Source organism: Cnephaeus nilssonii, assembly GCF_951640355.1.
Source record: "Cnephaeus nilssonii genome assembly, chromosome: 2".
Classification (NCBI taxonomy): domain Eukaryota; kingdom Metazoa; phylum Chordata; class Mammalia; order Chiroptera; family Vespertilionidae; genus Cnephaeus; species Cnephaeus nilssonii.
This window is the reverse complement of record NC_137073.1, coordinates 69,565,235-69,687,130: the sequence shown is the minus strand read 5'-3', so window position 1 is coordinate 69,687,130 and position 121,896 is coordinate 69,565,235. Positions and strand designations below refer to the sequence as shown.

The 121,896-nt window shown below is 38.0% G+C and overlaps 1 protein-coding gene across 1 annotated transcript; it reads right to left on the bottom strand.

The window, feature by feature from the left end:
* Positions 1-3,800: 3,800 nt before the first annotated feature.
* Positions 3,801-75,332, bottom strand: HAPLN1 (hyaluronan and proteoglycan link protein 1). The gene is made up of 5 exons (XM_079795659.1): positions 75,226-75,332; positions 30,186-30,311; positions 13,944-14,315; positions 9,524-9,826; positions 3,801-7,290 (listed from the first exon to the last, which is right to left on the bottom strand). The coding sequence occupies exons 2-5, from the start codon at positions 30,283-30,285 to the stop codon at positions 7,001-7,003; spliced, it is 1,065 nt and encodes a 354-aa protein (XP_079651785.1). The 5' UTR covers positions 30,286-30,311; positions 75,226-75,332; the 3' UTR covers positions 3,801-7,000.
* Between the last annotated feature and the right edge of the window lie 46,564 nt (positions 75,333-121,896).

The following is a 121,896-nucleotide window of genomic DNA, read 5'->3' as shown; positions in this document are numbered from 1 at the left end:
GTCTGATCAATGTTTCTCTGTCTCTGAATCTGTTTTTGTTCATCAGTTTATGTTGTTCATTATATTCCACAAATGAGTGAGATCATGTGATATTTATCTTTCTCTGACTGGCTTATTTTGTTTAGCATAATGCTCTCTAGTTCCATCCATGCTGTTTCAAATGGTAAGAATTCCTTCTTTTTACTGCAGCATAGTATTCCATTGTGTAGATATACGACAGTTTTTAATCCACTCATCTACTGATGGGTACTTAGGCTGTTTCCAAATCTTAGCTATGATAAATTGTGCTGCAATGAACATAGGGGTGCATACATCCTTTCTGATTGATGTTTCTAGTTTCTTGGGATATATTCTTAGAAGTGGGATCACTGGGTGAAATGGGAGTTCCATTTCTAGTTTTTTGAGGAAACTCAATACTGTTCTCCACGGTGGCTGCACCAGTCTGCATTCCCACCAGCAGTGCACGAGGGTTCCTTTTTCCTGCATTCTCGCATTCTTTCTATTAGAACATCAGAATTCTCTTCTCAGTCACTTGAAATTTGTCTCTCATCACAGGAGTATCTTCCCATGGAGTAAGGATGGTCCATTTGGCAAAAGTTGAGCACAGGAATAACCCCAAAGGACTTTATCTTTTCCGTAGGCTCACAGCAATCATTACACACAAATATGTTTATCAGAATAATAAATGATTGGTTCTGTAGCTTTGTTTTAATTCACATGCAAGATTCTGAGCATCTTCAAAGAAAGGCCTTTCAAAGACTCTAAAACCTCAAACTCACTTTTCCTGCTCTCTACATATATAGTATACTAGTAACCTGGTGCATGAATTTGTGCACATTGAATGGAAATTAATCAGAAGAAATATTTTAATATCGCTATTCGCCCTTTCTCTATAATAGAAGTGTCAACCAAATTCACGATCGACGATGACAGATGGAAAAACACACGTGCGATTGGCACCAGCAAGAGCTTTATATGTATCACAAATGCGCAAGTCAACTTAGCCTTTTATGTATATAGAATAAACTTGCTTAATTAGACCTGCTTTCTGATTTAGTTAAACTTTTCCCAGTCCAGTGAAGCACCCCAACTTCTCTTTCAGGTAATTGTCAGCAACACAGCAGTAAATATCAACATGAAGCAGATTAATATTGTAGATCTTGCAAGGAGAACAAAGGGTAAAATATTTAACTGCAGCAGTGTTTGACTATATTCTGCGCAGTGAGAAAACTGAAGTAATTTTCAAGGTCCATTTCTTCTTTTTAGTCAAGTCAAGTTTCTAAGCTTTCTAAGTCTCCATTTTCCAGCTAATGAAAAGAAAATAGGATTCCACCGAGTCTCCTATCTACCTACTCCAGGACTTCTGTGAGGATCAAGTGAGATGAGGCCCGGGAAAATGCTTCACAGACATTTGGTTACAGTGTAAAATGTTTCCACCTGGTATAAAGCAAGTCATGTTCCTGGGCTGAAGAAACTCCAAGGAGGCTAGTTGCTAGGGAGAGGAAGCTGGGCATTGCTACGTGACATTAGTACTCGGACTCTTAGCATATTAGCCTTTTTTATATATAGACTAGAAGCCCGATGCACAAAATTCATACAAGGAGTTTGGCCTTCGCAGCCCTGGCTGCCTCAGCCAGCCCTCACAGCCTCGGCCAGCCCTTGCAGCCCCAGCTTTGTCCGGAAGGATGTCCGGTCTAATTAGCATATTACACTTTTATTATTAGAGATGAGTTTTAGAAGGCAGAGTTTACATTGATGAAAATTAATGAGAGAAACATAAAAACAAAACAAAATATATTTCAAACAGGATGAAGAACTGGCAAATGAGCCCTTCCTTAGAAAGAAAAATATTGGAATAAAATATTCTTAGAATTCTATCACCATCTTACATTTTTTGACAAAGCCAATAGTTTCATTGTTAGGTAATGGAGAATTTGTGCTTTCTCTCCGTCTGGGGAGGACTCCCCTAATAAACAGAGTTCAAGCTGCAGTCAGGTACCAACTGAATGAAAGAGCCACCTCTTAATAGCTGAGGCTGGTGATGCTGTGAACAGCCCCAATGGTCAGAGATAAGCTAAGAAGGAAATTGGTTGATTTCAAGAAAGGCCTGGAGTCACCCTTTGGGCTGACCCAAGTTGTTTCAAATGATGAGTGGCTATGAAGGTGACAGGATTTTATTGGCCTGAAAAAAATATAGAGAAAATAAGTAAGTTTTGTTTGCTTCTCTAAGGACAAAGAAAATGTGTGTAGTGAATTTCCTCACTAAGACTGAGGACATAGTCTGCTGTCAGTGTCCTGATATATCTATCACCAAATGAGAAGCAAAGACTACAGAGGCATTTCAAGTTGTGCCTCTAAATAATCCTAAGTGGGCAGCCCAAGAAATCAAGACAGGAAAGGGAATGCGCTTTTCTTACACTTTCAGTGTTACTTTCTCCTTAGTTCATCCACGTCTCCCTCATATTCTCCAATAATCTTTTGCTTTTATTATTCTCCTAGCACAGTGGTCAGCAAACTCATTAGTCAACAGAGCCAAATATCAACAGTACAATGATTGAAATTTCTTTTGAGAGCCAAATTTTTTAAATTTAAACTTCTTCTAACACCACTTCTTCAAAATAGACTCGCCCAGGCTGTGGTATTTTGTGGAAGAGCCACACTCAAGGGGCCAAAGAGCCGCATGTGGCTCGCAAGCCACAGTTTGCTGACCACTGTCCTAGCATATCTGATTCTCCTGGACAGGGTCCTTTTTACTCAAGAATAGTCTTAGTATTAAGCTTTGTCACTTGGTTGGGAACTAATGACATCACATCTGAACAGTTTAACTTGTTTTTATTTAAGCATGATGAAACTCAATAGGACTCTTCAGTATTAGTACCCAGTGGGTTTTGCATATGACCAGGTTATAGCAATACATGAAATTTTCTGGTAAAGTAAAAATTATATACTTCATCTGTGTGAGAATTTAAACACTAAAAGAAGATGCTTTAATTTCATGTTATCCTTGAACTTTCTTCTCCAAGGTTTTTCAATGTATTCCGAATTAGAATGGGAAAAAATTTAAGTGCACTTTTTGTTTTAATATCAATGACTCAAAATGTTTGGGGTGTGTTTGTGTTCAAGTCATTGTACCAACAATAGACCCTTGCACCCAATAATCTATTTCTACATACTAAGAAAATCCAAAAACAACTTCCCACATTGAAAATTCAGGGAAGGGATGGAAATATTAAAAAATATGCCCCTTGTTATTGGAGTGGAAGGATTTTACTGTGTAAACAGAGATCTTTTAATTCAGAACTAATAATTGAAGTCATAAAGTATCTCAAGTATTTTAATCTAATCACCAACACAACAGATTTCTGGAATTGCTAACCAATGAGCAAAATAGATTATACTTTGCAACATATGAAAAGAGGAAAAAAAAGCCTTTAGATTTTGGGATAGTACTCTGCTGATTTAACAACACCATAGATATACTCCTTTTTTTGTTCTTAACTTTGCAAAAACCCCAGGAAATGGAAATTGCTATGTTTTTACAATTTGAACTCAAATGTATTAGAAAAAAATGGGTAGATGTCTTTTTAAAAATAATGTATTTATAGAGTTTAACACAAAGAATAGCTAAGGTTATACAACTCAGAAGAATAAAAAGATACTGCATTAACACAAAATTGTCTTTTAATGTTTGTTTACCAGTTCATTGTATCTTACAGAAAATGAAAACATTATTTTTGTAATACAGATTGGTTCTTTTCCTCCGATTTGTACTCAGTAGGTATTAAATGCCTTTAAATACTGATTTTCTTTAATCAGGTGCCTTACTGACTTTTTGTATTTTTTATTTCTCCTGTTGTACATCATTGCTGCTCTGGCAGTAGTGAGCTGTGATACAGTTAACTTCTCAACAAAACTGTCAGTTATCCATTGACCATTCTTGATGCTGAGAACTGATAGTAATTCCCTTTTAATCCTCCCCTCCTAGTGTTCAGCTACTCCATGAGACCACCATATTGTTTGGAGCACTGAATCCAGAAACCCAGTATGGCTGCCAGCAACCAAATTGGAATCTCCTTTGAGTCTACTTTTAATTGCCAAAATAATAAGCGACTATATTATTGCTTAAAATAAAACTTTAACAGGTACCGGCCCCCTTCCTATGCGAAAAAGTTTAAATTTACAAATACCATATTTGTCTAAAAATTACTGTGCTAAAATATGGCAGCAGTCATTAAAAGATGGCTTCCAGTGTTAATGTGATTAACTTGCTTCCATTCCTATTGTCTTTTTATATGAATCCTTTCTTATTGTTTGGTTTTCAAATGTAGGTCTCCCAGTGAAACTTGCAGATCAACTCTGTTGCTTATATGGGCTACAAGTGTTAATTATGGACAAAATGATCAAAACAAGATTTCCTAACCCTGAGTCCCATCTTATTTCTCTGATACTTTTGGAACCCAAGTCTGAGGAGCAATTTCTGAATTAGCCAATGTTATACTGACTTTCTGTTCAGAAAGGTATTAGGATAACCTTTGTTTTTTTCAATATTCTCAGTGATATATTTTGGGGAATGAAGTAGGAAAATAGATATTTGGTGGAAAAATGGAAAATGATAACATTAAAAAAACAAACCAAAAACTATTCAAGTAGAAGTCCAAAAGGGTAAGGAGATCCTCATCCTTTAGGGGAAATCAGAAGATAAAAATTCTGCCCGGCAGTATTTATTTTTTAAAGAATTTTTTTACAAGCTTAGAAAAATGGTGTGCCATCAGTTTAGATTTTAATCAGCTAAAAGTCAGTCCAGAGTTTTTGATCAGCACCAGTTCCTATACTAGTAAGTATTCAAAAGTTAAGAAATGGTAACTACTATGCTTAACATTATAAAGGTCGAGCTTTGCAGCAATTAACTGAACATTATATATCTTCTTCAATATAAATTTGTTCTTAATTGCATTTCCAATAAAAATCTCATAACATGGGTAATAATCATTCAAGTATGGGCTTCTACCAATGAGCTTACCCCCATAGTTGAGGTGATAGAATCACTCTTTTAGAGATAGTCCCATCTTTAAATAACATATTCATCTTATTCTAGACCATTCAGATATTTTTAATTTAAAAGTTCAAGTTCTATTTGTATCAGCAATGTTTGAGTTAAACCTCACAATCTCTTTGGATTTATATTTGTAATTTTTGCACAATTTGCATATCCAACCTAATGTAAAAATGTGCATGCATACATTGTCATCTTTTAATATTAAAGCATCTGAAAATTTCCAGCTATGCTTTTGATAAAATAAGTGATCTACTTTTATTTACAACATTTTGTCTAGATAATGTAAGTATAGTTATGGTTTTATTGACTTCCAATTGTTCTGTATCTTCCACACATGTGACTCTACATTTAGAGAGTAAATTTATTAGAATTATTACAGAGCTTTATATGCAACCACAATCAATTCAGGAAACAGATTTATTTACTAATGTTCAAGGGAAGAAAATCTACATAAAAACATTCATGAAAGCACACCAGCTATGTCATACTTGGATTATGATACTAAATCCCATTTATTAGAACTCATTGTGAAACAATGGGAAACCATAAAATGTAATTTGAATACAAATATTGGTCCCTGTGGGGTCTCAACAGTCATAAAAATATAGGAAAACAGAGCTTTGTTTAAGATTGGAGCTGCTAAGCAAAAGTTGTTTTTCTGAAGCTGATCTTACCTTTTCCCTTGCAGCCCTGATGATTTTAGTGTAAACTCTATGATGACAGCTTCAGTGTTTCATTTACACCTAATGATGACCAGCAAGGAAAGTGCTATCATGCACCACATTTTCTTATGGAGGAAGGTTTAGAACTACTTGGTTGATTTTTGTTCCCCCCAACCACAGGCACCAGTTGGGCTTTCTAATGTATATACAAATAAAAAAAATAAGAATTTTGAAAGTTGGGTCCTTATTTCTTGGTTAGGAAAGTGTGCAGTTATCCATTCCTTTTATGATTTAAATGTTTTAATGTAATGTAAATAAGAAGGAAATATTAAATAGTTTAAAGTTATTTTTATAGGACAATAATATTTCATAGGCTAACATAAAATCAAGCTGCTAAATTTTACAATTTTTCTGTCCAGCAGTTTATCTATATAACTGCCCTGAGTAGATGCTAAATGCTGCTTAGCCAACGACCCTTAGAATTTAAATATAACTCAGTAAAGCTACTCAAAAGATAACACAATTCTTCTTAGGTATGTGTAATTTTAATTAGAAGAAGGTAGAGTCTCTCATTGGTTAAATATTATCTGCTTATTTAAATTTCACACTTCATATAAATGGGGTTATTAAGGAATTTTAACTGTGCTTTTTACTATGCATTGGAGTCCACATGAATTTTTATCTCTCTTTTTTTGTTTTTTTTTTGGTCAAAAAGGCAGGATGTTTGAAGAGTAAAATATCCTATTGTAGACTTGCAATAGGAACTTTTAGAAAAGTGTAGATTATTCCCTTGTGAGACTGAGTTTTGTGCGACCTCTCAGAATCTCAGTTTATGTCAAGAAGCCTTATGTCAAATCTGCTGCTCTAACTTGTTTCTTGTGCATTTCAAAATCCTACAAATGAGTAAAATTTGTGCTTGGGAAAGCTGCTGCTCCGGGTAACTTTGCTTTCCTTAACCTAATCCTAGTAATCCTCCAATTATCGCATGCCCCGCTCCTGAAAGGATGCTTCCTTGGAATGATATAGCCTAAAGGGTTTGGCTCAAAAGCCTCCTTATGTAGGACTTCCCTTAAAATTATATTAATTTATAATATATATTGAATGATAGCTTTACAAAAACAAATTAATGAATTGATCTTTATGAAAATGACTCTTTACAGTAAGTAAAAAAAGGGTTATCACAGTTTTGGTAACTTGCATGAGTTCATACGGAAAAAAACACAAAACAAACACCTTTCACATGTTCTCAATGACTTTAAACCCGACGTGCCCTAGGGCACGCTCAGTTGTATGCTCTGAAGCAGTAGACACCGTAGAGCTTATGCTTTTTATCTGGGAAGCCCACGAAGCGCACCGCGGCCTCGGTGGGACTGCAGCGCCTTCGTGGCCGGGAGATAGGGTAGCGGACACTGCCGTCCTCCAGCCAGCCCGCATCGCAGCGGTCGTAGCCCAGCAGCTTCCAGGCAGCGAATATCTGCCCCACTTTGGCAATCCGAGCACCGTCGTTGAGACAAGCTTGCACCGCTTCATCGTAGGTCAGCTTGGTGGGGTGGATCAGGTAGTAAAAGCGGCCTGCGGAGAGGAGGAGAGAGGTCAATGGGCCCGTGTGCCCCTGAGCCACGCAGAGCGGGCGGGAGCCCCAAGCAGGCGGGGTTTCCAGTGAAGTGGGGGATGGAGCAATGTCTGTGGAGGTTTTGGAACCTAGGATCCTCAGGCAAATGTGCCCCTGATTCGCTCTCCATTAAATTGGCTGATTTCCTTTGCCCCTTAATCCATGTTCAGACATGCCCTTTTATAGCTTTAAAAAAAAGAAAAGGGAAACGACAGATGCGGTTTCTGTTCGGTAATTAGTGACTAAAAGGCCCTTCTGTGGCGCTAGGGAAGACAGAAGTCCACGCTAAAAGCAAGGGCGATTGAAATTCTGGCTGTGGCGGGACTGAACCCCAGCACAAGTTTCTGGAGAGGCAAAATTTGAATGTGAAAGGATCAAACAGCATTCCTGACATAAAAGTCTATTTAAAAAAAAAAAAAAATCAAAGCCCTCAAGTCCTTTTCATTACAGGTATCAATAAGACATTCTTCTTCTTCAAAGAGTACAGTATGAAAATGCAAAAAAATATATATATATACAGGAAGTCACTTGCCATAAATAATGCTGGCTCAGAATGTGGACCTAGTCTGTTCACTCCCTAGCAGAGGATGAATTTATTTGTTTTTTTCAATTTCCTTCTGTGGGAGCCTGATACCTAAGTGTTTTTTTTTTTTATTTCACAAGAAAGAGCAAGTTAGTCTCACCCACTTATTGAATAGTGTTAATTACTGAGATTCCTTCAATATGTATAAAATACATAAAATATGACATCAACTGACTGAAGTGACATATGCCAATGGAAGATTTTCTCAGACTTCATTTCAGGTAGAATATCATCGCTTTCTTATCTGATTATACATTGTAATGTAATATCTCCCTACCCCTCATTAAATATAGATTATTGACGTGTAAATGAATGCTTGCCAATTCTTTCTAGACTAAGATGATGTGGTTCTGAGAAAGAGTGGAGGCCACTGGAACATTAGCTACTAGCGTTAGTTCTATCATCTACACCAGAGGTTGGCAAACTACAACAGGAGTCAAATGAGGTTTCATTAGAACATAACCACTCCCCTCCATTTAATAGTGCCTATGGCTGCTTTTGAGTTACTATACACAAAGCTACATTGATTGAGTAGTTGAAAAAGAGGCCAGATGGCCCACAAAGCAAAAAAAAATATTTCCTATCTGGCCCCATACAGAAAGTTGGTTGATCCCTGATTCCTTGCAATTTTTTTCCAAAGCATGTCACCACGGAACTTATATAGCAATGAAGGGGTCAGAGTTTACTTCATGGGTGTGTGGCCTGTGCAGTGGCACATGGCCTCATGATTGGCTTACTGCCTTGCTGTCACCATCTTAAAATTCTCAATAATTTTTGATCAAGGAACCAACATTTTCACCCCCACATTATGTGGCTGTGTCTAGATGGAGCAAGGTAAGGCTGGGAGTGATATTGAATACAAGGAGTCAGTCATCAACACGGAGGCAACCTGGATTTCTTTTCTTCTGCTTTCGCCGGCAATGTTATTTCTACTTATTCCTTTTGCAAAGTTCTCTTCACCCTGAGCTTTGTTGGTCATTTATGAATATGCTGACATTGTGATTTAGTGGAGGAGAACATGACACAGAAGCCACCCCTACTTCCACTTGGAATGCTGTATCCTAGGGAGGGCACATGGTAGCAGCAGCATCCTTGCAATAAGAAACAGACCTGGGACAACATCATAGCTTAAACTACCCTATATAATAAGAGAGGAATACGCTAATTATCCAGTACCCCATGAGGCGTAATGACCAACTGCCTAACGACCAGATCACAGACGGATCCGCAGGAGGGTGGGGCAGCAAACTACAAGCGGGTGGCGGAGAGCTACAGGAGGGGGCAGGGCAGCAAGCAAGCAGGAGGTGGAGAGCTACAGGAGGGCTGCAGCGACCTACTGGCACACGGATTCGTGTGCAGGGCTACTAGTTTCATAATAGCAATCAGACACAATAAAACCTAAGAATAGTGGAAGTCTACACTTTTGCTTGACTTCTGTGGATTTAAAAAAAAATAGGACATCAAAGAACTTCTTGTATCTTTTCAAACTGGAGCAATACTTCAAAGCTTTTATCTTTTTAAGTAGATAAGATTGAAAGTCAAGTATAGCATCATAGTACCTATTAGTCTATGGTATAGGGAAGAAGGCGGTACAGTTAATATTTTTTTACCATTGAAGTTGGATGTAAAGCAGAACACATCATATCTGCTTTTCTCTTTATCCCAAAACCCGTAGTTCCTGACACCAGGCACGGTGTTCTGGCCTCCGCAGGGCTCCCTGGGCTTGGTGATGGGGTATTGCACTGAGCCATCGCTGAGCCAGCCAGCATTGCACCAGTCCAGCCCACCCCGCCAGGCATCGTACAGCTGGTCGAAGGAGGCAATCACAGCATCCTGGTTCAGACAAGCCTGCTGTGCTTCATGAAAATTGAGATTATAGCGCCCCAGTCGTGGAAAGTAAGGGAATACCACACCTGTCCAAAGGAGAAAGCATGGAGTTATTAGTGGAACCAGAGTAACAGGTAGAGGCAAATCACACTTCACTGGAAAAAAAACAAAACACACACATGGTAGACTCTCCATCAGAGGAAGTAGTAGTTTTTGGACAACTTACAATGGTTTCTCATGGTCCCTCTCCCCTTCAAACAGCCTCTCAGCTCTGAGCATGCCCCAGTGTGCTTATTTGGTTTGATAACTTCGGTGATTTATCTCTTTTGCTAAGAGTTCAACTCAAGCCTTGAAATTCTCCTTTCTGAAATGATTCACCTGCAGATTATATTTTCCAAATAGCTTTCCTTGAGAATTTACCATCTGCTACTGGTTACTGCGTACCTATTCCTGAGCTCCCTTTGTCTTGGAAAAAAAATCAATATTGAATACTAAGCATGGTAGGGGATGTAGACATAGTGCTGAAATAGAAGGTATTTATCAAAATTCACAATGTTTTTTTCTTAGTAATTATTCTTATATAATTACTACTTGATTTAATATTGTATTTTAAATGCAAAAACAAACATCAGTTACTCAAATGCAGATATATAATTTGTTTTACACTTGCTCCTAAAAACTTGCAGATAAGTAACTTTCACTTAGAAGGCTTCTGATTTGGAGACACCCAAAAATAAAATCCTTTGCATATCTAACAAAAATCTAATTAAACAGTCTTATTTCATCTTAATGAAGCAGTTCTTTACTAGGAAAAACACCCCCACAAAGAGCATCATAGCTCTCTTATTTGTTTCAGTTTTTACTATAGCCCTTCATCACCCCCCTCCCGCCCCCGTCCTATACAAGGTAGGTACAGAATAGACATCTGTTGATTCAGTTAACGCCAAAGAATTAAGTTAAATATTTGAAAGGGCAAAACCCTTAGCAAATGTAAATGGTGTGACTTGGCACTTGGCTTTGCCTGGGAAGATACAATCGTTTTCCAAAAGCATTTTTTTTTCCAGTCAAATAATCATGAGAGGTGATTGAGCTGTCTTACAACTTGCTGCACAATTACTTTAAAAGACAAGGATTACACACGAAAGCAAAGTTGTACCCTTTGCTGGACTTTAAGAAGGACCACTGCATCAAAATGTCTCCTCCATAGTTGCTAAAAGACAATTCATTTAGTGTGATTGTTCAAGTCCTGGCCTTGGCTTTTTAGAATATAATTAGAAATAATTAATATTTTATCACGTGGAATATAAAACATTGTCCCACTGACAGTAATTCGGTGAATTATATCACATGAGCTATTTTTTTTATGAGACTGCAGACCCTACTGAAGATGAATGTGGAATTCACTGAGAGTGTAACCAGTACAGAGGAAATGTTTTCTTTTATAAGTCGTCCTGGAAGACTCTACAGAAATTTCAAGAGCCTGGATCAAGTCGCGTCCGCCGGAGGGTTCTGCGGGGCACGTTTGTCCCTCTGGGGCAGTCCAGCTGGCACTGTCCACTGCAGGCAAAGATCCAGGAAGGCTTCCCGATCTCATCCTGCCTTCTCAGGTTCTTGGCTGAGGGATCTGTAAGCTGAACCAGAGCCAGAATGAAGGAGGAAAAGACTCTCTGGGTTGCCACTGCCCCCCGCAGTGATGATGGAAGGGAAGGCTGGAGGTGGCTCCACCTAAGAAGAGCCATGCCCAGGCATCTGGTCAGAACCTAATTAGCACCCCAAAGGAAGGGCCACAGTGCTCCCGGTCCCCTTGTGCCTTACATCTTCTTTCCTCAGCAACCCCGGCAATGCTGAACTTATCCAGTAGAGATTTCTTTAGCAGCTGAACATCAAGTGAGAGAAAATCTCAGTCTCTCAATGTGGAGAGAGGAAAAAATTATATGGTTTGAATTCCATTTCTCATATGGCTCAAGATGGTAACAGTGGAGAATGTAGAGCATTTTAATTTAAAATAATTTAAAAAACCATGACAATATTTTGGGTTTAAATTTACTGTAGTATATTTAGTGGACTTTCATGGGTGTTAGGAAAAAATTTTTCTTTAATAATTAGTCCTTGATTAATCACTGAATGTTACTGAAATAATATTGATTCAGTTCCAAATCCAGTGTAACATATTTTTGAGTTTCTTTCAAATTTAACATAATTTCAAGCAAGCATTTCTTAAAGTAAAAATGAAACTCTATCTTAAAATTTTACTATTTTTCAATTGTAAGAATAAATGACCAACTTATTGTTTTATTAACTTAAAAGATATTGTACATTATAGTTAATGTTTAATGGTGCTGGAAAGAACACATTTCTAGTACATCAAAGTTACTGTCTATGTTTTACTCAGCCAACACTTTAAAAGCTTCAGTGTATTGTACACATTTAGTGCATACATTTAAATACTCAGATGTTTCTTACAAGCCAGGGCATTTCTGAAACTACATGTTTGTTAGTATTTATTTATTTATTTATTTATTTATTTATTTATTTATTTTACTTCCAGCTTGTTAAGATTTCAACATCTAAGACTATGATTACAGAAACCATCTTGACTCTGGGAAGATGTGCAATTCCTACAGCTGAATTATGGAGCAAATGGTGATTGTTTTTATCCAGCACTTATATAAAGTTAAACTTTCATGGGTATGAAGAAGGGTGTATACTTATTTTACAAGTATAATTATTTTATACTTATATGTCAAGATATAACGAAAAGCTCTTTACTTTTCCATAGAGGTCTGGTATGCATCACTACAAAGGGGATTAATAAGAATGATACATCACATGGAAATGAGTAATATCAAATGATGTGAGTAGTTTCATCAGTCCAAATGTTTTGAAAACACATTCTTTAAGATTTATAATTGAATAGTTCAATTCATCCTAGTTGTTTGCAAATATCAATTTGTTAGACGTGTGAAAGGTTTTCATACCTTGGTACATGTAGAAACTAAAGTAAATTTCAATAACTCCATAAAGTAAATATATTTAGTAATAAAAAGGCAGAGACCAGGCAGCATAGTTTTTACCTTCCTCTATGCCTCTCATAGTGCCTAGTAGTGCTGTGTACATATGTAAAATTATTTTTCTATTTCTGAAAGTCCTCAGATTATATTTTTGTGTATTTGGGCTCAATTTCAACAATGTTCATGGATATTAATTTGAATTAATAAAAACTGAAAACACAAGGTGGCATTTGATCAGGAGCCAAGAACTACAGATAAAAGAGACGATTAGGTCATAAAAATGCACTTTACTGCATCATGTAATTTATTAGATAAGTAAAGCTAATAATTCTCCATACATGTGATGGGGTCCTAAGGGCTTCAGAAGTTAGATCTTCAGTGATGGGCTAGTGGACCAAACACATACTTTCCCAAAGGCACAAATCCATCCTAGGATGCAAAAGGAGCTTCTAACAAGCACACACTTATAGTTTATGTGCATACAGAAAGAAGTTATTCTATCAATGCAGCCAAAATTTATCCTCCAGTGGAAAGAAACTCTGAAATTCATGAATATAAGAAATCTTGAGATACGTGAGAAACCAGTGAGCTTCCCTACTGGTGGGGCATTTAGAGTGTGTGTGGGCTTTGGGCAGAGGGGACACAGGATGATGACAAGAACACTTTTTATTATTTAGCTTTATATACATTTTTGTTTTTGAATCTACTGAATGTATTATATGTATAAAATTTTACCTTATTGTTAAATTAAGTTTTCACAGTTACTTTAAAGAATACAATTGCATGTACTTCAGTTAGTAGATATCCTTTACAAAACTGGTCATTATTTTGAAACTAAGATAATTTTAGAAGTATAATAAAAAAAGTATCAAATCGGAATTTCTTAATAATTATGTAATGAGATTTAAATTTTGAATAGCATAAGGCAGTTTCTGAATATTATTAATTCAGTTATACCGCACATTTCTCCTACGTGCAAATGGCTTCGATTTTGCACATAACCACTGTGTGTACATTTCAAATATGGAAGTTGGAGTCATAGACAGACAATAAAATGCAAAAGAATTGAAAAATATTCTATGAATGGACTTTTGGTTTCTCACATCATCATTATGGTAAGCACTGGTCATGAAAAACAAAGAGTAATGATTAATTATAATTTCTAAGTTTGACATGATTTATAGATACTTACCTTGTAAATCTAATGATACCACAGCAGTATCATCTTCTAATCCTTCAATCACCTCACACTTATATTTCCCATAATCCTCCAGGGTGAGGTCTGTGATCACCAGGGAAGCATCGTTATCACTGCCTCCTTTCAGAAACACTCTCCCCTGGTAGCCTCCGTAGGCTTTCTTGTGGTATCCCATGGAAACAAAAACGTCCACTTCCTTGAGGTAATCTGAAGTGAGCTTGGTCCACTTAATGCGGATTTTGTGGGTTCCTGAGCCAAATGCCGTAGGGTCTCGAAAAAATTTACATGGCAGAGTAACATTGCCACCTCTATGTGAGAACACCTTGGCTTGTTCTGCTTCCACAAGTAGATGGGGGCCATTTTCGGCTGTAATTGAAAAAAGAAAGAAAAGAACAATTAATATGCTTTCAGACACTTTTATGAAATGAAATATGCTACCGATACAGGGTATCTGATGAACAGCGACATTGGGTGATAAGCTTCTTTGCATTGTTGAACAGTAGTCTCTCTGAACCACCTAGAAAGGTACCTCTGATACTTAGAGGGCATAAAGTAGCTATGTCTTTTAAACCATTGCAAAAAGAAAAAATGTGCACTATAATCACTAAGAAATATTGGGTATAAAGCTCCAGAGTCATCTGAAGTTTGGTGATTTCATAATAAATTTTATTTTTTACACTTAAATATAAAAATGTAGAAACAAGATGAAGAGAAATGACAAAGTACCATGGCTATTTCATCAATATAAACCAAAAATTTTGTAGGCAAACTTTTCTCTTCATAGCTGAGCTATCTAATACAATAAATCTGTATTGCATTTATGGAAAAAGTATAAAACAACATGATTAACTTTTATTATACTTCTGGCCAAAGAACTTAGATAGCCTCACATATGGCCTCTATTCAAATATAGACCCGTGATTAAAATGCCATTCTGGAGCATTTTAAGCAGCGTGTACATATTTTATTTTCACAAAAGGTATTTTTAGCAAAGGCTTTATAAAACCTCCAGATTTTGAAATATATTCCTCAAAACTTGAATGTTAAAGGTGTATCCAAAGTTATACTTATTTTCCGATTAAGCAAATAATTACTTCTTTATTCCCTTAAATCTCCTTCTACTCCCTCTCTCTTTGTTTCCTGCTATTTCTTACTTAACAGTTATCTTATCACATCCACCTTTCATTTCCTTGCCCTTTTGCTTTCCTCATCCCTCCTCCAAGGACTTTATTGCCTTCCAGAGAGTACTGCAGAGTTCTAAGCTTGCCAAGTCAGCAGGCCTGCGGTTCTCCAGAGAGCCGGCTGTTATTTTCAGATCTTGGCTTTCTCTGGGGTTTCCCCTGGTTAGCTCATTGTGCTTCTGACCTTGACAAGGTCTCTTGGGGATGTGCAAGATTTGAAAATGAGAAAGTGATATAAGAACTCCTGGAAACACAAAGCTTCTCATCTGCACACAGCTTTCAAAGGCTGCCAACACTGCCTTTCATGTAGCCCTTCCTGCCTTAGGCAGGTAGGTACTGAGTAACTTTTGGCCATGAATCATTTAAGATACACAAGATACCATGAAGAGTAGCCACGCATCTCCGGGCAGATCTCAAAACGTATTCAATGGCATACATAGGATTCATATTTTAAAATATAAAAGTGTACAAAAATAGATACTATGGTTTTATTTTTTATCATATAGCAAACAGAATTATGTAATATTGAAAAATAAACATAATTTCATGTATAAGCCAGCCCCAATCCTCAGAAACTGAAAAGCCATCAATAATCCCACTTTGAATAGATTAAAAAAAGGAGAGGACAATTGTTTAATTAAAATGAATCAGATCATTAAGCATTTCCTTTAGATTCTATTTTTTATCTTCTTATTTTAGGACCACAGAATTATACGAGATGAAAGGTAAATCTATCCCACTCTATCCTACATATAATTTCCCCCCTACAATAGCCCCAATGACTGCATCCAAGTTCCACCTGAATCTCTCTAAAGTCTTCTTTCTGGGAGGAGGAAAAAAAGTTGTTGACTAAGTTTGCTTAGTTATGTCTGAGGGCCACAGGGAGCATCTCCCCAGACCTTGGGAGGACACTTGGGAGTTGGGCCTTCTCCTGCAGGGACTTGAGTTTAGACATGACACACAGCTACAGGAGGTTGCCATTTCCACCCTGGTGGGTGTGGATCAATTGATTGAACATCATCCTGTGCCCTGAGAGGTCACTGGTTCAATTCTGGATCAGAGCACATGCCTGGGTTGTGGGCTCTATCCCCAGTAGGGGGCGTGCAGGAGAAAGCATATCGATGTTTCTCTCATCCATGTTTTCTCTCTCTCCCTTCCTCAATAAAAATATATTTTAAAAAAGAGGTTGTAGTTTCATGATTCTTCTAAGCTTTGTAAAGTCAAAACTAATGCCCAAATGCGCTGGAATAGGGGTATTACAGTAGTTAGGCACAGGGCTTTAATGTGATAAAGACCTTGTTCTAGCTTCATCTCCTTAATTTACTGGGTGTGTAGCCTTGAGCACGTTCTGCAACCTCTAAATCCCAATTTTATTGTATGTGAATTAGGGGTAGTAATATCTACTATGTAGTAGACACATAAAGCACTTAAAATAATGGCTGACCCAAAGTGTCCACTCACTGCTAACTTCCTACTGCATATCTTTCCCACAATATTTCTCAAATATGACACTGCCTGATACTGGGAAAATTTTGGCATATATTAACCTATATTGTAATTTACTTACACATTTTTGATCCATGTGGAGTAAAAAATATACAAAATACCACCTGCATTATACAGGAAACTTGGAAATTATTGTGTGGTTTAGCATAATCATAAGGTGTTCCAGAATGAATACAAGATCTGAGTGTTTATAAATTAAAGAGTTAAAGCAAAGATCAAACTCTCGTGCAAAGGACTGAGACTTCTAATTTTTTTCTGTGGTTAACTGTAAATCATCTTGTAGTATTTTAGAAGTATAAGCTCCTGGTTTTTTTTTAGGCACTGTTTATTTTACTCCAGCATTGTGAGTAGATGGTGACTTTGTGCTATAATATTGAGAACTGAGCAGACACCAACAATCCACTGGCTTTCCACAAAACAATGTTTCTAACCAGCCAGAGTGTACAAATGTCTACCATTTTTATTTTTATCTTTTGGGGGGCTAGGTGTTGAGGTAATAGATGCCAGAAATCTCTGACTGAAATTCAAAGAACCCCAAGAAAGATGTGTAAACTGTAACATATTGAGTAACTGAGAGCCATGTTCATTAACCTAAACTCCTGACTTCACCTGTTGAGAATATCATATTTTGTTAGTTTGTTTGTTCTTAGATGATCCACAATGCAAATTATAGAGCATTGAAAGTGGATGGGGACTGGCCTGTTGCAGAACAGGTGAGATGCAGGCATGAGCACTGGCCAGTGAGTCAGGAGCTCTGGGTTCCATTGCAGGCTCTACCAGGATTTAGCTATTTGAGTGACAGATCTATGTCATGAGGACATTGAGTTTAAGATTCTTATCAGGCTTGCTATGGCAAGCTGTCATGATAGTGACCAGCCAGGAAACACATTAAGCTGGAGAGGAAGAGGGAAGGCACAAAGAGCAGAAAGGGGACTGAGTGCTGATGACAAACTTTCGCTGTCTTGCCTAGAGGAAGTCTTGAATCTGATCATTGGATGCAAAATCCTGGACCACTTAAATTTATGTTTAAATCAAAACTGTTTGATCAACATGCAGTTGCAAAGCAAATATAATGTAAAAGATAAAATTAAACCTTGATAATCAGAAAGAGTATTGCTTGTTTTCCTTTTAAAAAAATATATGTAATAAATATAATAAAACTAAGAAGCTTACATGTGCTTATTTGGGGGGTTTCAATTTTCCTTAAGTTCAATTTGTAAGTTACATAAGTTTCCTATTTCTATTAGTGAGTTTCAATGACACTGACTTGAAAGTTTTGATGCCCTTCAAAGACCACAGTTGTCTGCAGGGAAAACAGCAGGACCTCGTTATTATTTTACAAATTCTGTGAAATCCAGAGGACGCCGTTCAGTTTCACCAAATTATAAAAGCATTGGCATGACCAAAGGACTGCTCTTTGTATTGCTTTTTAATTTAGGTGAAGTCTTTCAAATAGAAAAGAAAAAAAACACAAGTAGCTGCAGAAAAACAATTTAGAAATATGGTATTGGGTTATTTATTGTTATCAGTTTTATTAAAAAAATTATCTCTCTTTTTTTGTTTTTGGCCATTCCTTGCCAAAAAATGCAAAGGTAACAGAAAGAGGAGAAGGTGCTACAGATCAAAGTTTTCTTTTCAAAATAAATTATGGATTTGGAACTAACCCATCTTGATTGGTTACTTTCTCACTGGTGTATAGATGAAGTAGCCTACAGATTTTTGGACTTCCTAGACCAATAAAATGTAAAAAAAGAAAAACAAAATATTGGGGAATATAATATGGCTGAATAAGGTACTAAACTAGGACATTAAAAATACCCCCCTCTACCACCATCATCTGAATTTTTTTATTGTGGAAAAATATACATAGCATTTGCCATTTTAGCATTTTAAAGTGTAGATTTCAATGGCATTAGTTACTTTCACCATGTTGTGCAACTACCCCCACTCCCTATTTCCAAAATTTTTCATCACACCAAACAGAAAGCTAATTCCTCCCTGATATTCCAAACTGGGAGGTGGAGACTCAACTGCCAGCTTCATAATGAGTCATTTGAAAAAACTGCACAGGTTTTAAAAACAGTTCCTTATTTTCGTGACATCTGTTATCACTGTGGTGGGTTTGGACGTGTAAGACTAACACTTTGGAAGCTGTTACTTTCATTAGGGTAGCCAAAGCTGCCCGAGGATAAGCAGCCAGAATGGATTTGTGTCCTAACTGCGGTGCTTGCCACCGTCTACTGAAAACAATCCCTCGGCCTCCTTCTCCACACCTTGTTCACATTGTTCCTCTCACAGCAGCCTAATGCCTGGCACGCGCTAGTGTCTGTGACCGAAATCGACCAGTGTGCCTAGAGCCTGTGCTTCGTTGTAGCATTAGACATGGACACCTACTATTGCTTTATGCAATTACTAGTAGCTAGCTCTCAAAAATTAAATATAGGTGTTAAATACAATATTTAAGCAGAATGACTAATTTAGACATTGGTCTCTCATTGTACCTTACACATTACATTTGAGTAGGTAAGTACATAAGAAGACAAAATGGAGTATCTTACTCATTAAACTTAAACGGTTTATAATTATTTTGTTTACCTCAGATTGGAATGAATCTAATTTTTCCTGAAGTTGCTCACCTGGAGTGAGAAGCTCCCATCATTTCGCTATAATTCTGATGCGTCTGGTCAGCTTTGCATTGGAAACTTTTATAAGAGTCCTCTTTCTGGTCCTAGCTCTGCCCAACCCCTACCTCCATCCAGCCTTTACTGTCCTTTGGTGTGTGTGTCTTTTTGTTTTTGCTTTTCTAAAAAAATATATTTTTATTGATTTCAAAGAGGAAGGGAGAGGGAAAGAGAGATAGAAACATTAACAATGAGAGAGAATCATTGGCCACCTCCTACATGCCCCCAACTGGGGATCTAGCCCCCAACCTGGGCATGTGCCCTGACCAGGAATCTAGCCATGACCTCCTGGTTCATAGGTTGACACTCAACCACTGAGCCACCTGGCTGGGCTTTACTGTCCTTTTGGAGAGCTGATTACTTTTAATTTGTCACAGACAGAGCTTTAGTTTCTTCTCCAGCTATTCCTGAATGCAAAGGACTTTAAGGCGCTCTAGGACCCAGTGCTTCAGGAAGGGCTGACCTGAAGGGGGCAGGAGAGGAGCTTTAATGAGGATCCAATTTGCCCTTTGCCCTCAACTACTTGACTTGAGTTTGAGACCTTCTTGGATTTGTCCTTAGCCTATCTTTGCTTTCATCGGAAGTTCAAACTCTGCCCTAAGAATATGTGGTGCTCCCACCATTTGTATATATATATATATATATAAAGGTATATCTGCATAAACTCTATCTGAAAGGATTTACCAGAAACTAATAACCTCGGTAGCCTATAGAAAAGTGAGGTAAATGTCTCCTTGAAGCAAGTATGTCAAACTCAAAGGCTAACACGGGCCAAATAAACGAGGCATGCGGCCCGTGGACCGTGAATTTGACATGCTTGCCTTAGAGGAATCTTGGGAGAGTTTCACAGTGTATACTTGCACATTTTTGAAATTGTGAACCATATGAATGTATCACCTATGCACAAACTAAATGAAAACGGTATGAAAAGAAATTAAATAGTTTAGGGAATTTAACAAACAAACAAACCTTATCCGAGTATCTCTAGAAAAGATACTTAAGCTGGTGACAAAATTGCTATATATTGTCATTATTGAAGGAGTATATATTTGCAGAAGACCTATTGATATGTTAATACAATGCTATCTTTAAATATGTCTTTAAAACATGAAAAATTTATCTCATATTCCTTGTTCCTTAAAGATGCTATTGCCAAACGTCCTCGCTGTTGTCTAGTTTTGAACTATAAAGGAAAAGCCCAATGCTGAAAATGGGATAAGTGAAGTTTGCTCTTTGCTGGAAAGTGCTCACTGCTGTTTTTCACCATCTGTGACCTTGCCTTTGGTCTCACAGTAAGAATTTACTTCTCTCCTCCACCCCACCCCCTACCCCTACCTTTTCTCTAGCCATGGTAGAGTCTTTGTGCCCTGCTGTTTCCCTTCAATCTACAGCTGAACCAAATTGCCTAGAATTGTGTTTTTACAACTTCTTTAAGTGGCATACGTCCTTTCAGTCAAGACCTTCATCATTTGACCTGATGTGCCATGAAGCATCCTCTTAGGTATTGACCATATCCATCTTCCTTCCTTGCGTTAAGCTAAATTGTTTCTCTAATGGGAAATTACCCAACACCAAGATATAGTATTGTTTTGGATGATGGTGACCACAAATGTATACCATGTTATTATTATATCCAAGTTTCAGAGTAAAAAAATAAGGATAAATGCTATCATTATTTTAGAGCCTAGAGGTTGATCTATGGCAATATTAAAAAATTCAGGAACAGTGAAACTTTTTCTCCCCAAAGGATATTTTAGACAAACCTTTGCAATATAAATGTGACAAAAGGTGAGCTTCTCTGCTTGAAATGTGCATCAAGAGTCCTCCTCTCCCCCAATAGCTCTTGGGGGTCAATTGAACACAGTTTAATAAAAATCACTGTGCTGAGATACAAACTTGAAACTCTGTTAATATCCTGAAAAAATTTTTTTTCTTAATTCTCTTTCTGTACCAGAAGTAGAATAAGTGAGTTTAGCTCTGTTCTGCTGATTAAGTTCTATGTGAGTTTTTATCTTTTCACATTCATTATTATTTCATCTGTTTTTTAACAGCGAGTGCTTATTGGTTAAGTAAATACTCTATGTCCCTTACATTGTGTTACTTAACCTCTCTGTGCTTCAGTTTCCTCATCAGCAAAATAGAGTTAAGCCACCTTCTTCCCAGGATCCCAGTGAGAGTTAAATGAGGTCATATGTTGAGCACTTCCTCCTGCCTGGCATACCATGAGTGCCCGGAAAAGCTGGCTCTGACTAACAAAGAGTCACTGAGTGTCCAAAGTGTGGCAGGTGCGCAACAGCTTCTACCTCCACGTGGCCTTCTTTACCTGTGCTCCTTCAGAGACACTTCCTAGAAGCTACTGGTTCTGAGAAAGCCTCATCTTATCAACGCTTGATGATTCCCTAAATACATTGGTTCTCACCAGGACAAGAGTGCATTTCAGGACCACCAACTAAGAAGCCTTTACAAGAAATCTATCTGAATCTGTATATCAAACTTCTTCCTGCTGCCTCTTGAGTTTCCTTGGGGGTTCCAGACAGTCATCATTGGGGGATGGGGTGGAATGTGTTTACACAGCTGCCACCCCACCCCTGCCTCATTCCTCTAACTCCTCTGAAGAATCACCATGGTGACCTGTAGGAAAAATTTCTCCCAGGTCCAAGACCAAGATCTTTTTTAATTTTTATTTAATTTTAATTTTTAAAAATATATTTCTTTATTGATTTCAGAGAGGAAGTGAGAAGGAAAGAGAGATAAAAACATCAATGATGAGCGAGAATCATTGATCGGCTGCCTCCTGCACACCCCCTACTGGGGATGGAGCCCGCAACCCAGGCATGTGCCCTTGGCCGGAATCAAACCCAGGACCCTTCAGTCTGCAGGCTGACGCTCTATCCACTGAACCAAGCCAGCTAGGGCAAGATCTTTTTTTAATAGTGATTTGATTTCTTTTGGAACATAATTATATTAATTGAATGGAATAAAATGAGGGCCAATTTACCCACTGCTTTACTTTAAAGGTTCTAAGAACAGGGAGATGGAGGCTGTATGGCTCCTGTGCGAGAGGAGCACAAGAGCTGGCCTGCCTGAGCTTGAATCTCAGCTTCACTGCATAATAACCGTATACCTGCTGCAAGTGACTGAACCTGTCTCAACTTCAGTGAAGATAGCCACCTTTATCCAGTGTTGCGGGGAGGACTGAAAGAGATGACTCAGGTAATGCACTTTCCATTGTGCATCACACTGTAATGTAAGTATATTAATATTATTGCCACGGCTATGTCCAGCACAACTTGTCCCAGAACTAGAGATAATCTTAGTGTTTTTGTCAACTCAGAGTTGTTTGTTTTGGTTAATTTTCAGAAGTTACATTGATCCATGTTATCAAATTTTTATGAATAAAGAAATAGATTTAATTCTTATTATTTTAGACTTAGAATAAGCAAATTGGGTTAGCATGGCTATAAATAGATTAAGGAATGCATTACAGGAAAATAAATTGGAAAATGAAATTTGAACATTTTACTAACATGGTGGATGACATTCTTAATATAAACATACTTTGCAGGATTTTAACTATACTCGAGGCTTGTTTCCAAAGGTATGGGGAAACCAAAACATTAGCATGAGTCATTCTTCTTCATTAAGTTGTAATTAACCACACAGCCCTTAATTATTGGAAATGTCTTCATGTGGTAGAAGGGTGGATCTCAAATCTACTTGTCTCCACTCAGACCACTTCCACTTTGTGGTGAAGTATAAGGTCAAGCTATCTGTAATTTGCAGAAAGGACACTGTTGGTTTTATACACTGATATAGTTAATGTCTTCATTTAGTATAAAATATATCAAAATAATACTGTCACAGAGTCAATCCTGGAGGCAAAGGGATCTTGTGATTCTTTATTTAATAAACAATCATGAATTGATGGCGTTCAATGTGCCGGGTATTAAATTTAGTGCTCAAATAAAATGAAAGGTAAGTCAAACACAAATGTCCAGGTGGGCAAGGCTGAGGGAGTGGATAGAGCACCACAGTCCTGAGGACAGCAGGGAGTGGGAAGGACATGCCCATTCTAATGCATGAACTGGCTCCCACTGATGTTGTCCAATGGGAATGCAGGCTGAAAGATAGCGCATCTTTGAATTTTTCAACAGACAAAAGAAGTACAGGTTTTAATGTTTAAAAAAATCCCCTATTTTAAAATGTATGCAACTAACTTAGACTTTGGGAAAAAAATTATATGAGGGAAAATGGCCACACATCAGTGATGAGGATTCTGACTTGGAGAACATTTGCATCTGGGAACCTACACACCCTCCTTTTGCTCACCTGTTGCTGCTGCGGGTCTCCAGATCTCAGACCAGGGTCATCTCCTGGCCTCTATCTGCATTTCCTTCTTCCCCAGGTGATCTTGTCTAGTCCCATGGCTACAAATACCACTTTTGTGCTAATGATTCCAAACTTTCTAGTAGTACATTTTTCCTGAACATAAAACCTAGTAAATCCAACTGCCTGCTGGTCATAAATTACATGTCCAATAGATAACTTGAGTCCCCCCTCCTTTGCCCAGATCTGTTCTCCCAATCTTCCTCAATTTAGTTTATGCCCAGCAACAACTTACCGAAATTGTATATCAATCTACAATCATTTCATTCCTTGACTTTTCTATTTATAACCATTGTGTATGTGTATATAGGTATAACTATATGTGTACCTATCTAGTGTAGCAGCTATATAGTTGAAGAAAGATATTACCATGTTTGACTTATATCCATAATTTAAAGATACTGCTTTTTTTTAATGCTTCTGTTTAAGGTAATAGCATATAATGTTATCTTCTCTCTATAGAATTTCATAATTTCCTTATAGTAGTTATCATAGTCAATAGTTTTAAATCCACAGAAATTTCTGTCTCTCACTAGACTATAAGCTCAAAGAAGACAAAGCCATGTGTTCTGTTCATCATTTCATCCCCAATGGCCATGTATAAAAGGTGCTTGCTCTAGACTGAATGTTTATTCCCCTCCCCCCACCACTAGCAAACTCATTTGTTGAAACCTGATCCCCAATGTGAAGACATTTGAAGGTGGGGCCTTTGGGAGATGGTTAGTTCATGAGGGTGGAACCCTTGAATATAGGATTAGTACCCTTATAGAAGAGACCTGGGAGAGATCCCTTGTCCCCCTCAGTGATTTGAGGACACAGAGAAAAAAATGACAATATATGAACTAGGGAGCCAGCTCTCACTAGATACTGAATCTGCCAGCACCATATTTTTTGGAGTTCTCAACCTCCAAAACTGGGAGAAATAAATGTCTGTTGTTTATTAGCCACCCAGTATATGGTATTTTGCTATAACAGCATGAATAAGTGTATGTGTGCAGTATGTGAGTATTTTTACATATGTACATAATTGCCTATATATACATTTTTCTTCTGGACTCCTTTATTATATTTGTATGGTGATATTCTTAGTCTGACCAAATGATAAGCCTGTATTCAATGTAGTAGGTTCTTCTGACATTTTTGGTTTCATGTCCTATAGTAAAAGAGATTTTAGAATTAGTTATCTAATACGATGTTGCTAATTCTTATGAGTTCATGATGAAATTCTGATACTGTATAGCTAATATTTTCTAGATAGAATTATTAACACTGCATATATTTATCTAAATGCCATTTGGAAAATATACTTGATATTTGTGAATTTTGCATTTGTGGCTGCAAATAGCATACTCTGTCTTAAAAAGACAAAATGAATTAATTTAACTTTTCATAATAGACTCATAGAATCCAAATGAGTTTTAAGTGGAAGAGAGAAAATTAAGCCAGAGTAGCCCTTATCTACTTCTCCCATTAAACTTTGGCTCAGTGTATGGCTTGTGATCATACATTGTTAAATTCACTCCACTTCTTTTGATCCACTCTGCACCACCAGATCCCGACTCTGCAGATATTACATAAGGAACAAGATAGCATTGCAGTGACCAAGTATAAAATGACTGCTCTTCAAAGCTGCATGCACACATTAGAAAGATTGCTGTGTCCTGCCTCTGATGGACCCTCACGGAGCATAAGATGCTGTGTGCAGTGTGGGAGCCATGCATACGACCAATTGCCCAATCTCATAATCCTCTTCTTCATCTGCTGCCTCTCATTCTATGAATTGAAACTACTTCCCTGACATTTGGAAAGACTGATTAGAATTTAATTAGGAATAATACCTGGATCTTGGTCCTGGACTTATTCAATAAACATGTACTGACCACCTACTATGTGCCAGGTACTGATTTAGGTGACTTGGATGCATTAGACATCTCTGTCCTTGTGAAGCTGAACTTGAGATGGACACAAATTATTATGTAAAATAGTTAAAGTCATTAGCCAATGCTACAGAGAAAAGAAATGTGAGAGAGATTGGGGTCCATAAGAGAAGGAGAGTGCAATAGTCAGGGAAAATTCATTGAGAAGGTGAGAAATCAGCCCATACTTGAAGAGGGGAAAGGATTAGCCAAGTTCCTCATTAGCCATGCTACCTGGGACAAGAAATATAAAATCTCCGGGTCTTGATTTCTTTATTTGTACAATGGGATATTGATCTAGATATCATATATTGAAGTCATCTTAAGTCCTTAAATTCTCTAACTATGGTTTAGCTTTTATCAGCATTATAATGAAAGCAGTCATCTAGTTAATGTTCATTAAGCCTACACAATATGTCATTGCATTGCTAAATGCCATGGATGCCACAGGATTTAAGAAATGCTTATTATGATAATGTTAATTTGGATGTATTCCATTACACTCATCCATTTATTCAACAAACATATATATATTAAGTGCCTACTATGTGCCAGATACAACGACACAATTGTGGTGTTAAAAATCTGACCATCTGATGGGGAAAGGGAGCTATTTTAACTAACCCATGCTAAGCAGGGAGAGAGGAGTTATTTGAGACACACAGGATAAAGGAGCCAACCCCCTGGATGGGGAATGTCCACTTCTGTCAAGGATTCTAGATACACATTATTTTTCTACCCAGAGAGATAAACTTCTGACAATGCTTCCCGTAAAAACTATTACTGTTTTATCTTTTGAGAAAGTGACAGCACATTTTACTTATTAAATAGAGGGCAACAATTTTACTCTTGTTATTTTAAAACCATTTTTAAAATTATAAAAGAACAACATTTAGCTTATCTGCGTTCACCTAGTAAGTCTATTAAAGGAAAGTTACTTAAGTTTGAAAAGCTTCTGTGTTTACAAGGAAAGTAAAAGCACCAGATAATATTTAATGCTATTGGGGGAAATTTTAATTTGTGAAACTAAAGAGGACAAAGAAGGCAACTTATAAAACGTTTACTTCATTAGAACTAAGATTCTGTTAGCAAATAAGTTTGAAAAGCCTGAGATTTTCCACCAACCTTTGTGCCTCCTTTTCCATGTCAGTGAGGAAGTAACAAACATGATGATGATAATAATCATCATCTATTGAGAGTTTATTGTGTGTCAGACTCAGTAGTAAGCACTTATCCAAATATTATCCAAATATTAGCTAATTTAATTCTTACAAAGCCCTACGGAATACATGGTGATTATGCCCAATTTTATAGATGAGGGGAAGGAAACTTGAAGAAATTAATTGTCCCATATCTAAAGTCAGTAAGTGGCATTGGGGGGAAAACTCTCAAACTTGTCAGAAGACTGCATTTGACCACCAGAGGAAGGAAGCATTGGCTCTCTGACCTGAATATGGTCCAGCAGTTTTGCATTCACTATTTTGCTTTTTACATTGTTTCATGGGCAAATGGTCATATGATTTCTCTGGTGTCTATGTAAATGTCTCCTTAAAAACAGTGTTTAAAAACGTATTATTCCTTATCTTTGAACATCTACTGGTAATTAAAAGTATACAGAAGGAGTTTTTGGACCTCATCCAAGTATTTATTTAAAAGACACTTTTGTGTGATTTGGTACTCCATATAAAATTCTTCCTGATGGTCTCAAGTTTCAAAGGAGTTAGAAGTTGTTTGACTAGGCATATCAGGAAACGAGGGATGTAATGCATTAGTTGAAAGTGTTATAGAGACAGTATTAGCAGCAGCTATCTCTTCCTGTAGCTATATTTTAAGAAATTACTATCTTCTACATTGGGAACTACATTAGCAGACTCCATGGACAAGTAAAGCTTGCTTTCTTGTGTAACCAAACAGCTTCAATAAAAAAGTTAAAAGGCATGAATGAGTATATGCGCATTTTTATCAAAGGCTGTGTCTTTCTTCGTGGGAAACTGGGAGAGTTTCCTTTTTCATAACCAGACACATGCTTTTCATCAGAAACACTGCACAGGGTTCTATACTTGCATTTTCTTTCCTGGTAATTCCACTTTTTTAAAAAGAAAAAGCCAGATTAAATGTTTTGTTCCCATATATCTATAGACTCTCCCATAACAAATTTGGAAGGAAGCTTTCAAAAAATAATTAGGTAACTCTTATGCCTGAGACTCAAGAACGTACTATCAAAGTGTTGAACATCTTCATCAAGCAGCTTAGGAGACTTTGGGAATAATGTGCATATTGCCCTGGTGTCATTTGGGCCTGGGAATACAAACATAGAAATTTAATGAAAATTGGGAGATAGAAAAGGTGTTTTTGCAGTAATGCGAACTCTGAACAATTTCCTATCACCGAGAGGAGCCCATCCTGCTTATCAGTACAATTCAGGAATTTGAAAGCCAGATTTACTAATTTAGTCATCTGACTACAAAAGCCTTATAAAATTTTATGAGGGATTAAGCTCCTTTAAATTCCTCTTGGGCCATGTTTGATAAATAAAAGTTTAAATATGAGAAACTACTATAGTTTGACAAATAAGAGTTTAAATATGAGAAACTAGTATTTCAAGTAAGGAATGCAGATTATCTGCTGTAATGATTCTCTCGTGTGCTATACATTTTATTTTTTGCATTGTAAATGACAACCGGAATTATGTCAGGACACTTGGAGGTGTTTCTCTGGAGGACTGAAGATATGAATGTTCAACCTAAATGCTATCATAAAGGAAAAAGAAAACTCTTTTATTAGATGAAAAATAACAAGAACAGGTATTTGGAGCAATTTTAACATAAATTAAGATGTATGGACATAGCATCATAATCCTGATTCAAATGACATTTCAGTATAGGTTTCTACAAGCAAAAGGTAGGCTGTCTAGTTTTATTACTTGAAAGTTGTGAGTAACTTTCTAAGAATATGAATTTACAATGAAAATGAACTATCAAGTTATTTTTTTAAATGGGTAGTGTATGCAATAATCTGGATAATTCTGATACCTCATGTCAGAAATTCCTTTGCACTAAATTCCAGCAGAGCATATGGGATGGAAAGGCTGGGGCCACAGAAGTTTTCCTCACTGACCAAACTCAAGTCTAATTTAAAGGCTCCCCAGGAGTAATTTTTAAAATGTTAATACACTCCCAAAATAATACCTTCATACTCTGGGTGTACTTTAGACTAATGGTTTGTACATAGTTCATAATATAACAGATATCTGTCTAATAATAACTTGAAACCACAGCTAAAGTTAATTTTACATCAGCTTTAAACCTGCTATTGTTAATCATGACTCAGTATTAACCTTTTGGCTGAACTGAATTCTGTGACTAGATGTTAAAAAGATGTTGTTCCTCATCAGAAATCTCTCTGTGTAAATATAGCGTCTGGGAAACAGCTTTGATTCCTCTACTGTATACATTAGAAAACAGCTGAGTCAGCAGCTTGCATAGTAAGATTTATGATTATATAATTCCTTTTCACAGTCCAGTGAAAAACATAAAGCTGTTGGAAGCAAAAAGAACTGAAAGAGATATGTCTAAAACAGCAAGCTATTGTCAAATTCAGAACTCTATTTGTGTAGTCATAATATGTACAGGAAAATGCTTCTAGCCAGACTTACACTATCATTTGACCTTCACAACTCATACTTTGCAGCAATGGATGCAATTTTCTGAGACTACACTTTTGACCTTGAAGATATAACTTGATGTTTTATGTCTCTTAGCAAACTTATAATGCTTCTGGTCCCCAAACTGAGTTCATCTAAAATTAATGTCATCATATGTTTAAACTGTTAAATCCTGTCATTCTTCTTTTAATTATTCAGCATACAAGGGCAAAGAGAGAAGCAGCAGCTCCTTTAGAACTATCTTTTCCTTATTGCATAAGTCTCTTAGCTTTCTGAGTGCAGGATGTCCCTCATCTGAAGCTGGGACTGAGGAAATAGCTGCATTGTACTGCAGCCCCAAATCTTGCTACAGCTCTAAGGCCGAGGATTCAGCTGAGCTGAACAGAAACATGCAGAGGCAATATACTGGTCAATCGGAGCTAAATATTCACCAAAGGAGATTATAATGGGGTGAGTTACTTTCTCCTGAAGCTTAGCTTGTCTGACTTTCATTTTCACATTGTTTTTCCTAATGCTTACTCTAGCAGCATGACCTTACATCGTAAGTTTTACTTCCTATTTCTCTCCCCACACCCCCATCCCTTTTGCCTTGCACTGAAATAAACTTTATGTCCTCTGTTCCACTTACAAGAAAGATAGCAACTGTACTAAAAAGCCTGGAACAATTACATCAATTCCCTGTAGCTGGACATTCATAAGCCATCCCAATTTAATTGTCCCCAATTCTTAACTCCACTGTAATGCTCTCGCATTCAAAAGCCAGGAAGCATGTTCACCAATTAGCAGAAAGGAAAAGAAAAAGTCAGTGCAGCAGAACTAATGAAGAAACACAAACCCAGCATCTCAACTCTAAGTAACTTGAAATTCGTTTGACGTTCGTAAGAGAACCTGTGTTTTCTTACCTTGGATGTGAATAACTCTGCCATGATCTAGAGTGTAGTTGTCTGAAGGATGATCAGCCCAGCAGATGGAAATCAGCACCAGAAGGAGTAGGCTCTTCATCTTTCCAGCCCCAAGAATCTTCTTCACTGTGAGAGCATCACACACAAATGCTTGTGAGATTTGGAGCTTTGGAGTGTTGCACTGCACAACTTATTGCCGCCTTATCATCACAGAATGGGTCTGTAAAAATGTTTAACCCGATCTGTTCAGAAAGTTTCTGTAGCTGTCTTTGGGAGCCGAAGACTGCAGCTTTGAACAATTTCAGTTTCCCTCATGTAGCCAGAGTCCAAATAGTGTTTAACTCTATCTTTGCAGAATTGTAAAATTTAAGACAGTGTAGTTTTGATAATAGAGTGCTATAGCAAGTTACAGAGATATGTGGTCAGGATATAACAGACTTTAAAAAAAGCTGTTTAAACATCTGAATTGGAAGTACACGTTAATAAAACAATTTTATATATATCTGGATATTTATCACTGAGTGTTAAACCAGGGCAAATAGAGAATATTTACATGAAACTAGACATCATTCATTTTCCATGTGGCTTCCTAAGCAGGTTAGATCTGCTTGTTCTAAATGGAAAAGAGGACCAAAAAAAAAAGCCTGATTAAGCAGAAGCAGCACTTTTGTTACAGATTCAGTTACCACCTTAAACACTGCTTGGGTCTAGGGTGACTAGATGAAAATTGTGGACAAACTAGGTTAGATTTGTGCGTGCTACCACTGCAGTCATCCTGATTGATTTTTCATTCATTTCTGCCTAAAATGCTGACGCACCATCTTCGAGTGCCAGGTAGGGTCTCTGCAGTCAGCAGAGCCACAGCTGCAGGGAAGGTCCCTGCCAGGCAATTAGGCAAATGAAGAGCTGAAACAGACAGCGGGGAGCAGCTCTGGTCCTGAGTGAGAGGCAGAGCCGTCACCTGGCTGTCCTCTACTGCAAGACTGATGGATACAAGAGGACACAATCCACCCCCCAAACTTTGTCATGGGAAGGACCAAAAAAGTCATTCCAAGTGATACAAACCTTATGACCTTTGCAGTTTCTGCAGGGCAAAAAAGTCAGTGTAGCTGCTCTGTTTTAGTGTGGTAGCAGAGGCAAATATTAACAAGGGCTTCCTTTTTCTCTCGTGCACACAGCAGCCTTCACAATGCCTGGCTATTTTTAAATCTGAAATTGCACAGTACTGGCTTCTGCCACTAATTTGTTTTTTCCAGGAAAGTCTGACTCCCTGGAATTATTAAAGAGCCCTGAGCCTGTTCCTTGAGGTCCTTGCAGGCCAGCCTCTGCTCCGGAGCCCAAGGCACTGTCCGCAAAGTTCCCGAGTTTCTCTTGGGACCACAACCTCTCTGCTGTCTCCCCTCTAAAAACTGGCATTGTTGTGATGCTTAGGGCTTCAGTTTTTCATGTTTGCTTTAACCCTTTTCTTTTTCCTCATTGTGCAGCAGAAAGAAGATTGTGGGCGAGCAAACTGAGAAACTTACTTTTCCAGGAAACGAAGTGTCACCTTTAAAATTCTACCTGATTTACTCATATTGTCAGAAGTTCACTACTGGCTTATGCCTCTGAGGATTTTTTTGGGGGGGAAATGATTATTTTTGACGCTACTGACTTTTGTCCATGGAATACGATTAATAAATATTATCTGTTTTCAGACCAGAACATGCTTTGGGTGAACAAATATAATAAAGGTGACTCTTTTGGAATTGAAATATAATTGGGACAATTATATACACAAACATAAAATAATGAGCAAACCAGCACAAATTTATATATCTCCTTTAATTCCATACCAAAGTATTAAAATGTATACCACTAAGTGCTCATTTCATTGAGTTAAGGTATTAACTGTCCAAGGGTCTAATTAAATATGCAAGCATGGGAGTATCCTAATATATAAAAACACCGGGTCCATCATGACCGGAGGCTGGACCAACCAGAAATCAGTCCTGCAGTCAGTGCTGGGTTGCTGTGGTGACTGCTGAGGGGGCTGTGAATCAGGCCCGGAGAAAGGCCTGAAGAGAGAAGCAGGGTCTGATCCATAGTCTGTGTGGCAGCTGTTGATCAGCACTTGCCTCTCTCTTTCTCTTTGGGCCGTGCCTCCATTTCTCTCCAGGCCTCCACCGGGGCTGCTGATCAGCCCTGCCTTTCTGATCAGGCCCCATTGATAGACCCAGAGGTGCTGACTGGCATAGAAACTGACCAATCAGAACCAAATCTGGGTGAAGTGTGAGGAGCCAATGGCTGCCTAGGAGACGGAGCTTTTGACACTGACTGGCATAGAAACCCACCAATCAGAACCAAATCTGGGTCAACTGTGAGGAGACAATGGCTGCCTACGAGGTGGAGCTTTTGATGCTGACTGGCATAGAAACCGACCAATCAGAACCAAATTGGCCAGCAGGGGAGGGAAGTTGAGGGTGAGATCAGGCCTGCAGGGGAGGGCCATTGAGGGCGAGATCAGGCCAGCAGGAAAGGGTAGTTGGGGGCAACCAGGCTGGCAGGGGAGGGCAGTTGGGGGCGAGATCAGGCTGGCAAGGGAGGGCAGTTAGGGGTGATCAGGCAGGCAGAGGCAGTTGGGGGTGAGATCAGGCTGGCAGGCGAGAGCAGTTGGGGGTGAGATCAGGCAGGCAGTCAGAGGCAATTAGGGGCCATCAGGCAGGCAGGCAGAGGGGTTAGGGGTGATCAGGCAGGCAGGCAGGTAAGCGGTTAGGAGTCAGCGGTCCCAGATTGCAAGAGGGATGTCTGATTGGAGAGGGTGCAAGCTGGGCTGAGGGAACCCTCCCTCCATGCATGAATTTCGTGCACCAGGCCACTAGTAAATAATAATAGTATCTACTTTTAACTGAATATCTACTATTTGCCAAGTGCAATCTGTGCTAAGCATTGTGCATACAATGGCTCATGCAATCTGTGTAATACCATGAGACAGATATTTTCATTTTCCCTGACACACTTTCTTGCTGAAGGTCATACATTTAGTAAGCAGCGTTTATATTTGCTTCCAAGCAAAAGCAATACCCACATTGTGTTGTGCTTATTTTCCCAAAAAAAGAAACTTAACTTGTTATTTGTTTTATTGCCATTTTAAATTTAGGCTCTTTAACTTGAACCTACTATGATTTTAAAATATTGACTTGTGTTATAGTGAATACAAGCTTTTTTTTTTAGACTTACATGTAAGAAGTCAGATGGCACTTTGCTTAGCATGATTGTGCCCTGCCTTGCTTATGTCACCACCTTGGTGCCATGAGCACTTCCTTGGTGGCTCATTGTGTGCGCACACATGTGCATTCACACACACACACACCATCCTCGGTTTTAAAAAGCTGAGGATATTGCACATCTTCAGTGATCTGTGATTAGAATAGAGGCATATATCAGCGAACACTACCAAGTACCCCACTGCCATTAATACACACGAGGTAGGAAAGAGTGTAAATTATCTTTGCCATCCTGGCAACATAACAACTGTCTCACCAAAAGATAGGAAACTAGAAAATTGAACTTTAAGAACACAATCTTCAGCCCTGGCTGGTGTGGTTTCAGTTGGTTGGGCATCATCATGTGCACCATAAAGGTTGCCAGTCTGATTCCAGGTCAGGGCACATGCCCGGGTTGCAGGCTAGATTGAAGTTTTGCTCTCACAACGATGTTTCTCTCTCTCTCTCTCTCTCTCTCTCTCTCTCTCTCTCTCTCTCTCTCTCTCTCCTCCTTTCCTCTCTCTCTAAAAATCAATAAAAATATCTTTTAAAAAATTGCCAAAGAGAATTTAAAAGGGGGCAATTTAAAGGACTAGAAATTTTGAAATCTCATATATATATGTTTTCAAGTTATTTTATTCTACATTGCTTATGTGGTATGTGCTAAGATTTCACACAGAACAAAAAATAAGGTTACTAGTTTACTTTTAAAAGAGATTATACAAACAACGGGTGGCTAAATATGAGGCTTTGCATCTATTATTTAACATTATTGTGTTAGATAATGGATAAATAAGCCCAAGTGAAAGGCATGCATACTTTTTCCTGTGCCCGGAGAGCTAATGTTGCACATTTCCATGCTAGGCACTGTCCTTGAAGTCTCACACATTCAACTGTTATTTCTTAGAACAACTCAGTTGAAGTAATTATATTAGCACACACCTTTCAAGGTTCTAGAAACTTTAGAGCAGTAAAGTCCCCAGCATGGAAAGCGAGGAGCTTGGAGTCTGGGCAGTGTTCCCCAGAGCCTGCACTCTGCACCCCCTTTGTCTTGTGTACCCTGAGGAATGTCACCAGCTCTCATGTCTTTTTCAAAGCTTCACTCACACAAGCTCTAATGCCCCCCTCATCCCTCTTCACCAGCTGTGGGTGTGTAGCACTGATCACAACCCTGTTTGCACAAGACACCAGTGAATTTAAGTCCCACGGTTTTCCTCACTGCACGCCTGGCACCCAGCACTGTCCTGTGGGCCAAGAGGAAGGATGAATGGGCGGACCAGTTACAAGAACTAAACGAGCCAAAACTGAGGGAGATTTTACTCCATTTAAAGATTACACGTTTTATTATATGGAGGATCAAGAAGAGCTACTTTTTCCTCCATAAAGGGTATAATGACATAAACCTGTTTTAATTTAATGCTTGAAATTTAGTTTTAAAAATTATGAGAATTAATGTAAAGTTTTCTGGAAATTGAAGGAGCAAAGAAACCACAAAATCTTAAACAGAAGAATCTTATTTGACAGAATTATTTTAAAATAGATGGAATCTTCTCCTCCTTGATATATTTTAAGTCTGATCTACTTACAGGCAGAAGAGGGACTATGACCAGTTTTTCCTAAAAGCTGGTCAGTGGTGCAGTGAAATGGACAAAACAATGACAAAAAACTGCAAAATGTACTTTTCCATCGGGTTAAATTAACTCAATTTTTAAAAAGTGTTCTTTTTTTCCTAAAGTTACTTTTCTTGCTGTCTTGCTGTTAGAAAGGCCTTTATTTCATAGAATTATAAATTTTAGACTTTTCAAATTATAGATTATTTTATCCTTTTTTCTTTAATGGCAAGCTTATGTTGAGTCATTGATTGCTTTGTTGCTGTTGGTTAGCTCTGTTTTCTGTTTTAACTCTACAGGTATGTACAATCCAGAAGTCAGGCCACTGACCCAAATGATGGCCAAAGGCCTCAGACTAATGATGCATTTGAATTGCCCAGTGTGTGCAGGACAACTGGATCTTTACGTAAGCCCCAGGATATACTCACACAATGGCGAAGAATGCAGACCTGCTTGGACTATACCCAATGCTCAAGAGAGAAGCCACGATTGAAAAAAAAAATCTTTGTTCAACTATACAACAATAGGTCTGCTCAGGGAGTCAGTCTATATAAACTTCAAGTGAAGGTAGCACTCTCCCTGTCATCTTGCATTGTTCTATCGAAGTGCAAACTACTGAAGCAACTAAAGAGCACTTATGATACCCTGAATAAGATGTCCAGCCATAGTCGTCATGGTGACCTCCTAATCTGGCCCGGTCAGTCTATTGCTTCCCTGTCCTGGGCATGATCCTTTGGCTACCTGAGAAGCTGGAAAAAGTCCTAGATCAGGAAGAAGAAAACACAAGTTCTACTCTGGGTCTCATATCCATTACATCAGGTCTCAATGTCGTCACCCAAGAAATAGTAATAATAATAATAAATTCTCCCCAGGGTGAAAAGTATTTTCAAAAAAGTATAAAAACTAAATAAACTATTGTTCTCGAGCTGGCATGACCCACCTCAAACCTGACTAATTTTTGTGAATAAACATAAGAAAAATAGCAACCTAAAGATAACTTCATCTTAGAGGCAGGTGAGTTCTAAAAGTGTAGGAGTGAGTGTAGGTGTCAAAGCAAAGTATGGGTCCTGGAGCAGAAGAAATGCCAGGAAACTTGTTAAAAAAGAAAATTATTGGACCATGCCCACGATCTCTTGAATCAGAAAGTAGGGGTGGGGTCTATTGATCAGTATTTCACAAGCCCCACCCTCCCTTAGACGATTCTGACAGACTCAAATTTGAGAACCACTGGTCAAAGCCTTTAGGAATGGTGGTGGAGCCCTAGCCAGTTTGGCTCAGTGGATAGAGCATGAGCCTGCAGACCAAAGGGTCCTGGGTTCAATTCTGGTCAAGGGCAAGTACCTCAGTTGCAGGCTCCTCTGTCTTTCCCTTTCTCTTCTATTCTCTCTAAAAATCAATGGAAAAATATCCTTGGGTGAGGTTTTAAAAAAATAAAAGAATGGTGGTGGACAGAGACTTGACTTGGGGTGGTGAGCACCCAATACAGTATACAGTGTTGTAGAATTGTGCACCTGAAACCTGTATAATTTTGTTGACCAGTGACATCCAAAAAAAATTTAATAAAAAGAAAAAAATTTTACCAGGTGTTTTTCATCTGCAATGGAGCTTTGGAAAGTCCATAAATCCCTGGAAATAATGTTTGCCTATGTTCATTTTTCTTCCCTAATTTTCCTTATTTTTTCTACAGTGCACATGTGTTTATTTTTTAAACTGTTACATTAAAACACTGGAAATAAATGCACAAAACATGCTAATTATTTTATTAAAATATCAGACAGATGGATACTTTCCTCTTATTTTATAAACTTTTCATAATATTGCTATGTTTATAAAACTAAAAATGCAGAAAACTAGGCAATTCAATGTGTAACAATTTCCATCCAAAAATGGCTAACGATTGGAAAAATATATTTGGCATTAAAAAAAGGTTATTTGCCATGATTTATATTCTCTAAGTTTGGTATGACCGTCACATTACTGAAACAGTCTTAGACACTTTCTGAGTCTCTCTGGACTTTTGACAATTCAGCATGTCTCATGTTGAGGTTCCCTCAATGCTTCAGTTCTGGGTCCATTGCTGCTCTCTAAAAACAATGTGGTGGAAAGTGGATAAGGATGGAGTGAAAAAGAAGAATTTATAGAGGAGATATTAAGAGAGGTAAATAAAGAGGAAGAAAAGGCCACTCAAAAATAAGAAGAAGGGCAATAAAAAAGTAGCAAAGGAATAGTAAAGGGAATATTTGGCACACTGTCTCTGAGTTTGAGGAAATAAAAATGCCACAAGAAAATGAGTACTGTATTATAATTCCCAGAACCAAGAATGTCCTAAGATGGCTTCTCTAAGAAAGATTACATTCTCTAAGATTTGTAATATAACCTACAATTACCACCGAAGTACACATTAGCCACTTGTATGGAAACTGCTTAGGTCATTTCAAAATGACCACTTTTTTTCAGTATCACTTTATTGTAGATATTTCTACTATTCATATGGTTTCTTTCCTACTTTAAAGTCTCAGAAGTATCAACAAGTCATAGATTTGTGCCATGGAGGTAAAACTTAAGAGGTTAAATCTAGGATCCTCATGATTATCAGAACAAACATTTTTAAATGTATGAGTCATTTTTTTCTCTCTTCCTCCTCTGCATTTTGTAATTAGCCCATTTTCTTTTCACCCCCCTCCTCAAATTTTCCATCCTTCTATTTTTTCTCTTATATTTCTATTTCTCCATTCATTGTATATAAATCTGACTCATTCACTCTTCATTTTTTTCCTTATGTATTGTTATATTTATTACATTATTTGATATTTGACATGATCACATGATTCATCATCTGAACCAGGGCACCGAGTGAACAGGAGAATATTTATAACTAGATGGGAAAATAGTAACATGTAAATTGAGGCTGTCCCAGGGAGGTGGGGAGCTATGCAGTGGGTATAATGGAGGAAAGGAAGAATTCAGTTTTATTTCTTGATCTGCCACTTTCTAGTTGTAGACTGTGAAAGAAGCTACCCAACTGCTTCAAGTTCAAATTTTTCATCCATCAACTGGAATATTTGATGACAAACGTCAAAGCCTTACACATATTAGTTCTTCTTTTTATTTTATTTTATTTATTTTTTATTATTTTATTGGAGATATCAGGCCCTCCCTTCTATTCCTATTGAGTTTTAGGACTGTACTCTTCAGCAAAACTTTCCTGGATTTTTAAAAGGATAATAACAATAATGTTTGTTTAAGTAGCATTTCTATTCAATTTGCTCCTGGCTGGTTATTCATCACCAGCTCTCTCTTAGAGAATATTGATACAGTTTAGGACAAACTCTGCAACCCTTCACTTAATCAAAGCACATTTAAGGGCTCCTTAGTGGTGGTGTTTGAATATCGATGGTGTAGGGGGAAAACAGTGCATATACTAGAACATACGAAGTGCAGGACTTACTTAGACTGTTTTTTGTTTTTTGTTTTTGGGTAATTAATAGTCTGGCACTACTGAACAAATAAACAAATGAAACACATATAGCAGGATTCTGACATTCGTAGGTTATAAACTACATGAAAATCTATCCTAAAGGTGATGCTTAAGAGTTGTAAACATTTCATTCAACATTTATTTGCACACAATACCTTCAGTTGGAATTGTATTCTCCAACCCAGTTCACACTGAGGTAGGAAATGAAATTTATAGATAGAATAAGTATAGTATTGCATATTTATTTTTCATTATTTGACTCATTTTCCCACTATTAAGAGAGTTGGCAGAGTAAATATGCCTCTCCAATCTTGTGGTATGTCTTCTTCAATTAGGAATCTCTTCAAATGGGATAATAGTAGTAGACAGGTAGTTGTCAAAATACACTCATATGACAGGAAAGAAAGAATATAAGTTGTAACTATAGTAAAAATCAACTTTCTTGTCATGGTGTGTTCTTAGTGCCTTTTGCATGTGTAGCCATAACATACGGGTGAGATGGGGTGTATACACAGAAACACCAATTTGTTGTGACATGGCTACTTAAAAACGTTTTCCCCCTATGCATTTATATGGGCAGTCACTAAGATTCTTTTCAGGTGATGCTGAAGAAATTCTAGATTTGCTCTCAATATATTCCAATATTCTAGTTATAACTCTAGCAGATAATGAATTCACAATCTGTTAGAGAAAAAATATGGTATAACAGCTGGACAAGGAGACATGGTCTCAAAGCCCTAGAGTGTAGTAGAAGTTGGTGCAGTAGTTTCGGTACGTTTCTGTGAGTTCTGTCTGTGTACTATCTATAGGTGTTCTCACTATCTACTCAAATGTTTTCCAGCTATATGAGATTTCTAAGTTTCCAGGGTCAGGAGGGAACCTGTCTCTTAAAATTAATAATCTGGTTCTTAAACAGATAGTTGTTAGTGGAGTAAGTCAAGAAATACATGTTAAGCAATACATTTTTACAATAATGGTGATAGTAAAAGAAAATAAACATCTTTCCTTCTATTTATCTTTGAGGAACTTATCCTACTTCTAATGACTTAAAGTCATAATTTTACTATAGAACATTAAACATTAGACTATAATCAATGTAAATATTACATTGCTCTATTCTTTTTAAAAATATATTTTATTAATTTTTTACAGAGAGGAAGAGAGAGAAATAGAGAGTTAGAAACATTGATCAGCTGCCTCCTGCACACCCCCTACTGGGGATGTGCTTACAACCAAAGTACATGCCCTTGATCGGAATCGAACCTGGGACCCTTCAGTCTGCAGGCCGATGCTCTATCCACTGAGCCAAACCAGTTAGGGCATACATTGCTCTATTCTTTAAAATGCATCCTTCATGGAATGCAGGAGAAAGCATTCATTTTCTGTCATTACATATCAAATATTATTAAAAAAATCAAAGCACCTCATGAACTAGTCTTAAAAGATGATTGAATCTATCAGAATATAAATTAGTTATGCTGCCATTTCTCAGACTACCTCAGAATGTCTTTTAGTTTAATGTGAAAAATGCTGCCATGGTGTATCGACTTCATAATAATGATTAAATTATGGGAGCAATAAGCCCACATGCTAGATGTAATTTTACTAAAATGAAAATTTCAAAAAAAATTTTGTTTGTTTCTGGCTTAAAGTAATCTCCACAAACTCTAGCAAAACACTCGAAGAGTATGCTTTCTAGGCATGCTTGTATAGGAAGGACGTCACCTTAGAGATTCATTCTTTCTTGATTCCATAATCAAAAATCTCGGTATTATCAACCACAAAGCATTATATTGAATAATACAAAATTACACTTTGCAAATACTTTTTCTTAATGTATGAATTCAAATAACTTATTGTCATTATCAGTAATAGTAAATGATTTCTGAACACTGACAAGGAATTTGGCACTAAATTAAGAATTCTACCAAGGTAAACATATACTTTCCTAGAGAATTGCAATTCAAATAGAACTTAAACATGGTCACTTTAAAGAGAATGAAAGACCCCTTTTAGTCAAGAATGTATAGTAAACAGTTTTTTTTCTGAAACATAAAAGAATGCATATATATATATATATATATGTATGTATATATATATATATATAATAAGAGCTTATATTGCTATCTCATAGTTTTCTAACTAACAAATAAAAAATCCCCAAAGCAGATAAAAGCAAATAAAATTAAACAAGTTCAATTTTTTATTATTCTTTTATATCATTTAAAGCCATGGACAATAACTCTCTGTTTTAAAGTTCAAATACAAATAAATTGACAATTGTTAGGACTGCTTTAAATGTAGGTTACATAAAAATGAGTGTAGCATCTAGCTCATACACACACTACTAAGTGACTACAAACCTTAATTTTAGGCTTTATAATTGAATACAAAAGTTTTTAAAACAAAATATTTAGAAATAAGGGTTATATAGCTAGAAAACTGATCATAACATCAACTTCAATTAAATCAGAGATATTTCTAATTAAGCTACAAAATCAATATATTAAGACTCCATTTCATTTAAAATTTTAGCATTTCTAATAAAGTTCAAAATTTCAACAGCTGTCAGTTAAACATGATATTCATACTGGATCTAAAAATGCAACTACAAATCATTTTACAAGACACTTTGGTGGCAATGCAAATGTGACAATAACAAGTTTTCTACATATGCAAATCCATCTCTAAGCTCACCATGCACCCCACATGTAATTCTAAACTAGTCAACAAACAAGAATCAGGCAACTCACATATACTTTAAATGGTGATCATACTCTGAGAAGGTGTAGAAAGATTTCAAATATTTGTCAATCTGATTTTTTACTAAATATAAGGAAGGATTTTATGATCGGTGATTTACTGAGGTATCTGATTGTATTAAGTCATGATAAAAACTAAAATAAATCCATTAGTGATCTATAGCAGCAGAAACCTCTCCTCTCAGCTTGATGCAGTCCCCATCCCTCCTGGCTGTCACTTATAAGATATCTTCCAAGACCCTGAAGCAGGTTTACCATTGGTCCACATCCTACCTCAAAGCATGATCTCATCAGAATTCAGTTCATTGGCTTATGAGTAACAAAGCCTGTTCCAGCCCCAGTGTCTACACAGCACAAAAAGGGAGACCACAATATGCTCCAATTAACTTGGCAAACATTGACAGTTAAGCTCATTAAGTCGAGCTTCCAAATTGGTTTTGTGATGCAAGACACAAACCCAGAATTTATTTTAATAGGCTTTTACGTGATAGTAATTTTTGAGATTGTTTTTTTTTAAAGCTTTTAAAACTTAATAATCTCATTTACATCTTCTTTAGCTGAGGAATTTGTTCATTCTGCAAACTAAGGTCATTGGACCCACCTTCTTTACAGGCACTGAAGCTCAGCCAGTCAGTTAGAACTGACTCAGAACTAAATAATCATTTATGAGTACAATACACAAAAATATGGGCTGTATTTTCACAAGAAAAAGTAGAGACAGTAAGTGTCCCTAAATCTCAAAGGTTTCTCAATGTCCTAAATACCATAAAATTACCTTCCCACCCTTCCCACAGACTCTCTCTTTCAACCTGGCTCCAAATTCCCAGCATTAGAGTTACCAATACAAAGTTCCTCAAGGTCTTTTTTATTTCAAACTTGACCATGGTTTTGTAAAATATTATGGAGAGCCTCAAGTCCATGCTTGTGAGAGTGACAGAGCTCCTGGGTGGGTTCTGTCTATGTCAAGAGAGAAGAAGCAACCATAAAATCAAAGTTTCTCTCTCCCATGATTTCCATAAAAAGAAACGGTCCTTCCATGAACAATTATCTTAAAGACCCCAATTCTCATCAATGCTAGGCAAATGACAGTTGAAGGTTATTTGTGTACTAATGATCATTGAATAAACTCTTCCACCTGTTAACCTTAGCAGATACATAGATGGATTTATATATAGGTGTTGAAATGGCATCCGGAGAATATAGGACCTAGAAAGCAAGGGAAATGGTAGCATTGTACAACTCTTTAAAAAAGGAACTGCTATTCGAAGGTTGTAGAAAAACCTCACATACACTACACACCCCACTGTCAGTCATCACCCTCAGATTCAGGTAACAGCTGCATACCCCCAAATAATTTTTAATGCACACAATACAGCAAATACTGAGGGAACTATGAAAGACATAAATGTCACAGAAACAATGTCAATGGCTGGTTCAGAGACTGGCTGCTAAAAATGGATGCTTTTGTAGGCGATTGTTTAAAAGGTGAAAGCTCCAACCAATGAGAAGCAAGCAGGAGAGAACAAGAAAGAGGAGGAGGAGAAGCAGGAGTGGAACAGGGAACTGAGGGAGAGGGGGTGGGGAAGGAAGAGAGTAGAAAAAGAAGACAGACAAGGAGGGCAAGGGGGAGGGGTGGAGGAAGAAAATGCAGCTTCTGGGAAGAGGAGAAGCAGTGTCCCTTAGTGCTAAAGGACCCCTAAAAAGTCAGCCAGCAGCACAGCCACTGGAAATGAGAGAAATGGCCTGAAAGTCAGATATCACAAGAGAGAAAATTAACAGCCAGAGAGGCTAAGGGAACGATCTGAACAGATTCAGGGAGGGAAAACCTAGCTTTACATATCTCAGGGGCTCCTAAATTATGTACTGTGCCAAAGGAAGCCACAATCCAAGTAATTACCCACTGGCACCACTTTATGCCAGGCACGTGGAAAAAGGCCCAGATCCCAAAGTAGTCTCCCTTTAGGAGGCCGCGAAGCAGTAGAACAGAGCAGGATGCCAAGTGCACAGAGGCAAACGCAGGATGCTTCTGTAGAAAGAGAAGGATCTCTCCACTAGGCAAAGGGAATGGCACCCCCTGGAGTTGTGCAGAGCAGTCGCCTTGGCAGGCACCTCACCCAGCCTGAGAGGGGGCAGGAATGGTTTTGCAAAGAAGATGATTGCTCAGCTGGATCTGCAGGACGAGAGCTAGATAGAGAGGAGGGGTCAGATACTGCTGTCTACTAGAGTAGCACCTGCTGGGGAAATGAGCTTGGAGAGGGCTTGGGCTGCTTGTGTGACTGCACGCAGCTCAGCGGGATTGGAGAGGAGGGTAATCAGAGGGACTGGCTGGAGACCAGGCTGGTGCTGGCAGTCAATCTAGACAAAATGCCACATCCACCACACGTTACCCACCTTATCTTTACATATCTCATAGTAATACCCTAAAATTACATCTGCGTTAGAGCAGCGCATGACAAAGAGGATTGTCCTAATCATATCATGCATACGCTGCTTACAAAGGAAGATGAATGCAAAACTTATCTAATAAACAAATCACCACAATTTATACAAATGTAGAAAAAAATCACATGATTTTCAAATGAACGATGAAGCACCTGAAAGTGTTACAAAAGTTGAAACTGCCTGAGGACAAAAACCGTATTTGATTAGTTGTTATAGTCCTGGCATCTAGTGCGTTTCCAGTGAGTGTTCAGTGAGTGACAAAAGCGACTGGCATTTCTGTGTTCCAAAACACAGCTGATGGCAGGGTGAACGAGAGTTAACTTCAGTTTGTGTTGATCGCTGTGACCCTTTCTGGCCTGCCCCAGCCTCAACCTGTCATGGGAAAATCCTGCAAGTTTGCTGCTCATTTGTAAAGTATAATCTCCTCTGACATAAAAGGACCACTGTTAGCCAAAAGCAGACGATTCCTATACCTTTCTACAAGTATTTCTATATATGTTCTTGAAGTTCATTTGTAGGGGAACATACAGTATAAGTAAGAGCTTTTAAGGCATTTACATGGACTCTCCTTGGTAACTGTCCAACTCCTCTACCTCCACCACTAATGCCCAGCCCACTTTATTGATAGAATACTGTCACGCTGATGGATAACAAGCACAGTGCTAGCCATTGAAGGCTTAGTGAGAGTGGGATTGATGTTCATCAGCATTTCCTATTTCGCTTCTTCTGGTACTCTGGAGAGGGTTTGAAATGGTGCTACCACCAATGGCAGACTCAAAACCAATATAGTCAAATAGGGGGACAGGAAAGAACAAGACTCCAGGCCACATTGCCTATCTCATTTCCTCCTACTTCCTAATTTAAAATTTGCTTAAGGATCATGCCCTTTGATCCACCCCTTGCAGGATTATTTGCCCGCTATCTTAGGAAAAGGTATGACAGGTACTAGTGGCTGTTATTAGTGGTAAAACAGTGGAAGGGACAACAAGACCAGAGTCACATATAATCAATCACCTTAGCGAGACTTTCCGAACTCTGCTTGTCCTTTCCTGCCAAGCTTATGGAAATCTCTCTCGGCTTGTGTGAGAGAAAAATATACTGTAGTGAAATCCACACACTTTATCTGAATTGCTCATAGTAATAGCAGCAATGAAGTAAAAAGGCTCAATGTCATTGGATTTTAGATAGTAATTTATAGCAATGAGTACATTCACAGGCATCTATGTCACCTCTCCATTCTGCTAATGCTGACTGAAAATGCAATGCATCCAATCCAATGAAACACACGCATATGTCCTATCTCTCACCCCACGCCTGCCATTGGAGACACAGTTCAGCAAGTGAACTTAGGAAAGCTTCCTAGTCTACTGCTGGGCCAAAGGGTCAGAGAAGTAAAGGGTCAGAGAAGATAGTAAAGCAGGTGGGATGCAAAGTGACACAAAACAAAAGAAGGTCATTTAAATTATGAGAAGTTCAAGGACAAGGTAAGCTTATTTTCTCCACATCTGGAAGGGTGTGTGTTTTTTTTTTTTTTTTTCATTCCTGAATTTCAAGGGAAGACTTTCATTCTGTAAAAATGCCATTGATAAAAAAAATTAAAAAGAGGATTAAGTTGGCTGTTTTAAAGTTAAAGTAGATAAGGTGACAGATATTTTGGCATATATATACATAGATTTCAGAGAGGAAGGGAGAGGGAGAGAGAGATATAAACATCAATAATGAGAGAGAATCATTGATCAGCTGCCTCCTGCATGCCCCACACTGGGAGTCGAGCCCACAACTGGGCATGTGCCCTGACTGGGAATCAAACCATGACCTCCTGGTTCATAGGTTGACACTCAACCACTGAGCCACACCAGCAGGCTATTTTGGCATATAAACCAAAGAGGAAATGTACTTAAAATAATATAAAACATAACATATAAAAAAGGGCAACTGGTTGTTTAAAAAAAACAGGAAAAGAGGAAAAGACAATTTCATTGAACCATTAACTTCAGTGATCTGATCTAGTCAAAATCAATTTTTAAAAACTGCACAATTGGCAAATGTTCTGTCTGTATGTGGTAAATGTCCCAAGGATGCATCTGCTTGCTGTTTCTCTCATTGAGGAGAAAAACATGGCCCTCAGTTAGAAACCACTTGAGCACAATTTGCGTTTTTACTAATAGTTTATGAAGGTCCTTGAAAAATAGCCATTATAGCCAAATTTCTGTTTAGCCATATGCACAGGCAGAATAGCTACTTACTGACATTTTATTTAAAGCATTTATTCAACAATATTTTAAAGGCAAGTATATAAAATGCAACCCATATCCCCAAATATCTCTCACCATTATGGAATGACCAGGAATGACCTCTTCTAATCCCATTGGATGGCATCGGTGTCATCCTAATGTGATTAGACATTTAACTTCCCCAATTAAGTACAACTGCTTTGGCCAGAGCAATGCCCACATTGTATATTATCAGTCCTCGAATCTCCAGCACGTAGGCTGGAAGAACGTCCTCGTGGCTATTTTGTAAGTTATTTCTGTCAATGTTAATGTTTGGAACATCTTATTCTTGAATTCACATAATGAAAAAAAGGAGAAAAACATTAGGAGATTGACTAATTTTTTGTGTTAGAATATCTAGTCTCAAATGCATTTATATATAACATTGTAATTACTGCTCTTCAACTGAAACGTTTAAAGGCTCCTTTTACCCCCTTGGTTTCCTTCAGGTGCAAATATTGGGGAGATAAAAATTCTAGGTCACAAGATAAGCCAGATGGGACCAAGTAAATTTGCTCTATTATCCCTTCCTTCCTTCCTTCCTTCCTTTGTTTTCAATCTTTTTCTTTCTCTCTTTAGAACACGTTGGTGTCTGGGATATTCTAGCTACTGACAGACCTACCTTTCTAGGCTCTCCCACCTCAGACCCGCTGTCCTGACCCAAGTGTTAGCTCTTTTCTGATTCTCTTCCCTTGAAAACAACACTTCCTTTCTTTTTTCTTTTTCTTTTTTTTTTTAGTTTGTTAATAATCTCTTGCTTCTCTAATAATGCTTCTGATTCAAAGGTTTATCTTCCAGAGTGAACAGTTTAGGCAACAGGAGAAATATTTTGTCCAAGAAGTCATCCCAGTCACCACTGAATCACACCATCCTCCTTGGCTGTCTGTTCTGAAACACAACCTATATTTATCTCTATGCAGCAGCGTGGTTCCTGTCATTCTTTATTTGGTTCTCTGCACAAGTTGAACTTTTGGTGCCCACAATGGATCTGGCATGAGCTCGCTGGCACAGTCCCCACTTTAAGAACTCCTTATTCCCAATTGTAAAATCGAGTGGCTTCAAAATACTAGCATAATTGGCAAATCAAATTCTCTCCAATAATTAAATGCACATGAAAAGCAAATGGTTTTTGACCTCCTTTGTGGGCACCCACAATTTTGGATAATTTCCTGGAATAGTATTTGCCAAATGCAGCTTTCAGCATTTTTTTTCTTTAAATTTTGGATAATGGGTATTTGAGGAAAGCTTATTAGATGGGAATTATTAATATAGACTGGGGAGACAATAACACTAAAAAAAATGGTGCATTCGGGGCAATGGTGAACAGAGCAGAAGACATCTTTCTCCTTAAGCACAGTGAAGCATAGCTACTAATAATTCCACTAGTAAAGCCACAAGCCAAGAAAACAAAACTGAAGGCCCTGACAGTATTCATTTGCCAACTAATGCCCATTTGGTCAAGAGCTGATGAAATCCCCAGCACCATGGGGAATTTTACTCAATGTTCTGCATTCAGGCTTAAGTACGATTCTTTGTACAGACATTGTATTTACACAGCCAAAAGTGCCATTTAGAATGAGCCTGCCTGGAGGATTTGCAGTCTACAATGAGCACACAGTCTATCTTATTTAAATTTGCTCAGTCCACTAGCCAGTCATCCCAATTATTAGGCCCCTATTTGTAGAAGATTTTCTTTTTTGTCACAGATTTGACTATCCTTTCTATTTGGGGTGGTTGGATGGGGAGGGTTTGGTGTCACTGGATTTAGCCAAGGTCAAAATTAAACATTCTGAACACCTAAATGGTGACTGTTTTCACTGTCAAACTGTTCCTTAGACACAGCCAGTGTAGTAATGAAAATCCCAGTTATGGGTGTCTGCGTAGTAAAGATTACAAATACTGTCAGCCTGTCCTATGTTTCTCGGGAGGGCACAGCTGCTTAAATGGATATTTAAAGGTCAGTGCATGCTCTCACAACTGAAATACACTTTTCTTTTTAACTGACCAACCAAAAAGAGGGAAAAGGAAAAAGGAGTGTTTGGAAGAAAATGGCATGCCCACAAAAGCAACTTCAACTACTTTAGTATTTTGGCAGAGGCAAACTGTAATGGGAGGGTAATATCAAGAGAACACACAGGGGTGATTTCAGAGCTGAAAGAAACAAATGTGTGAAGTAAGGCCAAAAATGGCCAATTTTCTCAGAAATAAAAGACATTTTTATGTATTATATATTCCCAGATCCTTTAAATTTATCGTACACTGACTTTAATACAGAATGTAGCATGTGTGTATGCACATCTATTTACATATAAAAAGAAGCAAACCAAGTAGTTTACACACACAATTAGTTAAACTTGGCTAATTCTAAGCCCAGTTACATACACATATTTTTTAAATAAAAATGTCTCTGACTGGATTTATGTAGAAATTTTCCCTCTTAAAAGTCAGAGATAGGAAATTTTATATGAATAAACAAAAACACTAAATTGCTATTCATTCTTTCTTAGCTTCAAAGTTAAAGGGCTAATGTTATTTTACATTTACAGTATTATTAGTTCACTACTTTCTTCAAAGAAGTATTTTTTAAAAGACCACCCAGAAGTTTCAACTAATTGAGGAAGTAATCTTTACCTTATTTAAAAAGAAAGGCTGCATGGGACACATTCCTGGCATCAGTTCTCTGTCCTATCTGTTTGGGCTGGATATAATGGAAAAGACAATTTTAAATTATGGAAATGCCTTGGTCTTCTCTGTTTGCTCATAAAACACCCAAAGCAAGAAAATAGTTAGAAATCTCTGATACCTTTTTCAGAGACATTGTTTCATAATTTGAGGTTTAGAAATGCCAAGGGAAAAAAATGAGCCACCCAAGGAGATCATACAAGCAAAAGTCACAGATGTAGAAACAGGTTTTAGGAGTGCGATGAATTTCTGAGTTTGGAGAAAGCATAAGATGTTATTCAAAGTGGAGCATTCAGGCCATGGAATTCTCATTAGCTGCTTGGTCATGGAAGAAACATCTGTAATGGGGACTAAAAGGTTTTATAAAAAAATATTTGAGGAGTACATTGGAACCTAGAATAAGGAAAATGTGGGGTAATTTATATTTAGAGCCAACTAAATGCTATTCTAATAGGTACCATTGTAACATTTTAGGGTTAATTGGTAAGGGTTTTATATAGTCACATGTCTTTCTTTTCAAAACAGGTCTTGCATTTTCTTTTCCTAAATTATTATATTTGTGAGCCTATGATTTTATCCTTAGGGGGAAATATCCTATATAATAAAGAGGTAATATGCAAATTGACCATCAATCTAACACACAAGTTGGCCACCCCCATGTGGTCAAAGATGGCTGCCCCCATGTGGACACAAGATGGCCACCACATGTGGACACAAGATGGCCCCCATGTGGACACAAGATGACCAGCAGGGGAGGTCAGTTGTGGGCGATCAGACCTACAGGGGAGAGCAGTTAGGGGTGACCGGACCAGCAGAGGAGGGCGGTTGGGGGGAACCAGGTCTGCAGGGGAGGGCAGTTGGGGGTGACCAGGCTGGCAAGGGAGGGCAGTTAGAGGGTGACCAGACCTGCAGAGGAGGGCAGTTGGGGACAACCAGGCCAGGAGTGGAGGGCAGTTAGGGGCAATCAGGTCAGCAGTGGAGCAGTTAGACATTGATCAGGCTGGCAGGGGTGTGGTTAGGGGGTGATCAGGCTAGCAGGCAGAAGCAGTTAGGGGCAATCAGGCAGGCAGGCAGGCGAGCGGTTGGGAGCCAGCAGTCCTGGATTGTGAGAGGGATGTCCGACTGCCCGTTTAGGCCCGATCCCACTGGGTCGGGCCTAAACGGGCAGTCGGACATCCCTCGAGGGGTCCCAGATTGGAGAGGGTGCAGGCTGGGCTGAGGGACACACACAAACACACCCGTGCACAAATTTTGTGCACCGGGTCTCTAGTCTCATATAATCTGGATATTGGTAAAGAAGTTGAAAACTATTTATGTAGTTACATATTAGCTATTAGGCATGTTAACATGATTAATTACCAAATAAATATTTTAATAGTACACTGCTTATTTTATTTAAAAAGTCACATATTTTATAGTCCACAAATGAGTGCAATCATGTGATATTTATCTTTCTCTGACTGGCTTATTTCACTTAGCATAATGCTCTCTAGTTCCACCCATGCTGTTGCAAATGGTAAGAATTCCTGCTTTTGTACCACAGTGTAATATAATGAACAACATAAACTGATGAAAAAAACAGATCCAGAGACAGAGAAGCATTGATCAGACCATCTAATCTCAGAGGGAAGATAGGGGAGGGTGGGGGTAAGGGGGAGAGATCAACCAAAGGACTTGTATGCATGCATATAAGCCTAACCAATGAACACAGACACCAGGGTGGTGAGGGTAAGAGTGTGGGGGGAAAATGGGGGGGGGGGCAATAGAGGGATAAGGACACACATGTAATACCTTAATCAATAAAGAAAAAATAAATAAAAGTCATATTTTTAATGTCACAATTTTTATAGGTATGTGTGTACTATTTTAGAGAAACTAGAAAAGTAAAAAGAAGCAAAATGTGAAAATAAAACTATCTACAACTTCAGCTTCCAATGAAAATGGAATAAGAGGGGTTGGATTTACCCTCCTGTCTAAAACAACTAAAAGAAATGGACAAAATATAGACAGAAACAGCACTCACAATACTGGACATTAGGTAGAGAAAAACAATAACCTCTGATTAACGGGAAACTAATGAACTGTATGATTATCCCAGCTTATTGCCTAAAGAACGTTTGTGGTGCAGGAAGGTGAAATGTATGCAGAGCCCATTGGACAGCTTGAGTTGAGGGGATGGAGCCCAGAGTTCTGGAAATCTAGGGAAGCTAGAGATCATAGAGGTCATAGAATAATGGAGAGGAAGGGAGGGGCAGGGAGGGAGGGAGGGAGTGGGGGAGAGTGGCATAAAGAGAAAACTCGGGAGATTTATAGATTCTGTCCCTGGAATATTCAATTGAGGACTGGTTAGTGCATGTGGGTGAGGAATCTGTCCAAGTCCAGGGAATAATCATCCCAAAAGATTAGCATTCATACAGTACTGGCAATGGTACTTGTTTCCAGCGGCCAAAATAGAAAACCTCATAATTCAAGTTGCATTGGTTGAGAGTCCTAACAAGCATCTTTACTCAACAGTGGGAGAAAATTAACACTAAACTAATGCCACTCTGGTACCACCTAACAAAGCTTAAAAGAATGATCTGAAAGACTCAAACTGTTTCTAAGTACCCTAATCACATCACCAAACAAAGTATAATAATATTTGAAGGAATAAAAAAATAGTCAGCACTAAATAAGGCAAATTTCAAATTTTATGGCACCCAATAAAAAGCTACCAGGCATGAAAAGAAACAGAAAAATACCCCCAAAAAATAATGAAGGGAAAAAGCAATCAATGGACTGACTCAGAAATGATACTGATGATAGAATCAGTGATAAATATAGTAGATAAAATAATTCAAATGTTATTATAACTGTATTCCAAATGTTCAAGAAGCTATAATAATTATTGAACATGTTAAATAGAGGCGTGGAAAAGACATTTCCAAGAGACCCATAGAAAACATTTAGAGATAAAAACAACATTCAAGACGAAAAATTTACTGAATGAAATTAATGGCAAGTTAGACAATACAGAAGAAAAGATTAATGAAATGGATGTTAAAATAGAAGCTATCTAAAATAAAGCACAGGGAAAATAGACTGAAAAACCAAAAGAAAATAGCATAACTACAGTTTAAGTGTCCAAATAAATATGTAATTAGAGGTTTGAAAGTAGAGGAGGGGGGTTAGAAAAAAATTGAACTAATAAAAACTGAAAATGTTCAAATTTGATGAAAACTGTAAATCCACAGATCCAAGAATCTCTACAAAACTCAAGTACCAGAAACATGAAAAAAAATTAAAGCATTAATTAAAAATTAAAAATTTATATTTCATAAAACCAGTGGCAAAGAGAAAAACTGAATAAATGAGGCCAAAGGAAAAAAAAATGCACCATGTGTGCAGAATAAAGGTAAGGATCAAGGCAGATTGCCTGTCTGAGACAAAAGTGGAGCAAGATCTTTAAAGTTCTGTCAACCTGGCATTCCAGGTACTACAGATGTCCTATCTCTGAATGACCCTCTTCCTCCCATCAGTTTGAGGGGACAGTTACTGAACTATAGCAAATCTACCACCATTCAGAATTTAGAAGCATTATCATTATCCAGGAGTCTCAGATTGTTCACCTCTAATTCTTAGTATGAATATTGTCATGCTGGTTCAGGCAAGATATGATGAGGGTGGGGTAGGATGGAGTGCATTTTTTCCAAGGATACACAGGAATGTAAGTTAAGATCTCACTTTGCTTTATAAGTGAGTTGGCATTTTCCTTTAATGTTTATATCTCAAACTCATCAAACTATTTCATTTTATCTTTGAGCAAATAATGCATTACCATTAATAATAACTATCAAACTAAGCTAGGTTTCAATTTTTGATATGACTTGTTTGAGAATGCAGATATTTAATGATGGTACAATGCTCTTCTCATTCTGCTGCCTGAAGATTAATTTGAAATAGTAACAATACATCCATATATATAAAGAGCCAGGGGCCGTCACAACTGGATGGACGACCAAACAGGCAGGCTGCGTGGGGCAACCAGGCCGGCAGGGCAGGCAGTGAGGGATGACCAAAACGACCAAACAACCAGTCACCATGAGTTGCATGGAGCACCTCTCGGGCCCTCCCCCTTGGCCTACAGGCTCCAATCGCAAGGCTGGCTGCCGGAGGGTGGGCCACGACGGGCGTGAGGCTGCGAAGGGCCGAGGCACAGGCAGTTGCGGGCAACTGTGAAGGTCCCAGGCTCAGGCAGCCGCAGGTGGCTGTGAAGGGCCCAGGCTCAGGCTGCCATGGGTGGCTGTGAAGGGCCCAGGCTCAGGCAGCCATGGGTGGCTGCGAAGGGCCGAGGCGCGGCTGCAAAGGGCCCAGGCTCAGGCCGGCAGTGGCAGCAGCAGTAGTGGGGTAATGGGGGTGGCGCCTTCCCCTGATCTGCCAGGTCTCCTCCGCAGAGGGAGGCCAGACTGTGGCTAAGGCCGGGGGCAGAGGCAGAGGCGGTTAGGGGCTATCAGGCCAGCAGAGGGGCAAGTTAGGGTCTGATCAGGCTGGCAGGGGGGCAAGGTAGGGGCAATCAGGCCGGCAGGCAGGCGAGCTGTTAGGAGCCAGCGGTCTCGGATTACAAGAGGGATGTCCGATCGGGCCTAAACCGGCAGTCGGACATCCCTCGAGGGGTCCCAGATTGGAGAGGGTGCAGGCTGGGCTGAGGGACCCCCACCCCTGTGCATGAATTTTGTGCACCAGGCCTCTAGTAATGAAATAAAGTCACAGTAAGAGTGCAGATAATCTATGCTTTCTGTTTTCGAAATAAAGGTTTTCAACTCTGCATTGACATTTATTTTCCATTTCTCTGCTGTACCAGCTATTTGTTTAATGAAAAGAGACCTTTCCAGTGACAAAGACATTATCTTATTCCTTTCTATAATTCTCTGAGCATAATCAATTCAAGAGGTTTGCTTTCAAGTCATGTTATAAATTATTTTTTCCCCTTTTAGTCTTAGAATTTCAAGACTCAAAACCTGTACTTGGGTGATAAAGCTAATACTAAGAGTAATTGCAATGTGGCTCAGGAGCTAGAAGAAATAAAATGATCGGCAGAGTGGAAATCTGTGTGCCTGAAATAATAAAATTTTATAGAACAAAACATAATGTTTTGCATTTAGAAATAAATTGCCCAGATATGAACCAGGGAAGATATTAAAGTTATTCAATGTAGCTTCACAGGGCAAAACTAGAAAAATGAATGCAAGTTAAGGAAGCTGATTTTGCTCAATGAGAGGAAGAACTTTCTGGTAAGTCCTGAAAAGTGACTTGCCCGTGAAATACATAGCGCTTTCTGCCACTGCAGGTGTTGAAGCAGATCGACAAACATCTGTCAATTGTATTACACAAGGGATTCCGCTAGTGGGTGGAAAGTTGAAACAGATTAGTTCTTTGAACTCGGATTCCAAGCCTAACCTTTGAGGTCAGAACTCTGAAGGACATGAAATGGATAAAACAATTGGCTAACAAGGAGGCTACAAATTAGGGAAAGAAAGACATTTCAACAGTTACAGTAAAAATATATAGAAAAGAATGCTAACTGAAGTAATGGTACATACAGAATATTAAAAGAGAATTGAGAAATAAGTGACTAATTCCAGGCAGCAGTACGATGTAAGGTTGCCTGGAGGAAATGTTATATTGATAATGCTAGTGTGAGCCCTATTTTGGGTGGGAAGGATAAAAGGTAAGGGAGTCCTGTCCAAGAGAAGAGCTTAGCAAAGAATTAGAGGAGTTGAACTTCTTGAGTGTTTGGGAAGAGAAGACAGATATTCTGGAAATGATCAGAATCTTTGTGATAACTTTGCTTTTACTCCCAAGGCCTGCCTGCCAGTGAATTAAATGTAATAGTTATAATATTTTAAAATATCCTGCATAGATCATACACTTCTCAATCATCATATTAATTTCCTCTTTGTAATTTAAACATCAGATAGTGATACAGTTACAAAGTTCAGAAGCATCTCCCTTTCCAAAGGAAAAAAAAAAAGAAATAAAAATGTAAGCCATATATCTAGTTTGAATCTGCTCACAAGATCCATTGGGTCCCTGCTTCAGTTTAAATAACTAACTGTAAAATGCATGTGGCATCTGATGTTTTAACATTATTTATTGAGTTCCATCTTTGAATTATTCTTTTAAAAGTTTTTTTTTTTCTTCTCTGAGTAATTGGTATTTGCACTTTCTCCAGTTCTTGAAATACGAGGCATTAAAACAAATAATCACATTAGTGATAAAGAGGGCTATAAACCTCCCAGACGGCTTCCGTAATTTTTCCTCGGTAGCAATAGGTTGGGTACAGCACCTAAACACGAGTTGTAGGAATGGGCTGCCACTAACATATACCTCCGTCTGTCTTCTCCGGGCCACCAGGTGCACCTACACCCCGCTGTGCAGGAGGACTTCGCTCTTTCAGAGAGAGCAGAGCACGCAGATAATATCTACCCAGAATGCAGTCAAGCCAACCCGCTGCTTTTTGGCATTTGCTAAAGTGGAAAGAAGCAATATTTCCCAATGGCTAATTTTGCTACTTGTTAGTTGATCTGAAGTCCTTTGTTTCTGGAAGCTTTTAAGAGTCTGAAACGTCAGCAGTTTCTCTATGCCATGCCTGAGCATGCGTTTTTTACTTTTTATTTTTGATTACTTATTATTTATCCTATTGGGGCTGTTGTGCTTCGGTCACAAGCTATTATTTCTAAGAGATTGTTTCTGTCCCGTTCGCTATTTCTCCTTCTGGGAAGCCAATGTCTACCTCCCACATAATATGTTTACTTCTTCCCTCCACCTCTCACCCAGTAATTTTCTTCTTTTTCTCTCTCAGATTTCAGACTGGTTATTTTTTTTCAGACCTATTTTCCAGTTTCTAACCATCTCCTCAATGTGCCTAAACTTTCTGAGAAACTCATGCATGGACTATTCAATTCTAGCTATTACGTTTCTCAGTTCTAGAATTTCCATTTGAATCCTTTTCTTGTCATTTCCAGTTCTTTGGTAAAAATTCTCTTACCATCTAATTTCTTAAACATATGACTCATACAAAATCTGCATCTGCTAACTCTAATATTTATATCTCATATCGGACTGTTTCTATTTTTTGTCTTGATATTTTGGTTATTTGATCCTGTTAGCTGGTATGCTGGGTTATTTTAGATGAGGAGAGGTGAGATTGGACAAGTTAGCTAGACTCGATCACTGAGAACCTTGCAAATTATATTAAATACTTTGCACTTAATGTTCACTGCAAGGAAAGGCATTGAAGGGCTTAAGTAGGCAAATATTTACAGATTTACGCTTTAGAAAGACTGCTCTAACTCCAGTGGGGCGCAGGGCGGGCGGGGGTGGAGGGGTGCGTAAGAAAGCGACATGACTGGAGACACAGACCAATGGGCAAGATTTCCTAGAATTCAGGCAAAGAGGATGGTAACAAAGAATAAGTTTATACTGATGGAGATAGAAAAGGGTGTGTATAGTCAAGAGATATTTATGAGGCAGAATAAAAACATGATGACTCCCATGTTTTTATTTTTGGAAACAGAGTAGAGAGGAAATGGAGCCAAATATAGGAGAAAGGAAAGTTGTTCACTTGGGACCTATGGAGTGTGAGATGCTTATGAGACCTCCTAGTCATAAGATGCTTGAGGTTTGGATACACTCAGGAGAAAATTCTGGACAGATGCAGTGACCTGGGAGTCACGGGCACAGAGGTGACGGTGGTGTGGTGCAGGGAAGCAGATGCAGAATAGGTAGGCAGAGTGAGGGCAAGGCGCCCTGGGCTATTAGAATGCAGGCTGCCAAGGAGCAGGTAGGCTTCTCCTTAGACGCCTGAAATGGAGACGGAGATTGAGTCCTCAAAGAAGTCCATTGAAAGCCAGGAGAGTGCGATGTCACAGAAGCCAAGGGGTTTGGGAGGGGCGGGTGACAGTTAGAGAGGGTCAATGGGAAAAAGACAGAGGAGACATCTGTAATACTATCAACCATAAAGATAAATAAATTTTCAAAGAAGAAGCCAAGAGGTTGTTGTGAAGGGAACTTGGCCACCAACATTAAATCAAAGAAGAAAACATTGAAAACAAGTCCCTGGTGAGTCTCCTGAGGAGCCTTTCAGTGGAGCAGGTGAGGGAAAGAGCGCATTGCGGTGAGTTCAGGGGTGGAGGGGCTGACGGGGTAGAGAGTGAGCAGAGGTAATTCATGAAGTGTGGCTCTGGTAGGAGTAAGATTGGTAGATAGAATGTATGTGAGAGTAGGGAAATTCACATATTTTAAGACAAAAAGATTTGACCATGATTAAATGCCAAGAGGAAGAAATAGCCAGAGTGGGAAAGATGAAGATACAAGAGGGAAAGAGGCTCGTTGATAGTGGATGTTTTTGAGATGATGAAGGATAAGGGACCTAGAGCTCAGGGGGCAAGGTCCACCTTAGACTCTAGAGGTAAAGGAGATTGGTTTTTTCCTCCTAATAGAAGGGTAAAAAGAACACGTGGGGCTGCGAGAGATCAGGGACTAGTTCGGGTGGCAGGACAGTGAGAAGGTAGTTCTTTATAGCTGGCTTCTATTTTCAGGATAAATTAGGGAGGCGTGGACATCTGCTACAGAGAGATCAAGAAGCAAAACACTTTTAAGAAATGTGGTAGAACAGCCACACAGCATTAAGGACCAGCTGAAGTCAGATACAAGAAGGTGTATGGTGCTTCTATTCTCCAGGGTGATACAAGTTTTTCCTAGTAGTTTACAGCAGTTTGGATCAAATGCAGAGAAAGTGAATAGTTCGATTTTCCCTGAAAAGGAATTTTTGACTGGCCGATCCCTCTGCAGACAACAGGACAAGGACATTGAGAATGTCGGTCAGTATGATGGACAACGAAGAAGAAAGTGAAGACAAAAGGAAGAAAATAGGTAAAAGGAATATAGGAGGTCTGGGATGGAGGCTCCCACTCAGTTAGATGAACCAGTAGTCTGTAACTCCAAATTTTCTAGTTTGGTGATTAGAATTACTTCTATATAATGAGACCAGTTTGCTTGAGCTAGTATTGGCTTATACCTATTTAGCTGAAATAATTAGTAAAGCATATCATCTACTTCCAAAAGTGTTCTGGTTTGTATAATAAATTATATGGTATTGGTATCCATTTAGAGATTACATGATGTGGTAGAAGAAAGATAATGAGTTCCATTTTGTACATATTGAGTTACAGTTTATTGGAAATTCAAGCTGAAAGGTCAAGTGAACTGAACACACATGCAGATGCAAACTAAATTCATCCATAAAACAGAAATTAATATAGTACTAAATTACACAATTTAGTAACTATCTCAAGAATAATATACTGATTTGCAGATAATATATTAAACTCATAGAAATAATTGCATTAAATACTTGAGAATATTTAATGCAATTATTTCTTCTTTGGTATTACAACATATTAAAATTTTGGTTAAAATAAAAAAAAATATTAAACACTTGAAGGATAATTTTAGAATTAACCAAATTATCAATCTGGTAACATGTGAATTTACTGAGTTAAGTTGCCATTCCTCAAAACATCACAAGGTGGCAGCACATTTACAATATAACATATTAACAAGGGAAAAGATCACTTTTAGATATTCTGCAGTTAGAATATTTGAGAATTTATATCCATTGTACATTATATATATTTTTAAATGTGTGCTCTTTCATTTAAAATTGTTTTGTCATTATTGCCAACTTGAAAAGGTGAACATGTAAGAGTTTAATTTTTTAACATGCACATTATTTAAAAAATATTTTAGACTAAAATATGATCACTAATGTACCTTTCTGGCATTCTTAAGATAGCTATTACAATATAGGGTATAAAACACCATAGTTATAAATGTTTTATAAATTTGCATATGGTTGGTATATTGTAGTTATATAATTTTATTTTATTTCTTTAATACATTTATCTCACTAATGAAAGTAAATTCAGTAACTTCATTTGTTGACATTTTGAAGGAGAGTTTAGAAGTCTCATGGAGAAATTCTTTTTTTGCCATATTCTAGTTATAGTAGCTTCAACTGGATAGACAGGGTTATCAAATTTAGTCATTGCAAAATACAGGGCACCCAGTTAAATATGAACTTAAGATAACAAATAATTTCTTTAGCATACGTATATAACATTCAATATTTGACACATGCTTGTACTAAAAATTATTCAATTATTGGTTGTATTTTATATGGCCAACCTAGTGGGATGGTAGGGGCGGTGGAAAGGAAAAGTTAGGGGGAAAAAAGCACGTTTTTGAGAAACCAGAAAAATTTAGGATTTTGGTTTTCAAATCTAATCTAAGATTTAGAGGTCTTCAGGATCAAGGAACCAGGAAAATAATTAAAAATGGACTTTAACTCAGTTGCATTCTGTGGCAACCTCATTTATATGCTAAACTAAACAACATGGGCTAAGGTTAATCAAGTACTCTGGTGAATTACCACTTACACCACACATTGATTACTGATTTTTAAACAACAAGAAAAAAATGCACCAACATATATTTAAAGCTATCTCAGTATTGGACAAAATTGAATAAATAACTACAATTCAGACATGTTGGGGTCTTACTTAGGTTGAGGGTTATCATTATGAAAATCTTTCATTAGAGCATCAAAGCTGGGAAATGACATTTTAATTTCATTTAATTCAACCAACATGTCTGATACCATCTATCTGCAGAGGACTAAGACTTTGCGATATAAGAATTAATAAAACATTGATGTTATCCAGCTCAGTGCACATTTAGAGTTGATAATATAAAGGTTAAAATAATGCCAAATACATGACAAATGCATTCTTACCAATTTTCCCCCAAAGTTTCAGTTCTTGGTCCACCATCTGCCATTGTTCTTCCCTGAGATGATTTTCTTCCCTCTTGAAACTGAGGGTCCTTATGACTTTGATTAAGTTTAGTTTTAAATCCTAGCTGTAGAAATCATATCTATATATATATACTCCTCAGAGACCTAGCCTTTCCCCAGATAATCAGCAACTCCCGAAGCAGAAGACGGTAGCCAGACCTGAGTAATGGTCATAGAGTCCAAGCCTCTGGTAGACAAAAGACAACCTCGGTGTGTGTGTGTGTCTGTGTGTGTGTGTGTGTGTGTGTGTGTGTGTGTGTTTTCTATGCACTTGCTGATTTATTCTTTTTTTATTATTTATTCTTTTTTATTATTATTGTCTAAAGTTTTACATATGTCTTTTTCTCCAATTGAACCCCCCCTCCAGCCATTCCCACCCCGGGCAAGCCCCCACCGCCCCAGTGTCTGCGTCCATTGGTTATGCTAATATGCACGCATACAAGCCCTCTGGTTGCTCTCTATCCCTCCTCCCCTACCATTTGTGTCTGGGTCTATTCTTGTTCATCAAATTATGTTGATCATTATATCCCATGTATGAGTGAGATCATGTGATATTTATCTTTCTCTGACTGGCTTATTACGATTAACATAATGCTCTCCAGTTCCATCCATGCTATTGCAAGTGGTAAAAGTTCCATCTTTTTTACAACAGCATAGTATTCCTTTGTGTAGATGTACCACAGTTTTTTAATCCACTTATCTGCTGATGGGCACTTAGGCTGTTTTCAAATCTTAGCTATGGTGAATTGTGCTGCTATGAACATAGGGGTCCCTATATCCTTCTTGATCGGTGTTTCTGGTTTCTTAGGACAACCTCTTGATCTAAGTGGTGTTTCAGTTCCTGAGCCCTAAGGTGGAGCAATGCCCTGGCTACTTTCCCATGAGCTCAGACAGGGATGCTAGGGGAAAATCTTCAGACCTGTCCTCAAGACCTGAAGAAGTGATTTATTATCCTCACCTCCCCTCCAACCAGCCAGCTCTCAGCATGATCGTGAACCCCCAACCCACGATTTGTTGTAATTTTGCCCTATGTCATGTGTAACCTGCACGCCATTGGGGAGTTTTGGCTTTGGGCATTAGCTTCCTGTTCTCCTGGGTGGCGCCATTCATGATAAAATAGCCAATCTTTTCCCACTGCAATGCTCAGTGTCTAGTGTTTGGCTCTGTCAGCACTGGGTGGGCAAATTCTTTCTGTTCTGAAACACAAATGGCAACTAGAGAGGGACTCAGCCCTGAGCGGGCTTTCTGCTCCCTGTCAGAAACCCCCTGGACTGGTTGTTTCGGGGCTGGACCTGCAGGGCTCGCCACTGACTGGGTGTGCCTGACCTTCAGTGCTTTCGTTTCGCAGTGAGAGAAATTGGGTACTTGGTTTAGATGTTTACTGGTGAGTAACCTCAAGGTGGGCGATCTCAGGGACACACCCCTATTTCCTTTGGTTGTGCCCTTGAGGCACTCATTTAACTTGGTTTGGGGATCACCCTAATGGCTGTATTAGGGAAAGGATGCTGAGATGTTACAATGAGCAACTAGGATTGACTACTGGAACTGTCATTTGTGGAGTCTGTGTCGCATCACATGAGTTGGGGGGCCAACTCTGGCCACTTTTCCACATGTCAGCAGATCTTGAAGGAGTGGGCAGCAGAAGCTTGACCCAGCCATGGAATTTTATTTTTAACTTGAAACCAATTTTGAGTTTGGTTTAAAGCAGGCAAATTCAATCTGAAAGTATTGTATGTGTGTGTGTGTGTGTGGCAGAGGTAGATATAGGAATGTGAGTGAGTGAGATATGTTGCTTGTCCATATTATTTGTTTTACTGTATGCAAAGCTTTGGTCATCTGAACAAAATAATAAATTATTCCACCTGCTGGAAATATTCTTTGGATCCAATTGTTCCTCTAAGTTTTGAATTGTACCTGGGCTACAAAGCTAGTGATTAAAATTAAAGCTATGAGATCTCTGTTTATGTTTATTTGTATGTTTATGTATATTTATGTATGTATGTTGTAGATACAGCATATTTCTACTGCTGAATGGTTTTGCTTATTTCTAATATTAAATTGGCTTAAGCAAATGGTTATATGGTAATTATTAAAAATAGAATAAACTAGCCCAAATGCTTTTCAGAATCACATGATTTGGGAAAATATTTTATATTAAAGCTGGTTCTGAGTTTGGTTTGGTTAGGTAATATAGGCACATCTTTAAAATCGCCAGCATTAAATAATACTTTTATTCTACCTGAGTTTATTAGTCAAATAAGCACATGTTATTTGTGTTGTAAACTTTGTCAGCTAGAAAAATAATTTGGTACGGTAAATTTTTCATAAGTAATCTAAACTTAATTGTTAGAAGCAAGTAAATTAAATGAATGTAAATTGGAGTAAAACATTTCTTTTAGTTACCTCTTTAGCAATAATTATAATTTATTTGTACTTAAATTGTTTTCTAAATCTCTTTGGTAACTTGAAACTTTAGAATTTTATTGAGTTTTGGATAAAAATTACTAAATATCTAGATATTTCCAAATAACATGAAATACTGAAACATTAATTGCTAGATATGTCTAAGTTTATTTACTTAAAAATATTTTTTTGTTGATTTCAGAGAGGAAGGGAGAGGGAGAGAGAGATAGAAACATCAGTGATGAGAGAATCATTGATCGGCTGCCTCCTGCACGTCCCCTACTAGGGATAGAGCCAGCAACCTGGGCATGTGCCCTGACTGGTAATCAAACCCTGGTTTATAGGTCGACCACTCAACCACTGAGCCAGGCCAGCCAGGCTATTTACTTACTATTGACCTCTTACAACAGAGAAACCAAAAGATAAATTTACAAGTTAATGAAAATGTTTTTTGCTTTGCCAGTAAAAGAACACGTTTCTAAAGGTTATGATTTATAAATTTGCCAATCTAAAGAATACTGATTACTTACATTTTAATTGTCCGTAAAAATTAAGGTTATAAGGGTTATGCATTCACATTAATATGGAAGGAAATGGTGTGTGTTTTCAGTGAAGGATGGTATAAGGTATGGAAATACATTTTTTAAGGAATTAAAGAAAATTGTTTGTCCTAAAATACCGTTGGTTATTTCTGAATAAGTAAGAAGAGTAAGAGGGACTAGGAAAGTTGTAGAGGTTTGTGGAGAAGGAATCCTAAGAAAGGAAAATCTATGTATGGTCAAGCTGAAAAACATTAAAATAAAAGTGGTAAGTAAGTTAATTTAAATACCTAAAGTAAGCTAACACAGAACTGGAGTTTGGTTCTTTCACACTGTCACAAAGTTTTCCTATATAGTTCTGCCCCAGATGTTTTGAAAAGTTTTCTACATAGAAAGCAAGGACTGAATATTTTATTTAAATACATTTCTGTGTGTGTGTTTTTGTTTTGTTTTCTTAATCAGGTACTAGATCCCTCAAGCAAACAGTTTTCTCAATCCTAAGAACTGAGGCTTTGATGATAATAGGTTACCTACATTTATCTTTGACATCTTTTACTTTCACTCGGAGAAAATGGATAATTTAATATTGTTTCATAATGATATGTGATCTTTTTGGTCAAGTATGTTTGACAAACTTCCCAGGATTCAGGAGGTAAAAGGAGATTATTATTTATTTTAACCTGAATATGGATTTGGGTAGTTCTAGTGGGTGCCTGATATACCTCAGAGATTTGTTCTCTCTCTCTTTATATAAGATAAAATTTAAACAAATTAGGCCTATTTGATATACTAAAGTACATGGAAAGATTTATCAAATAAAGAAATAATAATATCATATTTGCATGCATATATTCTTATTACTAAAAATGAATTTTCACGAGATTATATTCTCCACGAGTCTGTAAAGTCCTGATATAATATTTTTATTTGTAATTCTAGTCGGTATCTTAAAATGTTATGTTGCAGAAAAAAGCAAATTTCTTTGTCAATTGCATTATAGTCAGATCTATTAATTTTTGTCATTGTTTTACTCTGATACTTTTGCAAATATGTTTCATCTTCAGAAAGATAGAGAGGATTCTTTATTCCCAAATACAGGTCTCTGAGAATAAACTTTCATATTATGCCTTTAAAATGGATAAAGATTTATAGAACTCTAAGGAATAATTGTAATCATGAAATGATTAAGACAAATAAGAATTTATTATTTGCATAAGTTCAATAAGAATCTGTTCTTTTTATAACAGGACATAATTGAAAGCTGGATTTTATTATCAAGGCTTTGACTGGAATGTCATGTTTGAGAAGGAAATGCATACACTTGGATATGAACAGACACCTTTAAGGAATTAAGTCTGACTTACAGAAAACAATAAAACCCTTGGAAATATTGGTCTGGTACTTGCTCACATGGCTTCCAGCAGCCTTACCATGAGAGTCAAGAATGTCACTTCTTGAACCTTGAGATATTTGGGGACCTCAAGAAGAGAGGAACTCACCCAAAATCTAAAGGTATTGCAGGCAACATCTGACAGCAAGTTCTTGTCTTGGCTTTTTTTTTTTTTTTTTTTTTTTTTTTACCTTGAGAGGCCATTTAAATTCTATCTGAAGGTTCCTTAAGAAAGATTCCAACCAAGCACATTTAAAAATGCCTTCATGGTTAATTAATATTCTTTCTGACCTTACACAAGCTTGCAAATAACTTAGTCTTAATTTGGCTATCTTTGGTCAAAAAGGGGTTATTAGAGAGGGAAAATTTATGCTTCAGTACAATAGTACTGTAATACAAAACTATAATATACTTTGTAGATATTAGACTCTAGTTATTTTCATTGGCTTTTGGTGTCCGCCCCCTGCTTATAAAATGGAATTCTTTTAGTTTCCTTCAATATCTGCTATGATTCACCGAATATGTTTCACTTTTCTCTGATCCTTTGTCTAGGAATCATTGAGAACTAAAACTGTCTTTCTCCAAAGCCACGAAACTAAAGATGGATAGCTTGATATAAAATTGAGAAAATTGCCACAACTCACATTTGAACAATCCATGACTGATGCTGTATAAGCCATGAAGAAAGTTTTCCTGGACAGCTGAGGACGTCATCAGAGACATTTCAAACTACTAAAAACGCTTGTAGCCTTACATCTGGAAATCCCGACTGACAGCCTTAAGAACTCAGAAGTTGGTTTGTTTGTTTATTTATTTATTATTTATTTATTTATTTATTTATTTATTTATTTATTCATTTATTAATTATTGCAGGGAGGAAGGGAGAGGGAGAGCCAGAAACATCAATAATGACAGAGAATCACCAATCGGCTGCCTCCTGCACTCCCCACACTGCAGATCTAGCCCGAAACCCTGGCATGTGCCCTGCTCAGGAATTGAACTGTGACCTGGTTATTGGTCAACACTCAACCACTGAGCTACATCGGCCAGGCCAGAAGCTGGTTTATAATTTGCTCTGCTTAGTCTTTGTTTTTACTTTGTTTTCATAGACATATCTCTTACTAAATACCTGATATTATGGAATTGAACAGTCAGCCATTTAACCTGTTCTACTGCTCAACTCTAACACTCCAGCAGATCTCCTTAGAGTCCTCAGCACCTGTGGATGCTTACACAATAGGGTTGCTCTAGATTACTTGCAGGCAAAATGAAAAGTAGTCTATACAGCAGCTAACACAATATGTTACACCTACATTAACACCTCTGGGGAAGTTCAGACTCAGAAAAAATAGAATAATACAGAAGCCTACTTAGTTACAAGATGCGAGAAAGGAAGAGCCACTGTGATCGCTTTTCCTGGATAACTTCTGGAATGGGAAGTCTCTTTCCTGGGTTGTTATTATATTGACAATCCTTAGCATATTGTTTTCTAATGGTTATAGGTCATATGACTTTGAGGAAATATTTCATCTTTAGGACTAAAGACAGTGCTCCCAGGGAAAAAAGCAAACATTATGAAGGTACAGAGTATTCACCATAGATCGGAAACTAAAAAATATTTTCAACTAAACATAAGACAGTTTCATTCCTCTAATCCCGAACTCTGCCCCTGAATTTTCAACAGGAAGCAGCTAGAGGAGTCTTCACCCCTTATCCCTCAAGACTGAGGAATGATCAAAAGAAAGAGAAGCATTAAAATCAAGGATCATTATGGCTTTGATTAAAGTTAGTTTTAGCCTAGACCAGTGGTCGGCAAACTCATTAGTCAACAGAGCCAAATATCAACAGTATAACGATTGAAATTTCTTTTGAGAGTCAAATTTTTTAAACTTAAACTTCTTCTAATGCCACTTCTTCAAAATAGACTAACCCAGGCCGTGGTATTTTGTGGAAGAGCCACACTCAAGGGGCCAAAGAGCCGCATGTGGCTCACGAGCCGTAGTTTGCCCACCACGGGCCTAGACCAAAGAGCCCAGCCTAGTCCCGAAAAGTCGAGCCTAGCTCGAGAGAGCCCAGCCTAACTCCAAATAGTTGAGCCCTATCTAGAGGGTCGGAGCCTAGCCCCTAACTGCCTAGTGTAGCCCCAAGGAGTTGAGTCTAGGCCTGAAGAGGTAAAGATAGTCCCCAACGGATGACCCTGACACGGAAAAGCCAAACCCAGTCTAGAAGAGTTGAGCCAAAACTCTCAGGCAAACCTAGTCCCTAAGGGCCAAGGCCAGTCCCAAAGGGCGGAGCCTAGGTCCACAGAGCCTTGTGCTCTGTTAAGGAATGTTTTACTTCATTTGATTACTTATAGGAGTAGAGACCTAGGCTCGAAGAAAAAAAAAAAGTTAGTTTTAAATCCAGCTCTAAAAATAGTTCTCCCTCCTCCTCCTCCTCCTCCTCCTCCTCCTCCTCCTCCTCCTCAGGACCTTTCCTTTACCCTGGATAATCAACAGAACACCTGCCTAGTGGTCACAGGATCTGGACTCTGAACCTCTGGTAGGCTGACAATAACATCTTGACTTAAGTGATGTATCAGTTCCTGAGTCCTAAGTTGGAACAAACCTTAGGGCTACTTTCCCATAAAATCGGACAGAGGGGAAAAAACCCTCAGAGCTATCTTCAAGACCTGATTCATCACCCTTACCTCACCTTCAAACAATCAGCTCCCATCACGTTGCCTAACAACTAACCAAGGATTTCTTGTAATTTTGCCCTACATAACCTGTATCCTGCAGGCCATTGGGGAGTTTCAGTCTTGAGCATTAGCTTCCTGTCCTCTTAGATGGTGCTATTCATGATAAAATAGCCAATCTTTCTGTTAGATTTGATCAAATACTTGAATCAATTCCCCTCTCCTGGGAAATGACCTGTGGGGCACTTCCCTTCTGCTTAGACCACATTCCACTTGCTGAGGCCATTATCCTTCCCCTCCAGAAGCTACACACCCCTACTGGCCCCAATCTTCAGGCAAGGTAGAAAAGGTGAATTCCTTTAATTCTCAACTAACTAAATTAACTCTTGAAACTAAAGAACCTTGGACTACTCTTCTACTTCTAGCCCTTATGTGCATCAGGGCAACCCCCCATCTCCCCCCCTCCACCCCGTGCACCCTCTTTCTTAGTGCCTTTGAACTCATGTATGGAAGAGCCTTCTTATTAGGAAACTTCCCTTCCACAGAGACTCCTCTAGGAGACTGTCCCCATTTTAAATCTTGTCCATCAATTACTGAGAGATCTTGCTGATCGGTCCTCCCTCGACCTTTTATGGGAGACATCCCCCCTACTCCTCTACAGCCAGGGGACTGGGTCTTCCTAAAGGAAATCCATTCATGAAATAATTTACAGCCCTGATGGCAAGGCCATTATTGGGTACTTCTAACTACCCCAACTGCAGCTAAACTATCGGGGCATATCCCATGGTTCTGCCTTCCAAATTAAAACTGGCCCCCAGAACACCATCATTCTATGGGATGAGATTTCCTTCTTTTTAGATCCCAAACATACCCTTTCCTCCACTTGGGACAATCCCAACCTTGGAAGTGGGGATTAGCTCTCCTTCTCATCCTACTCCAACCCTCCTCTCCTATACCCATAAGGAGCTTTCTCACTTCCACTCATCTTGAACAAACACTTAACCTTGCCCATTCCCTCCTCAACCAGACCAATCCGACCTTAGCCAGGAATTGCTGGCTCTGCCTTTCCCTCTCCTCTTCAGTGTATCCTACCATCTCTATACCAGTCAAGAAATGGAATCCGGTAAAAATCTCTCTAGCTTATAAAAAGGAAAAGGGAACTATTTCTCAAAAAGACAGATACCCTTCTAGGTAATTATCCTACAGCCCAGGCAAATCAAGCCTCCCTTCTTTTCCATACTTACATTAAATCTCTTACTAAAATAGCTCCTTCCTCCATCCCGGGCACAGGTCCTATCACTCTACACACCCCACTAATTGCCCAAGCCCCTTTATGCTTTACAAGGTCACAGGACAATTTAACAATAGTCCATTTCCCGTCATCAGCTGGCAACACCACAGTAACCTAGAACTACTGAATGGCCATTGGTCCCAATGGATTGACTACCAGGTCTGCCCAGAAGCCAATGGTTATTTCCTACAGCTGGTCCATTTTACTTCTTATCCAACCATCCTTACCTGAGGCTGCAACTGCTCCTTTCCTTCCCTTTCACTTTTCTCTTGGATAACAGCCCATTCTAGCATTTCCACCCACTTTCACTGCAATAAGATCTCAACCACTCATCTGTCACCCCTTACCAGTAGCGCTATGGTGACTACCCTTTCAGCTTGGAGCACGGAACTGGAAAAGGAACCTCACACCCTTTAGTTCATGTCTTCTCCCTACACCTTTCAGCTTGTCTCCATGATCTGGGATTTTTCTTCCTCTGTGGGGAAAACACATACATCTGCCTCCCAACCAGGAACCTGTACTCTCGTCTATCTCTCATCCAATGTAGATGTAGACCCCAATAATCAGTCTTTACCTGTCCCTGTAACCCATTATATCTCACACAAAAGGGCAGTCCAGATAATCCCTCTCCTCATAGCCCTCGGCATCACAGCAGGGCTTGGAACTGCCATAGTGGGTTTAACCACTCCTCTAGCATATTTTGCAAATTCATGGGGCTACTGACTAAAAAAAATATAAATTGGTATACCTGGCTACTTCCCTTCATAGGGCCATTAATGTTCCTATTCCTCATCCTCAGTTTTGGCCCATGTATTCTGTGCCATTTTTCATCTTTCCTTCAGGACCGCTTTGAGCCATCACCAAGCAGTCTCTCAGGGAAATCATGCTGCTACAACCCTTCGCTACAACCATGAGGAATCTATACAGTTTTCTAGCTGACTACTATCAAAGTCCATCCCCCCATTATCTCCACGTTCCCTGTCAGCAGGAAGTAACTACTGAAGATATGACCTTCATCCCTATTCCATAAAACAAAAAGCTGGATTGTTACTTTTGATCAAATAATTGAATCAATTCTCCTCCCCTGGGAACTGGCCTTTAGGCAACTTCACAATGGATATTCCCTTTTATTTAGATCACATTCCACTTGCTAAGACCATTATCCTTCTCCTCCAGACCTGCCCAGAGAATTTTCCATCCAGAAAAAGCCCATCCAGGGTCCTTTATAATTTCTGACTCTCCATACCTGGATGCTGGCACCATTTTGGGGCTCAGCCCATCTGGTATCTAGATGACCTAATAAATGTATAATCCCTCACCACTTTTGGCCTGGTGCATTCCTCCTTCAGCCACCCTAACACTTTCTCCACTGCAATTCTCAGTGTCTAGTGCTTGGCTCTGGCAACACAGGGGGATGACTCTTTCTGTTCTATAGTGCTCTCCCATGTGATTTTAACTCCCATTTTAATACCAAAGACTTCCAAATGTCTATTTCCAGTTATGACTTCTCCCCTGGGCTTAAGATATGTACAAATCAGATGGGTTTTTGGCTGTCCCATTTCCTAAATTAGACTCACCGTTGTCTCCAGAAACTTTTATTCCTTTATTCCCAATCTTAGTCAATTGCATCCCTCTTCATGTTATCTTCTGCCTTTGAAACATTCACACTATCCTTGACTTCTCTCCTCCATCAATCAATGCAGCCTTATTATATTGTGCCCATAGTGTTCCAAGGCCTCCTAAATTTATTTCCACCTCCAGTCTCACTTTCCTTAAATTTTGTTAAAATTATCAATTAATTTGAATTACATTACAATCTTTATACAAATCAGTATTATTTAAATCTGAGAAGAGTTTGTGGATTTAACACCATTGAAAGATAGGAAGGCAACTGATAAGGACACAAAGACAGAATCAGGGAATGGCCTGGGCTTTGGAGGTGTTCAGACATTTGAAATATAGGCACTTGGGATAGAAGACAAGGAGACCCCTGATGCCTCATGTTCAGCACTGTACTGGGCACTTATAGCAACAATAAGCATTTATAGGGTTGCCTACACAATGTCCGGCATTTATATCACACCACGTGGTGCTTAATGCAGGCCAATGATCCCTCTCCTCTAGGCTACAGAGTAGAAAGGGAAGGAAATCCGATCTCTCAATCTGGTCCATCAGTCCTGGCAATTTAAAAAGTTGGAAGCACACCTTTATGCTATAAGACCAGATCAGTATCTTATAGGAGCACCAAACATAATCAAAGAAGTAGAATCAAAGAGAACATAAATAACTCTGAAACAGTTAATAAAACATGACTGTCAAGCCATATGTTAAATGTAAAATGTAATTTAAACAAATGACTCTGATTACAGCAAATTTTCACTGTTCCTTTTTCTGCAGTTAGTTTTCCAGAATCTATAATAAGCATCAATGTCAAAATGTCTCTGAAACCAAGTGCAGTTAAGTATCTGTCCACATATTTCTAAAAGATGTTGGCTTTGACCAGTATTTTCAATGTGACAGCTAGTTTCTGTGCTTGCCCTGTGTATATTCCTGTCTTCCTCTTTTAGCCCCTTGACTTAGATGAATTCTTGGACCAAATATACAAATTCTCATTGTCCCCTTCCTCTAGACCCAGATACTTGGGGGTGGCATAAAGGCTCAAACAGTAGAATATAACAAGTCATAGGTGGTCTACTTATTCAGGGACAGCAACTCAATCATGGTAATGAGGGCTGAGAGAACTTGAAAGTAGATTATGGCAAAGTGAAAAGGAAAGGTTCAAAAGAATGGGCTTGGATGCCCCTGGGGTTGGGGGCAGGGTGGAAGGACAGGTTGATCAGCCTCAGCTAGAAGGAGCCAGTGGTTAACAGGACCTAAGGTCCTTCAAGTTTTTATAAACAGGCCTTGAGGGAATCCCTCTGGAGTGGAGTCCCTGAGAGACTGAAGACCATGGAGAAGTAAATCAACTTAATTACACCCTTTGGTGTAAAGATGGCTAGGCCTCCAGATGTTTGAAATTTTGTTTTTACAGAAAACAAAACATTTACTTTAAAGAGATAAAAAGCTTGAAATGTAAATGCATGAGTGAAACTCATTCACACTTATGTGTGTAATCAGTCAAGAAATCAATAAGCCAGAGAAGTATCAGATTCTCTGGCTTGAAGGGTGGAGAGCAGGAATCTCAGGTTATGAGGTAGAGGCAGGGTGGAAAGTTTGGATAAGTTCAAAGGAAGAAGTCCCAGGAGATTAAGAAGGCAAACTGCACCTACTTGGCAAATTTTACTAGTGATTCATGATGTGTGTCCATCTGTCTTCTTCACTAGCTTGTGAACTCCTTGAGCCAATTACTCTGCAACACCTAGCATGGTGCCTGGTGCAAACCATGAGCACTAACTCACTCTGTGCTCAGTCTGAATTTTAGTTGCAAACTGGAGGACAGCGACCATGTGCAAGTGAATTTTTTGCTTTTCCTGTCTGTCCAACTAGACATGTTGTTGGAAGCATAGCCCTCCTGGAGCCTTGGAGTGTCAGAGCTGCCCTCCCAGGCCCATCTGTGTCCACACAACCATGAAAGAAAGCGCTTATCCACTCAGCTAAGAGATAGCAACCATGTGAAAATGACTTTCAAGATGCCTGCTCAAAATTCTCTGAAAACAAAAAACTATGAGCCTAGAACTTTTTTGTTGTTTCTGTTACTCAGGCTCTTGTAATATTTTAGATTCGTTTTCATCAATTTTGACTTCCTGATTTTGTTAGAATTCATTTTCCAGGTATAAAGTGAGAGCTACAGCACATAGTACTAGTGTGACTTGATGAGCAGCTTCCTTCTTTCTCACTGCCATACACAAAACCAAAGTTCCCTAAATAGGAAACTTCCGTTCCACCCGGCAGGCCGATTTATGGATTATACCTCTAGACTCAGCAGGTAACAAATTAATCATTTTTTTCTGACTGAGGCATTTTACCTTCCCATCTGAATTTCAGAGCTGGTCTTGATTAATGCTGATGTGCTGAACACTATTACCATTAAGCCATAGATCTTGCTGAGAGCCAATTGGAGTAATAATTCATATATCTCCTGGAGAAAAGTTTTTCAAAACTCTCAGTTTAATATTCTGATGGATTAATCTTCTATGATATCCTGAAGCTTCTTTCAAACACTGTCTTTCCTGGTAATTGTTCCTGTCTAGGATTTTTTTCCCCATTATGACAATTTAATGGAAGCAATGTTCCTGCTTCACAACTACCTATGAGTAACAGGTATAGAGGAAGTTGCTCTATATGCTAATTATTAGAGTTTGAGAACAATATTTTGGAAAAATAAAAAGCAAACCTCACTACCCAAAAGCAATTTTTACTATTATCTTTTTTATATATAATGGAAAATCTAAATATGTACATAGTAATATGTGATACTGTGTGCTAAACTTTTAAGCTAGTATTTACCCTTTTAAACTCGAAAACAATACATTTTACATTTTTCCACTTGAAAAAAGGGTGATTGGTGATTCAACCTCTCCCCACTCTTTTTGAACTAGGTCATGACCACTCTGCACAACACATATCCTATATTAGAAGCAAATTTCAGTTATTAAACTGTATCCTCATAGAGGGAGAAAGTTGATGGTAAATTACGCAACAAAGAGTAAACTGATTTTAAATGCAACCACTGGGAACTTAATCAAGTGTTAAGTGGTGCCTCGGTTTTTAAATTATATAAAAGCCCCTTGCTGTACTTTTACTCTGAGCACCTACCCCAATGTCTGGCATACAGTTTGCATGCAGTGTCTACAGAATGGAAGACTCAATTTTTTAGTAGGAGGTTGCTGAGAACGCCTTCTTTGACTCATCCACTAGGTGGCACCCAGGGACCGTTTTTCACACACTGAACCGTCACAGACCTTCCCATTCATGGTGTAAATAAAGAGCTGCATTATTAATTTATACCATCACGTCCACTCTACACCTAATATTTATTTAACCAGCTGCTTCCTCTAATCCTCCTTAAACACTATTGATTAAAATCCTAAGTATAGTCAGGTTTCCATCCCTCCCTATTTCCCCCAACAACACTTTGTTTCCTTTAAATAACAGACTAAGTACATTTAATAACATAGAGCAGGTACTATGGTGACTAATAGTAAATCCAGGCTGTTGGAAAACTAACTAGAGGCAACAGAAGACTATAATGTAAAAGTCTTTTTTTTTTTCAAATTTGTTTTGTATTTTATTGGAATTTTAACTGGTAGAAGACCATTATCTTAAAAATATAATCTGGAAGATAAAACATGCATGAAAAGAAAAGAAAATTAGTACTTTCTGGCAAGGGGAGTTATTTTCTGAATATGACTCTTGTTCATCTTTATAAAGGTGAAGTGCAGTACTACCGAAGGTTTCAAAGACTTCTTCGACTACTCAGAAAAATACCAGTTGTTTCACACCCAGAAAGCTAAAAAGCAGGACAACCATCTCCCCAAACTCTGCATACTCTGAATGTATTTATCCTGGATGTGTTACTTGCTCCAAAAGGGATGAAAAGGAGGTGAAACCACTAGGTGTATAATGAATTGATTCATCTGTGAAAGTCTCTTCAGTACTTCTAAATTACAGTGTCCGTCACTCCTTTGAGAGACAGGGTCTTGCTGACATAAATGGCTCTCTTTATAAGAACATGATGTTCCCTTCTTTCTTGTTTCTCATAGAAACTCCAGGCTCACTGGCCTCCTATTTGGAATACTGGGCTCTGGGTACATTCTTCCTGGGGACCACTGATTTCTGGAGACTGTTGGTTTTCTCCTGATCATTTAATTAAAAGTAAGCAAAATTACTTCTCCGTATCTAGTTTTTCTACTTTAAGCTGTCTTCAATTTTATGAAGAGACTACCAAAAATGTAGTCATTCTCTCCTTAGCTTAAACAATTAAACTAATAACAGATAGCCCCCAAATAACTAAAGACTAAAGCTTAAATGCTCATCAAACCTTTGTCATACATTCCATTTTACAGAATGGGAGGAAAAACTACTTTATGGGTAGAAATAAATGGAAATGAAGTTAAAACTTGATGTAAAGATTAAGAAACATTACATTAAAAGTTATCCAAGGAGAATTACTATGCTATATTTTTGGTAGAACAAAATTCCCATTTTATGATTCCATTAAAATATTGAAGTCACTGAAGTGTGTACAAAATTACTTCAAAGTTAGTACACTGAAATAATCAAATAAAAATGGTTACCAGAAACCACATTCATAATGAATAAATATTACATTTCACTTAGAAATTAATTCACAGGCTTTATTTCTTAAGAACCGTTAGCTTCCAAGGAGCCAGCCAGTATGTTTGATTTTATGACATCACGCTGGAACATGTACAGGAACACTTTCCACCCTAAAAACTCCCAAATGTACTGGCCACTCTGTGTATTTTTCCAGTGATAAATGAGAATAAAATAATTTATTTTCAAAATAATAAACTATCTTATTTTCAACACAGCAGTTATATTCAATGGAAGAAAACAACTTCATTTAAGCCCCCAAAAGTTCAAATTTGCTTAGGGTGGTGAACAGTCCCAACACTTACATATTTCCTTTAATCGACTTTTAAAAGTAATCTTAACATCTATAACACAAATTGTTGTGTATTAACAATATCTATCAAGATGATCCAATATATGAAATGCATCATAATTCTATGACCTTAAATTCACAGTTAACTGGCAAGGCCTGGACCAAAATTGGTAACATCTCAAAGACGATCTACCTAACTGCCATTACCTATGATTGTAATAACTTTCATTTTCACATACACATATATATAGGATATCCAATATACCCACACACGTTGAATGATTATAAAGGCAGTGTTTATGAACATACATTTCATTTTCAAAATGGAGCTATCAGCTGTTAAAGTGTGCATACATTTTGGGGAGATTCCCTAAAACATAACTCATAAGTCTGGAATGGACAGTCCCCTTCCTCAGCATTTCCTTCAGCCTATACTATTCTTTTTTTTATTTTTTTCATCTCAGGTGCTATAAAAATGCCTGTTGAAATACAGATGAAAAAGCCACTACTTGGAAACCAGACTTCTACCAGATTTATAGCAGCACTGGCAAATGCCAGGATACTTGTTAATCCTCACCCCAATTCTAACTGAGCTTGTTTATTGCAATACAGTATTTTATGTGACAGGAATCCTAAAAAAATTGAGATGTCACATTAAATTCAAGAGAAAATAATAAGAAAATTTATCTTAATGTATACATATATTGTGATGTGTCTTGCTTTCTGAAATCTTAAAGGCACCAAGGTTTGGCCGAAAGAGTAAAAAAAAAACAACTGTGGAAGTTTTACCTTGTCCCGAAATCCAGAAGTTCAGATGCTCCCAAGTCCTGCTGAAGTTGGAGCCTGGAGATCAAGTGGAGCTAAAGCTCTTTGCCCTCACCTTAAGTTTGTCTCTGGGCAAGGGTGTGCGCGCGCGCGTGAGCGAGTGTGTGTGTGTGTGTGTGTGTGTGTGTGTGTGTGTGTGTGTGTGTGTAGAATGTGTCTTTGTGGCGCTGGATGGCAGAGGTCCTGGTCCAGGGAAGAAGGAGGCACTTTCTCACTAAGAGCAGAAGAAAAGCAGAGCGTCACCAGGAAAGTTTTCCTCCCAGATCCCCTAATTACAGCCTAACGTGCACTTCATGCAAACTTCAGGGAGGAAGGGAGGGGCAGCTCGGTGCCCAGACCTTGTGAAACAGCAGCTCTTAGAGGACTTTCCCCTCTGCTCAGATCCCCAAGCCCAGGGAAAGCAACAGCTACAACCACAAGCCCCCACCCACACCACACCTCCTGCAGCCTCACCGCTCCTGGGTGTGTCCGGAGGGATGGGGGCGAGGGGCTCTGTGAAATGACCTGAGGGCCAGCGGGGTGAGGCGGACGCCCCAGGACACTGAACTTTCGCTTTGTTGTTTAGCTTCTGCTTAAAAGGGAAACTCTAGGGTAGGAGAGGTCGTGGCTTTCCCCAAAGCAGACCCAGGGTAGCCAGGTAGGGAGGCAGTTATGACCACAGAGATAAAGCTTCCTAAACTGGAGGTGCCCCTCCGCGGCAGTTGTCAGAGGTGTGTTTCCTTGTTTCCTGGACTCAGTATCGCTTTTGGGTTGGAATCACCTTTAACAGACAAACAACTGCTGTTGTACCCCTGGATGACAGAGCTCAAAAACCTGGATTTATTTATAGCGTGTGGAATGCGAGGGGCAGACGAGATGGGTGGGGTTGGCTGATGGATCCATACCCAGGATTAGACCAGATGGGCACAGGGCGCGCACGGACACACACACACACACACACACACACACACACACACACACACACACACTCGCCCCTAAAATAACCGCTGGAAGATGCTGGGACACGGGGGAAAACGCCTGCTGAACAAATAGACATTTATTTATAACTCCTGGGAGAGTATATAGGTCCATTGATTCCCGCCTTGAGTAACCAAGGGTTTTGGAGAGGAAATGGCTTCATATTTCAATAACAGAGCCACCTTTGATGGAGCCCAGGAGGGGAAAAAGAAACACGCCGCAGGAAGCAGGGGCTGTGGAAGCAGCCGGGAGGAGGGAGCGGGGCTGGCCTGCGGGGTGAGGACAAGCAAACAAGCCCGAGGGGCCCCCGCCAGGCGAGGCGCAGGCGGGCGGGCAGGAGAGGCGGGGTGCAGGGCGCTGTGGGCGCGGGGCCCGGTGGGTTTCTAGGGGCTCGCGGCCGCGCTCCAGGCTCCTGTCCACCCGCCTGGGTGAGGAGCGGGGTGGACTTCGGGCTCATCACAACCGCTGCTGCCGGGCGCCGGCCGGAGGGGGGGACCAGTGGGGCAGCGGGTCTCCTGGGGCAGAGGATGAGGGAGCAGAGGGTTGGTGCGGCCGGGTGGTTGATGGGGCAGGGGTTTTCGGACAGAGTATGTAGAAGGGAAGGGTCGTTAACGGGACAGGGGAGCAGGGGAGACAGGGCGATGCGGGGGGCAGGTGACCCCTAGGGCTGCGGAGCTAGCGAGGCCGGGCGGGTCCGTAGGGGCGCGCGGAGGAGGAGCGCGCAGTCGGAGCGGCGCGGGAGGCGGGTAGCGGCGCTATTGTCTTACAGATAAACCCTGAACCACCGAGGCGGCTTCCTCTTTGGAGAGAGGCGGGAAAGAGATCTAAAATAAATAAATAAATAAAAAATAACAAATCTTCCTGCTTTTCCTTGACGTGTTTCACCAGTTCTCCAGTTCTTGCGCCCCGGCTCGCCCTGGCCTGCCATTCGGATTTTTGGAAATTTAACACGTGCCTCTTGGAAAGCTTTCATTCCAAAGACAAACCAAACTACTCACAAACCCTCACTAAGTGAAGACAGTTATTTTCGAAATGAAATAATTAAAAATGGATCCTCCAACAGGCTATTCAATACCTTTCTTGTAATTTCAAAACCTAGTAGGCAAGATGCCTCTTTTCATTGTTTCTTTTTGGTTTTTGTTTTTTTATTTCTCCCCACAGGCCCCTAAAGGATTCGCAATTTTATGTCGTTAATTTCGTGGCTATTTCAAGGGCGGTTACAATGCATTAACTGCCAATATGAATATGATACATCTCTGCTTGTTAAGGATGAAAAGAGCGTTTATGCAGTTTCTTGTACATGTCCAGAATGTTATGTATTTTAAGGAACATAAAGGAATTAGACTTAAAAACTGATATCCTTTATATTAAAGCTCCATAAAGGTGAGGGGGGTGGGTGTATGGCTATGGGATCATTATGATAGTTTAAATACTGATCGTGTTCCCTCAGCTTAAAAAACCAATTTCTGGGTATTGCCTTGAGGATAAATCAGATCAGCTGGCCCATGGATGGCCCTTGTTCCCTTGTCTTGAGTCTGCACATTTTGAAAAGATTGTGTACAAAAGTATTTTTTAAGAATGAAAATTAAATCAGCAGAATGGTGTTATAAAATGCAACTTGGTATTCTTTTGCTAATTGTTAGACAATTTGAGTAACCAGACTGAACCCAATAAAATGGAATATTCAACTATTTTTGACCAATCCAAAGAGGCAATTTTATCTGGCTTAACCTAATACAAACTTAAATATGTGGATATTATAAACATAGCAGGAACATTTTCACCATTTAAAGAATATCGATCTAAAAGTATCATGAACATGTAATAAATTCGCCAGCAGAATGGCATTCCTTCCCGCATATAACACTTAGAATGAAATATACATTAATATTTAAAATCATTTCTTCCAACTCTGAAAGAGGCTGCTCTATTATCCACTGAATTGAAGAGAACTACAACCATGTGAGTCCCAGTTCCCTGGAATTTCCACCTCAGGCTAGTATTGTACCTGCTGGACCATCTGCTGGCTTAAAGGTGAAGCTATGTGCACTTTGGGGTGGTGGGGAGGGAAGCCATTTGACCTTTCCAGTCTGAGGGCTCCGCACTTCATTAACGCTTCCCTTGAGATCACCAGCCTGACCATGAGAAAGACATCATTTGTAATTAAGTCCTTCCCACTGGCTATATTCCTGCTGAACTCCACGATTAAAACACAAATGCAATATTCTAAATGGTCACAAAGCATTTGATAAAGGTTATTTTGCTTTTAATGCAGTGTGTGTGTGGGGGTGACATTCCAGGGGCCCACGTTTTGTAAGCTCACTCTGGGAAAGTGTCCTGCAGAGAGGCTCCTCAAAAGGGCAAACGAAATAATTAGGCAATAAATTGTTCAACTGTTAAGAGCAGAGCCTTTTCAGAAGCTAGTGAGGCCATAGGAATATCATGCCATGTGATAGATATCCTCAACTCCCGGGAAGTAAGGTCCTGCTCTCCCCTTCTTGTCTGTTGTTTGGTTTGGTTTCACAGCACCTTTCTTGTAATCGATTGTTCTCTCATGTGTTTCTTTTGTCCAGAATGCCAAAAGTATTTCTTCATTTTTTCCCCAATAAATGGATGTCTATTTCATTAGTATAAATTCTACTAATTTTGCACTAAGCCCCGGCTTTAAGTCCTTTGTCATGGTCTGTCTTAATATTAGGAAAGCTCTTCCTTTTTCAGAATCCTATATCACTGCTAAGAACATGCACTTGCCACTTTTATATTGCTTTGTATTTTATTTGTATTTTCATGTATTTAGGTGTGTTGTTTTAATCCAGTTTACTGTAACTCTCTAAGGGACGATATTTATATCTTTGCATCTTTACATTTTAGCAAACAGCCTTGCTGTTAGAAGCTTACCAAAAAATGTTTATTGCTATTATTGAAGATGATGGTAAAATTTTTTATATTCAGTAGAGAAAATAAAAACAAATAAGGAAAGCTAGTTATTGAAAAAGCTAGTTAAAAACAAAACAAAACACCTCATAGACACAGATAACAGTATGATGATTACCAGAGGGAGATGAGGGTGAGGGGAGGTAGAAGAAGGAATCGGGATGGTGACTTGGGATAGTAAACACACAATAAAATATACAGATAACATATTATAGAAACCTATTTAATTTTATTAACCAGTGTCACCTCAATAAATTCAATTAAAAAATAAAATAGCAGGTGATACCACCAAAAAAACTTAGTTTAGAGTATTTTGCATCTAATAGCCAACGGCATAAATAATAAATCATCAAAGGTTGATTAATAATTCGTGTCATTGTTATTGATCTCATAGAATTAAAAGAAACATAACACATATTTTTCTTCCATGCTTGGCTGATGAGTGATGGTATAAATCATAATCAATGAAGGTAAATATTTTATTCCTTTAAGAAAATAGGTTGAGGCTAGTGAAAAATAAGGCTTTATCTTAGAATTACATTGTCAGCCACTAGAATATTGATTTTTTCACTTGCATTTATATAGTTATTTTTAATTTAAACCAATTATAACTATCAGTAAATGTGGTTCTTATCGTATTTTCTTCTTACTGTTTCTTCTTACAAACTTCAGAGAAAAGGATGCCAAGTTTAATTGGGCTGGAATGATTTATATATAGTCCTTCTTAGGATAAAATGAGTTTGAATTAGCTAATGCATCAAGGTTGGCATAGGGCAAGACTACTTAGGAGAGACCAAAGTATAGGGCTTTGATTATTTGGAAGGGAAGAAAAATAGTCTAGAGTTGTGAGAAAGATGGAGAGAAAGATAGGATGGTGTTGTATCAGAAGCCTATTAAAAAGAATTTCAAAAAGGAGAGATTAGTCAAGTGTCAAGTTTAGGGACAGTTCTACCAGAAGACTAGACGAGAATATTAACATCTAACTAAATTTTAATTTAAATTGTTTTGAGTAAACATCTGTATGTTTTTGAAATTTTATATACAAGTCTATGTTAAACTTGATAGATAAAATCAAAATTTTTTCTCATCTCACCAGAAATACAAAATTAATTTTCTCCTGACATCCACATTTTAGGCAGACACTAGGCAGTATTTAAAATAATTGCTAAAATGGCCTATCTATATCTATATATAAAACATATACATACATCATATATTTTGCATTGAGGTCATTAGAAAGCTCACTGTGGTTTATTTTAAGCATTGAGGAAGCAAAAGGATTTTGGAAGAAGTCTTTGAACAGTGCATGTGGAAATAACCCTACATATATTTATCTTGAATACTTCCTTTCACAGACTAGCCTAGCCAATTGATTCTACTATAAATAGGAAATCTGTACTCCTTTCTTAGCCACAATCAAGTTGTTTCAACATATGGCTAAATTAAGGCACAAAGGTTTAAACTAGAATAAATGAAGAAATGAAAAAGAGGAAGTATTTCTCTATGTGTCTAGCTGCTATTAGCCTTCTTGCTAAATGCACAATAATTCTTCAGTAATCCTGCCCTAAATGTCAACTAGATAATGCTTGCTGGTGCAAGCACCTGGCGTTGGATCTCTTTTGAGTTTAAAGGCAGGTAATTTGGGAACATGAAAAGTTTTGAAAATTTGCAAAGTTCGGATGACTATCTCTCAGTTTGTAATGGAAAGAATTGTCAGTAACTTTAGAATCTGATAATCTCTAGGAAGTCTTTCCCTCTATTCTAAACTCTCTGTATCCCCTTCAATAACAGTTAAATAGAAGTAGAAAGTTGTTAGAATTAAAGGTAAGCTAAAATGAGCTAACACAATCCTTGACTTTCTGAATAAGTAAATTGAGAATTCACACAGAGATTAAGAAATTGTCCCAATGTCATCGTGGTATCCTGGTATAAGTCTATAAGTTTGCCAACCATTTCTGCAAATCAAAGGATTTAGAATGCAGTTGTAATTATTGTATTTTTCTAAAACATGGCTAAGAATTAATTTTTCCCTCACTGCTTATTACCTTATTTTTCTATTATGGAACTTAGTACAATTAAATCCACTAGTTAGGCATATATTTATCTCTCTTATATACTATGAGCAAATTGATTATTCATGTCTAATTCATTCTTCAGTCTTCCAATGATGCCACCTTGAGCACAGTTCCTTGTACATTTAGGGATAGAGAAAAGTTTGTCGAATTTAATCGCATCAAACCATAGAGGAAGTATGTTATCAGGAAAAAATTGGAAAGTGATTTCTAGTTCAACTTTTCAGGTTTATCTTCTTTTAAAAAATAGCAATGTGTTTTGATTGACTTAACTCATTTTTATGGCCTTCGGTCCTTCCCTCTTCCCTGTTAGTTCTGCTCTCAATGCCTGGCACTACAAATGTTTGATCTTTCCTACAAGTTGGAAATTATCATGTCAAGATTCTGTTGACTCTATAAAAAAGCTTGAAATGTTTCTCACACCTGTCACCTTTATCTCATTTTGAATAACGCTTTCTTATTTGAACCCCACTCTTTGTAGTAGCATCTTAGTTGCCCTCCCTGACTCTTAGCTCTCCTTTGTAGGGGTCCAGTTCTTCATGCCTATAATGCTATTTCATTCTGTCATAACTCTGTACATAGCACTTCCTTCACCAAAAACATTTTTGCCAAGGCTGGTTGGAGAGTCGAACTCTAAAAAACCAAGATGTGTGCAGGCATCCCCCAATTCACTTTACTTTTAATGAAAGAACTACATTAGCACCTGTTTTCAATACCTGAGAGAAATCTGAAGAGGATTTATGCTTTTACAAAAAAAAAAAAATGAAGAAAAGTGAAGATAATTTCCAGCATTTCTTTGTTTTGCAGAGCCTTATAGAGGCAGCAGGCTATCCAAGTATTGAGAGTGGCCCTGCCCAGCTCCTTCCTGGGAACCACACCCAGCATCTCAGTCTCATGCTGCCATAGCTTTGAATGGGGAACATCTGCGCTTTATCTCAATTTCTTTTGTGAGGCCCTTAGCAAGATGTGCCATAAGGTATCTATCAGTGTTCCCCTTGGCATAAAACTGGACATGATTAAGTATATTTGATATGATTTGGTAGGTTATTTTTGGGGTCTGTGTATGCTCAAACATGTTTCCACATGAATTAACTAGAGGCCTGGTGCATGAATTCATGCATGGGCGGGGTCGCTCGGCCTGGCCATCAATCGGGCCATCGGGGCCATCTCGCCCAATCCCAATCAGGCCGACTGGGGTCGGCTAGCAGGGGAGGGGAGGTGTGGGACCATGGGAGGTTGGCTGGCCATGGGAGGTTTTCTGTGGGAGTGCACTGACCACCAGAGGGCAGCTCCTGCATTGAGCGTCTGCCCCCTGATGGTCAGTGTATGTCATAGCTACTGGCCGGTCATCCAGTGGTCAAGTCCTAATGGTCACTTAGGCATATATATATATATATATATATATATATATATATATATATATAGTAATTGCTTTTTTGCTGTATACCATCCTGGTTTACAAAAGGTTTCATAGAAACACTATACTTTGGGATAGTGGGAGAACCTGTATTTGGTTTTGTGACCTAGACTTTCAAAATCTACACTGCTTTAATATAGTTGGCCTGAGAGTGGCATTCTTTACTATTTAAATTAATTAAGTTGTTTGGAGTCAGTAGAAACTACCTTTGGATCAAGTTGAGTAAATATTGAGTAAATATAAAAAAAATTTATCAGACTTGGGTGACTCCTAATGTGTGTGTGTGTGTGTGTGTGTGTGTGTGTGTGTGTGTGTGTGTTTGTCAGGGGTATTATTTGAGTATTACTTATTCATAGAGTACTCAGTGTGTAGAGCGTTCAGAAGGCCCTTCCCACAACTGAAATATCAGTTTAAAAAAACTGTGTACTTTGCCGAGTTGAATTTCTATTTTTAAAAAATACTTAACTTTTTCACAGTAATATTAGGTTCACAGTAAAATTGAGGTGAAAGTATAGAGATTTCCCCAAACTCTTCCTGTCCCCACACATGTATAGCATCTTGCATTATCATTGCTCCCTAGAGGGATACATTTATTACAAATGATGAACCTATGTTGACACATCCTTATCACCCAGAGTCTATAGTTTACATCTGGATCCACTCTTGATGTTGTACATTGTAAGGATTTAGTCATATATATAATGACATATGTCTACCATTATAATATCATATAGAATATTATCACTGCTCAACACATTCTCTGTGCTTCACTTATTTTTCCCTCCTTTCACCTAACTCCTAGCAACCACTGAGTTTCCATTTTTAATGCCTCTAGATATTTTAAGAAGCTAACAGTGAGCTTCTATGAGATCCCATCCTGAATGAAAATATACAGTCCTAGAAACTACTTAGAAAACATAACAGAGCACCAATTTGTGAGCTTTTAAAATACGTGTTATTTAAAAAAAAAAAGTCCTAATATGTTCTAGCTTCTCTGTAGAAGGGTATAAATTAAAAGTTTTGAGGTAAAGTATCTTAATGCATTAGGGGTATAATCCTGGACTTTTACTAAGAGTAGTGCTTCATTTCTGCCACGTGGACTATCATGCAGGCTGCTTCACTACTACTGATGTGCAATAGTTAGCCTTCTTTTAGTCTTTATTAATGGTGGTGTTATTTTCTACTTAGTAATATTGCTATGAAACATAATTAATTATTTTTATTCAACTGCATAATTTCATGTGAAATTAAGGTTCATAGCATTACTTTTATCTCAATGTGAAATATTTATGTCATTTTGTGACTGCCCTTTTAAAGTTAACTCTGAAAATGACTTTCTAGCACCATTTAAAAAATAATTGAACTTGAAGCATATTTTGCCTCACTGATTCTTCAAAGTTCTGGCTGTCAAACGTTATCTTTTTCCCCCTTAGTGTTTAGGACAAAAGAAGACTTTTGTAAAATAAAATACCTAATTTTAATGTCTATAATCTTTCTGTATGCTGCTATTATCAAAGAATGAGAAAAGTAATAGATTCATGGCTGTCATTTCCATTCTTTCTTTACTTGGCCTTTAGGAAGGGAGAGTTTGAATAATCCATGTTTGTTTTTTGATGGGATGTACATTTTTGTCAAGGTTTTCGTTGTTTTCACTCCAAAATAAAAGCAGATTTTACCTCAAGTCATAGGTTAGGCAATCACAATTAATTGATGGCTTAATCAATAAAATAAAATAATAATGTCTTCTTAAAGTTTTGAGTCATCTAGCTTATGTTCTTGCATCAAAATATTCATCAGCAGTTACTAAAGCTATTTTGACTTATTCACTTGTCATGCAGACAATGGAAATAATAAAAAATAGAATATATACATATATATATATACATAAGTATATATATATATATATATATATATATATATATATATATAAACTTGTAAAGCCTATATTATTGATGTATATGTATATATATATAGTTTAGGTGGGCTTCTCCTTTACATATTGGTCAAACCATACTCTACAGAGGTCTTTGAGTCCTCCTGTTCAACAGAGCATGTGCTCTGTGAAGGAAAGGTTTATACCTGGGAATCTTTGGTGCTTGGAAAGTTACCAAAGAAGCCTAATTGCCTTGTCAGATACATATTTTTTCTTTTTTTTTCCTCAGAGACATCATATGATTCTCTCTTCCTAAGATGTGTTTACCAGCATATTGGTAAAAGGAGATGTAATCACTTCTGGTCTTATTTGTACTTGAGAAATAGTTTTTGTGGGGGAAAAATCCACTTAATCTGTCAAAATGCTGAAATACTTCTACTTATGCTGTTTTTGAATTTCAATCACTATACAGCTACATTTTAAATTGGCTTTAGCTGTTGTAGTTATAATACATGTTTACTACCTACCAAGTTCTAACCATTTTTAGAAATTAAGAGTAGAGTTACATGCAAACAAGAATCAGAAAAGGGCCTCGATTAAGTTCTCTTTTTTCAAATGTATTTCCTCATGGTAGTTTTTATGGGAAGAATGATAAACTATGGAAACTGTAATAGAATTACAAGGAAATGATATCTAATTTTTTTTCTTAAGAATTATAGCTTCAGCTTCCCTGTCATATACTCCCTCAGTGTCCTGAATTTCTATACGTGGTATTTTTGTGACATGTTTGATATCTTGTCTTCCTTGGTAAAGTTTTGGCTACCCTAGGGCACATATTAAGTCCAGTACGTTTACTGTTTTATCTTTAGGGCCCAGCATGTTGTAAGTTATTGACAAATATTTGTCAAAAGTTTCAAAAATTGTTTTACTTTAAAAGTAAATTAAAAAAAAACTCATAACTGAAATTGGATTTCATGTCCAAGTTGTCCTTAATTGACTCTTTGCATGGCATTGACACTTGAGAGAAAAATTTTTCCTGCCCTAATTTACACATTCCTCCTCACAAATCTTCCTTCCAGATCTATTAATAAGAAATGGTATTGGAGTCTTTTGAGCTGGGATGAGCCCACTTATAAAAAGAGTAACGCCAGTGGTATAATTTGAGGCACAGAGAGTGGCCTGTCAGTTCAAAAATACCTCCCATCTGGTTGCCATAGTATTTGGAGTTCCCGTCACTAGAGTTGTTTTGTTGTTGTTCTTGGTGTTGTTAAAGTGTCCCTGGGAGGACCATTTTAAGCTTATTTATTCTGGTTGTTGTAAAAACAAAAATACTAACTCCTTTATAGGGCAGGGCTTTTAATTAAGAGTTATGTGAAAGAGTATCCTTTGTCCAGTAAAATGACATATGATGGGCTATCATCTTGTTACATAGGCACAGATGATCCACCTGAAAATTTGAGAAAGAATGAAAAAACTCTAAAAAGATATGTTAAGCCTTAGGAAAGGGCTAGAAGTTACTCCTTGAAGGAAGGTAAGCAGGTAAGAGGTTAAAACAATATCAACTCAGGATTATTTCTGCAACGTTTAAGAAAAAAAGGAGAGCAAAATAAAATATTCCTAAAGCATGAAAGAACCTGTGGAATGTGGAAATTCCATGAATTACTTTGTGTTTTTATTATGGAGTGCGTGGGATGACCTGGCCAGAGTTTGATGAGCACTGATGAGTGGGACAGACATGGGGGCGAGAAAAGGGAGTTGCTTAGCAACCCAAAGGTCATCAAAGCAATGAGACCTTGTCAGAAGAGATGGTTTATGCAATTACCATCTGACCATTCACCTAAGCCTGGAAACAAAGGAGAGGTGGGTCTGAGGTTGTTTTACTTAAAGGTGATTGTGATATTGTGAATATAGTGATGATAAGAAATATATACAGTAATCCTCCCTTATCTGCAGTTTCACTTTCTTTAGTTTCAGTTACCTGTAATCAAATGTGGTTTGAAAATATTAAATGGAAAATTCTAGAAATAGACAATTTACAAGTTTTAAATTGTGCACTGTTCTGAGTATTGTGACAAAATCTCGCGTGTTCTGCTCTGTCCTGCCTGGGATGTAAATCATCTTTTTGTCCCTCAGCCTAGCCTGCCCCTTCTCACAGTCCGGGAACCCTCAGGGGCAGGAGGCGACCCGGCAATCAGGGGAAGGCAATGCTCCATCACACCTCTGCTGCTGCCACTACCGGCAACGCAAGCCTCTGCCGGCCCTGGTTACCTGAGCCTTGGTCGGCCCTGGGCAGCTGGGCAGCTGCCCTCTGAGGCTTGCCTGTGCCTTGGGCCAGTCCTGGGAAGATGGGGGACTGAGGGTGGGTCCGGCCACACTGTGCGCATGCCATCCCCCGAGAGGGGCTGAAAGGACTGGGGGACTCCGGCAGGGCTAAGGGATCTGGGTTCCACCATCTTGTGGCTATGGGCTCCACCATCTTTGTGATGGTGTGACTGTCAATTTGCATGTTCCCTCTTTATTAGATAGGATTGTTGTAATTGTCCTATATTATCATTAGTTGTTGTTGTCAATCTCTTTCTATGCCTTATTTATAAATTAAATGTTATCATAGCTATTTATGTATAGAAAAAATATAGTCTATATAAAGGTTCAGTACCATCTGTGGTTTTAGGCATCCACTGGGGGGCTTGGAATATGGCCCCCACAGGTAATGGGGGAATATTGTATTTGATCTTTATCCCCATTTTTGGCACAGAGCTCCTAAAACCTTTGGGATTTCTTAAGTGATAAAAGGAACAAGGTATCTTTTGTACTGTAAATGAGGTGACTTTTGGACCTCATCTAAGGATGGGGGCAGAGTGGAGATGTGGGGAGAGTGTCTTGCTGGGGGAAGGCATGGATGCTCCCAGCCCTTTCCCCATACCTCGCCCTCTGCATCTCTTCCATCTGGCTGTTCCTGAGTTTTATAATTTATTTATTTATTTATTTTTAAAATATATTTTATTGATTTTTTACAAAGAGGAAGGGAGAGGAATAGAAAGTTAGAAACATTGATGAGAGAGAAACATCGATCAGCTGCCTCCTGCACATCCCCTACCGGGGATGTGCCCGCAACCAAGGTACATGCCCTTGACCGGAATCGAACCTGGGACCTTTCAGTCCGCAGGCTGACGCTCTATCCACTGAGCCAAACTGATTAGGGCTGAGTTATATAGTTTATAATAAACAAATGATCTAGTAAGTAACATGTTTCTCTGAGATCTGTGAACTGCTCTAGCAAATTAATTGAACTCAAAGGGAGCTGTGGGAATCTCTGTTTCAAAGCTGGCCAGTCAAGTGAAAGTAGCAATCTGGGTGTGTGACTGACATTCTGAGTTGGAGGAAGTCACTGTACCCTCCCGTTTGTAGCCATTACATCAGAAGCACAGGTAACAACTTGGACTTGGGGCTGGCATCTGAAGTGGGGTGGGAGCAATCTTGTAGGACTGAACCTTAACCTGTGGAATATGATGCTATCACCTGGTATGTGGTGCCAGAAGTGAGCTAAATTCTAGGACACCCAGCTCATGCCCCAAGCATTGCTCGGTGCTATGGGGGGAATGCCCCCACTCCATTGTAATTGGGTGCTGCTTCTTGGTGTGGGGAAAACCTCCACACATTGGGTGACTAGGAGTGAATGTCCTGTGTGAGTGTAATAGTGTGAGAGAAAAGGGAAACACAGGAGGAAGGACTGGTTATTCCCTCCACAGGTAGACGGAACTGAGATTTTCCAATTTTACTGACTGTCTTGTTTTATGTTTGCCTTTCTATTTTCTGCTTTCTCCTTGGTAAAGGTGATCATGTATTCTGCAGTAGCATTAAAATGTGGCTAATTATGCAAAAACAAAACCCCCTGAAGGCTCCAAATTGGATTAGGAGGTATCTGCCTCGCTGGTTCAAGTATGGGGGAAAAGGAAACCTTTGATTTCTGATAAAAGTGATAGTTTATCGAGTGTGTTTTCCTCCTAGAAAATTTGTATCTCAGGTGGTTTATGTTTCACATGAGGTAATGCTAACTAATAACAAAGTTATTAGAGAAATGCTATGAACTGTAATCACAGAGATTTTTAACTACTACATGCTAAATAATTTACTTAACAAACAAGCTCTCTTGGGCAATCTTATTAAATATCCACCTTTTGAATTTCCAGCTTGGACCTTTCCTTCCTCTCTTCCTTCCTTCCTTCCTTCCTTCCTTCCTTCCTTCCTTCCTTCCTTCCTTCCTCCCTCCCTCCCTCCCTCCCTCCCTCCCTCCTTCCATCCTTCCCTTCCTCTCTTCTTTCTTCTCCTTCTCCTTCTACTCTTCCTCCTCCTCCTCCTCCTCCCGTTACAAATAGTGTCCATTCGTTTTAGAGTTGACACTATAGAGGGCATTAGTCCTTAGTGAGAACAGTCAAGTGAATGAGGCAAAAGCCGGACTTATGGTAGTTGAGCAGCAAAAGGGAAGGAAAAAAAGCTATTGTCAGAAGAGTCTCAACTTTATTACCATTTTTAATATTTTCAAGAATTATAGTATACATATTCTTAAACTGGCCTTTTAAACTGAGCAACAAACTATCTACATCCCTTTAAGATGTAGATATAATTGTGCAACATTTGCTCTATGGATGCATAGTATAGTCTATTGCATGGTTGTATCATAATTTATATAACCTATGTCCTCTTACATGTGTGATACTTTCCATTTTTTTCCTACATAAGCAATATCCTGATGATTATTCTTACCTCTATATTTTGTTCACATACTTTATTTTTTCATTCTTCCTTCCCTATTTACAAAGTAAAAACAAAGTAAGTTTCAAAATTTAAGTCTGGGTAATCATTGGATATCATGTTGACCACGCACACAGGAATTTCAATTAATGTATAGTAAACCTACTGTAGCTCACCCGTAAAATTAAAATGTAATATCTTTCCCCCCAGGGTTTTGAAAGTGCATGTAGATAACATCTGAAAGAGAAATGCTATCAAACAGTGAGGTATATTACTAATTTCATTGTCTAGGCAGTTTTATAAAACCATTGCCACCCCAGCATAGCTTTTACGCTTTGTTACCTTTTGACATAAATGACTACTTACAAAAACTGAACACATTATGAAGATATCAGAACAGTCCGGGTTCTACACATCCCTGCCTTTAAAACTCAAGCAGATTGTGGGGTTTCAAGGTGTGCTGTCATTAGGAATTCCTAACACATATCTTTTTGGAAAAATACCCGAAAACAACTTCTTCAAATATTTCATTTACTGATTATTGTATTCTAAATCATAAATCTAAACATTTACTATGCATATTATTGTGTCCCTAATTATAGTACAATCCCATCAATTACAGTGATGACATTTTTGTGTACTTAAGAAAAACATTGGTCAGAGGCGATAGATGTTAAAATAATCACTGTTAGCTAGTTACTTCCTTTCTTAATATTTCCAAATGATATGCTAAAACACATGACTTTACAAAGTAGGTTAAGGTTGGAGGAGTTTATTTTTAAGCATCTACCTGAATATGTGCTTATGTGAAAGGCAAGGGGAGTACATTAATAATTCAAAATGCTGCTGTTTAAACTTGCCTAATTAAAGAAAAGGCTCTTCACTGAATCTGTCGAGTGGACTGTGTGTGTGTGTGTGTGTGTGTGTGTGTGTGTGTGTGTGTGACACTGAAGTCTCCACACCATTGGCTTTCCTCTTCTAGTTAGAAGTGTTTAACAGAGAGGCAAATGCTATTGTAAATATGCCATGGCTTTGCAAGGGATAGACAGTTAAACATTTATTAGGATCCTACTATAGAGTGGGCACTGTGCTAGGTATAGAGACACCCAAATCAATGCTTCGTGGTTTCTGTCCTTGAGGAGTTTACAGATTAGAGGGAGACACAGACACACGATTAGGGCATCTCATATAAGAGTTTTAAATTAGTATCTAGAAAGAAGCATCCAAGGCGTATGAGGGAGCAGAGTATGGACCCAGTCTGGTGAGCAAAGCCAGCCACGTGCTGAAGAAAAGCCCGTGCTGCTCTGATTGGCACTCCTGAGCCTTTTTATAATTCATCTGTCCAGATGAGGCCACTCTCTCTCTATGAAGAGAGGTGCCTTTTGAGGTTTGGTCACTCGGAAAGGGCACTTTTCTGCAACTTTCACAAGGCACTGTGCTTTCAGCCTGCCCTGCTGGACAGAGGGCGAGGCTCCGCTTCATATCCTCTCCACCTCCCTAGCATCTTCTCCAAGCTTCTATAGCACGTTCTTACCTCTCTTCTGGAAGCTTGCAAGTATCCTGAGCTTTCTGCTGTCAATAGCGAGCAGACTGAGCAGTGGGTGGAGAGGGTTGTGTGTACTCGGCACTATCTCTCTGTGGTCTGGATCAAAGTCAATACAAACCAAAGGAACACGGACAACTGGCTGGCCACTCAAAGGAGTGAATCTCAAACAGGAAAAACTGCACACCGACTTGGTGTAGAAACGCTAGCTTCCAGGGGCTGCTGGTTTCTCCACTGTCTTCTTTCTACCTGGTGCCTCCCCATCGTTTTCACTGGTAGCTTCTATAGATCCTGCCTTGGAACATTTCCTCCGCTCTAAGCCTCTCTCTCTCTCTCTCTCTCTCTCTCTCTCTCTCTCTCTCTCTCTTGCTTGCAGTGCACTCAGGCCTGGTTTATGTTTCTGCAGGAGGTGATTCACATCTGTCTGTCTCTGTGCAGGCTTGGGAGAGGAAAGAGGTCCCCGAGAGAAACAACGGAAAGAAATCACTAAATTCAGGTGTATGGACAGGGAGAAGCGGTGATTAAAATTTAGAAATGTTCTACTACCCTGTGTGTATGTGCTAAAAATCACTTTCAAAAGAGCAATTTGGGACTACCTCAGATAGCAGAGAGCGGCCAGCACATGTAGTCACGTAGTCTAACTGAATGAAGGATTCATATAAGACAGGTCTCTGAGGAATGGATCAGGTGCTGGCAATGAACACTGTGCCAGTCAGACATCAGAACTCCAAGAAGCAAAGGGATTAGCTTGGTCTCTGAAGTTGTTAGGCAAATATTAACCCCTTAGATAATAAAGCACTGATAGCAAGCAGTTTAAATTCCTTTTTTATTCCTCAGGGAGACATAAGGAGCCCCCTAAGGGTATTCAAACGCCTTTACATTCCTGGTTGGGCATTTCTAAGGGGCTCCAAGGAACAGGTTGCAAACTGGGAAGCATGTCCCGGAAGAGAAGTTGTGTGATCTTCTGGGAAGTCCCAACCCAGCCAAGTCCTGCTTTTCCTTAGACGTTGGAGGCGACAATATAATCATTAGCCAAGAAAACCAGCAGTAGTTAGTCAGCAGCCATCAACTGGCAAGTAAAATATCCCTCTTCAAAGAGGAAAAGGGCTGAGGTGGAATTATCTGGACAAATCGGAAGGTGAGTTAACTGGATCAGGGCTCCTGGAAGAGGCGAATGGGCTATGGAAAGGTACACCTGACCTAGAGAGATTGGGCAAATACTGCTCCTTAGAATAGGCAAGTTCAAAACAATGTCTGGCGAGGTGACCAAAGCCCGCAGACACTCTGCCACCACCCTGTGCGCCACCTTAGGGCAGTGCTTCATAGGCGGAGGCGGAGGATTTCTTGCCGCAGTCACCTGGGGCGCCTTCAAATGTCGGTTTCCTGGGTCCCAGCCTGGGTTTACAGCCTCACTGTCTCCGAAAGGGAAACTCAAGGATCTGATTTCATAAGGACTTCGACTAATTTTCAGGTCCATTACCATCTAGGAATTATTAAGGGAGAGAATACTATGCACTCGACATAGTACTGATAGGCAAACATAGGGGTCTGTTTACACAAAGAAGCTACAGATGTAGATATAGGGATTCTTTGGTGTGCATATTTCTCTTCATGCCAGGACTATGATATATTACTACTTCAAAATAAGAGCTTAGCTACCAAGCCAATGTGGCTCTCATATGGGTTTTTCCTCTTTGTTCTAAACAACATTTTTTTGGTGGTGTTTTTTTTTTTGTTTTACAAAAAAAAGATGAATTTTATATAGATGAACTGAAATGAACTGGGGGTGGAAAGATGTGGAAGAAGGAAAAAAAAGTCATGTTCATATAATAGTCTGCTTAAAATTAAGGTCATAAACATGGGTAAGTAAATTGCACTGACTATTATGGTGGTATGCTGGTAAATGTTTAACTACTTGGTCTTTGGGAAAAAGTCCTGATTTGTAGAATTTCCTGTTGTTGTTTTTTTTTTTGTGGTATAAATATTTCTATATTAGTCATTTTCAAGCTACCAATGATTTAACAACTGGCTAGCAAAGTTCCTAAAATTTTAATAAATCAGTTCTTGTGAACCAATACTCGCCATCTCCACTGATTTTATATATCAATTATTATATTTTACCTATTTTCTCAAAGTTAATTTTAACTTATTTATTACATTGAATAATACATTGTTTTCTCTCCATGTCACCATCAACATTCAAATGTTTATGTATTTTTTCCCCTTTTTGCTGCTCTTTGGGCATTATTATGATTTCGATATGCTAACATGGGCATCACACTTTTCACTCAAATTGTTTTTCTAGAATTATGCATTTTTAGTGTGTTTTGAAAAATAAAAAAGAGACCTTGTAATAGTAATGGAAAACTAACAGCAACCATTAGATGAAGTAAAAGTTATTTTTAAAAAGTATTTACAAAACTAAGTGGCATCAGTATATTAGATACTGTCTGGTTCATTAAATTTTTTTTCTCTTTTGCAAAATAATTTGGTTTATAGACTTGGAGGATAAAGCGGTATCTGGCTCAATTGCTAGAAAACTTTAAATAACTGCTTGCTATTCACTGGGAAGTGAAGTTGACGTACTCTGGCAGCCAATGGGTTTGGCAGGGAAATATTTGTTGTATAATTTTCTGAGAAGAGAGGAAAGGCATGGGAGAAATCCAGGGAGATATTTTAACAGTCCCCAAAGATAGCCACATACGACTTTTTAGAGTTGGAGAGATCAGTGAGAAAGTCAGGTATGTTTTGAGGCAGCTCCCCATGATAATGCTGATTTAATTATCATGTAATTATTACTTAATTATCTACAGGCTGTGCTTCTTGTCTCTGCTTGACTCACCCTTCCTTAAGAAGCCTTTGGGTAAGATATAGGCAAAATACTGGATTACAGTTATGATTAATTCAGTTCGACTTGAAAATACTCCTTTTAGCGGAAGTTAGGAAGTAAGAATTTAATTTCTCCAAGTGCCATTAAAATTGTTCTTCTAGTGAATAATTCAGCTAAACTTATATGGGCTTATTGGTAGGAAGGAATATTGTGGTGTTTTGTTTAAAAGTGCCTCCCATCTGGATTATATGTTATTATGGACTGAATAGTGTCCCCCCAAAGTTCATAGGTTGAAGATTCAACCCCCAATGTATTTGGAGATAGGGCCTTTAAGGAGGCTATTAAGGTTAGGTAAGGTCATAACATGGGGCCCTAATCCAGTGGTCGGAAAATTCATTAGTCAACAGAGCCAAATATCAACAGTACAAAGATTGAAATTTCTTTTGAGAGCCAAATTTTTTAAACTTAAACTTTTTCTAACGCCACTTCTTCAAAATAGACTCGCCCAGGCCGTGGTATTTTGTGGAAGAGCCACACTCAAGGGGCTAAAGAGCCGCATGTGGCTCTTTTGACTAATGAGCCGCAGTTTGCCGACCACAGCCCTAATCCAATAGGACTATTGGACTTATAATAAGTGGAAGAGATATTAGAGATATCTCTCTCCTCCCTCTCCGAAGCACTTCCCACCCGCCTCTCTGGTTTGTGCATAAAGGAAAGGCCATGTGAGGACATAGGGAAAAGGCTGCCATCTGCAAGCCAAGAAGTAAGACTTCACCAGACTTGGAGGATAAGGAGATATCTGGTTCAATTGATCTTGTACTTCCTTTCTCTAAAACTATGAGAAAATAAATTTCTGTAGTTTATTTTATTTATTTATTTTTACCATTTTTTAAATCGAACTTATTGTGATAATACTAGTTAACAAAATTATATAGGTTTCAGGTGCACAATTCTACAACACATCATCTGTGCACTGTACTGTGTGTTCATCACCCCGAGTCAAATCTCCATCCAACACCATTTTTCCCACTAAACCCTCCTCCACCTCCCTCCCCACCTACCCCCTGGCAATCACCACACTGAGTTTTTTCTCCTTTTTTTTCTCAATCCTTTCACCCTCCCACTAAGCCCCACCCATGATATGTCAGCCTACTATCTATCTATGAGTCTTGTCATTATTTTGCTTGTTAGTTCAGTTTTTTTCATTAGATTCTACATATGACTGAAATCATATTGTACTTGTCTTTCTTTGACTGGTTTATTTCAGCATAAATTTCTGTTATGGAAGCCTGAGTGTGTGTGTGTGTGTGTGTGTGTGTGTGTGTGTGTATGTATATATATATATATATATACACATATATATACATACACACACAGACAGTCCTCGGGTTACGTTGGACTCAATGTACATCGTTTCATGGTTACATTGCCATCTCCCATTTATTTATATAAAAAAGTTCTGTCATTTCGACGTATGTACATATGTGCTTTATGTTTTTTATTATTTATTTACCACAAGTAAAGGTCAGGAATTGTTATCTTTCTTTTAAATTTTTTTTACTGTTTCACTTCATGCTGTGTATGTACTCCATGTGAGTGACATAGGTGCTTATGTAGGTGGGTTCTGATTTACAGTGAAAATCGCGTTACATCGGCCCGTAGGAACAGATCTCTGATGTAACCCGAGGACCTACTGTGTATGTGTATATATATACACTTTGAAACATATAAAATATTAAAAACTGTTCAAGTATTCTTTTAACAACCACTACCATAACAATAACAGCTTAAACTAACTGAATTTGTCTATTTATTTATTTACTAGAGGCCCAGTGCACAAATTTGTGCATGAGTGGGGTCCGGCTGACCCACCCTGATCAAGGCCAATCGGGCCGGGCTGGCCAGCGGGAGGGGATGCGGGAGGTTGGCAGGCCGGCCCCACCCCTGATGGGGGGGGCTGGTCAGCGCGGGGGGGAGTAGGGGGTCCTGGCCAGGGGGAGGGGCCGAGGGTGGTTGGTGGGCTGGCCCTGCCCCCTGGTCAAACTCCGGTTGAAATCCCGGTCGAGGGGACAATTTGCATATTACCCTTTTATTATATAGGATGTCAAACATAATCTCAAAATTTTCTGCTAGTATCAATGTATTCAATCCTCACAAGGCTAAACTGGTATCTTCTTTATTGTTTTCTCTGTGAGGAAATGGAGGCGCAAACTTTTAAGAATTTACTCAGTGCCATAGACAAATAAGTGGTAGCATCTTTGAATCCATCATTTGGCTCAAGAGTTCAAGCTCTAACTCACTATGCTTTGTTTGTGAAATAGGATTATTTTATACTTCTACATAATTTTACTGCAAGCAAATTTTTCACCTAAATTGCTTGTCATCCTCCTCCATAAAGTTACCATTTGCACACGTTATTCTCAAAAGGGTGGGAGTGAACGCTAATATTAGAAATTCACTTAGTTGTTTTTTTTTCCAAATATGTTTTTATTGAATTTTAGAGAGAGAAGAAGGGAGAGGCATAGAGAGATAGAAACATCAATGAGAGTGGAACATCATCAATCAGCTGCCTCCTGCATGCCCCATACTGGGGATCTAGCCCACAACCTGGGCATGTGCCCTGACCAGAATTGAACCAGTGACCTTTGGGTTCATGAGTCAACGCTCAACTACTGAGCCACACTGGCCTGGCTCACCTAGGCTTTTTAAAAATTCATTCTCCTGACCTCATACCCTCATAGCCATAGTGACCCCCAACTACTGACACAGATGTATTACATATTCTAAGAGTTCAGGGAAGGAAAATGTTTGAGAACCACTGGTTATATCATTAGATTTTAAAATCAATAATGTGGGGCCTGAATGAAATTTGAGCCTAGAAGTCCCGCCTACTTGAGGACACTTATAGTGCTTCTGCAGAAATGTTATCTATCACTTGAACAACAACAATGTTTTTGAACATGCAGCATTACCAGGTGGTATGAGTAAATTAGAAGAGTAAATCAAAAGTTGTTTTCATCAAGTTTCTATTATAGTTAGTCAGAAGATTCTGATAGACTTTGCGAAAAAATCTTAATATAAAGAAAATACATCTCAAGATAGAGATGGAAATAATTCAAGGCACGCTCGATTGTTCAATTATCTGTATTATTTTGTTTTAAATATAAATTTTACTCTTCCACACAATTTAAAGTGGATTTTAAAACAGACATGTAGAAAGTCTGATAGGTTCTCATGTGTATTCCTATGTATTGGAACATCAAGGACAAAAAGTGAAGTTAGAAGTCACATGGTAAAAGGAAAAGAAGTTATTCTGCCCACCATGGATAAGATAGTCTGTAGAAATACACATAAATTGACTATGAGCGTCTTAGTATTTCAAGAAAATAATAATATAATAGCTTGTATAGGTCTCAGGTTGGCATCATTCACTATATCAATTTGTAGTACATTTTATTGTCCAAACTCATTTACATTCTGCTGTAGAACGGAAATAGTTGATTTCTAAGAATGAGTAATGATGGATCTGTAGGGTTACATCAATTTACTCTGGTGCAGTTTTTCCTTATGGCCCTTATCTTGCCCCTATAGCTGAGTGATTAAAGTATTCCATATGCTCTAACTTGATAAAAAGGAAGAGAATGATGGCTATTGACCTATTTTTTCCCCTGGGTTAAAACAAAGGGTGACTTTGGTGGTTATCAAGATCTTTTCCTGTTTTTGCTATATTTGGTCTCTTCCTGCATTCTTCCCTCTGGCTCCTTAGCGCCTTCAGATCCCCTCTTGCCCATTTGCTTGAACTTTGGACCTTCCATCCGGCAGTCTCTTACAGTAGTCATGCCCTTGTCTCTGAGAGGGTAAGATCTTTAGTATCTTTGAAGGTTCTCCCTTTCTTTCTTTTTTTCATAAACAATCCAGAGGCTTATTTTTGAGTCTAATAACTCAAATTCAATTTTTAAGGTCACAATTCAAAAGCTGAGTTCTTCCTTAAGAGTAAATTCTTATTTTAAGCTTACAAATCTTACTATTGTAATTTTTAAGTCTAACAACTTTTAGCCATCATTTAAAAATACTTTGGAATAATATTTGATACCACTTAAAAATTAACAAACACCTTCAAATATACAATTTATAAATTAATATGTTCAATACTCTTGTTAAATATTTCAATTGTCTGAAAGGAAAGACATCCCATATAAAGATCATTTTTCTGCATAATAAATATTTCTAATATGACAAACTTATACTTCAATTTTCATAATATTTACATAAAATGGTGTAACTTTAATTGAACTGTGTCTTGTGATACCTTATCTCCAAAGACTGCAGCTTTCTGCTTGGGTTCTACCTGTGTGTAACCTGCTGCTGAGAATTTCCTTTAGGGGAAAAGCCAGCTAAACATGAATATCCTTCAGTGCAGTTCCCTTCCTCAGTTTCTGCCTGTTTTTTGGTTTCTCTCTAATGCTTTCAAGTAGCTGTTTGGTTTTTAGAAATAATTTGTCCAAAGTTTGAGTTGTTTTCTGTGGAAGAGTTAGTCTGACACCAACTGCTTTGTCATTGCCTAAACTGGACCACTTGAACCAGAGGCGCTTGATTTGTTAACCTGTGAATTAATATAAGGTAAAGGCTGGGGTAATAAGATACCACGATAATTATCCAACAACAAATAATGTCTTCTTTCAAACACAAAGCTGAAGATTTTAAATGAACAACTCATACGTGCCTTTTCATTTGTGTGAGCAGCATTGCTTTGGAGTTGGCATTGGCCCAAAGTTGGTATTTCAAAACTGTAACTCGTGTTGTTGTGCTTTATTCATCCTTAAGTGGCTCAAGTACCCGACAAAGAGCAGATTGTTGACTTTTTAGCCTGTGAAAATGAATGGATATACCTTTAGCATATTAAGGTACTTATGCAGACTGTAACTGTAAATTCTGAGTTTAAACCTATGAGAAAATTTGTCAAACTTATATTCTATTTAAATGCCTCATTAAATGCAATAGATAAAAAAAATGTTGCAAGGAACAAGTACAGAGAAGGATGGTGGAGGAGAAGATAATTTTAAACTAAGCATTACACATAAAAAGTATCTGAGAAAAATAGAAAGGTGAGATAATCATCTTGAATAAAAGAGTAACCCTGTTTGTGAACTAACCTAAGCCAATTTGACTGGCAAACAATGTCACCTTAAATGAATAGAGATATGTGGAAAACTACATGTTCTTTTCCCATCTTCATTTTACCTGGTGATATTTTATGATGAAAGCAAGTCTTAGCCTAGACCCCTATTCTGCCTCATAGACAAACACTTATTAGCAAACAGGAGCGAATACAGGTATATACTCTGCTCTTTTTTTTTTTTTATCTCTGGGACATTTTTTTAAAATCTCTGTCCTCAGCCCCTCTGATAGGTATCTTGCATGAAAGATTCGGTCTGAGGCCAATGCAACAATATTTTGATGGCAGGGTCAGCCAACATTTGTGGGGGTCAAATAACAGAGTTTTCCTTAAAATGGAGTGGGTCAAGGCCTTTTGAATCCTGAATCTCAAGTGAGTCCCAATTTGGGTTGTTGAATTTTTATGCCTTCTTCATTTAGTCTCACATATCCTGTGAGACTAAATATATGGTAGTCAACCACATATTTCAGAAACCATTCATTTTAGCAATGAAAACTTCTTGCTAAGATTTCTTAGAGATTAACAAAATTTATTGTAAAGACTTTGATAAAATATTTGAAGTGATTAGGTGCACTTCCTGAGTGTGGACGCCTTTGTGATCTATTTCATATGCCCTGCCTTGAGGATTACAGTTAACCTACTGCTGTATACATTACACTGCTTAATGATGGATTTTGAAAACCATCTATTATGCAGATAATATAATATTCTCAATGGCAATCAGATATGTCTCCAATCCCTTAGCCCCGTGGTCGGCAAACTGCAGCTCACGAGCCACATGCGGCTCTTTGGCCCCTTGAGTGAGGGTCTTCCACAAAATACCACAGCCTGGGCAAGTCTATTTTGAAGAAGTGGTGTTAGAAGAAATTTAAGTTTAAAAAATTTGGCTCTCAAAAGAAATTTCAATTGTTGTACTGTTGATATTTGGCTCTGTTGACTAATGAGTTTGCAGACCACTGCCTTAGCCCAAGTGAATAGATTTGAATCCTTACCCTTGCAATGAGGCTAGACATTGCTAATTAATACTTAACTGTTTTTCTGATAGACTTAAATATAGATTCACAATCTTTAGCAGCAAAGGCAGTCCCTACTAATCAGAATTTTCAGTTGAGATATGACATTAGTTTAGCGTTACTCCTTCCTCAGTTTACTATCAGACAGTTATTTTGTTTAAACATCTAGGTTTCCATTTTACATATTAAATAGCAGCAGCTTCAGGAAATACACATTTGACATTTGTAGTCTTTAAGCATTTTTCCCCTGAGAGAGACACATTGGGAGGTAGTTCATTCCTGACTATCACAGCATTGAGAGACGTCAACGTTGCAGATGACTGCTTAGAAGTTGAAGCGGGGAAGGACCACCTCTGAGGAAAATAGTGATAATTGCAAACAACAATCACAGCTGTTAACGCGGCACTCATAACACATCCTCAGCATGAGAAGATTGGCACTAATGCATCAGATGTAGCCACATGCGGGCACTGTGATGGATCCAGAGCAGAGACAATCTATAGCGAAGCCAACTCTAATAGCAGGAAAGGTCAGAATTAAAGTCCATAGCTTATCTTGCATGAGAAATTTTTAATCATTTCAGAATTAAGGCTTACATTATTTTACATAAGAAATATATTATCTAAAGGTTACTTATCAATCAACTCTGCAAGGTTTCTTACCATACTTGAACATTTCCTATAGATGGCACTTGAATCATTATGCTTGTTTTTCCCAACTGCAAAACGAACCACATTGTGCTCTGCATTCTATGGGTCCAAAGCCTTTTAGGAAAATTTCATTGCTCCTAAACAGGTCCCTATAATTTTCAGTAGCCAATGACTAAATTACGTTGGACTTTTTTAACAAAAATAATTATGATTTATTCAAGAATATTATTTTTTTTTTGGAAAAATCCATTTCATTTCGTGTGTAGCATATTTAATATTGGGATTGTTTAGTATTGGGAGATATTTTTTCCTCTAATTTCTTTTGCTTTAATATCTTACTGGGCTCACAAAATAACCAGCAACTACAAGTCAAGTAATACCAAAAAATTAACCATGCAAAAAAAAAATAGCATAAGTCCGGTACATTATTCAAATTCTGATAAAATCACATATAATTTAAATATACTTCATTGTACTTTCAAGCAGCATAATTAAAATATATTAAAATTTATAAATAAGGTAGAACAAAATAGAATTGCCATCCTTATTTTTCTTTGTGTCCCAAATCTGCATATCTTGTTAACATGAATTATATGCATTTAAATGTTTATTGCCACACACAGAAAAGATATTATGTTTTTGGCAAAGTGTTAGTATATAATGTGTTTGCTTAAGACAATGAAATGCAGAAAATATTAATGGATTCAGTTTTTGTTTGAAGTGAATGCCAAGTTGGCTGGTCTGTAGTGTGATTTAGCTAGAAATATCGATTTGAGAGACAAAAAGCATACAGATTTGTTGCAGCCTTGGCCTGAGATGAACTTGCATGGCATTGTATAGAGAAGCATTTCCTACCCTAAGTATCCAGGAAAACAAAACATGATGTGTGTAGATTTAGATAACTTAAAGTGAGGAAGAGATATTAAGGGGATTTCTGCAACATAGCTTCTATTTTCTCTTGGAAGAAAGGTGAGGTCAGTTTCAAAATCCATAGTGACAATTTCTTCTTAGAAGTCTAGAAAGCAGCTCCATTTTTTTCAAACCTTCCCCATCCCAAAAATCTGTTTTCCCTCTTGCTAACGGGAATTTTGAAGGGAACTTAGTAGAAAACTTACTTTTGCCATGTATTTGGACTTGTATAAATGTGGAGATCTGGCATGAGTAAAGCGATGACAGAGGGAAACACTGATATCACAAGTCCTTTTCCCCCATCTTCCATCTGTGTTAATTTAGCAACTTTTGAGTATATTCAAATGCATTCCACACATAAAATATATTAAGTTTTCTAAGCATTGTCACATATAATATTTTACTTGATCTGAAGAGTAATCTGAAAAGTAGAAAGGGAAGACATTCTTATTATTAATAAGACACTAATGGCATCTCATGTTTATAGAGCACCTTATAATATGCAAAGTGTTTTCATATAATTTTCCATTTCTAGCCTCAAACAAATTATCAGAGTATCAGGTCAATTTGCAAGAGAATAAATATGAGTAGTTAGTATTCACAGAAGTTGGTCAAGGCCACTTATGACCAATGGATTATAAATTAAAATGACCAGAAAACATTTCCACCTGTCAAATAATTGAAGGAATGATATAGGCAATTTTTGTCAAGGGCATGTGTTGGCAAAAAGGGCATTGCTGTGTGCTGTTGGTGAAGTTATTTGTTACTCCCTTTTGAATGGTGTTTTGGCAGCAGGAATTTATTATGAGGAAGAATGGGAGGTATAAACAAAGGTTACATGTAACAGAATTCATTAGAGAAGTTATTATAATGTAGAATATTAGAAACCACATTTATGCCCTAACCGGTTTGGATCAGTGGATGGAGCATCGGCCTGCAGACTCAAGGGTCCCAGGTTCGATTCCGGTCAAGGGCATGTACCTTGGTTGCGGGCACATACCCAGTAGGGAGTGTGCAGGAGGCAGCTGATTGATGTTTCTCTCTCATTTGATGTTTCTAACTCTCTATCCCTCTCTCTTCCTCTCTGTAAAAAAATCAATAAAATGTATTTTAAAAAATAAACCACATTTGCCAGTATTTGGGCAAATGTAGTTTGAGACAGTCATCTTGGAACAAGAGAAAATCTTGCATGGAGACCTTTTAAATGAAATAAAAGTTGGAAGATGCTGCCCAATTATCCTCACTGCACATTCCTAGAATTTTATATGAGAAAAATAAAATGCACTATTCTTTTGGGATTCATTTGTTAGTAACTCAACCCAGTTTTAACTGGCATAGGTATAGTTGCTGGTTTATATGTGAATGCATTTCTTTTATATCTAAAAATGTGTTTTAGGAAATCTCTAAGTCCCTTTATTGTAAACAAAGAACCTGTGCTATTAGAGAATAGTAGGAATGAGCCTACATGGGAATAACTAACGTGGTAACCCATTGCAAAGCCAATAGATATTAAAAACCTAAAGTTATTTTAAAAACTATTGAAACATGTCTCTGATTACAATGGCTTAGGTAATATCCTTTATTCTGATTCGAAGACTTGATGATCCTGAGATTTATTTTAACTTTATGAGTCTATGGTTGATTTAGCAATCACATTTATTATTTGAAGAAAAGCGAGAAAGATGGTGTTAAATGTTCCTTAAAGTGGAATTGAAGTTTTAATTATTAAAGGACATATGGGGGAAAGAGACTGAATAGCTCAATTCCACGCCAGAGAATTTTTCAATGAATATTTAAAAATACAACAGTACGCCTATTCAATTAGGAAGCTACTGGTGTTTTGTTTATTTGCTTTAACTGGAAAAAAAATATGGCAACTCAAGTCATTACAGCACTTCCAAATTAATAAAAAGAAAACTTTTTATAAAGTACTAATTAATACATCCTGAGTTTTCATTTACACAAAATTAATGCTACAAAAACTTCATTTTTGCCTAATCTATTGTGGATGTATTTTTTAAATTAAATTACATTATAGGACATCATAACAATTCATGAAATCTGCAAAGTTCAGTTCAATGTATTGAGCTATAAGATATTTTTAAATTTCTTTTCTTTCTGACTTATTATAGTGAAGATGGAAGACTTAACTGCTAAAACAACTGCTAAAGAATGCAGCGTTTTTAATCTTCTCAGATGCCCTCTCAGAAGACCTTGAATTGTGTTGTTGTTTTTTTGCAAGCGACATACATTGTTTAAATTTTCTATAGCATCTTAAATAATTTAATATTTTCTCCTTTTCCCCTCCTTCCTCCCTTTCTTCTTTCTTTCCTCTTTTCCTGCCAGTTATTGAGATAAAAAAAGTTGGTGCTACCATAGATGAAGACAATGGATAATTGTGGCTTTAGGGGGGCAGCCAAATGTATCTGAAATAGTCCCCTGCATGAATTTATCCACCTGGACACTGGCATAGTTGAGCCTGAAGGGCAGAGTCTGTACCTGCAAGCTTACCACAGAGCAGAGGCGCCTGAAGTCTCAAGGACACGTGGCTCTAGAGCAGAGCTCTGCCCCTTTGAAAACACCCTTGGCCCTCGGTTTCTGTCACAGCTCACGGTCCTGTTCCTCTCTTTCTTCTCTACACCGCTTGTCCATCTAGCTTCTTTCTCCATCGCTGCCACCTCTTCTTCTTGCTTGTTATACTGAGATGGATATTCATACAGTTCAGTATCTTCCTTATACCCCACTCCCTTCTGGGTCTTTTTTTTTTTTCATGTGTTTTTACCTATAATACTGTGAAGGCAGACATCAAACATAGTGCTCCAGCGCTGGCCTCTGGGCTGCTCTCTGGATGTCATGTTTTTAGAATCCAATTCTTTCTCGTTCCCTCTATGCACAGCATTCCTTTGATGTCCACATTTTGCTACTGTATCACACGTTTCCAGTCCCCCAGGCACAGAAGGCTGATATCCTTTCCTCTAATCAGACATTCCTTTGCCATATCTCCTGCATTCATCCCTTCCTTTCCATTCCCACTGACACATGCCGGCTCTGCTCGCTGCGAGATCAATTGCACCGAATAGGAAGGGGCCACACAAAGATTAGTGTTATGCTCCTTGTGTTTTCAGCCTCTCCCTCATCCAGTTCACCCTGCATACATCCATCTTTAAGGTTAGTCTCCCCCACCTTGGGGATTTAATCTCTTTATACTGCATTGGAGGGCTCCCACACAATTTATCTTTTATATACCTTTTGAGCTAGTCTACTTTTCTCACACAAGCCTTCCATTCTAATCCAGCTTAATGAATCACTATTCCTTCAAGTTGTTTTTCCCTCCATGTCTTGGCTCACTTATTCTTCCCACCCAGAGGATGTCAACATTTCTCAATTAAAAACTTACACTTTCTTTAAGGTCCAGTTAAATTAATTTTTTCCCTTTCTCATGAGCTGCTCTCAGTATTGCTGTATATACTGTCTTTTAAACCCAACAATTAGATTTTTTATAAAAAATTTAACTATCAATTTTATGATGCTTTGTTGTTTTATATCTTTTAAAATGTTTTATCTCTAGTTAGATTATAAGGTATTTGATGGCAAGGAGTATATTTGTATTTTCCACAATTAATAGGAGGACCCAATATATCAGTTTACTGACTTCTACCTGAAGGTTGTCATATATTATAAAAACTTTTCATTTCCCTTCTTTCCATGAGTGATTCTGAAAGTTAGTATTCAGAATAGCTACATAACAGAGACTGAATTTTTCTTGATGACATATGTACTTCGTTATTTTCTCCACTTGGCACGCCAATGTGGGTTTCAGCCTATTATTAATTTTATTCCACTCTTGGGGGTTTGGGGGATGTTTAGGGTTCTAAGGGCTCTATTTATCTTTAGTAAATAATACCATCATGCTCAAAAAATCATTCTCAGAAAATTAGCAAAACAAATGTTCTCATTGTATAACCAGATGCAAAATTGCCAGATTTAAATTATTAGAGGACAGGTCTGTCCCATAAAACGGTTTTTCTGTTACAACCCTTAAAGCTTTGAAGACATTTCCAAGGCTAACAATAACACATAGAAGTTCCCAAGGTCCAGAAAACGAATGAAACGGCTTTTCCCAGAGAGATCGTGTGGTCATCCTCGTCCTGGGAAAGGATCTCCCTCAAAAATGCTGTGTTCTGACAACTCATAGCAGATTCCTCTTTGGCTTTTGGAAGTAAGCTTTTGGAAGCTGGCAGTAAGAAAAACAGTACAATGAAAGCAGCTGCTTAATAAAAAAAAAGCCACATTGCTTAAATTTCAGCATGAAATTAAAATGTGTTAACTACATGGAATTCATCTTCTAAAAAGCAGCTCTCATAATTTGCCATAATTATACGATTCTTTTGACAAAAAGAAAAAGTGTAGGAGAGCATGACCAGATAATGATGCAGTTGATGACAGAGTAAAGCCCTTTGTTCTCACATGGGAAGTAATTTTGACTTTTTTACATACTGAAAGCAGTATTGAGTTATAGCTACCCTGGAGTTGGAAAGATCTATATAACCCTCTCTTTAAAATAATTTCTTACTGATTCATTTATAAACAGAAATATTAGAATCTGGTTTTCTATAAACTGCTTTCATCACCTATTTATTACAATAGTCCATGCATATTTTCCATAGTCTCTTTTTTGCTTTCTCTTTCCCAGGTAGACTTAACTACTAAGTGTTCATTTCATTTAATTCCTCACTTCTAAATCTCTGCCTTCATTATCTTTCCATCAGAAATCCCAGGGATTGTAATATATAGGCAATCCAATCTTATGTCAGATAAGACAATTGACCACATCCTACCTTATAGCAGATAAATATGGATTCAAGTTCACCCTTAAAGTATATACAATTGAGTATATACAATCATTTAGTATATACTCAATTCTAGCTCCTTGATAAACATTATCTTATAACTAGAAAAATGAAGACCTCCCAAGTAGCTGTATCTGGCTTAAAATAGTGTGTGCACAAACCACTCTTACAGATCTATTGGCAACCTTGGGAAAAATATTACTAATCGTCTCTAATTTTGGATCTTAAAATATTTTCTGAAAAAGCAAGGACATATAGTTTTGTTTGTTTGTTTGTTTTTGTTAATCCTCACCTGAGGATATTTTTCCACTGATCTTTAGAGAGAGAGTGTAAGGGAGTGAGTAGAGACAGAGAGAGAAACATTGATGTGAGAGAGACACATCAATTGGTTGCCTCCCACTGGAGCCCCGACCAGAGCCAGAGATCAAACCTGCAACCAAGGTATGCGCCCTTGACCAGAATTGAACCAGGACCCTTCAGTTCACAGGCCAACGAGGGCCAACATATAGTTTTAATACCTAGATTTCATTTTCAGGACTCCATACAGCATTTCTATAACACACCAAGTCTGAAATCATTTCTATGGCCCCTGTCTGAGCCAGTTCAATGGAGGTTAAAGGTGACTGTATTTTGAAGTGGAGCGATTTTCTGTTTTTTGGCAGTGTGAGTTTTAGCACTTCAGTGCATTGCTTGCCATCTGTATTTTGATTGCTCAGGTTTCCAGACTTTGTTTTTGAAATAAGGAATTGGAATTATTTCTTTGAAAGTTCTAGCTTTATCTGACCATGTTTGTCATGTGCGTGTAAATGAAATAGCATCTGATTAGATCAGTGATGGGCAACCTTTTGAGCTTGGTGTGTCAAACTTCGCCAAAAAACTGAGCATAACTCGGGTAGTGTGTCACTTTGAGGAAAAAACATTATTTCGCAAATGTTTCATCCTCAGGAGCAGCAAATGTTTCATCCTCGGCATGCGGCCGCCTCAGCGGCCGCGTGTCATCAGAAATGGCTACACGTGTCAGTGCTGACACGCGTGTCATAGGTTCGCCATCACTGGATTAGATGTTCAAGAGATTGCTGAGCAAAATGCAAAAATCTAACTTCTAGGTAAATAGGCAAAATATCAGGATTGAAATGGCTTACCTATGTAAGTAAGCTTCTTAAAAAATCATTACTATAGGTATTGTTTCAAGTACTTTGCTGAAGTTATCTCACATATTTATCACGGTGACAATAAAATAAGGATGGGTAGACCATTTCATGTTTATCTGCTACTTTGCAAATCGCCTTCATCTTTTTCTTTCTGAAACAAACCCTCCATGTAATTCTGGTCATGCAGAAACTAATTGTGCCTTCACTTCCATGTGACATAGATCAAAACTGCCGGTCTGTGCTTAATTGCGGTAGTCAAAGTTACTGTTACTGTGCCTGCCAAGGGTAATAAGACAACTCAACAAAAACCATCAAGAATCCACGTTGGAGATTCATGTAGCTCTTGGGGGAGCTATTTTAACTGGCTTTTCTAATATGAAGGGTAAGTATGCTTGCAAAAACAAGGGCCCATCATGCTACTGCATGAGAAGGATCTTCTGCAAACAAAGTCAACCAGGAGAAAACCAGAGCCAATATATGTGTGAGTCAGTATTTTATTATTATTATTATTATTTGCTTAAGCCAATTTTAGTAAGGTTTCTGGCATTTACAATAAAAAATCCTAACTATTATTCCTTCTCAATTTTACACACAAGCAATTAACTGACTTCCCTAAATACCCACACCTAGTAGGTGGGAGGCCCAGAATTTGAACTCAAACTCTCTGCTTCTAGAACCACGGTGATAACATGCCACAGAGACTAATGTGGGGAATCTTGTAACTAGTCGGTTACCTAAATATCAAGATGGCTTTGAACTCGGATTCCAAATTGTGCAAATCGTTTTCTTCCCAAGAGGCTTTTGTGTGCCCCCAATTGATAAGGGGAATCGTTTTTGAAGGGCGGATGTAGTCCATCAGATTGTAACACCTATTATCTGTGGTGTTGTTTTTTTTTAAAGACCATCTGGAAGAACGTTTGCTTATCTTAACTTTGGCAAGTGAGAATGTCTTATGGAAATTGTGTTTTCACCTTTATCAGTGTTGGCTTACATGGTTACAAATCCTGAAGTTTACTGTGCTACAAATAGTCAATATAATCCAGTACCAACTGACTAGAGCTGCTGGGAAACCTCTGTACTTTGTTTTTGAAATAAGGAATTGGAATTATTTCTTTGTAAGAAGTCTCTGCTTGGAGGGTGTGGGTAACTGCAGCAGGGGAAAGTTGCTTCTCTGATGTCTGAGGCATTCTGTGAAATCTTATAGTCTGGTAAATATTCATGACACTAAGTATATCCCCTTCGGTTAAGAGAAAAACAATTATAGAAATTCTTTTCAAACAAGAAGTTTCTAAAACTTGTTCTAAAATTTCCTTAAATTAATATGGTGAAAAAATAAATTAAAATATTGAGATAGATGGCATAGTGCGTACTTAGTTGTTAGAAGAATTGCCTTCATTTCTTTCTAAAATTTCAATCTCCTCAAAATTTATGGGTAGAGGGTTGCAAGTATTCAATAATTGAAGTGTTTCTCACTCAGTGAATACAATGAGAGCTTGTGAATGGTAGAAGTTTTTGTCTCTCAGATGTCCAAGTTTTTGTTTTATTTTTTGGAATCTTTTTTGGCCATTCCAAAGCAGATATAAAATCTTCAGTTCACTGATTCCAAAAGTTAGTATTCAAATATTTAATATTTATCAGAACACACCTTCTAAACTCAGTGTACCTAAGTTCCAGGACAGAGGCTGAGTTAAATCTTGTTAAAGTTACTTTAAAATAGATTTGTACTGACTGATATTCATTTATATTTAGTTAAAAAACACTCCAATTCTATTGTTAGAAAATCTAATGTTTGGGAATTACAATAAATAAGGGGACATTGTTAACTTAGCCTTAATTTTTAAAGTCTTTAAAAATAAAAGTATATTATAAAATGCAAATTGGAAAGTTCAACACAGTGTATTACCTCTGCTTTCTCCTGAAAAACTGCAATAGCAAGATAGTAAAGGAATTTTGAAGGTTATAAATAAACAAGGACAGAGAGAATGGAAGAGAGAATTTCAGGAACAAAATGTTGGAAGCTGAAGAACAAATGGAAGAGTAATAACTGACTTAGCAGATCCCAGAAAGCTGAGTCCTAACCACACACCTTGGGGCCTCCAAAAGGTTGGAGAATTGCTTATTGGATAATCCTAGAAGTGGAGATTGAAGTGGGATGAAAGCAAGTTTTCTTCCATTCTGAAAACTATATGTTTATAGTTTTCAGAATGGAAGGGAGAGGGAGAGAGAGACAGAAACATCCATGATGAGAAAGAATCATCAATTGGCTGTCCCCTGTACGCCTTCCACTGGGGATCCACCTGGAAACCTTTTTAAAAAGTTAGTCCTGGGTTCTCTGCTCTGTGCAGCTCATCACTGTCTCTCCCCAGTGCTGGCAGGTTTGCTCTCTAAAGAAGGTCTCCCACCTATTTCTGTTCTAAGACACAGAATAGAATTCCGCACTGCACAGGGGAGTGAAGTGAGGATTTATGTACTCCGTATTGACTCTAAATCTGGCCGTTGGATTCTATCCTCAGATAGGAATTGAAGAAACCGTCTCTGAGGAATCTGATAGGTCCCCCAAGTAAAAACCCCGAGTACCCTCAGTGGGTTAATTAGTGGGTTAATTTAGGCAGACGTTACTGAAAAGAACCCACACTTAACACCCATCTGCCTCCACCACCTGCAAACCTCCTAATCAGGAGTTTGTGGCTGAGCCACAAATTTGAGCAGACAGTCAAGGATCACCAAGTATTTGAGAAAAGTCTCCACTGTGAAAACAGTAACCAAAATAAAGAACACAATAAATGAAATAAAAGGAAAACAAAGTAACTTGGAAGAAAGTGTTACTATGGAACAAGGAGAAAAACAATGACCAAAACCCAACCACTTTCAAAACAATACAAGATTGAAACAAACATTTCATCCATAAAATAAAACCAGAATGCCAATAAAACAAAGACTTTTATAGAATATAAAAGAGCTCTTGGAAATTATTTCATCAACAAACACAAAATAAATAAAATAGGTTGAAAATTCCTCCCAGAAAATATAGCAAAAAGAAAAATAAAAAGAAGCAAAAAAGGAATACAAAATAGAATTAGAGGACCAATATCTAAGAAGTTTAGTGGTCAGAGGGAGTAAGAGATGATAATAAAAGAAATAATTCAATCAAATTCTTAGTATTGAAAGTTATGAGTTTCTAGGTTTGAAAATGTATAGGGTATCTGATACAATGAATAGGAACAAAAGCCTCCTACCTGGGCATACTATTTTGAAATTTCACAATATTGGGCACAAAAAGAAAAAGCTAAAAACTACTTTCATAAAATACTAATGGGAAATGGTTTCTAATCTAGAAATCTGTTGTACAGCCAAAATATGATTCAAATTTGGAAACAGATTAAATTCATTTTCAGGAATGTAAGGTCTTAAGATTTTTAGCATCAGTGTTTTCTTTTTAGAGGCATTAGGGACATATGTGCCTTAAATAAGGGAATAAAGCAAGAATCAGAAAATATGGTGTCCAGAATTGACATCTATAATAATAATAGAGGAATGTTATTGACATCTATACTAATAATAGAGGAATACCAGGACACTGTCACAGTAACGTGGAACAGCAGCTGCGTGGAGCTACCAGGCCAGCAGGGGGGTTAGTGAGGGATGACCAAATGACTGAACAGCAGGCTGCGTGGGGCAACCAGGCCAGCAGGGGGGGTGGGGCAGTTGGGGGCGACCAGGTTGGTGGGGGGGGGCAGTTGGGGGTGACCAGGCCAGTGGTGGGGACAGTTAGGGCCGATCAGGCCAGCAGGCAGAGGTGGTTAGGGGCGATCAGGCAGGCAGGCAGGCAGGTGAGCAGTTAGGAGCCAGCAGTCCCGGATTGTGAGCAGGCCTAAACTGGCAGTTGGACATCCCCCAAGGGGTCCCAGATTGGAGGGGTGCAGGCTGGGCTGAGGGAACCCCCACCCCCCACCGCTGTGTATGAATTTCGTGCACTGGGCCTCTAGTATAATATAAGAAAGAATCAAAAGGAATGTCCTGGGAAAGGCTCAAGGGAATACTTGGTCTTTATGGAAGCATATCAGCAGATTCTAGAAGAAACTTTTTCTAGAATATATATTTGAATATCTAACATGTTTGAATTAATTTACAGATTTAAGTAATGGTGGGGGAATAGTTTAGGGGTTGATTAATAATGTTATCAGGAAACAAAGCACACAAAAGTAAGATGTTTATGACAACAGCAATAATAAAATGTTCTGCAGAGGAGGAAAAATAATCATGGTATACTAAATAGTATACAATAGCAGAAAAATAAACATTAATATAATAAAAATTATGTTTTTATTTTCTTACAAGATTGAGAGATAGTAAATATGAAGAGGTGATGGGGCCTCCTCTTTACAGTGGGAAGTGAATAGTGTCTAAAACTCAAAGGTGAAAAAAAAGCAATTGAAGAAAATTACTCAGAATAATAGAAATTAATAAGTTGTTAAAAGAATCAAAAGTGGTTGCCTCTGAAAATCAGGAAGTAGTGGCATGTGGGCAGTCAGAGGCATGCTGTTTTTATTAAAACAAGAGCTATTAACTCTAAACTGTGTTCATGTATAACATTTACAAAAATAAAAACCAAAATAAAAATAAAGATACTACATACTGCAAAAATTTTTCAAAAAATATAAGAGTATTTGGAATATAAAATTCACAGATACCTCACTGTTTTGTGTCATAATATGGAGTCATTCATTATCTAGGTATATATATATATATATATATATATATATATATATATGCATATATATATATATATATGCACATATATACACACAAATATATCCACATTTATTTTTTCTAATGAAAAGTTTCAGTGAACAACCTTAATCATCTAAATTCATAAAATTTTTACATATACATATACACACTCACAAACTGATACATATATCTAAAGAATTATCTTGTGACTTAGAAAAAAAGATATCCAGAAGGAAAAACAAGAGAGAAAATCCCAAAATTGCACCAGAGCATGCTGTGTCACACATAAGGCATGCGTGCTCAGTGCTTCCCATGAGCTAAGGCCCAGCTGAAATGGCACCTCCCCTGACCTGTCCATCTGAAAGTGGGCTGTCGGCGCCCTTAGCTCTTTCTTACCTTTTGCCTTTTGTCACAAATGATTGTCTTTCTGTTCCTTGCCTCTAATCTTCTATTGCCACTGATAGCTTCCTAGCTTTAGGTCTCACAAATTCAATGTCTTAGAGATACTGCTTGATTATTTCTTTGGTTCCAAGTCCTAGACCAGCTTGGTCAGGTACTTGCTTCTGTGGCTAGGGTTTAGGGAGGATTTTGTTCAACAAAGTGGCTCTTCAGATTTCTGTTTTATATGGAGGAGAAAGGCTCTTTGCATGAGAAGGTATTGTATTGGACAGATGCTCCCTCAAGTGTTGTCTCCACCAGTATTTATTATTATTGCTTTGGGAAAAAAGAATGAATAATTATTAATACAATGTATTGGGTCAAAACTGCTAGAGTAAGAAGGAAAATATATCTCGAGATTTGGTAAAGAAGCTGACCCTTTACATCCTAGGCCAAAGCTGCTCTTTATTGATTAACTCATTACTTTGCTGGGTTTAATTTTTATTCCATATCATTATTTTTAACAATTAATTTCCATTTTGTCACATGTAAATATGGTAGTTATGGTAATAACTTGATGAACTATTACTTCTCTTTACTAATAAAATTTAACCAGCACTGCAATCTTCAGATGCATGTTCTAAAGTGCTTAATTCTTAATTTCTGTAGAAATTCCAGTGGAAGGTTCAGATGAATAATTTTGGAAAAATTAGATTAAACCAGAATTTGTTTAACAAAGAAAAGATATGACTGTAGGAAACAGAAAACATCAGGGGAAAAGTACTTCCTGCCAGTTTAATGTAGCAATAAAATTGTCCAGCACAACTCATTGATTCAGGTATTGTCATTGCACATTCTGTAACTGAGCAATGAAGTATGACAAGAAAGCTTTTAGAAAACCTATGTGGGGTTTAGATTATAAATTGAAATATTGACTTACAAATATAAACTCATTTGAGGGCTACTCATCTCACTAAGAAATGATTCATGTGGGTAGCCATGTTCAGACTTGTTGGCATTTCATGATTCAGTTTTTAAAACAGAAAATACATAGTCCTTTCATCTAAACATATGTCTGTTTATACTTAGTTCCGAGTACAAAAAAAATAACACAGGAAATACTATGACTTAAATATCATAATTTTCTTTAAAGAAAGTTTTATTCTCTGGCCAACGTTGCATTTTATGCTTGATTCCTTTATAACTAATGGATTAATCTTTAGCTCCTCTTACTTCTGCATAAATGGGTATCTGATTGCTGATATATTCAGAGTACATATTCTTAATTTAAAATAGGGAACCTAATCATCCTATTTCCCCTGCTTTGGGAGCCTTGCTCTCCTAGCTAACCATTCATCATTGGCCTTTAAATTGCTGTAGGCAAGCAGAAAGGATTTCTTTTCCTTACATTTTCTTAGTATATTTTAACAGAAAAGAAAATGAATAGAAGTGTAAAAGACTCCCTGAGAACTTTTGCGGCCGCTGCAATTTAGAAATGTTACTGAATTGGTAAAAGGGTATGAAATAAAAGAAACAAAAGATTAAACTAAAGAAACCTGCAGTTTTGCTTTTTAAAATATGTCTGTGATTAACAGGAAACAATTAAGGTTCATGCTGCCAACCATGGAGCTTCAAAATCTACAGCTAAGAGCTTCATTCTCATACATCATCTCACTAACAAAATTGTTAGACGATGGTGGCAAGTGCAGACACACCCAATCTCATGCTTAATTAAAGCCAAGTAAATTACAACTGTAATGAAATACTGTTTCCAGCTATCAGACTGGCAAGACAAAAAGGTTTGCTGGTGTGTACCAGTGTGAGGAAAACAGCTTTCTACCTTCACACACTGTTAGTGGGAATGTAAGTTGGTATGACCTTCATAGAGGGCATTTTGGCAGTATTTCCCAAATTTAAAAGTGCTCATGATTCTTAGCCTGTATTTTCACTTCTAAAAATGTACTCTTCAGAAAATATATCTATATGTACAAGGATCTTCATTGGGACTTTTCTTTTTGTAAACAAAATAATAAACACCCATCAATAGATTGCTGATTAAATAAATTACGGTAAATTTATGATAGGGAAAAGTCTGTACCATATGCAAGAGGTATTATTTAGTGCAGGTCAATTTGTAAAGGTGGAACACTACTGTTAGGGTCTCCTAAGGAGGAACGCATGAGGCCGCAGTGGTGAGGGATTATGAATTTATTAGGTCATCTGGATACCAGATGGGCTGAGCCCCAAAATGGTGCCAGCACCCAGGGAATGGGAATCAGAGATTTTAAAGGACTCTAGGCAGGCTTTTTCTGGGTGGAGAATTCTCTGGGCGGGTCTGGATCCTAGGAAGGTCCGGAGGGGAAGGATAATGGTCTAAGCTAGTGGAATGTGGTCTTAGCAAGTGGGATGTGGTCTGAGTGAAAGGGAATGTCCTTTGTGAAGTGGCCTGAAGGTCAGTTCCCAGAGGAGGGGGTCTTGATTCAATTATTTGGTCGGACCTAACTACTACAATTTATGGTTTTTTTCCTTGATTTTTTTTTTTTTGTATTTTAAGGATTTATAGAAGGCTGGTCACAGAATTTTCTTGGGAAGGGAGGCTTCAGGAGAACTGGGGTGGTCGGTTTCTATATATCTTTTTTATTGTGAAAAAATTATGTGTACACATCATTTTCTGCTGAGTTTAAAACTTAAAAACAAAATGGCAAGGGCAGTTTCATGGACTCATGTTCCTACTGACTCCTGCAGCTCTAACCTGTCACAGATACCACTAAATGTCCACCAGCAGGCTCTGGAGCTGAAGGAAAAGTGGGAAACAGTTGGATGGAGCACATATTGTAACAGAGTAACATTAGGAATGATGACATGACCTCACATTTTTTGAGGTCAAGTGCCAGGCTCTGGTCTAAGGATTTTTTTATGCAATAACCTGAAGAGTCTCACATGGGTTCTAGAAAGTATGCATAATCATCATCTTCATTTTACAGATGAGGTAGACCTGAAAGGCTGAGAGATTGAGGACCCTGCCCAAGACCACATAATGAAAGGAGTGTCCACAATTTCAATGGCCACCTGCACTTCACTCAGCAAAACAGAGAGCTCCTTGCATTTCCACCAGAACCACTTTGCTCTTTATGACCCATTGAATCCTTGGGCCAATAAAAAGGTACTCTTCTCTGCTCATTCTCCAAAAGGGAGACCAGTTTTGGTTCACTCTTTGAATTTGCAAATATTTGCAAAGACTGTGTGGACATTATTAAAACTATTTAGTTCCTTGGAAATTGGATAGCTTAACAAACGAAAGAATGAGTGGAAGCTATTTCAGGCAAAATGCCAAGAGGATAGTGGGTTGTCGACATTACTATCAGAAGACACCATGCAAAAGTCATAATATCGGAGGAAGATTAAAAAAATATTGACAAAACATTAAATCTCCATAATAAAATATCACAGCCATGAATATTGAATCATTAAATAAAACATATGAAATATGTACAACTAAATATATTGAAAATTCAAGAAGAAATGGACAAAACCATAGTCACAGTGGCAGATTTTAACACACACCCCCATCTGTCTCTATCACATCAAATGAATCAATACAGCTGCAAAAGGGAGGATTCACATCCCAGTGGGACAGAGAGGGATGTTGTGATATTTCATCATGCTACTCAGAACAGCTGAATTTAAAACTTATGAATTGATTATTTCTGAAATTTTCTATTTTGGGACTGTAGCTGATTTTGGGTAAGTGAAACCACAGAAAGCAAAACCTAGGCTAAGCTGGAACTACTGTAATGTAATGATGGTAATTAAGATAAAATAAATTTACTGGATTAAAATGATTTACAACTCTGTATTTCATAAAATGAGAAAATTTATTTATTGGAACTTTTACTAATAGAGGGATTTTGATATTAATGTAACAGGGTGAAAATCCTTCCTTTAAACACTTTCTTGATGATAGAATAGGTTATTTTATAAGGTAAGAAAAATATATGAGCATATCATAGGAATTGTGCTCAGATGCAAGCAACAGCAGTATTCTAAGTAAGGCAGAGAAAAGAGACTGTGCTAAGAAAGTAACTGGTGTCATGCCATCAGACACTCAATCATTGATGTAGAAAAGATATACTTGTCTTGTAGTTCTTTCACTCTGATGATGGAACCGGAAGAGTAGAATTTCTTTAATATCCTCCTTCTACAAGCAGGGCCTAATGAAATCATCCAGGGAGATTGAATGACTGACAACCAGGGCAGAGCCCGCCCGAAAGAAGCAGCAGGAAGCTGACAGGAGGACGGAAGGACCATGGAGGAAAGAGCACATGTCTTATGATTGTTGAGCAACAGGATTTCTCCTTCTGTGAATTGTCTGGTTCTAGTCTTAAACCTATTTTAAAATTAGATTATTTCTCTTTTTCTTATTGGTTTACAGAAGCTCTTTATTGATTTATGTTAAAGCTCTAGGCAAGTAGGCCAGCTCCTCTCTGTTGCATTTTTCTCAGTTTTAATATTAAAATGCTTGTGTGCTAAAGGACTCTGGGAAGGAGAACCAGAGGGCAAGGTGAGCTGCCCTTGGCAGAATGGGAGGTGGAACCACTTGAGAGGGACTGTGTATCAGTTTGTGGACTTTTGTTAGCAATTGACAGTAAGGGAGATTAATGTGTGGAGAACACCTTTTCAATTAGCCATGCCTCTGAAGTGGCATCTTGTAGGGAGGGCTCAAGCACTTGTTGTTTGGCTTATATGAGTGCTAATATTCTTTTGTATAGGTTGCAATCTGATTGGTGTCTCTCTAAAGGACTTAGTTTAGTGCTATATCCATGATGTACATGATGTATTGCCAAACATTGAGACTATATTAAATAGACTCAAACTCTTATTTGATATTTTTCTCCATGTTCTGAGGAGAGGTGTAATTAACTCATGATGAAATACAGAATTTCTCCTCTCCTGTTACTGTAGAATTGAGAGAAGACTAAGAAATGAATCCTCATTTTCATTTCTCTTAGTTCCCATCTGAGTGTCTCTCGGTCTACCTGACTCTCTCTATTTCACACACGTACATTCACATGTGCACACATACAGAATGTAGCTTCTCTTTTATCTCCCAAAGACATCCCTGACTCTTAAAGTTAGTCTTGACCTACTTTGAGACCAATGAGAGGAGCACTGTGGTATAGTATAAAGAGCCCAGGTTTATATATATATATATTTTATTGATTTTTTACAGAGAAGAAAGGAGAGGAATAGAGAGCCAGAAACATCGATGAGAGAGAAACATCGATTCAGCTGCCCCCTGCACAGTCCCCACTTGGGACGTGCCTGCAACCAAGTTACATGCCCCGACCGGAATCGAACCTGGGACCCTTGAGTCCGCAGGCCGATGCTCTATCCACTGAGCCAAACCGGCCAGGGCAAGAGCCCAGGTTTTGACAATAAACATAGTTTTGAACCCTGGCTCTGCCACTCATCTATATGACATGCAAGTTACACAAACTTTTTTGAACTTCGGTTCTCTGAAATTCCAATATTTGCTAGCCCTCATGGTACAGCTCCCACGTGACTTGCTTTAACCAATCTAATGCAGACAGAAGCTTTAAGAGCCACTTGTGGTGCCACAGTTGATCTTTCCCTCTATCACAAGATTGGTATGTTCCAGATAGGGGTTGTTTCTTCAGCTTTGGTCCAGAAAAACAGAGGACATGGAACACAGATGTCATCAGTCCTCAAGGGAGACCTATAATGTGAGCAGGAAATAAACCCTTATTGCTGTAAACCACTAATCACCTGCAGTAACGTAGCCTAAGGTGGTTTATGCATTTCCTCATGTGTAGAATAGATATACTGTTAGCTATTCTGCAAAGGTAATGTAAAACAGAGTGAAATAATTTATATGAGAGCTCAGCAATTGGTAGTCAACACAGGCCTTGAAGATGGCAGTTTAAAACTTTTGAGGGCTGGGAAGGAGGGATTTCTGGAGCCCCTCCTTCACTGGTTTTGAAGGTGCTTCTAATCAAATAATGGCACTTATTTCCCAAATAACTGCTTTCTTCCCTTCTAGGAAAGTACCTACACGTAATTCAAGTCACAGTTCTAATTTCACATCCTCTCTAAAGTTGTACCCAATCCTCTGTTCCTATGCAAAATCAATGTCATCTCTATAGCCATAACGACATGTTATAAATGTTTACATGCTGAATTTCCCACTAGACTGTTCAGGCCTTTAGGGTAGAAATTGATTTTTATATTCAAACATCCAAAGGCAATAGGATAGGTAGAAATTATAGTGCTGCCTCATTATGGAAACAATTTTAATTTATGCCAACAAACACAACAAAATCTGGTATGATTCTATTATCTTGTACCATAACAAACACATCCAGTAATATGTATTCAAATGATCAGGTTTATGTTATAACAGAAATGGAGCAAACACTGCACATAAAAAGGATGCCTGAGAATTTTTCACCCTCCTTTTCTCTTCATCACTGGAATTAAAAGCAGAATGGTTTGAATGTCATATCTGTATGCAACACTTTCCTTTGGTCCTTTTTCAGTCTACTGTAGGGGTTCTCACAGTGTATTCTGTATAAAAATGTCTGTAGTGTGTCTGTACTGGGCTTTCAAAGAAAAATTTTAAGCAACTTCATTGAGGTAAAATGGACATGCAATGAACTGCACAGATTTAAAATGTACAATTTGAAGTGTTTGGATATCTGGATATATTCATGAGACCATTACCATAATCAAGATAGTGAAATATTTATTATATCCAGAAGTTTTTTTCTGTTCTGTGATAATCTCACCCCAATTCCTCCTCACTGGCCCTTTCATCCCCAGAGAACCACGAACCTGCTTTCTCTTCTATAAATTAGTTTTCTTTTTCTAGAGCTTTATATAAATGGAATGACACTGAGTACTCTTGTTTTATTTATTTTTATTTTTTTGGCTTCTTTCACTCAGTATAATTATTTTTGAGATGAACATTTGGGTTATTCCTACTTTGGGGCTATAGCAAAAAAAAAAAAAAGGTTTGAACATTCATGTACATGTCTTTGTGTAGGCATATGTTTTTATTTATCTTGAGAAAATACCAAGGAGTGGAAGGGCTAGATCATATTACAAGTTTATATTTAACTTTTTAAGAATCTGCCAAAGCATTTCCAACGTGTTTGACTATTATACATTCTACCAGCAGTGTACAAAAGTGCCAGTGGTCTACATCCTTGTCAACACTTGTATGTATGGTCAGTCTTTTAAAGTGTAGTCATTGCCCTAACTGGTTTGGCTCAGTGGATAGAGCGTCGACCTGCGGACTGAAAGGTCCCAGGTTTGATTCCGGTCAAGGGCATGTACCTTGGTTGCGGGCACATCCCCAGTAGGAGGTGTGCAGGAGGCAGCTGATCAATGTTTCTCTCTCATTGATGTTTCTGGCTCTCTATCCCTCTCCCTTCCTCTCTGTAAAAAAATCAATAAAATATATTTTAAAAAAATAAATAAAAAAATAAAGTGTATTCATTGATTGTTTGAAGTATGAATCCCATTATAGTTATAATTTGCCTTTGTCTAATAAATAACAATGTTTAACATCTTTTCATATGCTTATTTGTTATATATATATATATATATATATATATATATATATATATCTATCTATCTATCTTATTTGGAGAAGTGTCTGTTTAAATATTTTTCACATGTTTGTTGTGTTATTTGTTATTTGCCTCTCCACTCATTCTACTCTATTTTCACTCAGAAATGTTTTGCAGTTTCTGGTGCATAGGTACTTTACAGTTTTTGCTACTTTAAATAATATTATTTTTTTAAATTTCAATATCCAATGCCTATTGATAATATATACAGAAATAAAACTATCTCTGGGATATTGATCTTATATTTTGCCACCTGGCTTATCTTATTTATTCATTCTAGTAGCTTTGGGACAGATTTAATTATATTTTCTACATAGAGGGTCATGTTATGTATAAAAAAGAGTTACTTCTTTCCTTTCCAATTTGGACTTTTATTTATTTTCCTACCTCATGGCAATGGCTAAAATACCGAGTACAATGTTGGACAGAAGTGGTAAGGGTGATCATCCTTGTCTTGGTCCTACTATTAGAAGAAAAACATTCAGACTTTCTCCATTGAATATGATATTATCTGTGGTTGTTTCATACATACCCTTTATTTAGTTGAGGAAATTTCCTTCTATTCTTATTTTAGATGAGAGGTGTGGGTTTTTAAAAAAAAAAATCAGGAATAGAAGTGTAATTTTGTTAGATGCTTTTTATGCATTATTTTGAATGTCACATGATTTATATATACATAGTACATGAAAAAGTATGGTGAATTGTCTTCATCGATTTTTTTGACTGCTAAATTAACCTTACATTTATAATATAAACTCTAATTTGTAATTATGTATTTTAATCTTTTTTATGTATTGTTAGATTTGATTTCCCCAGACCAAATCAGTTTAAATGTATGCATCTATGATATTCAGCTCAAGTTTTTTTGTTGTTTTGTTTTGTTTTAGTTTTTGTTATGATGTTGGTTTTGGTTTTAGAGTAATGCTAGCCTCATTGAATGATTTAGAAAGTCATGCATTCTCTCCAGTTTTCTCAAAGAGTTCATGTAAAATCAGCGTTATTTCTTCCTTACATGTTTGGTAGAATTAACAAGCGAAAACATAAGGGGTTGGAGTTTCCTTTGTACAAAGGTTTTTACCTACAAATTCATTTTATTGAATTAATATGTAGTTATTTTGTTATCTTTTTTTTTTCTTGAGTGAGCCTAGGCAATTTGTATCTCTCAAAGGAATTTGTTCATCTAAGTTATCATATTTATTTGCATGAAGTTGTTAATTTCATATATTTTTTATGATCGGTCTGATTAGAGATTTATAACTTTCCTTGATTCTGTCTAAGAACCAGCCATAGTTTCACTGATACCTAGCCTGGCAGAAAGGAACAGGCAGTATTCTCCTGTCTTGCATGAGTTTCAGGAATTGTTCTCTCTTATCCTTACAGATGGTTCTGTCCCTGGCTTTGAGTTGTTTCCTCACATGCATGTACTGATCTAAACTCTCCTGAGTACTTAAGAGGCACCTTCTGCAGCTCTCCCTGCTCTTTTTCTGTGCAGTCACTTCTCTCCAGCACTCTGTCTTAAGAACTACACCCTCCTGATCTCTTTAGACTCTCAACTCCATCTCTTCACCTCAGGGAATCCACCAGGCTCTCCCTGTGTCCTCTCTCCATGACGTCATCTGGAAGCTCTCACCAGGCAGTGAGCTAGGCAGTTATAAGGATCACTTCAGTTGTTTCCCATCCTCAGGGATCACTGTTTTACTTTGATGTCCAGAGTCCTAAAGTCCCATTGTTTCAAATTTGTTGTCTG

What these genes read in the sequence shown, in the direction of transcription:
- HAPLN1 (XM_079795659.1), bottom strand. Translation starts at nt 30,285, where the DNA reads ATGAAGAGCCTACTCCTTCTGGTGCTGATTTCCATCTGCTGGGCTGAT. An exon ending in CAGAGTTATTCACATCCAAG is followed by an intron (nt 14,316 to 30,185) that starts GTAAGAAAACAC and finishes TTTCAATTACAG; the next exon opens with CCGAAAATGGCCCCCATCTA. An exon ending in CTTTACATCCAACTTCAATG is followed by an intron (nt 7,291 to 9,523) that starts GTAAAAAAATAT and finishes TCCTCTCCGCAG; the next exon opens with GCCGCTTTTACTACCTGATC.